The sequence below is a fragment of the Glycine soja genome, chromosome 11 (genome assembly GCF_004193775.1).
Source record: "Glycine soja cultivar W05 chromosome 11, ASM419377v2, whole genome shotgun sequence".
NCBI lineage: Eukaryota > Viridiplantae > Streptophyta > Magnoliopsida > Fabales > Fabaceae > Glycine > Glycine soja.
The window spans coordinates 34620027-34721733 of record NC_041012.1 but is presented as its reverse complement, the minus strand read 5'-3'; the positions used below and the strand labels follow the sequence as shown (position 1 = coordinate 34721733).

Genomic DNA, 101707 nt, shown 5'->3' with positions numbered 1-101707 from the left:
GATATATAAAATGTATAATGCTGAGTATTTGGCACTTCAAGCCTACTTTTTTAAACTGCAAAGTAAGCAATACCTGTCATAGATACTAAGTCACCCATCCTTATATATTAAGCTGGAGTTTATTCTCTTAAAAGATTTCCTTAAAAACCACACGTTATTTTTAACTTGTTCTTAGAAAAATTAAATCCAAAATATTTTTTAATTAATTGTGCTTAAATTATTTATAATATTTTAAATTTTACTTGAAAAAATTATTTATATATATATATAAATTAATTTTAAGTATGTTTTTCAATATTTTGTCTAAATTTTAGATATAGATAAAGACATTTTTTGTGTGTTAAGGAGGACTAAAGCCCAAAGGAAATTAACACTAACTATAAGAAGGGCTGTCAGGCCCATCGTATCCATTAACTATGCAGCTGTTTTTTATCCTTCCAAAATTTCGAATATGACTAAAATTGGCTTTAGTTTTTCAATTTTTTTATTTATTGAATTTGACTCGTGATATTTTTTTAAAAATTAGTCTCTATCATTATTTATTATTGACGCAATACATAGTTATGCATATCACGTCACGAAATATCTCATAATAATAACTAATGATTTATTTAGATGAATATTAAGTAGCTGTTTAGTAATTACAAGATTATTTTAAAAAATATACAGAGTAAAAACACATTTACAGTTAAAAATACTCATAATTTATATGAATATTTACATGTGTTAGGTTGTCAGCAATTAGGTCGATCATGTAATGCACTAATTTTTTTTTAAGAGTATATTTTTTGTACATATCAAACAATATTTTGAATGCATGCCTAAGTAAGAACGAGAGTGTGTTTAGATTCTCGTAAGGAGTGTTTCAAGTTTCAACTCATACTTTGGATAAAAGCTCATTTCTTGTAACTTTTGTTCAAATCATGATTTAGAAGTTCTCAACTAAACTTCGAGCATGCTCATATATACTATAGAAATAAAAAATAATCATCATACTTTATTGCTAAAATTAACTTGTCTATCACTAACAGATGATTGTTAAAATGATTTTTTTTGTCAGGTTTCCTAAACACTTTTGTTTCTATCATCGTCATCTCCAAATATACTCCTTAGTCTTACTAAATGTACATATTATTGGAGTTGCAGACTGTTTTGCTAAGTTTGCTGTTTCTTTGTTTTGTGCTGATATTTTTCTTTTACTTATGCTCCTCTTTTTGCTCATGATGCATGATTTAAACTCTTTGGTTGGCCAGTTAGGGTCTTAATCTAGTTTATCTGGTAGTGGGGTGCTTTTCCCCACTCTAATTCAGCAAAAAAAAAAAAAATACATATTATTGGTTGGAGCACTGAAGGAGTTTAGTATGCCCCTTTGCATGGTCCACATGTTTGTTCTTGGTCTCCATTGTTTCAATAGACGTATGGTAGTAAAAAAATAATATATATATATATATATATATATATATATATATATATATGTTAGTAAAATTTCTTTTATAGTTTTATAAAAAATTAATGAAACTTATGGTACCTGAATTTTTATAAGGTCATCAAGTCCCAAACCTTGACTCTTTTAAATAATTATTATTGTTATTTTGTTAGCGGTGTAGACTGGAGTAATTGCAAAAAATACTTTGATGCTTGAATTAGCAAAAACGAGTTAAAAGTTTAAAATTGTGATTAACACATGTAATCCAAACAATCAGAGGGAGTAAACAAAAACAATTAATTTTATACTAATAAAAAATTAGTTAACACCATTTAGATCATAATTATGTTTGAGAAAACTAGTTGAAAAGTTAACTCAAGATTGAAAAGTTAACATCTTGAAAAGTTAACCAATAGCTGAAAGCTAAAAATTAGCCGTTAGAAGTTGAAAAACTAATTAATTAAATTACAAGTGTTTGGTAAAATTAGATGTTGAAATAACCGAAAAGTGTAGAATGACAAAAAATAAAAAAATTATGATTTGTTTAAAAAGGGTAACTAGAAAATTAAATAAATATATTGAGAATAAAGATAAAAATGAAAGAAAATATAAAAAGTTAGAAATTAGAAGTTAGCGTTTTAAAAAATATTACTTCAAGTAACCTTTCAAAAAACACTATGAGTTATTAAAAAAACTTGTTTATAGAACAATCACACAAATTTTTCATCTAGTAAAAAAGCTAAGAGCTAACTGAAATGTCTTGTCAAATATAGTTTATGTTTGAGAAGACTGATTGTAAAGTTAACTGGAAGCTGAAAAACTAATTGAAAGCTATGAGTTGAAAAGTTATCTTATTAAATTAAAAGTGTTTCATAAAATTGGTTGTTGAAGTATCTTAAAAGTGGAGAATGACATCGTTATTTATTTAAAAATGGTAGCTAGGAATTTGAATAAATATATGGAGGATAAAAATGAAAAAATATAAAAAGTTAGAAGTTAGCGTTTTAAAAATGCTACTTCAGGCAGTATTTCAAGAAATACTGTAAATTAGAAAAAAAAAATTAGAAGTTAGGTGAAATGTCTTGACAAACATAGTCTAAGAATGTGTTTGAATAAAATTCTATAAAAGCACTTATAGAAAAAAAGGTTTCCTATAAGCAAAAATTAAAGGATAAATATTTAGTTTCCTCCTTGAATTTGTTAGACGCACTCATAGTTAAGTTCCTAAAAGATGAAAAACGAAGATTTTATCCCAAAATTTGTAAAAGTGCGACAAATTAGTCTTATTGTTAATTTTCTTTGTTAACTCAAACGGCTGTGCTTACATGACACTCTCAATAATTATGTGGTAGTTAATGGTTTTCACTTTCATATACATCACTGTCACACATAAAAATTTAACTTTTTATAAATTAAATGAAAAATATTCACTTTCATCCTTGAATTTGTTTGATGTTGATAGTTAAGTCATTGAAAGATGAAAAATTAAAATTTTGCCCCCAAATCTACAAAAAGTGCAATAAATTAATCTTATTGTTAGTTTTCTTTGTTAACTCAAATGATTGTGTATGCATGATACTCCCAGTAATGATGTGACAGTTAACGATTTTCACTGTCGTTTACATGGTCATCACGTGTAAAAAAAATTGACTTTTGATTTGATTTTTGAACTTAACAACTTATTATTATTTTAGTGTCTAAACTTAATCACTTACTAACATTTTAGTCCCTCAACTTACGTGTGTACTATCCTTTTGGTCCGTGAAAGTATTTTTGAATTTTTAATTATGTGTTACACTGCATATAAATTATTAGCATAACGAAAATAAATAACATTTGCTTATAGTGATAAAATTATTTTTTATGACAAAAATTGAATGAAAAATAATTTTTAAGTATAGAAATCATAAATATTGTATTTTAGATTTGAAATCACTATTAATTTATTTTTATATTTTATTAAGTTAAAATTCTAACAATATAATATTATAACAATGACAAATAACAATATAACCGAATTGATAAATAAATAAACATATGAAAAATAAATTCATTTTTAAAAAAAATCAAATAAAAAATGTGTAATATGTAAATATATAGATACTAACAAATAAATTATTTTGAAAAGTTAGTATATTTATTTAAGCAAGGAGGAAATTAAAAGCAAAGATACAAAATCAAGATTATCAAACTCTAGAGTTTACATACTCGAGAGAGTTCCATACACTCAACATGTAGACTCAACTTGTAGACTCGTGAGAGTTCATTCTAAAGTAGGAGTCTTTATGTCACGTTACAGAGGACCTCGTTTCAAAAAAATATGTCGTTTAGGGTCTTTACCAGGACTAACTAGTAAAAGGTCAATAGTCAAAAGCGAACTTAGAAATCAATCGCGTTCCAGTAAAAAATCTCAATATCGTATTCGTTTAGAAGAAAAACAAAAATTGTGTTTTCATTATGGTCTTACAGAACGACAATTGCTTAAATACGTTCGTATCGTCGGAAAAGCTAAAGGATCAACTGGTCAGGTTTTATTACAACTACTTGAAATGCGCTTAGATAACATACTTTTTCGGTTGGGTATGGCTGCGACTATTCCTCAAGCACGCCAATTAATTAACCATAGACATGTTTTAGTTAATGATCATATAGTGGATATACCAAGTTATCGTTGCAAACCTCAAGATATTATTACAATGAAGGATGAACAAAATTTCTGAAAAATCATTTTAGAATCTTCAATTTTTTTAATTTTTAAAACAAAAAACAATTTAAAACAAAATTTACACAAATCGATGTAAAAACCAAATTTCTAAAACAATTTAAAACCATAGTAGAAAAATCAACACTTTTTACTATAATGATTTCAAAAACAGTTAAAAATCATCATAGTATTAAATAACTAATGTAGAAAATCTTTTTTTTAAGTAATGATAATATATCCATGAAGGAAAAAAGATGATATCGAGATAAGTAAAATCTTTTATTCCTTGTGAATAAATTCGTTCAATTAAGATTTAAGCGTTATATAAAAAAAATTAAGATCTAAGTGTCTTTTAGAATATGAACCACAATAAAATTCATGAAATAATACAAAAATAAAAAAGAAATATATGTTAAAACGAATGTAGTAACATTTCTCATTCTCATTATTCCATGTCTGTCTCAGCTCACAAGTCCTAAAGGTGCATATCCGACATTCTTAATAATAATGTTTTTTTTTAACCTCTAACAAGTAGAAAAAGTCAAAATAATTTCAGTGCTCCCCAGCATTTGGAATTTGGCGGATGTCTAATATACCATGGCCCATCAAAGGGGGAGGTGGAGGCAGAGAAAAACAGAACATGCAAATATAACTCCTGTTTGTCTTAATTGTGCTTCTGCCCATTTCTTATGTTCATTATTGATTAATTTAACCAGTGTTTTAAGAGTATTGTTGATTAATTTAAGCACTGCTTTAAGAGCACTGGTTAGTAAGACATTAATCTATTAACATAATATTAATTATTTTTATTAGCTTTATATTTATCTATTTTTTAAGCATTATACATGTTTATTATAAACGAGAAGAAAATAATAATGTGTGTTATATTAAAAATTTAAAAATACATAAACAGTCATGTTAATTGTATTTTTATTAACCTGTATATTCTCTTCCAAGATGGACAGATAAAAAGAAACGACTTTTTTCTTCTTTTTTTTTATTCTGGGAGAAACAATGGTAATTTAATACTAGTGAGATGTATTTACTTTTTCCTTATCATAATTAAATACATATTCTTAAATACTTTTAATTATGATATTCTATTAAAGTGTAATTTACAACATTGTTGATCTTTAAAAAAGTATACTGCAAATCAATTAAAAATTACTCTAAATATAATTTATAAAGTTATTATTATAATAATGATAAAAAAAATTTAATGCTACAAGCCTACAATTGACAGACGGTGGTTGTTTACATCATAGAAAGTAAAAAGGAAGTGATTTTTCATAGTATATCCCATTTAAAGATGCTAGATTCTTTTTTTCTATATGTTCATTTAAAAAAGGATAATATAAATATTAAGAAATAAAATTGATATTTCCGTTTATATTAAAAGTATTTTTAACTTTCTTATACAATTTCTACTACTATGTATTTTCTCATTGTGGGTATATTTAAAACATAATAATTAATATTATCTTAAACTTTTAAATAAATAGATAAATATTTTTTAAAACTAAAAAAGGATGAAGTATAAAATAAAAAGTAAAAGAGTTATTCATTTTAAAAATACTATAATATATTTTTGTAAATACTTTAAAATAAATATAAAAATTATCATTATCTAGACATAATTAAATGAGTATTAAATGCTTTATGGAGGGATTTTTTTATGTATGTTATCCAAATTTTTATTACTAGGCTAACTCTAGTGAGATTCTAACGTATGGGTATTTTAATCTATGAAAGTGAATTTACTCTTATAATATTAAAATTTTAATCTAATTCATTTATTTTTTACACTAATTAGTGAGTTAACAATTCTTGGATATGTTGATTAGGAATAAAAATAGGTTAGACTATACTTTATCAATTATCAGGCTTGAGTGTGATTTTGATTAAAAATATAAAACTTGAGTTTCACTTGTTTAACTGTTAAAGACATTTTTTAAAAGTTTTGACTTAATTTATATCAAAATTTGGTATGACTTGTAAGCTTTTTAAAGGATAATTTAATATTAAAAAAAATAGAAGTGAAGTAAATTTTGTTGAGATATTTTAAAAAAATGAAATCATATTTAAGACAATATAATAAAATCCGTAGGGATTGATTGGATGAGGAAATTAAAGAGGAAGAATTTGACTATTGACTCATGTGGTAGTAGAGGCAACATCATAGTAATGGCAAAATAGTGCCCCCCACCAAAGGGCATTTGGATAGAGGTCTTGTCAAAAAAGATATGTCCGCACCCCTTGGTTGTTCCAAATCCCCTTCCCAACCAATCATCATTTGAAACGTTATGGGGGTCTCGGATTCCCCTGTTTCATAGGACGGGCAAATGTACCTCTTGATTCCTATCCTTTCTTTTTTATTCACAAATATAAAATACTTATGACATGACAATGCCTTTTGTTTTCTTTCTTCCCCATGCAAAAGTTATTGGCTTCCTTCATTCACTTAATTCTTTAGCTTTTGTTTTTAAAGTGGTACGTCCAAAAAATATCATTCTCCACCCAATTTTGAGCTAAATTTAGGAGCAAGAGAAAATAAACAATGTGATAACTGATTTGATAGCAAAGGGGGGAAAATACACTATATGGAAGACATCAAAGTAAGAACATTTTTATAATAACCCTAATATTAAATTACACTTCAAACATACACACACGAAAAAATAGATATCATCATTGGATGCACTGTACAGCATTGAATGAAAGGAATATTTTCTTGTATTATTTGTCCTTAGAGTTGCTATTACGATTTTAGGGTTGATATTACTTGTTTTATTTATATTTTAATTTAAAATGGCACGTGGATGAAATAGGAATATTCTTTTTCTTTCTTAATTGTTACCTTCTTTTATAAGCTATTTTTAATTAATTGGAATATAGGAAATGGAAACAAGTAATTTAATCTGAAAATGTTGGGATCTTTAGAGTTTAGATGATGTTCATGATAAAATATAAAGTTTACATAGCATTTGCAGTTTTTGTTTCATCTTATCTTATCTATCCTAAATTTTGCCTTAAGAAAGTTTGGGTACCATGCCATAGCTATGAGAAGTGATTCATTGATTGACATTGGTCCTCAATCATTAAGTATTTTACCACTTACCACCGGATGAAAGTCTCCCAACAGTGTACCACTGCCACCTTAAGCTTTCATGGTCGACCATGATAACCCTCTTCAGTCTCTAAAATTAATGTATCACGGTAGTATGGTACAACTAAGACTAAAAACGTGCCATATATGATTGAGGAAAGTTGTTTGCAGTACATATATAGCTTGACTTTTTTGGTACCTAGTTTTCAAATTTCATTTTTTGACTCTCCAATATATAATAGGGGTTTATTCACACATATGTATCACTTAATAACTTCTTGCAAAATACAAATTTAACATATCTAATTTTGTTAAATTTTGTGATATTATTCAAATCATCATATACTAAATTTGAATAAATTAAACATGGATAAATGTGTAATCAGTTTTTATAATTTCAACCACATGGTCCTATTTGTTTAAACTTTTAAAAAAACAATTATGAAAAGTACATTTTTTTTAAAAAAAAGTGTTTTTTAATAATCCGATAGAAATTACTTCTTTAAAAAAAGTGAAAAAAAATTAAACAAAAAATAATTTAAACAAACACAATTAAAAAAAAAACATTTTTCAACAAATAAAATTTAAATAAACGGGTCACGTATCAATCACAAGATTTACTATTTCTTTTCTTTTTTGAAGGTACAAAAAGAAAAGGGGGCCACGAACGCTTCAATTAGAAGTGGAAACGTAGTGATAAGTGTTAAGGAAGATTCATTATTCCGATTTTGAGAGAGAAAGATAAATAGAAGTGAAGATAAAAAATAAAAATAAAAAGAGAAAAAGCACCATGCAAAATAACAGAATAAAATAATTTTAAATAATCATCATGATAAATTTATTAATTTTTATAATAATTATCTTAAAAGTAATGTAAATAATTATTTATAATTAAATACTATTATAAAATGATTTCACATTACAAGTATATAGTGATTAAATTAAAAAAAAATACATTTTTTATTTGGTTTTCTAGTAGCAAATAAAGGGTAGCTATTTTTTTAGATTCCACGTTAAAATCTCTCTCTTAATTGGGGATGAAAATAGAGAGACTATCATTTTGCACTAAAAGGATAAAAGCACTCTTAATACTTAATAATAGTACCATATATGTGTTTTGTAAAAAGGAAATAAAAAATACCATATATGCGTATGGACACCAATGCACCATTCAAATGATATGTTTACTCGTTTTACCATGATATTATTATAATTTAGTTATTTTGTTGGGAATTATGAGTTCACATCAAATTGATATTTTTTAATATAATTTATTCTATATTTAAGGTTAAGATTTAAACTTTAGACTATTTGATTAAGACAGAATATGCTACCACTTGGGTTAATTAATATTGGTAAAAAAAATATTTGAATTAGGAAATATAGTGAAAAAAGAAAAAAAAAGTAAAAAAGATGATTATGTAAATTATTTAATATAAAAATGAAATGAAAAAAATATTTTATTCTTCTTGTTTGGATATATACAACATAAAATAAAATAAAATGCGTATATAAAACATATAAAATGACAAAAATTATTATAGTGATATAAATGGAGAAAATTTTTAAATTTATTTTTGGTCTATGGCTTAAAAAACACATACTTTTATAGTAATTAAAAATAAATAAATAAAATATTTTATAGGAATCAAAATTGAAAAATTACAAACACCAAGAAATTAAGATTAGAAAAAAAAATTAGACAGATAAAAAAAAATTAAAAAAATTAAGTTACATGTACTAGAAACAACTTTAAGCCGTGAGGAAAGAAGTTTTTTTTTATCTTTTCCATCTCTCCCTCTCTTGTGCGCCCCTTTTTCCTTCTGCCAAATTAAAGCAAAAGGTGTGGAAATGTTCAAACAAAGGTGTGTATTTAGATTATAATTTACATTGATTCTGGTTGATTAAAAATGAGTTTCTATCGCTAAATTTGCTTTTATTTTATTTTATTCTTCTTCTTTTAGTTTATCTTGTGTCTTGACCATTTTTTTTTATTAGTGAGAAAATATTTGAAAGTACTATTTTTCTTGCATTTCATTTTTGTTCAAAAATATGTATGCTGTTTTATAAATAAATTTTTGTCTTCATCTTATTTTATATCCAATCAAATAATGGAAAATAAAAATTATCTTTCCTTTTCTTCTACTTTTTTCTCGTACCAACAATTGAAAAAATATTTCATTTTCTATTTTTCTCTTTTTTTATTTTCTTTCCTTTCACTTTTTTTTTCTCAACCAAACATAGTGTTAATGTATAATTGAGTTACACTTTAATATAAAACTTATGATAACTTATTTTGAATATTTAAAATTTATCATAGTAAATCAATTTTATCAAATTCAAAATTAAACACGATGACTTATAAATAATAATAATAAACACAATCACTTGATTTTTTTAAGCATCGAATAAACACAAATTTGTATAAATAGTAATTTGTTATTTAAATATTCATGTAAAATAATATTTTTTCATTTATTTTGAACTATAAAAAATACTTTTTATTTTTATGGACAAATACAGTTATATTTTTTTAGAAACTTAAAATAAGATTGTTATCTATTTTTTTAAAAATAGTATTTTTTTTAAAATTATAATCCGTTTGAAAAGTGAAAACATCTCAAAAATAAAAAAATTCTGAAAAAAGCAAAAACAAAGTAATTTATGAGTTCAGGTTTAGATAACACATAAAAATCAATTTTATTCGACAAAATCATAATTATATTATAATAAAAAAAATATTTATTATTTTATCTTCATCATAAAAATTTAATTAATTATTTCTTACGATAACAGGAAAGTGGTATGTTCTGCTTTTGTTTTGATCCAAATTTAGCAGGCCAGAGATGCAGCGGTGACTCAAGCACAACGAAAATGACACAAATGTTAAAGTTAAGAATAAAAAAAATGTTAGTTCCAGTCTCGGCCACGGGCAACCCTGGAGCGTTATTCGCACGCACAGCTTCCTCCAAAGTCACTAATAGTGTGTTTAGTGGGATAACACAAATTAGAATCATAGACCATTTTAGTGAATGAATCTCATAACATCATATAAGATTAAAGATGTTTATTATTTTTTTGGAAAATTATATTTTTGATTCACTCAATTGTTTCCAATTTTAATTTTAGTTTTTTTTTAAATTTATTCATAAATTTAATTTTTCAACTATGTAAAATTCGATAAATGTGATTCTCAAACACATATTTAAACGGCCATTTATTACATTTTAATTGGATGATGAATCAAAAAATAGTAGGGTTGACTTTTGGACGCATTTTGTCATGTCAAAGTGAACATGTGACACACAACATTTAAATTTATATTTGAGGATCATAATTACATGATTTTAAATAATTGAGAGATAAAATTCATAAATGAATTTAAAAAAAAATTAAAATCAAAATTAAAAATAATTAGGAAATCAAAAATACAATTTTAATTATTTTTTATTTAGTAATAGATTTTATTTTGAAATTTTAAATAATTTGTAATAAATTTGACAAGAATTTTACTTTTAAATATTTTATTCCTCTCTCACCTCCCATCTCTCCCGCCCATCTCCTCATTTTTTCCACTTTTCTCCTTCTCTTCTCGGCACCACACCTTGCTTTCACTTTCTTTCATTTTTTTCCCCAAATCACACTGTCTTTCTCTGTGCTTCTTTTCGCAACTTGCTCTACTTCTTCTTTCTGTGTTGTTGCCGCCACGCTCCTCCGCAAGCTCTCCTCTCCTACTCTTCCCTTTCCTTTACCTTCCTTCTCCACCCTCCCACTATGTTTTAGATCTACTCAAGGAGCCACTGCGCCTACCTTGGCATCGCCACGCAAACCCTCCTCCGCCATGCCTCCCTGTTGTTGTTCTTGGTTGGTTCTTCTGTTTCCTTCTTCCCCTCATTGTTGATTTGTTCGTTGGTCCCCTTGGAATGCCGTTATGAAGAGAGAGATTAAGAAATGTTTTTTTTTTAAGTGTATAGATATTTTGGATTATTCTAAAAAAATCGATCTACATAGTGGAGATCTTGGTTGTTGCTCTAGTAGTGGATCTTCACATTTTGAGATCTTGAACCTAAGATCGATCCTGTGCCAAGAACCAAAATCAAAGTGATAACTTTGTCAAATGGTAATTAAAATTTAGGTGTACCAACAAGAAGTATTGAACTCAGTCTTTTAAAAAAAAATCTCAGACAAAAATAATAAACAAAATCACAATAACTAAAATTATTATTTTCTACAAAAACAAAAAATATTAAATTATAAAAACTAAAACAATATTTAAGTCTTTATTAATTTGTGTTTACAAATCTATATGATAAACTCATAGAATGATAGTAAGAAGGGTGATATAAATCCTTTTTGTAAGTTTTGTATCAAATAAGAGAAAATAAATTACAATAATAACAAAAAATAGTTTTATATGATAATCTAATTATAACTACTGATTTAAAAATTATAATAACAATGATTTGTAATTTATAATAAGTAAAAATGTTTGATAATCTCTTAAACAAAAATATCATAAACAAAATTAATTAAGAATGGATGATTACTTATATCAAATGTTAGGTCGTATATATAATGAAAAAAATATGTATTTAATGTGTAAAATTTTTTATATAATCATTTAATCATAATAAATTTATTAATTTTTAAAATAATTATCTTAAACTAATTTAAATAATAATTTATGATCATGATCCTTAAACTCATATATAATATATCCACTATTCAAATCTAAACTTGTTAACTGATGGGCGATGGCAATAATAATAAGGATTGTATTGAATTTCAATTTTATGCATGAGCGATACCGTACCAAACTAGCAATGAATCTTATAGAAGGTTTTGTTGAATATAAAAAGGATAAGCTAGGTACGTTATTGTTTCAGCGTTCGCAGCAGCAAAATAACAAATAATTAAAGATAAAGACTAATTATGCTCTGTTGGAAGAAAAAGTTAACGACAGATAGAGAGCAATGCCCGTTGTCAGCAGAGAGAGAAAGATACTGTCACAGAAAAAAAAAATTGAGGACATGACATTATTTTGGCCTATGTATCAATCTGTAAATCTAAATATGGAAATTTAATGTAGAAAATCTCAAACATAAATATATTTGAAGTTAACCATAATGATTTGGTGTGAAAACATTGGTAATTATATGCAATTAAAGTTCATCAAATTAGGATGAGGTTATTTGAACTTATTTTTTTTTTAAAAAAAATACTTATGTTTAATAAAATAAGTAGTTTTTCTTCTTTTTTTATTTAATCTAATTTCATTTTAAAAAAATTATTTTCTATTTATTTTGATAAACAAATCCTATTTACTTATTTTTTTTTTATTAAAAATATTTATTTTAATTTTTTTAAGTTTAATATGAAAAGGCAACATATTTGAAGAACCCATTTATTATAACTAGATATGATTAAAATTCTATGCATGATTGCTAAATACAAGGTGTTTGTCAGTGTAAAGAATAAAGCATGTTTTAATATTTTTTTTAAATGATATAAAAATACATATTTTTATCATAAGAAAACAAAATTAGTTTTCCTGTATTAATCATAAATAATTTTAAGTATGAAGAATAAAGAATATATTAATCATAAATTATTTAATTTAAAAAATTAAATATTAGTTAATTATATTTTATAATATTTTCCAAATTTTTATTTTTAATATTTTTACTAAAAATATATTTAACTAAAAATGAAATATTATCTTAGTAGGAAATTCAAGTTTCTTATTTTAAATGATTTAATGTAATTATATTAGTTATTTAATTTAATGAGTTTAATTTTATAATGGTCTAATGCGTTAAGCTCACAGACTTTTAAAACTGATGATGTAGGTTTAATGAGCCAATACATATATTGGACCGTTAGAAAATAATGGAACTTTAACTGATCATTACAGAAGGAATTAATTACTTATAGTTCTTAAGGAGTATATCAAAACACAACGCAGTTTTCTTTCTTCCTCACCAGAAGATAAAGTGATAGTCCTCTCCTCTTGAGACATATTGGTTGAAGAAGACCACACACCATCCTTTTTAGTACAGGAGATAGTTGATTGCATAGATATTATATTCCAATCAACTATTGTGAAATCGAAAATTTATCCAAATTTACAAATCCTTGATATTTAACGCCATTTAAATTTTAGAACTTTTAGTATTTTGTTTGAGTATTGAAATCTAGAATTTTGATTGAAGATTAAAAATAAAGTTTGTCCAACATATGATTATTGTGTAAATAAAATCCACCCAACTTATGCTTGTTATTTGACCTTAATAATACTAAAAAAAAATACTTTTTTTCTTCTCATCATAGTATTGATAAAAAATAATTCTATCAAGAATCATAAATATATACAAAATATATAAAATGAATATTTTTCTCTTAATACAATGTATTTCATATTTATTTAAAATTAAGATTAAAACTCTCTCAATATTAAGAGACATGAGTTATTACTATCACTTATATTTATCCTTTTCGGTGAAACATCATTTTTGTATGTTGAGTATAGACCTCATTTTGTGCCTTATGAAGTAAAAAAAAAGAGAGAGAAAAGAAAATAATAAATATAATAGGTGATGTATTAATTAAAAAAGGAAATAAATGGAAAAGAATGCGGTTTAATGAATATAATTACCTACCCAAATTATGTCGTTTTCTTAACATATTTTTCACACGAAAATATCATCATATCAATCAATCTCGTAGTCGTAGGTGGTTTTGTTGAATATAAAAAGGGTAAGCCAGGTGCATTATTGTATTCTGCATTCACACAGGCAATTAACAAATAATTAAAGACAAAGACTAACTCTGTTGTGTTGGAAGAAAAAAGTGAACGACAGAGAGAAGAGCAATGCCATTGGCCGCAGACAGAGAGAAAGACACTTTCACTGAAATTCTAAAAGAATAAAAGATTTGTGTTTTGTATTTTTATGTTGAATTGAATCCCTCGTTGTTTTTTGTCAGTCACTGTCATAGTCCAATTTGTGCTGTTGGTTTTGTAACCCTCCTTCTCCAGCCTTTTTCTTGAGTTTCTCTATCTCTCTCTCACTCCTTTTTAAATTTTAATAATTTGTTTGTCTGTTGCGTGAAAGAGGCCCTGAAAACAAGGTTTCTGCTGTCAAGTTTGTAGCTTTTTGCTCTGTGATTGGTGTGTTCTCCAAATAATGCTTCATTCCTCATCTGGGTACTTAGTTCTTGTTTAAGATGGTGGTGGGTGACCGTTTTCCGGTGGGTATGCGTGTACTTGCCGTTGATGACGACAAAACGTGTCTCACAGTTTTGGAGAACCTGCTTCGCAAATGCCAGTATAATGGTTAGCCACTTTTCTGTTTTAATTCACTCAATTCGATTCTACATTGGTTTTGCTTGTCATCTCAGTGGTCATGAATTGTTGCATGTTTTGTTTTCTTGTTATTCTCTTCCCATGAAGTTTTAGACTCGTGGATATTTTGTGGTTGGCAATTTTCATTGTTATTAAAAAAAAAGTTTGCAAGTTGGGTTGTTCTTTCTTTATTCTCCCAAAAATGAAAATTTTCTTTTACAATCCTGAAGTTTTTAGAAAAAAATGTTTTTTTTTTGTGTTGCTACATTACTTTTATAACTATGGATCTTGTCATAATTCTGGTTAAGCGTTTGACAGTTGACAGTCCTTTGTCTTATCTCACATCTGATTTATGTTTGTTTGTTGCAGTCACTACAACTAATCAGGCAATTAAGGCGCTAGAAATGTTGAGGAAAAACAGAAACAAGTTTGACCTTGTTATTAGCGATGTAAATATGCCTGACATGGATGGGTTTAAACTTCTTGAGCTAGTGGGACTTGAAATGGACCTACCTGTTATTAGTAAGCTCAAACACTTCTGTTCTGTCTTGACATTCATTCAACTTGAGTTTAAGCAAAGAAATATTTCCAAATTCGATTTGTTATCTCACAATGATGGTATGAACTTAAACTCTTACATTTTTTGTGTGTAATCTAGTGTTGTCAGGATACGGTGATAAAGAGCGGGTGATGAGAGGTGTTATACAGGGTGCTTGTGACTACTTAACCAAACCAGTTCGAATTGAAGAGTTACAGAACATATGGCAACATGTACTGCGAAGGAGGATTGATAGCAAGGATAAGAATAAGACTGCAAGTGAGGGAAAAGGCTGCAGTATGGCTGGTAAGTTTGCAAATGAGGAGAAAGCCAGATATATGGCTGGGGAATGTAGTCAAGCCATGGCACCAAAAAATAATACCGACCAGAATATAAAACTGGGTCAAAAAAGGAAGGAACTAAGTGAGGATGAGGAAGAGGAAGAATATGATAAAGAGAATGAGGAACACTCAAATCAGAAGAAGCCTCGTTTAGTTTGGGATGCCGAGTTGCATAGGAAATTTCTTGCTGCTGTTAATCATCTGGGAATTGACAGTGAGTTTGTGATAAAGAATATTTACTTTTTCTAATTTTGCTTGACTTGAGAACATGACACATTAAAGTATGTTTATTTGACACCTTAATGTGGATTTTCTAGCTCCTAACATGAGGTTTCAACTGTTATTGCAGAGGCTTTCCCCAAGAGAATACTCGACTTGATGAATGTCGAAGGACTTACAAGAGAAAACGTAGCAAGCCATCTGCAGGTATAAACTCCAGCTTTTATCATAGGCCCCTTTGGTTTCAATTTTGGGGCCTATTGAGGGGCGTAATTTGCATTTTGAACTGGACAAATAATGGTGTGAGAATGTTTTAGATATGATTATTCATTGAAAATTTATCAACGAGAATTTATGGGATATAAGTGTGCATAATGAACAACAACTCTATTCTAGATTTAAAGAAGCTTATGCTGTCATTTTGTATCGCAGAAATACAGACTCGGTCTCAGAAAACCTACTCAGCAGCCTAGCATGGTTGCTGCGTTGGGTAGTAGTGATCCTTACCTGCAGATGGATTCAGTAGAAGGCTTTCGCACTTTGTCGGGATCAGTAGGAATGTTAAGCACCACACTACCATCATATGCATCTGGTGGAGTGTTTTGTAGGCTGAACCCACCATCTGGCTTGAGAGGAGTTAACTCTGCACTTTTTCAGCCTGTTCTGTCTCAAAACAATAGCATGTCTGCAAAAGCATTTGGAAACATGCAACTGTCCATGTTTTCTGCAAATCAAACCTCAAGTTTATTACAGGGCATTCCAACATCAATAGATGCTAATAAATTTCAGCAGAACCGTTCACCTGGTATTAGGAAGTTGAGTCCACTTGATGATTCAAGTGGATTTAAAGTTTCCTCTGGTTTCTCAGACACTAGAGCTACCGTTATAAATCCAAATAATTTTGTGCATGATCTCTCAAATAATCATTTACTTTTACAAAGAAATTCACCACCAGCACAGAATTCGGGAGCATTCAGAAATCACTCTTCTCTTGGAGCTGCGTCGGTGAACACACAATCATTTGACCCTGGTATCTGTGAATTGGATCATAATCGGCATAATAAAAGCTGGCAGGGAACAACTCAGATATCTAAGTTTCCTACCAATACTTCTGCTGTCAGTAAGGTTTTCACTCATGATCAGCTGGCTCAAAATAACTCAAAATTTTCCTCATCCACTTTTTGCAGTGGGAACAGTCCAGTTGATTTTTCTTCCACTAGGGCTATTGCTCCTCCCTTGGAGGATGCTAGAGGTAAGCTGCAAAGTCAAGAAGGCTTACTTGAGAATATCTTACTAGCTTCATGTTACACCCAACATCAAAGCTGGGAATCAGATAAGCGGGGTTGCAACAAAGACATGAGCCAAACCTTCAACTCCACAAAGTCTGTCTCTCCTAATGGAGACACTAGTTCCTTAGGACATAGTTTAGACCAAAATAATTCAGTTAGCAGCGAGGGAATTGGTGCATCTTTGGTTAATCCATCAATCACGCAATCAAATGAAGGTGAGAAATTCTATTCGATGAAGTCAAATGATGCCTGCATTTTGCGGAGCATGGAGTCCCAAGAAGGACTCATGCAGAATACTTTTGGGTCCTTAAATGACATAATGAGTGAAATAACCGAACAGGTAAGACCAAATATTGTTCTCGTAATTGTGTTTTGCTTAGCCATGATATCCTCAGGTTTCAACTCCTTAACAGATTATATATATTTCTTTGTTGGTGTGAGTGTGAAGGGCTGTACTTATGATGTTTCCATAATTCAGTTTCAGTTTTAACAGTTGTTTTATCTGCCGCATCATTTCATGAAAGAGTGTTTATGATGCAGGAGCAAAATACGATTATGCTGATGGATGGAGAATTGGAGTTTGATTTGGATCATGCATTTGATTCCTTCTGACACTCCAAGAATCCAGGAGCATGAAAATCGCTTAAGTTACTCTCATGTACTGGAGTCTTTCATCGTGTAATTTCTGTTTCACTAATAGTATGTGCTACTTGTACAGTAGTGAGTGCATCAAAATTCTCCACTCTCCTAATGATCTTTCTATATAAATAAAACAATGAGTTAACTTCTTAGTACTGGGTTCACTTGCCGTTATTTGAGTACCTGAAAGAACGGAACTTATACTTTACGCTTGTTTTGTTTTTTTTTTTTACAATGAAAATGTGGCGAGGTTGAAATGTGGTACTTTTCAACTTATACTAAATTCAACAAAATCTCTTTAAATAATACGAGAGTTAGAAATTAGAATTAAATTCAAATAAAATTATATTCTCGAGATCTAGTTTATGATATCAGTGAGAAACGAACAGTATATCTCAAGCTACCCTTGTTATCTGGTAAAAAAAGCACAAGTAATTAAGACTATACGCAGTTATCTTATTTAGCAATTGTCAGACTTGGGCTCTGCTGTGCAACCATTCTAAAATTTGCCGAACTGGGTCTGGGACATAACTCCATGCAGAAGATATCCTTGAATTTCGCTTTTAGTCATCTAAAAATAACACGAGTGAAACACGGTACCCATCCAACTCGGGTAATCATTTTTTTCAAGTAATGGTAATTGCGTATGACTACTTCTGCATATGTCACGAAATAACATTGTGTCCCATCACTATTTCTTCAGAATGATCCAAATTATTCACGTGGACACATAATTTTGCGTTTAATTTTGTTTACTAGCTATTACTTTTTTCCTTCTTCCCATTAAGGTTTCTATGCATGAGAAGGGCAGCATGCCACTTTTCTAGTATTTGAATTTGTTTCATAAAGGCCTTCAACTATTGGAAACAACTGGATTGTTTATATCTTAATATGCGAAGTGCACGTGCCTTGGTAGAGAGGGTTGAAAGTTGGGTTGGCAAGAACACATTAACATCACACCCAAATTGGACTTAGTTTCTCTGCAGCTGGCTGCACCATCCTTAAGGGGGGGGGGGGAGAGAGAGGAGTTTCACTCACTTATCCCATATTTAGTGGAGGTCCTGGAGGATGATACAGCTGCAGAAAAGAGTATTGAAGGCTCTTGAGGGATAAATTAGGTGCAAAAAGAATGTCATTATAAAACGTTCACAGCAAAATATATAGTTCATATTATTATCATCGAAAATGTCAGAAATGAAATGCCAATGTCTTGTATCCTGTTTTAGTGCTTTACAGACCTGGAGAACAAATTCCTTAATAGAAGAGCCTTACACAAGAAGGAACCAATTCCTTAATAGAAGACAACAATTATATAATCATGGGATTGCTGATTGCATGTAGATTTGCTCAGAAGTTTTTCTATATGACGTTAAAAATATCAAGAAATAAAGCTTTAATTTTTTTTTGTCATATATACACACACACACAGACACCCACACATATATAGCTGTGTATATATCATTCCCCTGATTGCTAATATAAGGAATTGGCTGTACCTGAATGTTCCTTAATGAGAGCAACCAGAGTCCTACACACGAACTCTATCATTTTTATAAGATTTGGATGAGATTGATGTTGATTAACATATTATGATGTGGAATCATATACAATAGTCAGAGGCAAGAACTAAGAACTAAGGAGTTTCTGAGTTTCACTTGGTTTTTCGTTTTTCACCAATATTTTATGTTACACTTGCATTTTATAGCTATCATGGAGATACATATGGTTGATATGATTGCCAAATTAAGCATTACTGGTTCAAGCATGAGGCAGTGAACCTCCAAATGTTCAGGTAATCTAGAAGGAGGTGGGGCATTTGCAGAGATTTCATTAAGTAACAACTGGTGCATCCTTTTATAACATTAGATTCCTGTGTAAAATGGATTCAATTCTCCATATGTTTTACTCCAGTTTTCACAATTATTTTTTCCCACATTCAATTCCCAATATCCAACCTCATTACATGTAGCTTACAATTGGTATAAATAAACTCATTCAACGAAAACCAGACTCAAAATGAACTTGAATGTCCAGAATGATTCCTACCAAACCAAATCGGTTCCTCCACAACAAGCCTCCAACAAAATTACAAGGCAGGTTATACAAGATCCCAGCACTCCAAATGAACAAGGGGGGGAAAAAAAGTAGCATAGCGTGTGCACTAGATAATCAACAAATAGTGAAATTGCATGATTCAAAGAGAACACATAACAATAATAATCATTCCCCTGATTTCCTTTTTCTAGGCACCATTCTACATTTTATTTTTCTTCCCTTAATTTCCTTTTTCCTTCAGAAGACAACACATAACAATAATAATCTACACAACCATAAACAAAAAACAACTGAAATGCAATAAGCAAAAGAAACAATTAGAAGGTTACAAAGACCTATAGGTATCTGTTGCGCAACACCCTGTTGTTCTTCAAGGTTCTTAATATGCGCCTTGAGAACGGTAACAAGTTCTCTAGCAGGGGCCTGAAGAGTGGCGACGAGGGCGGAAGCAGGGCTCTTCAAAGCCCCCAAGAGAGTGGCGTAAATCTCGGCGCGGGTGGGGAGGGATTCGAGGTTCTTAACCTCATCGGGGCCGTAAAACTTGCCCTCAAAAACGGCGCCGGTGAAGTCGTTGTCCTCGAGCTTCTTCTCCTTCTGGAAGTTCCAGTAGGGCTTGATGGCGGAAGGGATCTCCTCGGTGTGGACGAAGAGCCATACGTTCATGCCCTTCATGCAGGGCTTCAGGGTCTCCCAGGGCGTGCCCTCCACCGCCTTGTAGACGAGTGTGTTCTTCGCCACGATCAGCTTCCTTGTTTCCGGGAGCGTCTTCCGGAGCTCCTGGAACTGCTTCACGGTGAAGCCCTTGTAGTTGATGCCGGCCAGGAGGTAGCAGTTCTCCAGCTGCTACCGCACTGTCTCCACCGTTGCCTCTTTCTTGCTGCGGGGAATGGCGGCACGGATGGTGGGGAGGCGCGCCGGGCCGCGGGAGGGGACGGTGAATGGGTTGGTGGGCCGGGCCAGGAGTTGGGCTTGGGCTTTTGAGGAGGTCATTGCGGAGGATTGTGTTTGGCTTATCTTATCGATTGATTGGTTGGTACCCGAATTTCAATTCACCCATTGTTACCTCACCTTACCCTTTACCATGCCTCCAATCTCATGTTTTATCTTTATTTATTTCTTGTTCGAGTAGGCTTAATATAAAATCATCTTATAAACTTAAAGTATTGTGTTTTTCATATTTAAGAATCAAATTATTGCTGATTTACATTTTTTATTTTTAAGAATTAAAATGATGATTAATCCTTACAAGTTACGATTTCGGTAGCAAATTTGTCTTGATTTTTAAGATCTTTTTTATATAATTTATTTTGAACAAAAGTATTTTAAAGAGATATTCATCAACAAATAATTAGCAAGAGCACTTGAAATGTTAGCCTATACCGGTTATCATGTTTGTGCATGGACCCCCCTGCTGTCATACTGCCTCTATAACATAAATATTAGCCGTAAGATTTATATCTAATGGTGATAAGGAGCTATAAATATAAAATAAATATTTTTCAATTGATTGGAAAAGGTTTTATAGTTAACACATTAAACCAGTTGGTTCATAGTTAAATAGGTTTGATCTGAGTCACCCGAAAAATCCGTTTAAGCTATTTAATATTTTTTTAAAAAAATACTTATTTGTTAAATAATTATATATTTTCATTTGATATTATTGATATCATCATTTATGTTTATGTGTCCTAATAAAAAAATGATGATTATGAGTTTTCTATCTAATATCATTGTTAGAGGTGAAATGCGACCGTATATTATTCATAATATTAACGTGTCAAACTTTTTAACATGAAATTTTTTGTATTCTTCATATTTAGAATTCAAACTATCCTGTTAATGTAAATAAAATTTTACTAGTAGTTAATAATTAATAAAAGGTTTCAAACATTAAAATAGTAAGTACCTAACATTTTTTTTAGTATTTTTATTTTCTTTTCTAACCCGCACAATGCAAACCGACAATTCCCTTAGCCCATTTAATTTTGGACCAGTCAGGTCTGGCCTACTTACTTGTGGGCCTATGCAAACCAGACTTACTCTTTTATGTCCAGCTCTATACATTAAAAAGAGTAAATGCAATATTACCACTGTAATATTAACGAATGGAATGTTAATGAGCATTTAATTATTTATAATTACCACTGTAATATTAACGACGAGCTTTTGCTTTGCTTCTAGAATAATTTACATTAGTTTTCAAATTTTGAATTTTGAATCGACTTGGAAGTGGACTGAACTTTTAAATAAGTTATTAATAAATGTTTTTATAAATTATATATATATATGACTCATTTTCAATTTTTAAAATTTTATATCTTTATCTTACAATACATATTTAGTTTTCATACATGCTTTTTTTTATATCTTTTTATTGCTGACCCTTGTCAGGGTAAAGAGGCTGTTTCTGGATTCGAACCCATGACCAACAAGTCACCAAGGCACAATTTTACCGCTGCACCAGGGCTCGTCCTCTGCTAAATGTGGGTTATGATATAAATAAAATCTAACTATTTTATCAAAACTAATTTTTTAGCATTGCAACAGTTTCTCTAAAAAGAAAAGCATTGCAGCAGTTGACGAACATGTATTTTTTAAAATAAATAAATGTAAGTATTTGATAGTGATAGTATTTATTAAATAAAAAATAATAATAATAATAATAAATTTTTATAAAATGTAGATGATGTACTAGAAACTACACTAGAAAGTAGAAACAAGATAATGTGGGTAGCAATAGCATCAATGAAACAGAATAATTGTCCAGGTGTAAGGCGGAACCTTGTCCACGCCAAGGACCCCATCTCCGAGTCCAGTGTTAAACTCAACTTGAACCCTCGTTGTCGTTGTAGAGAGCAAAACACTGCAAACCCCTTCGGCGTTTTGTCCTTACGTTGTTATTAAGAAGCGTAACGCATTCACCACGATGGTGACCAAAGCGATGGAGGTGGTGAAGGATCTGGACGTGAAGCGGTACATGGGTCGGTGGTACGAGATTGCGTGCTTCCCGTCGAGGTTTCAACCCAGTGACGGCACCAACACCAGAGCCACCTACACTCTCCGAGATGACGGCACCATCAACGTTCTTAACGAGACTTGGAGTGGCGGCAAAAGAGGTTTCATTGAGGGCACTGCTTATAAGGCTGATCCCAACAGCGACGAGGCCAAGTTGAAGGTCAAGTTCTGGGTGCCTCCCTTTTTACCCATCATTCCCGTTACTGGGGATTACTGGCTTTTGTACATTGACCAGGATTATCACTATGCTGTCATTGGCCAACCTTCCAGGAATTATCTTTGGGTATGCCAGCCTATATATATCTCCATTTTACTTCTTTTTTTATATTATTTTTTGTTTGTTAGAGGGAGGATTTGAACCCACCCAAACATCAATCCAACCTTATATCTTCGTTTTACTTAAACATGATCATTTTTCCTTCCTTCCAAAATGTATAAACAAGGTTTTAAATTGTGATTGTGGTCATAGTTTTGTTGTTGTGTTCGTTGATACTATGAGAAGTTGTCGATAAATGTGACCGATGCCCTCACAATTTCGGTTGCACACACCCCAAAAAAAGACTTTGATGTTGCCGCCAAAATTGCGATCAAAAACCAATTTTTATAACATTGTCTATAGATATAGATATATAGATGAAACATATATGGTGTGTGGAATGCTTGATATAACCATGTCCCTAAAACATGTACCGAGGAGTTTTGTCTCTAGAGACATAGCATATGTTTGGAGATGTAACACCTTAAATGGATATCAGTATTTGGAAGAATTAGTTCCTGACTCTTGGATGGAAATACCTTAGGTTCACAAAAGAAAAAAAATATATAGATTGATGGTGAAGTCTGAAGATGAAAATTGATGATGATGTTGTTTTGTTGGTTAGCTAGAAATTGTTGCATGTGTTTGGTTTGTGAATGTCTTCTTTATGATTTGTTCATTTCCTATCTTATAATTTGGGGTCATTTTGGTCACTAGATATTGTCCAGGAAGAACCATATGGATGAGGAAACCTACAACCAGCTTGTTGAGAGAGCTAAGGATGAGGGGTATGATGTGAGCAAACTCCACAAGACTCCACACAGTGATTCTCCACCGGAGGAAGAAGGTCCTCAGGACACCAAAGGCGTTTGGTGGATCAAGTCCCTTCTGGGGAAATAGGTGTGGCTGAAGGTGAAGGAGTGTTTCATATCGTTAATAAAAGTGATGAATCGGAGCAATTTAGATTGGATCTCTGTATTTTTACACATGTTGGGTTGTTGTGTAGATAGACTAAGCTGGTGCGATATGAACCTTTGTAAAGTTGATGTTTGATGCTCTGATTGTGTTTGTTCTTTATTAGTTGTTTTGGTGAGAATCCAATGTTTGAATACTTTGCAGCGATTTCCATTTTGCTTTTACTTTTTTTTTTGGTTGAATTCTCTGCCAAGGTATATGGGCTTTCTTCATTTTGCCTCTCTCTGACACACATTTTGGTGTGGCAAAGATAAAGGTATGGGTATTCATTCATATTATTCTGAAGTGTCTAAGCCAGATGGTTTTTATGAGAGTAACTCGAAAGAAAAAGTATAAGTGTTTGTGCTGAATTTCAATTTTTTAAAATTTTCTAGCAAAGAAAAAAGAGGAAATTGTTAGTGATCAATAGTTGATAAACAGAACTTAACAGTAGAGCTAGTGAATATACATGGGTATGTCTTGAATCTTATCTGTAACTATAAAATATAAGTTTAAGAGGAAGCTTTATCGCCTAAATATAATATAAGACTTGTGATGTTATATATCTTTTACAGTAAAAAGTTAAAAAGAAAAACAATGTAAAACATGAGAATTTAGGATGTGTAGAAAATACAGGATAGAAGTTACTGAATTAAAGAAATAATTGGGGTAGCATTATTGCAGTAAAAATGATAAAACTTTCTGTAGGTATGAATGCAAGAGGCCTGTAAAATTCCTAGTAACGAAAAATTGAACAAATAAGGAAAATTGTAAAGCTCCACCTTGAAAGATAGGGAAAAAATGATAAAAGAGAATGTGATAAATGCGATAAGAGATGTAATCAAGAATGAGAAATATAAAAAAAAAAATGAAGATAGAATATTTATTTTAATTATCTAAATAAGTAACGGATAATGCAATTCTATAATGGAGAATCGGAGATGGAATGAGTTACAGTGGAAATTTAATAATTACTGAAGCAAACAATGGAGTGACGTAAACACAATAAACTATTTCCAGTGATGTAGAGAGAATAAACTCTTCCCTCCCTCCTAATCAATAAGAAAAGAATAAAAGTAATTCAGGAGAACAACTCCATCATATGTGTGCCCATGGTTCGTAGAACTCTGAAAGTTATACAAAGCAATGAAAAAAGTCCACCAACTCACATATAGCATGGCTAAATCGGCACCACAAAATTAGATTGAATAAGCAACAAACAGTCAAACATAAGTTTGGGTAAATTTTGAAATTATAGCAATTAATTGACGAATGACTCACTAAAGGAAGCACCACACACACCAAAAGGTATATGTCCTTTTAAAACGTAGGATATTACCATCTCGCTGAAATTGAGTTGGATCCTCTTGTACAGAAGTCTCTCCATCTTTTTTCTAACTTATTTTTTATAATTTCTTTATCACTTTTCTTGGCATTGGCTCTGAGGGGTGCATGCGTTTTTGGTAACACCAAGCTGAAACTGACTCAATGAAAATAATAAAATAAATGAGTAGTATGTGACACTTTAATTTTATGAAAATTATTTAGAGAACTAATTTAATACAGTAATACCTTAATTTTTAAAAGATCAAATTGAAAATTTAATCTAAAAATTATAAGCAGCAGCATCCTGTTCCCGTAGGACCAGTCTGATGTTCTCTTAAAAATATAAATAAAAATATTAAAAGAAGAGTTGATTTAAGAAATTTTTCATAATTTCATAATTTTAAGAGTGCCATAAATTATATCAATTAAGTGTAATAAACGAATAAATGGCGTGACCTAGAGTTAAACTCATGCCACAAATTTGAGCTGTATCCAATGACTAAAAACACACAATCATGAATCAACTATAGAAAGTTTGTTTTACCTAACAAACAAAACAAAGAGTAACCAAAAACAGCAAATAATGGTTAGATTCCGAAAATGACTATGTTATTGGTTGTCCTTTGAAAGGAAGTCCTGGCCAATTATTTATGCGTGAAAAATGTGTGGAAATAGATAGATTTTATTATTATTATTATTATTTGTGAGTCAATCTCACTCACCAATTTGTTTCCTTCTTTTCCATTACATTCCCTTGAGGGTTTTCCTCAGAAAAACTCAGGGAATGCCTCTTTCGTCCATCCAATAGGTCAAGATATGAACATCAGTTTTTGGGTATGCATGTGATGTTCAATAACTTATTTTTTTGTTTCCAGTTTCCTTTGCGAAGTTTGTGGTTTTGGCATCAATCAAGTTTAAACTAAATTATCATCAACCTCTTTGTCTCTGGACCCTATACATTCTTCTGATTGACGTAAGGAAATTTTGTAGATGAGATTGAATAATGAGAATAAAGTCAAATTATTCCAGTAGCAGCTATGCACCATCCTAACGGAAAATATTAAGAAAAAGATCGAGATTAAATAAGTTTTTGAAAACCATTGTATATCATCTCAGGAAAACGGCACGTATGAATTTTAATGCAAAATGAACGTTAAAAGGCTTGGCCTGATACCTACAAGAAGTTGCATTTCAATTCCTAACTATTTTGATTGACATTGACTCGTTGAGTTTGAAATGTGACAGGAAAAGAAGAAAATGTTCAGAAGCTTGTTTCTGATTTCCTTGTTGCTTCATACAATAGTGGCCCAAAAACCTGCACTTCCAAATCTTCCTACACCTCAAGTCCCTCCCCAGAAATGGTCAACATTAAGTGGTTGGTATCCATAGGGCTTTTTGCTTCCATATGGAGAAGTTTCCTCGTTCTTGTGTTAATGTTTCAATGTTGTGATTCTTAATCTTGCAGGCAATGAGCCTCTTGTAATAGCCCGTGGTGGTTTTTCGGGACTCTTCCCAGAAGGCTCTCCTGACGCAATTGGGCTATCACAAGGCATAAGCGTTTTCTTGTGCAATCTTCAGGTGGCAAAAGATGGCGGTGCCTTTTGTGTCACGGGGACTACGCTTGACAATACAACAACTATATCATTGGTGGATCCTAAGGAAAAAACCTACAATGTCGATGGGAAGGACGTGCGAGGACACTTTTCTTTGGATTACCCTGGTCTTCTGATTGACCAGAATGTATCAAGTGAGTATCAATCTACATTTTTCTTCAATGCTTAATTTTGTGCTTAGGAAACCCTTTCATAAGAGCATTATCAGCTTAAACATGAGTCGTGCCACTTTGTTGTGAATAACCCAGAATAATTGAATGAATATAGATTATATAGATTGCAATACGAGTCATTCTGTGTGACAAAATAATAGAAAAATATTGCTAGGACTTAGGATTGTTAATGCGTATGAATAGACTTCATAATACTTAGCAGGTAACAGATTATAGGAGATGAACTACAACACTCAGAACTAGTTAGGGTCACAAGCGCCATACATATACACAAGCATGACCCAGTTTGAGTTTTGAAATGGAAGGTTTACTCTTTGCTATGTATTCTGCAGTGACTCAGGCCATATTTTCTCGACCCAATTTTTACGATGGTACTTCCCCAGTTCTTAATCTTGATGCTCTACTAAGCGGAAAATCTCCCCCGAGGCTTTGGTTGAATGTTCAGGTTCTCTCTCTGAATGCAGGACCTCCTGTGAAAATTGAAAATCCATAAGCACCATGGGGCATTCCTTAATTTATTTCTTTTTACTGATTTGTTATATACTAATTGTGTGTGTGTTTTTTTTTTACAGAATGCAGCACTCTACACCGAAAACGGAGTACAGGTGGTAGATATTGTTTTAGAATTATTGAGTTTTTATCAAATAGAGTTTGTTTCATCAACAAGTATTGGTTTCTTGAAGAGTATCAGTGGGAAATCAAACAAGGCAACTAAGGTTGTCTTTAAACTTCTTAATAATAATAAGGTTGAACCTTCAACCAAGAAGCCATATGGAAGTATTGTGAAGGATCTTGCCACAATCAAGTCATTTGCATCAGGAATAATGGTCCCAAAAGAATACATATGGCCAGTTAAACCAGACAAATATCTAGGACCTCCCACAACACTTGTGGCTGATGCCCATAAATCAGGACTAGAAGTTTATGCTTCTGGTTTTGCTAATGACTTCTTTTCTAGTTATAGTTATAACTACGACCCTATTGCCGAGTACCTTCAATTTTTAGACAGAGGTGATTCTGTTGATGGTGTTGTCACTGATTTCCCAGCAACAGCATCAAATGCCATCGGTTAGATGACAAATCTTTAACCTAAATTCACAATCTTTTTGTTAACTAGCAAATCCCCTCTTCAACTTTTCTCACAGTTAATTTTGTTTTACAGCTTGCTTTGCACACAACAATACCTTGCCCAAAAAAGGTATATTACAAATCTTAAGATGTTCTCAATCATAACCATAGATCAGACGTGGAAAACAGATCTATGACAAATCTATAACCTCATACATTTGTTTATGTAGGACCAACTTTGATCATAAGCAACAATGGAGCAAGTGGAGTTTATCCAGGCAGCACTGACCTTGCATATCAGCAAGCAATAGATGATGGCGCTGACATTATAGATTGCTCAGTTCAAATGACAAAAGATGGAATTGCCTTCTGCTCAAACTCCACAGACCTAACATCAGATACCACCGCAATGCCTAAATTCATGTCTCGATCTTCCAATGTCCCAGAACTTCAACCAAAAAGTGGAATTTTCTCCTTTGACCTTACATGGAGTGAGATTCAGACATTAAAACGTAAATACTTCTATCTATAGAAGTTGAAGAGTTCAAGTTCAGATTCAGCCTTTAAGATTTCAACAATGAACTTAAGTATAAATTTCTTGTTTCAGCTCAAATGGTTAGTAAAGGCAGTGATTTCCTAAGAAACCCCGCAAACAAGACCAGTGGTAAATTTGTCACCCTCTCAGCATTTTTGGAGTTAGCCAAGGCTAAGGCAGTTCCTGGCATTTTGGTCAACATACAAGTGAGCAACATTCCTAACTTCCCTATAATGCTTATGCTGTTAGCAACACACAATCTTTACTATCGGTTACACTTTATTAAAAATCACTTTTTTTCCTAATTTTTTAGTTTTTAATAAATTTCAACTAATAGTAAAGTATGTTTGAAGGAGTGTGTTAGAGTATTAGTAGTGCTCCTCAAGCTTTTATTTGAAAAAGTTGCTATTATTGCTAACTCTATTATCCACACAGAATGCCCCCTACCTTGCATCCCAAAAGGGTCTTGACATTGTAGATGCTGTCAGCACTGCTTTGAGCAATGCCACCTTTGACAAGCAAGCCAAACAACAAGTTCTGATTCAATCAGATGACAGCTCGGTCCTATCCAGGTTTAAAGACATCCCATCTTATAAAAGGGTTATGTTATTGAAGGATAAAATGGGCGACGTACCAAGACAAACAGTGGAAGAAATAAAGAAGCATGCGGATGCAGTGAATCTTCCAAAAACCTCAATTATCAAAGTATCTAATTCCATCTTAGTAGGAATGACAAATGTTGTCAAAGAGTTGAAAGATGCAAACCTCACAGTATTCGTCCATAATCTCAAAAACGAATACACAACCCTGGCATTCGACTATTGGTCTGATCCTAATGTCGAGATTGCAACTTACGTCCAAACTGCCAAGGTTGATGGAATCGTGACCGATTTTCCAGCCACTGCAAGTAGATTCATGAGTGAGTTATTCCAATCTCAATGTCTTTTCTTGATCTTAGCAAACTATTATTTTAGTTGCTGTATGAGTAAAACGTTATTTTTCATAAGCAAAAGTTGAAACTTAATCTACCTTTTAACAATTTGCAGGGAGTCCATGTAGCGATCCGACCCATGATCCTACTATCTTACCTGCTAAGCCTGGTGATCTATTGAACACTATTCCAACTGAACTTCTGCCACCAGCACAGGCTCCACTTCCTCCTCTTGAGGTTGCAGACGTTGTTGACCCACCTCTTCCCGCCGTGACTAAAAATTCTAATTCAACTAAAGCTGAGCCTGCTGCTGGTCCTGGGGCTAAACCTGCCTCCCCCCCTGCTTCCCCTTCAGGTGCCAGGGTAAATGTTGCCAACAGTGGCCTTTCAATAGTAGCTATTTTGGTGTTTGCTATGCTCTTCGCTGCTCATTAATGATTAATGTGATTAACCCCTAGCATAATCTAGATTGTATTTCAATTTGTATTATAGAATGCACACATTGGTTCTCATCATAATATTGGGATTATTCATTAGGCAAAGTTTCTTCTTTGCCTCTGCTTGCGTTTGGATTATTTGTCATTTGTGCTTTCAAAGCACAATCAATGCCTAATTCCAAAAATTGTATAAGCTTCCACCATCAAACAAGTCCGGTCAATATATATTGGGATGAACATTATTTAATCTTTCATTCTATCTAAAAAGACCACGCTAATTAAGTGCGATTTAGGCTTTCAAATCAGAACGCCCAAAAATATGTTTAAAAATAAAGTCGAAAGAAAAACATTGATTTTCAACTAATCCCAATTTAAAATTATGTTTTGTTATTCGGATTAAAACTGAGTTTCAAATGGAAGCTCAATGGAGATTTACTATTAGAGATTCAGTTTGCGGAGTGAAACTAATCCAAACATAATTAAATAAGTACTCTCACAAGTGTCTGACAACTGGAAAAACAAAAATAAAACGAAGTGCAACCAGTCTTCGTTGCTTGCCTCAAACCGTTGAACATCATACAGAAAATAAAAAATGTAAACTCTGGTAAGATTATTGTTTGACAAAATAATTAAAGTGCTAGTACAAAAATCATTCTCCTAGTTCTATAGATCGCTCAAACACAAAATACTAGTGTTAACACATGACTCCAGTTCATCACCCAAAAGCAGATCATTACTCTAGTCCACTTTTGTCGGAATTGCGACTTCAACTCACCCTTATAATCCAGTGTGAGTCTCTCTCACATGATAGTCTTCCCTCCCTCGTCTAACCTGGGGAAATTAGAAATGAAGAAACCACAGATACTCATAAACATAAGAAATTAGAAATGAAGTAACCACAGATACTCATAAGTTACTTTAACGGGAAAAAAAGTAAGGCTAAAAACAAACAGAAAATGCAACCATGCAGAACCAATCAACGATACGTTCGTCAGACGATGTATGGAATGAGAGAGGGAAGAGAGTAACGACAGAATCGGAAAATACCCTTTCCCTTCTCTCACTCCATACACCTCTGCCAAACACTGCGTTAAGACAACGCCAATGAGGGAGAGTTCTTAGATTAGGGAATTGGTGAGGCTCAGATCTGGCACAGCGATGGTATCGGTCATCGAAAAACAACACCGCCAGGGATGGCTGCAACAAAATCAAAAGCGATAAAGTTGCCGCGCCACCGGCGAGGAGGTTTGACGGCGGCAGATCCATCGGGTCCACACTCCGAAACCATCTTCACAGCCTCTTAGGGTTGAGAGAGAGAGAGAGAGAGAGAGAGAGTGAAGTTCCAAAGGTCACATAAAAAGAAAAGAAAGAATGAAACAGATCAAAACAAGCAGCCAGGCAAAGCGAGTGAGTGGTGAGAAAGAGAGAGAGAGAGGGAGTGGTATGCTCATTCATTCATTCATTTATTTATTTTGGAAGCAATAATGCTGGTGCACCAAGCAATAGCCATGAGATGAGATTAGGGTTCTTTTAAAGCATCAACGAGAGATCTAAGATCTCGTTCAGAAAGGGAGTGTGGCGGCTGCAGAAACCCTAATCTGCTTCAGCTTCGAGAGTGGCTAAAACTTATATAGTGAAAAACTCAATAGAGTGTTTTCCCTCTTTTCCAATTCTATCCCCTCTCAATTTCGGGGCTCAGGATAAATTCAAGTATTTTATTCATTCAACAATCTGGATTTGGGTTTTTTTCATTTTGGGTTAGTAAAAGCTCTTATTAATAGAGGATATTTGTTTCGTGCACCTTCAATGTTGCTTCTTTTATCTCTTTTAAGCTTTCAAAATAACCTCATTTAGAATGTAAAATTACATTCGGAAAATATCTCTTTAAAATGTAAAATATTTACATTCTAGAATAACTGCAGGAATCCAATGAAAGCTGCAGGAAGAACAAGCCCTACCATAGTAAAAGTCACATGCTCATGCCGATGAAAGGTGCAACTTTATTATTTATGGTTAAATTATTTTGTAGGTCCATAAATTATTTGATAATTTTAATTTGATTATTAAATATTTTTGGCTTAATTAAAATTTTCATATCTAGAATATAGGTCATTTTCATATTATTATCTAACATTCAACTTTCAATCAAGTACTTGAAAAAAAAATTAATGTTATTTTACTAGTTGTTATTAGTCGTCTTCCACGTGACAAATGAAGTGTCATGTCATCAAGCCAGGTCACAGACACTTTATTGTCACATCACCATCTTCAATGATGTATAACTGATGGGACATGGTGATGATATATCACTCCATTTGTGCATGAAAGTATAAATACATCATACATATGAGATCATTGTCAAATTCTTAAATTGACAAAGAACACATATGAGATCATTGTCAAATTCTTAAATTGACAAAGAACATGCGTTTGCAAACCAATAGTGTTGTACCAATAGTGATGACCTCAAACAATTTTCTGATTGACTACTAGACATAGGCAATGACAAACTTGGAGAACCTAATGATGGTTATGGTGAAATCAGCATTCCTAGTGAGTTTCTTATCCAGTCAATTGTTGAGACAACATATCCTAACTTATTACAAGACTATAACAACGGAGATTTCTTGCAGAAAAGAGTTGTTCTAACCTCTACAAAATATGTTGTTGATAGTATAAATAATTATGTCATGTCTTTGATACCTAGTGAGGAGAAAGAGTATTGTAGCACATATAGTGTTAATATATTTGATGAACAACTCAATCTGTATTTGGAGTTCTAACACCTGAATTGTTGAACTCATTGAAAATGTTAGGAACACCTACTCACAAGTTAAAAATTAAGGTTGGTACTCCCATAATACTATTACAAAATTTAGACCATGCAAATGGGTTATGCAATGGAACTAGACTGTGATCCAATTGTAGCAAAGATTATTTCTGAATCTAATATAGGACATAGGATATACATATCAATAATAAATATGTCTTCTTTTGATTCTTTATGACCATTCAAATTAATTAGAAGGTAGTTTTCATTTATGTTTTCATTTGCAATTATTATTAACAAGTTTGAAGGACAATTTTTGTCATATTGAATTGTATTTATCAAATCCACTATTTTCTCATGGCCACTGTATGTAGTACTTTTACGAGATCAACTATATGTAAACTTATAAAAAAATGTATGCTTCCCAAATTCTTATGGCTAGGTTCGGTAACCGTCTAATTTATCATTGACTTTTTTTTTTCCAGCATATTAATTTTCATGATTATTGCCTATATTATTTATAATTCAAATTTATTTTTATGCTAATCATATATAATATGTCATCACACTTTTGCGAGACCAGCTATATGTAAACTTATAAAAATAGGTATGCTTCCCAAATTCTTATGGCTAGGTTCGGTAACCGTCTAATTTTTCATTGACTTTTTTTTTCCAGCATATTAATTTTCATGATTATTGCCTATATTATTTATAATTCAAATTTATTTTTATGCTAATCATATGTAATACGTCATCACAATATATAGTATATGAGATATCATATTTTGTTCAAATATTTATATGATTAATATTATTTACAATTTCTTTAATATAATTAAACTATCCATATATATTATCAAATATCAAATATTACTATTAACTCGTACTTTCTAATTCATATCTTAAAAGAATTAACAAAAATAATTTGAACAACTATTAAAATGTCTTTAAACTAGTTTTCTACCTTGGTATCAATTTTAGTTTTATCTTTAATTATCATAAAATATTTTAAAAAAATAAAATATAAAAAGTATAAACATTATTGGACAAGACTAAGCACCCAAATGAAAAGGTTGGAACTCTAGTTCCATATTTTTTAACATATAATGTTTCTTGTCATTAAATGTTATTTTTCTTTTCTTTTACGTAAGATTTATTTCTCATCCTTTAAAAAAAATCAATTGATTACAAAAAATTCGAACTATACAAAATAGAAGGTGAAATGTTGAGCAAATGATCATTTTAACTTGTTCTATTGGACTTAAATAAGTGAGGCTCAGATTTGACACAACGATGGGGTCGGCGACGAAAAACAACACCGCCATGGATGGCTGCAACAAAATCGAAAAAACCAATAAAGTTGCCGCGCCACCGGCGAAGACGTTTGACGGCAGCAGATTCATCGGGCCCACACTCCAGAATCATCTTCATAGCCTCTTAGGGTTGAGAAAGAGAGCGAGAGAGCGAATGAAGGAACCAAATAAAAAAAGAAAAAAAGATATAGCTCATCAGAGGAACAAGCAACAAGGCAACGCGAGTTTGAGAGAGAGAGAGAGTGAGAAATATATATATTTATTATATTATTATTATTGTGAACTAAGGGAGCATGAATAGCAATTGCCATGAGATTAGGGTTCTTTCGAAGCATCAACGAAAGATTTCGTTCTGAAACGGAGTGTGGCGGCTGCAAAAACCCTAATCTGTTTCAGGGTTCGGAGAGTAAACTTATATAGGGAACGGAAACTCAAACGAAGTGTTTCCCTATTTTCCAATTCTGCCCTGCTCTCAATGGCCGATTTTTGGGCTTTTCAATTCTGGGCTGCCTGCATTCATCCGATAAAATTACGAGATTTTAATTTACAAAAATAAATACATTTTTAATACTTTTTTTATCATTAGATAGAATTAATCTTGGTTTTTATTTAATGGTTTTTAATCATAATAACTTATTCGTGAGTTTTATTTCATGAATAAAAAATGTATTAAATGAATATATTACTAATATTTTTTCTTAAAAATATTGTAGTAATTGCCAAGATGTATTTGTTTTTTTTAAAAAAAAAAATCAGTAAAATGGATCGGCTAGTATGATTTTGAATAATTATGGTGTATAGTATTAGTTTCTTCAAAACTCGTTATATTTAAATGAATTTTATATTTACATAAGTAATACAACAAAACAAAACACATATAAAAATATAAATAGAGAGAAACTAATCTTGAAAGATGAATTCAAAGATATGGCTTCCTCTAATAAATTGTTTATTGATTGCAATGTCAATAATTAATCTTTGGAATATGGATTCGAAGATTTTTATAAGTATTTTTTTTATGTATTTAAAGAGTGAAGAATAAATGTTGCTTAAACATTATGGTTTGTAATGAAAGGAAAAAAAAAAGCTATTTAACAACAAAAAATATTGAATAACATGTTTTTATACACTTTTATATGTTATATCCTCTAGAAAAATATATTTTTGTCCATGCAATCCTTTTTTAGATTTATTTGGTCCATGTACCCTCATTCAAAACTTATTTTAGTTTTAGTATATATATATATATATATATATATATATATATATATTCAAATTGATAAAAAAAAAATAGTCTTCCACCTGTTAAAAATATCCAATTTCCGTCCTTTTCAACTGACAAAATCACATAAAGAAATAAAAATTTTCACATATTTATAAAGTTAAAGATTAATTTCATCGACTTAACATTATAAAAAATAAAGTTAAGTTTGATAAAAGAAAAGATATGGAAATTAAAAAGATATTTCTCGTATGTTGTTGTATACTACTTCTCATGTAAGATTCTTTTTATATTATTTTATATTAATTTTTTAAATATTTTTTATGATTAGAGATGAAATTAAAATTAAATTGCATAACGTCTTAGAAAACTAGTTTAAGCACATCTCAAGAAAAAAAAATACAGACTATTCATGTTAATTGATTTTTCAAGGTTGTTAGTTTAATATTAGATGAACGATTAATTTTGCAATGGTTTAATGCACGTTTCATTGGATAAATTAATATAAAGTTCATTCAATAAAACGATTTTTATTTAATCCTTAATAATTTTTTGGTAAAGTTTATTTCATAATATAAAACTAGTCAATTACGTAAAGACTAAAGACGGAATGTTGCTTCTATGAGACATGATCTGTTTGACTAAATCATTGTTTTATACTGATTTAATTGTGTGAGAGAGTATACACACATATCTCCAACAAAAAATGAATACTTAAATTTAAATAATTATAAATATATATTTATTATATTTTTTTTTCAAATTTATATATCTTTTACATATTGCATCACTATTATTACTTGAAGGAAAAAAAAATCATAATAAATATTAACAGACTTAATATTTTTTAAGAAGATAGTTGTAAGTTACAAATATAATTAATATTTTTCCTCAATTTAAATGTAATTATATTCAATGTGTTACTAAAAATATTTAAAAATAATAATTTTATTTATTTACGTTTATATATGTTTTCAAATAACAGTAAATAGAAATAAAAAATATAATTTAGTTGTGCATGGGTCTAAAATCTAGCTGCACCGTATTCTATACCTTTTTAACAACAGTGTATAGACACTTCCTTATTATAGAGTATAGACACTTATTTGACTACTTATTTCTCCCCCTCTCTTATTATGTTATTTCACTTTTACCTATTGTATTTTTTCTTTTTTTCTTTTTAGGGCTCAAATAGCCTTGAAGTATTTACTGATCTTTTTCCTTTTTAATAAAACAATTACATTTTTCTCACGGGTTATGGGTATCATCAATTCATCACAGTCGTGTTCCACCATGTTCCAAGTCATATGAATACTTTGACATTAAGTTAAAATGACAGTTTTCGCAGTACCAATAGTCCAGAAAAAAAAAAAAAAAACAATGCGCAATTTTATTACACTTACTCAAAATTGCTCAACGAGTGATCCATTAAAAAACGTAGTTGAGATGCAGAATAATAATTTTATTTCATTCTTAGCTTAAGCCTGAATGTCCCCCCAGAATATATGATTTTCAGGGCCTCTTAAAAATGTTTTATGAAATGAAAGATACAAGAACAAAGGCATCAGACAAGTATACAAGCATGACCAGCACTACGACTGCAATATAAAGACAACTCAATTGTGAATCCTGACTGAATTGTCACAAATGACATTTGCACAAAGCTGATTACAACACCTATCCTGTTTTGAAGAGAATGTGAACGAAAATAGGAATTAACTGATATCTGCCCGGTCAAGCATATCCACAAGGGTCATCCTCCTTGGAAACCTTGGTGGAAGCCTCAAGACTAAGGAATCTTCTATCTCAATGGGTAGATGAGTTGCCACAATCACAATTCCTCCATATTTCCTGTGTTCTGCAATAATATACTCAAGTAACTTCACACCGTCATCATCTAGTGCAACTGAAGGCTCATCTAGCAACCATATGGGGCGATCAAGTGCCAGCAATCTGGCAAGTTGCAGTCTTTTCCGCTGGCCCATAGATAGCATCCTTGGTTTTTCGTTGGCTAATCTTCCTAGTCCCATCAACTCTAGTGCAGCCATAGCCTTCCCTTCCTTGTTTTCAAGAAGTTCAAACCATTGTACATTGTTAAGAACTGACATCTTATTATCAATGGCATCCTTGAGAGAGAGCCAGTTAAGCTGAAGTTTATACTGATGGAATATTGTAGATTGTTGAATGTCATGTCCATTCCAAAGGATTTCACCAGCAGAAGGGCGGGAAAACCCAGCTAACATGCGCAGGAAAGTTGTCTTTCCCGAGCCATTTGCACCTGTTAGCACAAGTGCCCCTCCATCATGAAGAGAGACATTCACATGGCGCAGAACTTGCTGGGCATTTCTCATGCAAGAGACATTGTTAAGGAGGAGACGAGGGAGTGGGGGTCTTCTAGACATCTAGTTTAACAATTGAAAAATGAAAAAAGAAAACTACTGCCAATATGTGCAAACTGCAAATCCAGATTAATGCTTTCTGATTCTTTGACTTCTTTTGGTGATACTATTAGCACAAGTCACAGAGCATTTCCAGCACAAGCCTACTGTAAAATAGGAAAAAAAAAAGGACAAATAGTAAGGGAGCAATTTTTCTGGTTTTATGAAATATGACTCAATCTTAACTACACAAGACCTATGTTATCATATGATGCAAAAACACCTCATAAGAACACTATCAAAATTACTTCTGAGGTTCAAGCATTTTTATTAGTCCCAGATAAAGGTGATCCTTGGGGGTTTGAGTAGGATGATAAAACTGTTTCACCACTAAACAAACATCTCCACTGTGTCAACTGCCAACAGTTAATATGAGTCAGCGTATCCCAATCAACCCCGTGTGGGCTAGAGGTAAAAGGCTCACAAAGCCAGAAACGAGTAGGGCAAAATGGCTGCAGAGCCAAGGTTATAAATGGCAGATAACAGAATATGGCAGAAGGCCAAAATTCCACCATATAAACATGCCATTGCTGCCTGTGGCACCGCCATAGTGACCCTCCCTTCACAAATTGCATATGGTAGAGGGGTCTAAAAACGTCAAGTTATAGCGCCAGTGTTATGGTGGCGCTGTAAATGGTTATTTGACAAAATTGTGCAGAGCCAAAAGTAAATTGATAAGCATAAGCATAAGCCACACATCACTAAGGTATACACTCGCAAACAGCGAGCAAGAGAAGCAATAACCATGGACCACCAGCAGCAGGGCGCACAACATCCAAGGGATGCAAACCACCCAAAGGGTGCAAGGTCAGAAGATGTGAATCAAGGGGACATGACCCTTGGGAACAATCACAACCAACCATTATGACCCGCCCAAGGGGTGCAAGGTCAAGAGATGTGAATCGAGGGACATGACCCTTGGGAACAGTCACAACCAACCGTTATGATCTGCCCAAGGGGTGCAAGGTCAGGAGATGCGAATCAAGGGGCATGACCCTTGGGAACAGTCACAACCATTCAGAATAATTGTGTCCATTAGAGGTAGTATAAATAGAAGTAAACCAGAATGGGAAAGACACTCTGGAATTAGGAAGAATCTGAATTGGGGAGAGACAGGCTCTCGAAAACCTGTGTAATAAAATATCTCAAATTATCTATAAAAATTTCTGTTTCATCTTTTCAAATCTGTTCCATTTTTATCTGTTCTTATCATAAATACAGCTAAAAAGTCCATAAGGCAATGTAGGTTAGAGCCAGCTCACTAAGTTTTAAAAAAAAATTAACCCACCTCTCAAGTAGGCTGGCCATAGCCCACCCATGGACCAGCCAGATAGGGGCATTTTTAAAAACAAGGAATTTTCTTTTAACTTCCTTCTTAAACACTGTAAGGGGTCAAGCCTTCAATGGGAAGTGCACGAAATGGGATTAGCTAGCATGCACTCAAAGCCAGATAAAACAATAGGTAACGAGACATGAAAAAGAGTGTTATAACTAGCACAACTAATATTGCCACACAAAGGTCACGCTGCAGTGTACTAGCTGTTGGATCTTCATTTATTTGATCACTCAATGCAAAAGTTCAATGACCAAATAGATAGTCTTTTCTTTTTCAAGAAAATAAAATAAAAAATAAAGTATGACTAGGTCGATAACATAACAGGCCAAATTTTTGTGACATAACAACATAGGGACAAATTCAATCAAAGTAAAAATCAGCACGAGTATATCAGTATATGTATCCTGTCACAAATATAAAATTATTGGTCAAACAAAGCACAGGAATTTTCCTTTGATTAATCACAAAACATAGCACAGGAAATCAAATCAGTAAAAAGAGTAGTTATGGAAAAATATTAGTTTGCAAATTAGAAGGACACTCACCAAAGATTTTCCTATGAAGAGAATTGGTGGAACAACAAGTGCAGCGAAAATGTAAAAAGGCAATGTGAACCTGCTTGAAGAAAATTAGTGAATAATAAGTGACTGCAATGAGAAAATATATAAATCTAGCTGCTGTGTAACAGCACATGACACACAATTATAAAACAAACAATTACAACATCAATATGTAACAATATAATAAAAAATGAACTAATGAAGAATCCTACTGAGTCACAAAATAATTTCTCATTGTTTATTATCGATGTTGTAATTGTTTGTTTCAATTAATATGCTGTGAAAACTGACCCACTCTAAGCACTAGGTCAATAGATCAATAGTTGAACCGGTAGGTCACTAATTAACCTAATTTGAGCCTGGTATATATATATATATATATAGCTAACATAATTTGATTGATCAATCCATAATTTAAAATAACATTAACAATCAAAGAAACAATTACAAGAAACCAAGCTCCAAAAAGTAATTACAGCAATTATGCAATTCTTCTTGATAACTACATTAAAATATTCTAAGAGAATTTACACCACATCCTCAAATTTGGATAGGGAGTTTAGTTCAATCATAGGTATGTAAATGCTGTCTAACTAATTTCATTTCAGATTAATAATTTCAATTCTAGAATTGTAGTGTTGTGTGTTCCAAAATAACCTTGGGATTGGAAACAAGTTTTCCTTGTTTTAAAGAGGTATGAAAAGAACAATAAGTTATAATCCATAAATGATAATATCAAAACAGTTTACGCATATGATGGATATTGTCAGACATGCTCGTCATTGGAGAGTTGGCACAAGCTACATATACATATATATACAAAAAAAGTGGAATTTTAAACACGTCATGGACATTAACCAATAACCAGTATGCATTCTTCCCAAAAAAGTTGCAAACTTAAGTTGAGGTAAACAGATTTAAAAACCAGTAAGTTAAGTGTTTTTAAGATTCTTTAAATATCCCCAGTGAAGATATCAGCAAATATCGAATTCAATGGCAATCGTGATGAAATCAACATGAACTAAATTACTTCTTTAGCTTCACACGCAACATGTTGCTGGGCTGGGAAAATGACTATGAATTCAAGCAGTTGAAACCAAACACATGGAGCTTTAGGGCCTGTTTGACTTAGTTTTAGTTTTCAGTTTTTAAAAAATTATTTTGTAAATCAATTCTAGAAATCTGTTTTTGAAAAGAGAATAAAAAAAAAGCTGTTCCATAATTTTATTTTGAAAACTGATTTAAAAATGAGAAAATAGAAAAACTTGTTTGTTAAATTGATTTTCAAAACATGTTTTTAAAATTAAAAAGAAAAAGAAATTGATTATTAATTTCTTTTTATGAATTTTTTAACTTATTGAAGAACTTATATACATAAGAACTAAATGCAAATACTTTTAAATAATATAAAAAGTATAAGGATTAATATAGTCTGGAGAATAATGGCCGAACCAATTTTAGGTATCACTTTGAATTATACACAAATTATATTAGAGTTTGAAATACATAGTTCCTAAAACCTATTCACAGAATCCAAAAACAAAACCAAGTCCAATAAGCCATTCAAGCTTTTCATCGAACATATTGTGTGCAATGGTGGCAGCAGACAAAGAACAATGCTACAAAAGCAAACTTAAAGTGGGATTCAGATTCATGCCACATTTCCCATTCCTTTCTCGAAATAGATTCAATTGGATATATAGATTCAAGTGGAATTCATGAACAAAGAACAATGCCATTAATGAAGAACACAGAAGGGAGATGAGTAAAACCTGAGAACAAACATCAACGGATCTTTTGGCCGGAGCTGCGCTAGGATCGTCTCAATGTTCCTTTGAATTTTTAATTGAGTCGTGTATCAATTCGTTTTAGTGTTCCTTTGAATCTTCAACTTTCATTGATTTTTCCACGTTAGTTTTTCTTTGATCTATTTTCCAGGTTAGTTAAAATTAGAACATGTAATGTTAGGTAAATTACACTTATGCCATTAACGAAAATAGTAGTTTTCCGTGTGTTTTCATTTTTAAATTTGTTTCTGTTTCTTTCTTCTTCTTCTTCTTTTTTAAAAAAAAGGAATGTGTTTTTCCGTTTTTAACTTTTAAAAACCAAAATCAAAGAATAGTTTTATAAAATTTACCCCACAATCAAGTTTTTTAATTTTTAAATTTTCAAAAATTGAAAACTGTTTCTGAAAAGTGTAATCAAGCAAACCTTACTTGCGAATGGCGTGAGCTAATTAGGCTAAATCACCTATCTATATTTTAAACATTTCAATTTAACCATTTATTTAAATTTTTTCGATTTAATTCTTTATCTTTTAAAAAATATTTAATCATTTATTTTTCTGTTTAATTTGATCATTTATCTTATTGTTTTTATTGATAAATTTAATAATTCAATTTTTTTAAAATTGACATCATTGATCATTTTAAAATATTTTTTTTAGTTTTCTATCTTTCTTCTTTACTTCATTTTTAATAAAAAAAAAGTCTATTATTAAATGTTTAGCGTCCTAAATTTTAAATAGACCGAAAGATTAAATTGAAAAAAAATAATTTAAAAAAAAATAAATTAAACTTTTTAAAAATAAATAATCAAATTGAAAGAAAAAAAAAACATAAGGACCAAATATTTGGCCAACTAATTATTATAACTAGACGCTGCAAATAAAATTATTATCACCAAATAAAACTAGACGCTGTGAATTGGAGAGGTTCAGTTCAGTAACACTTTAGCGATGCTGACGAACCTACGTCAATGTCAACGCTGCGAAGAATAGCCTTCAAACAAATTACATACTGCGACAACCACTGAGAAACAACAGCCTCCTCGCCAGATTTTGCTGAACGTCGCTTCCAACCTCCGCGTCAATGAGAACCAAAGGGAAATGCGCCAATGTGAATCAGAGGGGGAAGATTCAGGTTAGTGCAAACGAAACACACGCTTTGTTTATTTGGCCCATTTATGCAGAAAACAACGCCGTTCCATTTTTTCTTTGAAGTGTAATTTTGAGAGACCATTTGAAATATTTGATTCGGTTTAATATTTTCTGGAATCGGATTAGGTATCTATTATATTTTTTCTTCAAAGCAAAATTGCATGGATTTGCAATGGTCTCCTAAGAAATTGTGTTTGTATGCTTGTCCTAATTGATGGAAACTCATCAAGTCATGCCAATTTATATTGGTTTTCAATTTTATTTGCAAGGTTTTTTTTTTAAGTAAAGAAAATTGTTGAATAGTTAATAAATAGACATGATAAAAGCGTATTGGTATTATTAAATATTGTCTTATTTTATATTTTTGTTTTACTTCATTTCTTAACTGCTTTGTTTTTTATTTTATTTTTTAAGTTGGAAAAGGGCAAATGTGGACATATGAATGTTAGTTCATTAATGGATTATTGAGATTTTTTATTAGAAAACATATTTACTAAAACAATTAGTTAAATAGTGATGTCCTAGTAATATAAAATAATTTTATATCTTCAACTAATCATAAATTATTATTTGTATGATTTATAAAATAATTTTATAAAAGTTAATAAATTTATAGTAAATAATAATTATGATTAAATGATCGTAAAAAATAATTTTACATTATCTGTACGTAATTATTTTTTTCTAAAAAAAATTAGGTGAAGGAAATGGCATCATGATTCAAGATAACGAAAACATAGTTGTATTGATTCATTTTATTAAACTTTTGGGCATGTCAGAAAATCTTTAAACTTATGATTCTTTTGTCTATTGACACTATTATATTGAGCATGCCATAGAAAATTATTGATAATTTTTTTAATATTTTAAAAAATGAGTAGTCCATGACTCCCCGGATCAACTTGTAGAGTTGGATTAACAAAATTTTAATCCGTCAATAAAGAGATTTTTTTCTTCCACCTAATAATATATTTTTTTACACATAAATTTTAAATAAAAATCATAAGTTTAATAAAAAAATCATATATGTAAAAAGTATATTATTATATTAAAATTATAAAATTAATTGTTATAAAATTTATTATATAAAAATTTATATTAAATATACATTAAAAATTTTAGTATTATATATAATAACATTAATTATTTTTTAACATAATTAACCTATTAACTCAATTGGTTAGAGTATCATATTAATAGCGCGAAAGTCACATATTCAAAACCTATCTAAACTATTAATTTTAAATATTTAGTAAAATATATTTTTAACAATTCTATAACAAATTCGTCCACTAAAAAAATTTCAATCCGTCATTAAATTGGTCCTATGTTCTAATTCAAAAATTTGGTAGCCAATGATAAAGTAACCCAAAGGGAATTGTTTAGGACACTCAACATTTTTAGTGGGACACCCAATAACACAGTAAAAGGACCAAAATGTCCTTCACATTTTCATGGATCCACGATTCGTATGAGTCATATGGTGTTTTTTTTACGGATTGTCAATCAAACTTATGCCTCTTGCATTATTAATAAAACATTCAAATCAATTGAGCTAATAGACACATTATGTTATAAACAAATAGTATCGCAATATATAATAAGCATAAAAATTATATAATGAGCTTTTCAATATATAAAATATATTTTTTAAATCTGTTTAAAATTTAATAATCTTGTACTTTACAATGTAAAATTAACTATTAAAATTTAGTTTTTTTTTTAAAAAAAAAGCAATACCCATTAAATCTAATAATCAACTACTAATGCTGTAAATTATAGTTGAAAGACACCTAAAATTCTAACAATATATTGTTTGAAAACAAAGTAATACATTTCTACAAAAATATTCTTAATTTAATATCAACTCTTAATTACTATTTTTTTAAAAATTGTTTACAAAATTTCTGGAACCCCACAAAAATAGGGCTTTAATAACCTAGTTTATATACTATCGTGATAGTAAAATTTTTTAAATTTCCTTTTTTGGAAATTTTTTATTCATTTAATTTGTTTACAAAATTTGATAATTAAACAAATTTGATATTTAATTGAATGATGTATTTAGATGTTTATTATAATGATTAAAAATTAAATAAACATGATATTTAATTGAATGATGTATTTAGATGCTTTTATAGCAATTGATAATTAAATAAATTTGATATATTTTTTTACATATGTAAATACTTATTAAACCTATGGTTTTTATTTATAATTTATATATGTAAACAAATTAATTATTAGATAAAAAATAATCATCCCAAAATATATTATGTAAATTTACATGTACATTAAATATAAATTAAAAATTTTAGTTTTATATATAGCGACACTATTTGTTTATAACATAATGTGCCTATTAGCTTAGTTGGTTTGAGTATTCCATTAACAATGCACAACGTCCAAGTTTGATCCCTGTTTGGACCATTAATTTTAAATTAAACCGTAAATTATATTTTTGAAAAAAAATCTTATGATCACGTACGGATTAGGAATCTGTAGGCCCAATACAAATTGTTGATCCGTATGAGCTAAAAAAACTCATACGAATCGGTGATCGTATGAGTCATACGGATCATCAATCCGTGTGAATCATACAAATCATATATTCAACAATTCGTCTGAGTTTTTTTTTTTTTTACGGATTGTCAATCCGTATGAACCTATGGATTGACAATCCATAAAAAAAAAACTCATGCGAAATGTTGATCTGTATAAGTTAAAAAAAAACTCATGCGAAATCGGTGATCCGTATGAATCATACGGATGTCGATCCGTATGAATCATATGGATCGTAGATTCGTGAAAAAATGAAGGGCATTTAGCCCTTTCATTGTGTTGCTGGTGCCCCAAGCAGTTCCCTAACCCAAATAGATTTGGTCCACTCAAATGAATTGGCAACTCTAATTATCAAGGTGAGCAAAGGGTCTGGTTCTCGGTTCAAGAGTCCAACCCGCTAGACCGAACCGAATTTAATAACACTTCTCTAGACCAGCTCCTATGTTCTCCCGTTATTAGAACTCAAGTGAAGTCTTAAGTCTCCTGAGTCCAAATCATCTGAACATCGGACTTCAACAAAGTGGATGCATGCATGCCTCTTCTTCCACTTTCTCACCAACACCTACAAGTGTTGCGCGCCCTCGTTCACTGCACCCGCCACAAACAACTACGCAAAGGTCGTGCCCTTCACGCTCGCATCCTCGTAACCGGTTCCTTCTCCTCCACTCAAATCGCCAACAGCCTCATCAACCTCTACGCCAAGTGCAGCCATTTCTCAAAAGCCAACCTCGTATTCGACAGCATCAACAACAAGGACGTTGTCTCATGGAACTGTCTCATCAACGCCTTCTCCCAGCAACAAGCCCACGCCCCCTCTCTTCACGTCATGCACCTCTTCCGCCAATTGGTGATGGCCCACAAAACCATTGTCCCCAACGCCCACACCCTCACCGGCGTCTTCACCGCCGCCTCCACCCTCTCCGACTCTCGCGCCGGCCGCCAGGCCCACGCCCTCGCCGTCAAAACCGCCTGCTCCCACGACGTCTTCGCCGCCAGCTCGCTCCTCAACATGTACTGCAAAACGGGCCTTGTTTTTGAGGCGCGTGATCTGTTTGACGAAATGCCTGAGAGGAATGCTGTTTCTTGGGCTACCATGATTTCTGGGTATGCTTCTCAGGAGCTCGCTGATGAGGCTTTTGAGCTCTTTAAACTCATGCGTCATGAAGAAAAGGGCAAAAATGAAAATGAGTTTGTGTTCACTAGTGTTCTTAGTGCCTTGACATGTTACATGCTTGTCAACACTGGAAGGCAGGTTCATTCTCTTGCTATGAAAAACGGGTTGGTTTGCATTGTCTCTGTGGCAAATGCTCTTGTGACGATGTATGTGAAATGTGGGAGCTTGGAGGATGCGCTTAAGACTTTTGAGTTGTCAGGGAATAAGAATTCGATCACATGGTCGGCTATGGTTACTGGTTTTGCACAGTTTGGGGATTCTGATAAGGCTTTGAAGCTGTTTTATGATATGCATCAATCTGGAGAGTTGCCTAGTGAGTTTACTCTTGTTGGGGTCATCAATGCTTGTAGTGATGCTTGTGCTATTGTGGAAGGGAGACAAATGCATGGGTATTCCTTGAAGCTGGGGTATGAATTGCAGTTGTATGTTTTGTCGGCTTTGGTTGACATGTATGCAAAATGTGGTAGCATAGTGGATGCTCGGAAGGGTTTTGAGTGTATACAACAACCCGATGTTGTTCTTTGGACTTCAATCATAACGGGGTATGTACAAAATGGGGATTATGAAGGTGCTTTGAATTTGTATGGCAAAATGCAGTTGGGGGGAGTTATCCCCAATGATTTAACTATGGCGAGTGTCCTTAAGGCTTGTTCTAACCTGGCAGCTTTAGATCAAGGAAAGCAAATGCATGCTGGGATTATTAAGTATAATTTCAGCTTGGAAATTCCGATTGGGAGTGCTCTTTCTGCCATGTATGCAAAGTGTGGAAGTTTGGATGACGGGTACCGCATCTTTTGGAGGATGCCTGCCAGAGATGTAATTTCGTGGAATGCGATGATATCTGGACTTTCTCAAAATGGTCGGGGTAATGAAGGCTTGGAGTTGTTTGAGAAGATGTGCTTGGAGGGAACGAAGCCTGATAATGTCACGTTTGTGAATCTTCTCTCTGCTTGTAGTCATATGGGACTGGTGGACAGAGGGTGGGTTTATTTTAAGATGATGTTTGATGAATTTAACATTGCTCCAACAGTAGAGCATTATGCTTGCATGGTTGATATCTTGAGCCGTGCTGGTAAACTCCACGAAGCAAAAGAGTTCATTGAATCAGCAACGGTTGACCATGGTCTGTGTCTGTGGCGCATATTATTAGCAGCCTCTAAGAACCATCGTGACTATGATCTTGGTGCTTATGCTGGAGAGAAACTAATGGAGTTAGGCTCGCTGGAATCATCTGCTTATGTGTTGCTATCAAGTATATATACAGCTTTAGGAAAGTGGGAAGATGTGGAGCGAGTAAGGGGGATGATGAAAGCCCGAGGGGTGACTAAAGAACCTGGTTGTAGCTGGATTGAGTTGAAAAGTTTGACTCATGTATTTGTTGTGGGAGACAATATGCACCCGCAAATTGATGAAATACGGTTGGGGTTAAAACTGTTAACCAAGTTGATGAAAGATGAAGGATATCAACCTCTTTTGGATTCATTGCCTCCTGAAACTATCAGTGATGATTTGAAAGGTATTATTTGATAAATGTTCCCATTCTTTACCAATCAATGTTTCCAATTAATAGAGTGATTTTTCTTTTGTTTTATGGATTAGGGTATGGTTTAATACTTTATTTCCTACTGTTAAAGAAGCCATCTTAGTAACTGTATTGAGAATTTGAGATAAATGCAAAGTGCATCTGAATCAACATCTTCTTGTCTTCAAACTAATTTGCTCCACCTGCTTGCCTTTTCTTTGTGGTTTATTATTGGTTTTTATTGATAGAGTTTCAACTTTTATTTTGATTCTTTTTATTTTCATTTTTCCTTATTCTTGTAGATCAAGAAGACAGCCATGAGATACAACTTAGGGTTTGTAGTGGCTTGTAGCAACATTGGGGAGATGATTAACTCATGCACAACGTAAGACTATTGTTCATTATATTCAGAAACCTCTATTTTATCTTTTTTGTCATTTCTTTGATTGAGATTTTTGTGTGAAGATTGCTTTTTACATTTGAGAAATTTGTCCTTTTATGTTGCGCATTTAGAAATAAGTCTGTTTACATTAAAGAATGTATGTTACCATTCTTCCTCTAATCCTAGAAGTTGTTATTACCACATTCTTGTTTTCTCCCTTAAAAAATATCTCAACTTAATAGTGATGTGTTCATTTTCAGGATAGCATTTCACCATCGAGTTGCAATTAGTGCATTGGTGTTGCTGTCTTCAATGTTTTGTGCTTTTTGCTGGTTGATTAGCTGAGGGCATTGTCACCCATCAAGAAACAAGGTAATTGACGTGCCAATTATTCGAATCTTACCCACTGCCAAAATTTTCAAGCTGCGATTGTTATGTGCAAATGATTAGTTCATTTATGGGGAAAATACTGACATGAATCACAATCCGAATCTTGAACTGGAAAGAGGTCAGCAGTCATTTTATCCTCTCAGGTCAATCAGTGGGAAACTAAGAGTGGAGCGGGTGGACAACCAGCTAACGAATTAGACCTGATTGAATTTCAACTCTATAATGCGTTGGGTCATTTGCACTCCAGACAACTATATGTGCTGGCAATATCTTAAACTCCAAGGTTGTTCTTTTCGCTCGTTTAAATTGGCAAAGCTCATATAGACCAGAAAGAAAGGCTAAGCTCATCAGTATACTACAGCCCCATCATATCATACGACCAAACACCTAGAGAAAACTTTTACAAAGAGCTATGGATGGAGTTCTAAAAGTACACTCGTATTTATTATTGGGTATAAGTTATGATGATAGAATTTTGTTCCTTGACTTTCAAATTGCTTGTTGTAAGTGTCAAGTTACCACACATCGAAGATGTTTCACTAAAACTACGCGAAAGAAAAATTGTTTTGCTAAATTCTGCTTTATTGTTGGAATCCATGGATCATTGATTGTTTTCTTCTACATTCACTTGCTGAGTTTGTGTCTTATTTACACTTTCGATCTTCCCTGGTGATACTGAATCCTCAACACCCAAGAGCAGTAATTCGAGGAAACCCTATCAGAGGTGAGAGGATAGGATTCTTCGGCACCACCCTCCATCCTTCTCATTCATTGTAGAAATATTTATTGATAGATGTAATTACATGATCTACAATAAGTTATTTAAAGAATTTTGGTTCTTGTAACCAGGTTGTCAGGGTTTGATATGATTTTCTAAACTGTTGGTTGTTCTGCGTTTATATGATTTGTTAAAGGAAATAAGTCATTTCTTGCAAAATTGCTTCTACATTAATATGATATTGTTGTAAAAATATACATATACTGATCTAAACATGCAAATCAATTTAAATGACATATTTAGATCAAATAGCGGAAATTAAAAATATTACGAGCGTACATTCAGCCATTGTAAATTGAACGGGAAACGGCGCACACACGAACCTGAAAGACAGTTTTGTTATTCCAGATCCTTACTCACTCTGAATAGATGGTGTATTTTTTCTGAATAGAGAAGTGAGTTTGGTGATACAAAACTGAGAGCACCCCATCCTATTTATAGAGTCTGTCCATCACAGAGTTCTCAACTTGTTATCAGAACGTGAGATAGGAAGTTATCAGTACGCGATATAAGAAGTTATCAGTACGTGAGATAAATGATGGGTACGTGATTTGTTACTGAAGGTGGTTGCAAATATATTTGCAAAGATATGGTTTGAATGTGGATGGAAAATGGACCAGATTCAAAATAACTAAATGTTCCAAAATAATAAAATAAAATATAACAAAAGATTTCGAACGTGAACGTGGGCGCTTCCAACATTCTCCCACTTGGTCCATTTAACCCAACATCAACCGTAACAAGAAACGTAATATATGAGTCATGGCGATAGGTCCTCTGATGATGAGTAGTATCTTCCCTGTACCACAATATATCAAGTCTCTCAACACTAGCTCTCAACTTAATGAATAAACCATATGTTTATTCTATATCTAAACCGAATGATTTTTCTCGAAATAAATAAATATGTGCACAAAATCATATGAGAAAATATCTAACTGAATAAGAGTTTCATTGAAAATAACAAACGTACGTACAATGAAATTACATCATGGAACCAAGTCTCATTCGTACTACATGATCCTTAAAATTCTTTGGTGGCATGCCTTTAGTTAAAGGATCAGCAATCATCAACTCAGTGTTGACGTGTTCAATGACCACTTTCTTTTCTTTAACACGTTCTCTTATGGCTAAATACTTAATGTCGATGTGCTTACTTCGACTTCCATTTTTGTTATTTTTAGCCATAAACACTGCAGTAAAGTTGTCACAATACAACTTTAATGGCCTAGAAATAGAGTCCACAACTCTAAGGCCAGATATGAAACTCTTCAACCATACACCATGCGAGGTAGCCTCAAAACAAGAAACGAACTCAGCCTCCATAGTGGAAGTAGCAGTCAAGGTTTGTTTGGTACTTCTCCAAGATACAGCTCCACTGGCTAACATAAAAATATAACCAGATGTTGATCTTCGTGAATCAACGCAACCAGCAAATTCTGAGTCGGAGTAGCCAATCACTTCCAGACAATCAGTTTGTCTGTACATGAGCATGTAATCTTTTGTTCCTTGAAGATATCTCATCACTTTCTTTGCAGCTTTCCAGTGGTCAATACCTGGATTACTTTGATATCTTCCCAAGACTTCAACAGCGAATGCAATATCAGGTCTAGTGCAAACCTGAGCATACATAAGGCTTCCAACTGCTAAAGCATATGGAATATTTTTCATGTGTTTCCACTCAAAATCATTTTTGGGGCATTGACTCAAAGCAAGTTTGTCACCCTTCACAATGGGAGCTACACTTGGTGAACAGTCTTTCATATTAAATCTCTTTAAAACTTTATTGATATAGGTTTCTTGAGACAAGCCTAAAATGCCTCAAGATCTTTCTCTATGGATCTTTATGCCTATGACATAAGATGCCTCTCCCATATCCTTCATATCAAAGTTCTTTGAGAGAAATTGTTTCACCTCATATAGCATACCCTTATCATTAGTCGCAAGCAGAATGTCATCTACGTATAATACAAGGAAACAAATCTTACTCCCACTGACCTTCTGGTATATACAGTGATCCATGACATTCTCTTCAAAGCTAAATGAAGAAATGACCTCATGAAATTTTAAATACCATTGGCAGGAGGCTTGTTTCAATCCATAGATGGACTTATTAAGCTTGCAGACTAAGTGCTCACCAACGCTAGATAAGAATCCCTCAGGTTGTTTCATGTAAACCTCTTCTTCTAGATCACCATTCAGGAACGTCGTTTTCACATCCATTTGATGTAGCTCAAGATCAAAATGAGCTACTAATGCCAAAATTACTCGAAGAGAGTCTTTCTTAGATACAGGGGAAAAGGTCTCACTGTAATCGATTCCTTCTCTTTGAGTGAATCCTTTAGCAACAAGTTTTGCTTTATGTCTCTCAATGTTGCCTTCTGAGTCTTTCTTTGTTTTGAAGACCCATCTACATCCGATGGCTTTTACACCAACAAGAAACTCAACGAGATCCCAAACTTGGTTAGATGCCATAGAATCCATCTCATCCCTCATAGCATTATACCACAAATTCGATTCCTTAGAACTCATGGCTTGTGAAAACGTCTCAAGATCATTTTCGGCTCCAATGTTGTAGTCTGATTCTTGTAGGTACACTACATAATCACTAGGAATTGCTGTCTTTTTTATTCTAGTAGATCTTCTTAATGTTGTTTGGTCATCTTGCTGAGGAACTTGTTCAACTGGTTCTTCACCAGTTTGTTCAATATCATCATGTTGTTCCTCACAAACAACTTGATCTACATGATCACTTTCAACAACTTGTGGAACTTCAATCACTGGTTGTCTAACACCCATTTTAACTTGAGGGGTGAGAATGACTACCAACCTATTACTTGTCCCAGAAGGTTCAGCTTCATAGTGATCCCTTTCAGAAGAAATGTTCCGAAATTGATCACTCCCACTGATCAAGTCATTTTCAAGAAACTTTGCATTCCTTGATTCCACAATCCTAGTGTAGTGGGATGGACAATAGAACCTATACCCTTTAGACCTTTCAGCATATCCAATGAAATACCTAGTAATAGTCTTAGGGTCTAGTTTCTTCTCTTGTGGATTATAAATTCTTACTTCAGACAGGCATCCCCAAACGCGTATATGTCGCAAACTTGATTTCCAACCTTTGAATAACTCAAAAGGTGTCTTTGAGACAACCTTGATTGGAACTCGGTTTAATATATACGCAGCCGTCTTAAGAGCATCAATCCACAAAAATTGAGGAAGCTTTACATTACTCCTCATGCTTCTCACCATGTCTAATAAGGTTCGATTTCTTCGTTCTGCCACACCATTCTGATCCGGAGAACCAGGCATAGTGTATTGGGCAACAATCCCATGTTCTTGAAGAAATTTTGCAAATGAACCTGGTGCTTGTCCATCCTCTGTGTGTCTACCATAGTACTCCCCACCTCTATCTGATCTCACGATCTTAATTTGTTTTCCACATTGTTTCTCAACTTCAGCCTTAAAAACTTTAAATGCATCTAAAACTTCATTCTTAGAATGAAGTAAGTAGAGATACATATATCGTGAATAATCATCTATAAAGGTTATGAAGTATTTCGGACTATTTGCATCCATGTCTGGACAACATATGTCTGTATGTATGATTTCTAATAAATTAGAACTCCTCTTTGCACCCTTTTTAGACTTGTTAGTTTGCTTACCCTTAATGCAATCTACACAAGTCTCAAAATCAGCGAAATCCAAAGTACTAAGTACTCCTTCATTTACTAATCGCTTGATTCTCTCAATAGAGATATGTCCTAATCTCCGGTGCCACAACATAGAGGATTCTTCATTCACAATACATTGTTTTAACCCAACAGAAACGTGCATATAAGTAGCGTCATTTTTCAATTCAATCGAATAAAGATCATCAACCAATTGACCACAACCAATAATTTCAGATTTATTTAGTAAATTAAAACCAAAGTCTGTAAAATTAAAATAAAATCCCAAAGGTGCAAGTTTAGAAACAGAAATTAAGTTTTTACAGAAATTAGGAACATAAAAAACTTTCTCCAAATGTAATTTAAAGTCACTACTTAAAACTAAGACGCACGTTCCAATGGCCTCTACATGCGAGCTCATCCTACTCCCTGAGTAGATGCACTGCTCACTTCCCACTGGCTTCCTTAGGCTTTCCATACCCTGCAAGGTATTAGAAACATGGATTGTAGAACCAGAGTCAATCCACCATGTATTATGATTCACATTAATCATATTAGATTCATAACAAACAAAGGCAAATGGTGTACCTTTCTTCTCAAACCAACTTTTAAATTTGGGGCAGTCCTTCTTCATGTGTCCTTTCCTTTTACAAAAGAAACACTTTGACTCCTTTTTAATTGTTGGTTGAGTCGGAATCCTTCCTTTATTGGTGCCTACAGACTTCTTCCTATCTTTTCCAGAAGTAGAAGTAGTCAAATTTACCTTCTCACCCTCTTCCATTATCAATCTCTCCTCTTCTTGAACACACATGGTCATCAATTCATTAATAGACCATTTATCCTTATGTGTGTTGTAGGAGATTTTGAAGGGTGTATACTGTTGAGGTAGGGTGCACAAAATGAAATGTACCAGGAAGGATTCAGACATAGTAACTTCCAGGGTTTTCAATTGAGCCACTATGTCCCTTAAGCGCATGATATGTTCACGCACACCCCTCATTCCAGTAAGCTTAATGAAAGAGAATTGCATAATGAGTGTGCTAGCAAGCGACTTCTCAGAGGTCGTAAACTGTTCATCAATGACTTTCAATAGATCTCTGACCTTATCATGCTGGTCAACTGAACCTTGAATACTAGCGGATATGTTGGTTTTTATGAACATAACGGAGAGACGATTAGATCTCTCCCACTTTTCATAAAGATCAACAACATCAGGTTCGCTAGTTTCAGTAATGGCCGGTGACTCATCCTTCCTTATAGCATAGTCAATATCCATCCAGCCCAAATGAAGGAGAACTCTTTCCTTCCAAACCTTATAATTATCACCTTCCAAAATGGGAAGGTCACAAGAAATATTCATAGATTGTGAAACTGCAAACAAACACACATGCTCATTAAGAAAATTTGAGACTAAACAAATGTCATATTTTGCCAATGCAAATCATGTCTCAATATATGAATCTAGTGACACAAAACTTGCCTGTGGGCTAAAGTCCTACTCAATTAGATTCATCATGCAACTTTATGATAAAACTATTAAATCATGTTCTTTTCCTTAATTCCTATGGGTAAATTAAGAAATATAATTTAATATTTTATGCTAATTAATCATACAAATATAACAAAATTTCTGTGGGTAGATTTCATCATATTACATATGATTAATCACAATTAATATTTCTAATGTGATTAAAAATTTAGCATATAATTTTACTCAATTAAAGATGTTGTGGCTATTCTCTAATTTAATAAAATTATATTAATCACTTAACATTCAAAAATAATTTTTGCATAAACATACTTAATAATGCAAATATGCTCAATATTGAATCATAAAAATTACATGTATACCAATTCAAAATAACATTGTACGTATATCCATTCAACATGTAATAAACTTTAAAGGATGAAATCCAATGCATACCAGTATTTAACATAATATTGCATGTTCATAATAACTTAGAGACACACAATTTTAAACTATTTGCGCATAAATCATTTATCCTTCAGAAGTTATAAATACACATGAACTGCATTTAATAAACAATTAAATTGCAGTAGTTTAGTGACAAAGGGAGTCCTTTCATGCTGCAGGTCAAGGGTTCAAAGCATGCCCAAGGCGTTTTCGTTTCATTTATACGTTAAGATAGAGCTAGTATCCTTGAGAGGCTTTGAGCCCCATCCTTAAAATTAGTCAACATTAGTCGGAGTTTGGTCAAAATTAGTTCAAAAATCATATTTAGAGTAGTTTCTATTTGATTGGACTTGTAAAAAATTACAAATCCAACGTTTCAAATCAAACTTTTAGCTTCCAATTCATTCATATTTTTCATGACTATCATATACCAAAATATTGATGAGACATACGCTGTTAGCAAACTTGAATGGGACACAATATTTTTTTTGTGTATGGAACAGAATGATTTTCTTTTTTAGCGGGCCTATCGGTAATGGAACACAGTAATTATCCTATAATAGAATGATTAAAATGTAATTTTGATTTTCTTATCATTTTGGTTCTTATAAAATATTTAATTGAGATAATTTGTCCTTTAATTTTAAAAATTCAGGACTTTTGGTCATTTTATTAAATTATTAATAATAATTATGATTAGTAAATGTATTACATTAATTAAAAAATATTACATAATAAATTAGGATAAAAAATGAGTTGAGTTTTGACTAAGAAATAAATCAATTCAAAGGTTGAATTGAATTTAATATAAATCTTTATTTTTAACTTAATACTTAATTCAAACTAACTTACAATTTGTTTCAACTTATCAACTTAATTCAATTTAAAATTATAATTATTTTATATATTTATACTTATTTATTTTATTATATGCAAAAATAAAATTAATATGGAATTAGTGGAAAAATAATCACATCAATTTAATAATATATAATATATTACTACATATATATGTATTTTTTAATATATATATATATATATATATATATATTAAATTTATAATCATTGTACATGTTTTTATTTATTCATTTCATACTAAAAAAATATTAAATAAAATAAAAAATTTTAAGAATTCAATAACATAAAATATTTAATATATTGATAGATAAATTTAGTAAACATAAATAGAGAGATATGTCAAATTGATTCACAAAGTCATCTCTAAATTCAGTTATATGTGGTTCAATTTTAACTTAAAGTTCAAATTTAAACTCAAATTCAGTTCATTAAATCCTATGAATAAGTTTAAAAGTCAATTTTGGAGTCCCCAATCTTTTAGTTGGGTTTATTCCAAGTGAACATGAAACTATGAGGGGAAGGCGGAAAGAAAGATCCCATGGGGACCTTCAAATTAAATTGACCCTATCAACTAACCCATTACTAAATGATCCCTCAATTTTGTATTTGTAATTGACAGAAAGGGGACATCTCCATCGCTTACGAAAATCAACTTCATTCGCAACTTCTCCCACCAATTGGTCTCAAGCTCCTATCTCCTTTTGCTTCAATTCAAATCATATGCTAAGTCCCCCCTTCCTGTGACGCGTACTCACAACAGGTAAGGAATTTCACTACTATCATTATCTGTTTCATTGCATTTTTTTTATTGTGCTGTACCTGTACCTGTTTCTGTTTCGAGCTATAATGCGAATTATTGTAGTTGGTGTAAGACAGATTTGTACGGCCTGTCTGTGAGAACGATTTATTTTGATCTTCTTGTGCTTATTGGGTGTTTGAAGGAATGCATCAAAGAGATCCAAAAGTGACCGAATCAGTTTTTTTTTTTAATCTGGTTAATTAAATTGCCTAATGATATTTACCTTAGTGTTGAAATTTAAACAGGATGCAAATTGTGAAACACATCTATATTTGAGTTGTATGTTAACTTCTTTTTTTTGGGTACATTTTATCATCTTAATAGCATTTTGATGTTTCCCTGGATGTCGCTATGTTTATCTTGTTCTTGTCTATTACTGCTCTGAAGAACTGAATTGGAAGACAATGCAATACTAGGTTTGCTTTGTCCTGTGCATGATTTCTTTGCGAGACAAAGCACGGCTGATGATGAATATATATTGCTTTGGAAGGAATCTAGTCACTACTGCTGCATCCTATTTACCTCCTGTTCAACTCCCAACACAAAGGTATAAAGCTATTGGATATTTATTATTATTTAATTACCTGTTACTTTCCTTTGTACCATTAAACTTGTTTATACTTACAATTATGTTTTTTTTTTCATTTAAATTAAATACTGATTTGTTAGTGTTGTGGATGTCATTTGTGTTTTTAGAAAAGCCATATATGTATCTTGCAAAATGTTATTTAATGTATTCTGTACAACTATTTTTATGTTAATGCAGGGAAGTGCATTTTTGGTATATTTTACCTGATGAGGTAAAGAGCACAACCCTATTGAACCGATATTTAGAAATTCTATCACCTTGTGAGAAAGAAAATATATTTCGCATGCGTGGGGAACAACTGAGAAAAGGAGCACTCCTGGCCCGTGCATTGGTTCGCACTACATTGGCAAGATGTAAGTTTTATTATTCTGGTGTTGTTGTCCTTCTTAGTTTTTCTTCTTCCTTTTGCATTCTATCATTTGTATAACATTATTCTAATATGCACCAATCTCCAAGTATATATTTATGTTATTGAGATCTACGTATGTTATGTATTTCAGTCACCATTTAGAAGTTAATGGACCAAAAGATTGTGGTTTCGTATAATGGTTGATACCACCATAGTAACTAATATTCTAGTGGCAATTTTGTGGATCACTCATTTTGTCTTTGTTTCATGTTTCATCTAGAATCAACATGATAGTTTACTCCTACAGCTTAATTACAATTTTAACATGATTTGATTAGTTTTCACTTATTAAGCATATCACATACATGTTTCATGAATATGATTTATATGGAACTATCTGCCATGATTACATCTGTAATTTGTATGTTGTTTCAATTATGCTTCATTTGGTTTTGATCTTTCTACATCATGACAGAGATCATATATCTAAACAATATTGTTTACTGCTAGATCAGACGAATTTTCAAATTGATCCAAAATCCTTAAAGTTTATGAAGAACAATTATGGCAAGCCTGAGGTGTGTTTTTAAACTGTTAATTTATTAACTTATGTATGTCTTGCACTTTCTTCTTGCATAGTTGATATGCCTTGTTCAATGAGCTTTTTTGTAAACACTAACAGTTTATAGTAACATATTTGAATAGTTGGACTGGCAATATGCTGATGATTGGAGCCTACCGCATCTGCATTTTAATATCTCACACACTTCTTCTTTGATAGCTTGTGGAGTGACTGTGGGTTCACCTGTATGTATTGTATTCTATTTCACAGAAGTTATTTATTTGTAAACAAGTCATTGTATTCTCCTTTAGTTTTATGACTTTCTATCCTATTGTCTTTTTTTTTTTTATGAAGACCATTGTCTTTGAATTGAATTAAGTTGCCATTCTCATTGTAGATTGGTATTGATGTGGAAGAGAAACAAAGGAGGTTAAAGAATGATATTTTAGCCTTTGCACAACGATTCTTTTCTCCCCATGAAATAGAAATGCTGACTCACATTGCAGACCCTGAACTTCGGCTTCAGGAGTTTATTAAATTATGGACTCTGAAGGTTAGTAGTCAGTATATTGAATGTAGCTATTGCTGCTAGGCTTCCTATTTAATAAGTTAAGAGTCAGGTGAGAAACAAATGTTTGAACTATGATATTGAGAAAAATATGGTTACTTTTTTATTTAGCTTCATATCAAATTTTATTCTCTTTGAGAATTATTTATTTTTTGAGAAGTAATGGGGCATTGGTGTACCAAACGAGTTAAAAGGTTCTATCTTATATTGGCTTTGAAAACATCTCACATTGGCATGTGAATGTTATTTGAACTTCTTCTCAATGGGTAAAGATGCAAGTAGCTCTAATAGAAATAATGTTTGTAGCTCCTGCAACGGGAGATACCATACGTGTTTTGTTTTTCGGTGCAAAATATTCAAGAAGTCAGATGTAGAGTCATATGCACAAATTTCCTTTGAAGCTGATATGTTTTAAAACACAAGCATAATATGGCTTGTAGGTTGAAATCCAATCTATGTTTTATGGTTCTGCAGCTATTACTTACATATACATTTCCCATTTATAGGAGTCTTATGTGAAAGCAATAGGGAGGGGCTTCTCAGCCTCACCTTTTAAGACTTTCACTATTCGATTAAGAGACCACCATGTGAAAGGAGACATCCATGCTCCACCTCTTATAACTTCTAAGGTATGCTCTTGCAAAGTTTGTTTGAACTTTGAAAAATAGAGCTCTTAATTTGAGATATTAAATTGATTTTTCCTCTGGAGTTAACTGCTGTCAAAAAATGGGCATGTGCTAAAATATATAAGCTAATAATATTCAGGTCACCATTGCAGTATAGTGTGAATCCTTGCTTCATTTTTAACATTAGTGATGTATTGGCTTTGTATACGCTTAGCATTCTACTCCGTTGACAGGCACCTGATATTACTGTTGTTGAGGCTTCTGATGACGTGAAGAATCCGTCGAACAATTGGCAGTTTGTGCTTCTTGAGTTAGCTGGTTCTCACTACGCTGCCATTTGTATAGAACAGAACAGCGTCAATACAGGTATGTGTCTTGTGCTGTAAAGAGTATATTGCATCAATGCTAGTAGCACAACATCACTATCACGAATGGTTGCATGTCTGCATGGTAAACAGACACATTTGTACCTGTAGCCATTTATGGCTCCAACAATTGTATGAATAATATAGTTTGCGCTACTATTATGAGTTTGAATAGTTGCTACGACCTCATGTTTGTGGTTTGCAGGAAATGGACGTATTCCAATAAACCTGACCCTAAGGAAAACAATACCATACGTGGAGGATGAATGTATTTCTGCAACAGACAGTGCTGTAGTGATTGGTGGCTTGACTAGACTGTCAGATTAGTGATTCTGTGATGAAATGGAAATTTCGGCCTTCTTTTAGCGTTTTGGAACAAATGGTTCCAATCTATTTTAATGCTTCATTTGTGTTCTTGTTGCCTAGAATTCGTCCTCTTGAGGTGTGCTGCCATATTGCACACCCGATTTCGTGGTCTCTACTTTTAGTTGTGTAACTCTAGTCAACAAAGTTGCATATTGCAATCCATGACAAATTTATTTATTTATATATGGAAATGTATGAAAATTGATATTGATATGACAAATTTATTTATTTTACCGTAGGCAGCTGACACGACTGTAGTGGGACGAAACCAACACAGGATCATTTTCCATTACGATTCACTAGAAATTATCTTTGAAGTATACATAAAAACTTCGTACCCCATTGCCCAGAGGCTTTTCGCTATGGGAAGGTATGAAGTATACATATTCTTGTAAAAAAATATAAAAATATTTTTCATAATTTAACTTATGATCAAGTTATTTTATTTGTATCTTGACATTCTTTTAGTGTTGATATTATTCATGTTAATATATAATTTAAAAATAATTAAATAAAAATAGTTTGTAGGAAATAAATATTAAAATAATATTTTTAATAAATGAAAAAATTTAAAATATTATAAAAATTAAAAGAATATAATATTGAGTTAAAACTATAATAAGCATTGATAGAGTATAATATTATTAAAGTGCATTCATGATTGATTTTATATTACAAAAAAGATTGATGGCATAAACTTTGATAATTTATAAAGATAATAATTTTATCATATAATATATTTAACATGCATCTATTACTCTAATAATAAAAAATATAATTTCATTTAGGGGATTAATCACCAATTGATTGAAAAATTAGTAATTAATCACAAATTTATTGATAAAATCAATTATAGTTTGATTAGAGACACACCCCATTCATTCGAAATTAAGAGTTAGAATTAGACTTCAATTCAATTTAAAATGAATACAAATCTCAGCACCAAACTTACTTAATATATGTTTATTTTTTCTTATTATATAACGTGGAAATTAAAATTTTCATAAATAATATATATTGTAAGCCACTACATTTGTTAATTAAATATTTATACTTATTGACATTGAAAATATAAAATGAAAAATATTTATAATATATAAAACATTTATCTAAAAAAATATAAATTATAATAACTAAGTGTATTTTAAACAAATATTAAAAAATTTAAATCCATAAATATCTAAATTTAGAGGTAATATTTACATTATATAAAAAATTTACATGAAAATACATAAATATTTAAACAATAAAAGTAACTATGAATGAGCAATAACCAAACTTCAAAACTATAGCACAAAAATGAATACTTTACATGGCATGTCAATAAAAATTTATACTTTCTAGTTTGCCGAATGATATCTTAAACTTCAAATTAAGGATAAAGTGATAATTTAACATTTACATAAACTAATATTTATTATTTATTATTTATTATAAAAGTTAATATAATAACAATAATAAAATTATAATATAAAATATTATTATTTAAGAATATTAATCATAATTTCACGTACAACTTTTATGTTTCTAGTTCATAATATATATATATATATATATATATATATATATATATATATATATATATATAATTTACTCAAATCTTCAACCAATTATTTATATTTCAAATCAGTAATTAATAATTAAAAAATTGTTATACATTATGATATCTAACACCAAATTATTATTATTTTTTAATTTACATTTTTACATTATAAAAATTTTAAATATTTTATAACATTGTTCATAAATCACAAACGAGCATATATGTCGTGAAAGGAATGCATCGCTCACTTGAATTTATGTTTTAATTTAAAAATATATAGATAAAAATGTTATTTCATACAAATATTTTGTTAAATCCATTTTTTTAATGAGGATTTATAACTTTAGATTGATTGAAATATTTCAAAATAATTATTTAAATTAATTTTTTATTTAAGATGTAATTAATTTTTATTTTTCTCATTTGTTATATTTTAAAAATCATAATCCGTTATATATATACCCAACTATATATCTATAACGGATAATTAGTAATTAAAAATATTATAATTTATGATAAAATAAATAGAAAAGATTTTTATTATAAATAATTTCTAATATAAATTAATAAATATTTATATATTTAAAATATTTTATATTAATATTTATAAATAATGTTTATTCCAATTCTAGTCTAATTTGAATATCAATGAAGAAGATGCTAGAAGTGAAATAATCGATGCAAAATGTATGTATTCATTTTCTATGTAGTACATAGATGAACAGTCCTTGTGTGTCATGCATATGTATCTTTGTTAATAAATTATTTGTTTGTAAAAAAACATGACAAATTCTAAATATAACAAAAATTTATTAAGAATGTTTCCTTGTGTAAAAACTGAATTGATATTCCTTCTAATGAAAATAAACATCATAAATAAAAATTTAAAAACTTGGTTATTATGCATGACACTAAAAAAATCAAACTTGGTCCCAAAATAATTAGACAGACTAAAAAAATAATAATAAATAGATGAAAGAGAAAAATAATTTTACAAAATTAATCTTATATTATTCTTAATTTATGTGTAGATTTTGTTGTCCATCTTTAATATTATAAGAAATATAAATAAAAAAACTAATTAATGTTATATTGAAAAACTAAAGTAGAAATTATTTGTGAATAATTTTTCTTAGGTAACAATTAGAATGGAATAAGGAAAAAAAAAATATATATATATATATATATATATATATATATATATAAATCGACTATTGTGAGAATATTTTTTTGTGAGAATAAAAATAAATATTTTTTCAATCATTAAATAACTTTATTTTAAAATTAATTATTTAACATGAAATTAAACATTTGAATAACTTTATTTTAACATTACATTAGCTGATATTTCAACTTAATTTTAAATTACTTAATGCAAAGCCAAACACATATTTTAGATAGCTTTTGCTTTATATCTAAATTTTAGTTGTAACTTGCTTTCAAATAAAACATTTAAACATAAATTACTTTACTTGGAAATCAATTATAGGACACATTGGCGACCGTTTGTTCTGTTTTATTACCGAAGGAAGTGGAAACAAAGTGAGTCTTTCTTTCTTTTGCCTTCTTAAATATGCTGATTTTCTTTCGGTTGTGCTTTTTTTTTTTTTTTTTTTTTGGGCAAGAACAAAATTGTTATTTTCTTATTTTCCTTATCACCGAAAGTTTAGCCAAGTCTGAACAAGAATATGCGGCAAGCTTGAGAACTAGAAGGCAACATCATTGACACCCACAAAGCTATAACAACCTCAGCATTTGCAACACTCACACGTGTCAATTACAACGAACAACCTTTTTTGGCATCGTTTCTGTGAATCCTTGATAATGTTTAGGAGTTATTTCTTTCTCTTCTCTTTTTCTTCCTACGGTTATTCCATAACAAAGTTAGAGTATATACCATTGTCTGAAAGCTAACATAGCTAGAACAACATGGCAAGTCCACCTCAGAATTCAGACCTAATATTCCCAGCAGCAGACGTTGCTGGAGAACTGAATCCTGGGAGAAACACACACTTTCATGTTGATCCTACGTCTTCTGAGGTGGATGCCTCCAAGGTAATGATGGTACCTACATGCATATTTTCATTTTCATATTACTAGTGAAAGTATAATAACGTGTTATTGCAATAAGAAAAATTATTAAATCAGATTTAGGACCTGAGTAAGTTGGGATAAATTATAAAAAATAAAATCAGATAATTTAAATATATAAATATAGATGGAATATAATATCATAATATAAGATTTTATTTATAATTTTCTGTTTAAAACACTTTTATTGATGGCCAAAATGTAGGTCCACCCGTGTCAACCAATTTCCTTGTGATACGTCTTCAAAATTTTCAATTTACAATAAAGAATTAATAATACTTCTTTTTAAATTTTAATAGATTAATAGCACTTATATTTTTTTGGTAAATTATAACACTTAATATATGTTACATAAAAATTAGTATCTTGAATGATGTAATAACTTCTCATTGGAATACCCTTTTTTCTCCTTCTATCTTTTAGGTGGAATTGTGAGACTTGCTTGAAGAATTTATAGTTTCTCTTTTGTATTATATATTCTGTATCATGTACTGATTGGTCTTATGTATATACATGCTTATTGATTGGTTGAAGGAACAAGCCCAGGCCAAACAGAAGAAAAATGAAAGACAAAAGAAGGATGCATTGCAAACAATAAAATCAGCGATTATAATTTCAGGCATAGTTGTTGCTGTGGCAGGAGCTGCCTTTGCTATAACCAAGAAATTAAGAGAGAAATGACCTCACCTTCCCAAGAGAGAAATAGAAGATTTAAAGAGATTGTTTATGTTAGTTTTATTTTCAGGTCCCTTTCTTTTATATATATATATATATATATATATATATATATATATATATATATATATATGTGAATTATTTCCCATAATTTTGGGTTCTCAAATAAGTCCTTAGGACCCCCGATACTATTCTTAAAATGATAATCATATAAGCTTTTGGCAATGTAATACCTTGGCAATTGACATCCGAGTGCAAGTTATAAAAGTTTACATTCCTTTTCTAATTCTTATTCTTTCTTAGATTTCATTTCTTTTTCTTCTCAATTACCAATTGCTATGATCACAAATTGCCCTCTGTTAATCGTTCAAGCAATGTAGCATTGATTCAGTAAATTCTGTGGCCTTAACATGACTATATACCAGGTTTCCGGACCCGTTTTTCTAATTATACTAACACAATATTTGTATAGCAGCAAGTAAGCATGTGAACTTACCCCAAGCGAATGATCAATAATCAAAAAACAGTAGTTTCATAGTTTTGTTTTCTATTTGGCAAATACTAAACCCGATGAATTTTCCCAATTGCTTGGGCATGGTACCAAATTGAAAATAAGGAGAACATAACACATGAAAAGTAGAAGGAAGCCTTTATAAAAAAAAAATAGAAGGGAGCATGAATTAAAATACTGTGATAATGACCCTCCAATAAAAATTAATGTGATTATAAAAGAATGTACAGGGAAAAGAAAGAGGAGGACGCATTGTTGTGAAATAAAAGAATATATCACCATTGCCAGAAATATGTTAATACTTATAGAATCCATTTATGTGGAAGTGAAACTATATATACTTATCGCCCATGCAATTGCAGGAAATATTCAAATAACAAGCCCAGATGATAGCAATGAATCCTTTTGACCATCCAACATAGTTGATTGAGGCAGCTCTTTTAGCTTCCCATCGTCCAAAAGGAATACTCGTTTAGCCATCATAACTGTTTCCAAGCGATAGGAAATCACAAGCACCTATGAACATAGGAAGAATGTTAGAATACTTCATAGGAAAGAAGAATGTATATAAATTACCAACAGAATGCAAAGGATTAACCAATAAATCCAAGAAAAATATACTATAAAGTAGTTAATGTCTAAGTGAAGCATATCTAATGACAAACTTATTGAAAACTAAAACAAAATAAGATGCAAATAAGACAAAACGGAAAAATAGTACTGGAAGCCAAAAGTTAAACCCTAACACAATGGTCCTATGATTTAAACTGAGACCTGAATGTATGAAACAAATAAGATAAACTTCAAAAAAAAAAAAAAAGACATACAGCATAGGCACACCAAATATTTAGCTAGACCATGCAATTCTTATAGCTGGTACCTATGTTTCTGCATGCAATTCTTATAAAGGAAAGAAAAGGTAGCATGTCAAGGGCAGAAAAGGCTAGTTACTGTGCGATTTTGCATCAAATGTTCTACAGTTTGTCTCACTAATAACTCAGATTTACTATCCAAGGACACTCGTCCAGAATTAACATAGAAGAATTTTGATAGAAAGCCCTTGCAATAGCCAACCTGTAATTTTGAGAAAGGAACAAATAGGTCAATGAAGAAGCCATAGATCAATGATTAACTATTATGAATATCCAATCCATCAAATTTGGTCTTTATATTAACCATACCTTCCAAATGCTCCCTTAAACAGGAAAACAAAATCTGTTCATTCATGGCTTATTGGAGAACAGAATGAAGTTTGGATTTGAATTTTTACCTTTTCCTCTGACCTCCACTTAAAGTTGACCCCCTTGGTCCAATATTGATTTTGTATCCTTCTGGTAGTTTTTACCAAACTTATCAGCATGAGCAATTTCAGATGCATGCTTCACCCTGTCCATGTCAAACTTTGTTGTCAGATCCCTATAACCAATGTTTTCAGCAACTGTACCTGAAAAAAGTGTCTTGAGTATATATACAACAACAACAACAACGCCTTATCCCACTAGGTGGGGTCGATTACATGGATCAACTTCCGCCATAATGTTCTATCAAGTATCATACTTCTATCCAAATCATTAAGTTCGAGATCCTTCTTGATAACCTCTCTTATAGTCTTTTTGGGTCTTCCTCTGCCTCGAATTGTTTGCCTTCTCTCCATCTGGTCTACTCTCCTCATTACAGAGTCTACCGGTCTTCTCTCTACATGCCCAAACCACCTAAGTCTATTTTCCACCATCTTCTCTACAATAGGCGCTACTCCAACCTTCTCTCTAATAGCTCCGTTTCTAATTTTATCCTGTCGAGTCTTACCACACATCCACCGCAACATCCTCATCTCCGCTACACCTACTTTATTCTCATGTTGGCTCTTGACCGCCCAACATTCTGTTCCGTACAAAATCACCGGTCTTACCGCAGTCCGATAAAACTTTCCCTTTAGCTTGATCGGTACCTTTGCATCACATAACACCCCCGATGCTTTTCTCCATTTCATCCATCCTGCTTGAATGCGATGATTCACATCCCCTTCAATTTCCCCATCATCCTGTATTACAGACCCAAGATATTTAAACCGTGTGACTTGAGGGATAATATGGTCTCCTATTTTCACCTCTGAGTTAGATACCCTCCTTCTTTTGTTGAACTTACATTTCATATACTCCGATTTGCTTCTGCTTAGGCGAAAGCCATGTGTTTCTAGAGCTCGTCTCCAAGTTTCCAACCTCTCATTCAACTCCTCCCTCGACTCTCCAAGGAGGACTATGTCATCTGCAAAAAGTATGCATCTCGGCGCTATCTCTTGGATTTGTTCCGTGAGGACATCCATAATTAAGGTAAAAAGGTAGGGGCTAAGGGTTGACCCTTGATGCAAACCAATTGTGATGAAAAAATCGTCTGACTCTCCACCCTGTGTCCTAACACTAGTCGATACCCTATCATACATATCTTGGATAGCTCGAATATATGCAACCCTAACCCCTTTCTTCTCTAGAGCTTTCCACAAAATCTCTCTAGGCACTCTATCATACGCTTTCTCCAGGTCAATAAAAATCAAGTGCAAGTCTTGTTGGTCCATGCGATATTGCTCCATCACCCGCCGTAATAAATAAATCGCTTCCATGGTCGACCTTCCCGGCATGAAACCAAATTGATTCTCAGTAACTTGAGTCTCCTTTCTTAATCTCTGTTCGATCACTCTTTCCCATAATTTCATGGTATGACTCATGAGCTTGATTCCCCTATAATTTGCACAATTTTGTATATCCCCCTTGTTCTTATAGATTGGCACTAACGTGTTTCTCCTCCATTCCTCCGGCATGCGTTTTGACCTCATAGTTTCATTAAAGAGTTTGGTGAGCCACTCAAGACCTCTATCTCCAAGAGTTTTCCACACTTCAATAGGTATGTTGTCTGGCCCCACCGCCTTACCGTTACTCATTCTTTTCAACGCTTCCTTTACTTCCTGTTTTTGAATCCGACGATAATACTTATAGTTCCGGTCCTCTTCTCTTGTGTCTAGACTGCTAGAGTCATATCCATATCCATCATTAAATAAGTTGTGGAAATACACCTTCCACCTTTCCTTGATATCTTTTTCATGCACTAAGACTTTGCCTTCTTCATCCTTAACACACTTTACGTGATCCAAATCTCTAGTCTTCCTCTCTCTACCCTTAGCAAGCCTATATATAGATCTTTCCCCGTCCCTGGTTCCTAGAGCTTGGTATAGTCCGTCAAAAGCTTGGGCTCTTGCCTCACTCACCGCCTTTTTGGTTTCATTTCTAGCTATCTTATACTTATCCCAAGTTTCAGAATTTCTACACCTAAACCACTCCTTGAAACACTCCTTTTTTACTCTAACTTTGCTCTGAACACTTTCATTCCACCACCACGATTCTTTACCCCTAGGTCCAAAACCTCTACATTCACCCAACGTCTCTTTAGCCACTTTAATAATCTCTTGGGACGTCTTGTTCCACATATCATTTGCACTTCCTTGTGATTGTCCACACCATCCCTCCCATATCTTTTGTTGGAAGATTCCTTGTTTCTCACCCTTCAAGTGCCACCATTTGATCCTTGGTGCTATCATAGGACTTCTTCTCTTTGCCCTATCTCTAATTCTTACATCCATAACCAAAACTCTATGTTGGGTAGTCAAGCTCTCTCCCGGGATAACTTTACAGTTCAAGCAATACTTCCTATCAGACTTCCTGATAAGGAAGAAATCTATCTGAGAACATGTCCCTCCACTTTTGTAAGTGATAAGATGTTCCTCTCTTTTCTTAAACCATGTATTGGCTATAGAAAGATCCAAAGCCTCCGAAAACTCCAAGATGGATTTACCATCCCCATTCATCTCCCCTAGGCCAAAACCCCCATGCACCCCCTCAAAACCTCTATCCACGCTACCTACATGTCCATTGAGATCCCCTCCTAGGAAAACTTTCTCTCCTTGGGGTATATCTTGAAGTACCCTTTCTAGATCCTCCCAAAATTTTACCTTAAAGTGTTCTGCTAACCCAACCTGAGGTGCGTACCCACTAATAACATTAAAGGTGTCCTGTCCCACTACCAATTTTAAGGCTATGATACGATCTCCTACTCTTCTTACATCTACGACATCCTTCTTCCACTCCTTGTCCACAATAATCCCTACCCCATTTCTTGATCTGATTTTTCCCGTATACCACAGCTTAAATCCCGAGTTGTCTAATTCTTTCGCTTTTTCACCTGTCCACTTAGTTTCTTGTAGGCACATAAAATTGATCTTCCTCCTCACCATAACATCCACTATTTCCATAGATTTTCCAATAAGTGTGCCTATATTCCATGTACCAAAGCGAATCCTCCTGTCATGAACTAGCTTCTTTACCCACACCCGTTCACGAAAATGTGGGAACCCTTGCTTACTTTTCACTACATCCGGGCGGCGATGCAGCGACCCTTGCTCTTTTGACACTGTACTCTAGCCATACAACGCGTTGCTTCCGGGCAACGACCTAGCATTCACATTATTACATAATTGATCCATGTCATAGAGATTCGACAAAGTTTTACGTTGGCTGTCGAAAGCCTAACACAACCCTCTCCTTTTATCCAGGCTTGAGACCGGCTAAGAATAGCAAAGCTAACCTAGGCAGGATTTGTCTTGAGTATATATATCATAAACATTATTAGTTGAACCATGAGGAATTTGCATGACGTATAAATCTACAAAAGATCAAAGATATCAGTAGATGTAAACTATTCATGCTAGCAATCAAGAATGACCGAAGTTGCTGAATTAACATATAGCAGAAAAATCAAACAATTGATATAAGGGAAGGAAAAAGAAAATATAAAGGACTGTTTGGTAACATAAAAGCCCAGAAATCTAAGTGCAATAGACCAGTTTTTAAACATGATATTTTGCAACTACCTACATTTCTTAAAACTTGTTCTTATAGAAACTAATTTTGAGTTAAAACCAGTTCTTAAAATTATTTTAAAATTGGTTTTCTGTCTAGAACAACATTTTCCAATCGTCTCTCATTCTTTTCATTCTCCCTGCCTCTTCAGTTAGTTGTAAGGGCTTGGGGTAGTTATGGGTAAGACATAATCGTAAACCAATGGTTTATAAGCATGCTGCTTCTTGACAAGAGCTGGTTTAAAATAAACTTCAGTAAAAAGTCTAGTTAAAACTAGTTACAATATAACCTGAATTTATATTACTAGTTTATCTTAAACCGTTTTAAACCAGTTTTGAAAGTGAAAAGCAACTAAATGCTTGTGAAAAATAGTACGAATCATTCAAGCTGGCAAATCAACCACATTTTAAATTGTAATGAGCATCATGAACGGAAGTACAAATTCTGCAACAATACAAAGGCATGAATCACTTACTATATCTTGAGAAACACACTAACATGTCTTCTCAAACTTGCCAACCGAATGTTTTGGATGTTATGGTTATCAATCAGTATACAACCTATAGGCATAAGATGATAGACAACAATGACTGTAAAATAAAACCAGTTGGTATATTAAATGCATTTGACAAATCACAATCCCAGATTTATTTTGAATGATTCACCAGATATAGGATCATAAAGAGGAAGCAACAGTTTTACAAGTGTTGTTTTACCTCCACCAGAAGGACCCACAATAGCAACTGTCTCTCCAGGTCTAATGTGAAGATTTAATCCATTCCATTTAAAACAAGTGGCATGTCATCGATTGAATTTCAGGTCCCCTGTAACACGGTCCAAATCAAATCAGCAGCATCTGGTTTTTCAACCACCTACTTTGGAGGAAAAAAATGATCTATTATTGCAGTGCAACATATTAATTATTACTTCGATTGAATTTTTTTAAAAACAGAACAGTGGATAAAGTGTGCTCAAGAACCATTTTACATTTTCTTATTATCAGAATTTTGTCAATTTCAAACAAAATTCTCCATGCAATTTAAAAGCACACATTACAAAAAGAAGAAAATTAAATGTGTTCAGATCACATGTAATGCATTTACCTTATTTTTGAACCTGCTCATGGCAAGCAAGCGTTCAGCAGCTGGTTCTCCCTGCCTGCATTCATTGTAAGCTTTCCCTACATCCTGTGTGATTCTTTATTTTCAGATTGATGATAACCAAAGACAGTTCCTCAAAAGCTGAACCTTGATAACAATATATACTTGGATTGGCTGAATCAAGAAAAGCAACGATGTCACAAATGAAACCAAGCTATAGCAATCCAATGAACCTCTGGAGTATGGAAAGGACTCCGAAGTAAATAGCTTGTATAATCTAAGGAATCAATGCTTTCATCTTCTTTTTCTTCTGCCTTGCAGTATAGTCCATCAGAGCCAGTCTCTTAAACCTGGTATTCTTACACGACTCTTCATTGTTGCTTTCACAAAGAGAATTGCAGGAAGCACCTTAATTAAGAAAAACAAAAACAACAAATAACATTGACACACAAGGTCGAATAGCAAATTGGGCAAACAATGCATGCACTTTAAGATTATTTCTGGTGAAAATTCAAGTTAACTCATTTAGATAAGCTGAGAGAGCAGCAATGCTAACATGTGCCTCTTTGGATATCTTGCGAAGTTCTTGACCAAGAAAGGCAAAACTAGCACCATGCAAGGAACAATCTGCAATTTGCAATTACATGATACAAAATTCAAATTACCCTGAACCAGCAATGAAACAAGCATAAGCCCCTGATTGTGACTCACCATGGCTGAAATCAAAGAAAGGGTATAAGACTAACATCTGCATCATCATTGCCGACAACTGCAGAGTACTTGGTACTATAGTCTGTCAGAAAAGAAAGAAAAAACTAATAATCAGATACATGTAATTACATAAAAGCAATATAAAATGCAATGTTATCAAAATGTCAAGCAAGGCCACTAGTCAGGTACAGAAAATGCAGGGCACATTTACAAGGAAGCAATCAAATGTAATAAAGTGACATACGAAAATTTGAGTAACTTGAGTTATACAAACTACAAAGTCCTGTACTAACTGTGCCATGTTACAGGGCGAACAAGAATTCAACAACCTTGACGAAACAGCGTTATATTCCCTGTCTGTAAAGTGTAAACTCACCAGACCTCCATTTTGCTGGAAAGAGAAATACCTCCACTCAGATATAAGAAGAAAAAAAATTGATTCGCACTCACATTTAATTGCAACAATTTCATGTAAATTTTTTTTTTCTAGTTTATCTTTCATTGAAACTTGATATCAAAAATTGAAAAGAATCATTATAATTAATACATCAATTAAATGAAGGATAATTTAGAGATAATAATAAATAAGATAACGTTAGTTGAATTTTCTTATAATTGAGACAAAAAAAATGGGGTGTTTTTTTTTCTAATATTTAAAATTGGAGGAAATATAACTTAACTAGGTGAGTAAAACAAACAGAGCCTAGCCAAAGTCCAAATAGTCTCGAACATAGAATAATTTGAGGTTTCGTCGAATCTAAGACACTTCACGCTTTGTCAGTATAATTTGCTCTTATTAAATTCAAACACAATACCATAAATATTATTAGTATTATTTTTTAATTAAAATTCATATTTTATTTCAACGATTATTAGTATTAATATTAGTAACCAACTTAAGAAGATTTAAATATGTTTTTTTATATTTGTACTACACTTCTTTTTTGTATTGCTGCATATTCAACTTTTTTTTTCTCCATGACTTTCCAAATTTTTACATTTCATACATGTTATTAGTCTTGATTGTTAACATGGCGAAGAAACATAGTGTCACATTATCACCAACTGAATGATAATGTGACCTATCATCAAAGTATCACGTTATCATTGACTTAGATTAACACAATTTGCAAATGTAAAATTTAAAAAGTTCAAGTAATAATAAAAAAATTAATAGGTAGAAATTTGATAAAGAAGTATGTTATATATATGAAAAAACATATTTAAATTAATTAAAAATAATTTAAGATAAAATGTTAATTTTAGTGGAAGAAGATTGTCACCCTGTATTCAAGTTTTGTTACTAATTTAATTTAATAGAATAATTGATATTACATATACAATTTTTTTTAACTTTTGCAATAATAATTCTATATAAGATGATTTTTTAATTATTGACAGATAACATTAAGAATATATTAAAATTAAATTCTTAATATTAGTTAATATTTTACAGTGTCAGTATAAAAAAATTAATGCTAATAATTAATTAAAAATATGGTTTTTAAAATAGTTGTTAAATTTTTTATCAATCTTTAATTTATAATTAAATGATAATAAAAATATTCTAATTAATACTAATATTTATAGTACTTTATTTTAGAGTTTAATACGTGCGACTTTGTAAAAGTCAACATACAGGTTTGTGGTTTATTTGATAGCAGAATAAAACCGTTATAGTGTGTGATCGGTTTCACTACTTTTGCTTTTCTTTTTTATATATACATAGAAGTTTATATATTAGTAGAACACACTTCCTCTTGTAAGATTAGAATAAAAAAAAAAACTAGCAACCTTGGCGAGAGTAGAATTTATTTATAGTACTTTTGTTTGATAACTTTTTTTTTTACCGTGGTGATGGGAATGAAAGATTAACGTAATCGAGAGCAGAAGAGGAAGTAGGAATAATGGAATATAGAGAACTGTAAAACAGTGATACCGACGTTAAGAAGAGTGTACAGGGTAACGGCGAGGTCGGAGGCTTCGGCGGTGATTCGGTACGCCACGTCGCCAGCGGACACGCCTTCGAAGAAGTGGAGCCGGAGATCGTAGACGGCGCCGAGCGCGGCCTCCCAGAGGAGCGCGTGCTGCGCGTAGCCGGCGGCGAGGCGCGTGACGAGGAGGGGGCGGCGTCGATGGAGGCGCTAACGGTGGCGATTGTGGGGAGCTTGGAGAGGAGGACGGAGAGGGAGTAGATGGAGAGGGCGCTGCAGAGCCAGCGGCAGAGGATGGGCTTGTGCTGGGAGAAGAGGTAGGGTTTGAGGAATTGGAGGGTGAGGTTGGTTTTGGCGCGGATTTGGATAGAGAGGAAGGGTTGCGGCGGTTGAGGGAGTGGAAGTGGAGGAATGAGGGTGAGGGTGGGGGTGGGTTTAGAAAAATTGATGATAGTGACATTGGTATTTGCATTGGGATTCGAAATGGTCGTGAATCTTTAAACGATCATGTGGATTGTGGATTCAATTCCCACCGCCACGTGTCCTTCCGTATCTGAACTACTTTTCTAATCTTGTGCTTATGAAAACGGTTTAGTTAAATATTTGTAGAATCAGCAATATGTTAACACACTTTTTCTGCTACTCTCTTTCTAGAAAATTCGTTCACTGATTTTAATATATCTTATTTCTCATTCAATTTTTTTCTTCTGAATTATAAGCGAGATTCATTTAAATCAATGATTTCGAATGAATTTTAGCCACCCACGAAAAAAGAATGTTATCAAAAGAGTCGTGTTTTGATTGTGGAAGATGAAAGTAAAGTCTATCTCCTTCAGTGCACTTGGATCATCCTTTAGAACGCTCATCATCTCCCGAGTCCTATCACAATCCCCATGAAAGATGTGACATTACATGTACAGATTCACATCTAACCTTCCTTCCTCTTGCATCTTAAACTACGTATAAGTATCAACCTATTTTCTTTGGAAACATTTCTTGTATTGTACCCAAAATTGAAAATACTAAATTTAAAACAAGTAGTACGAGGAGTAAAGAAAAGGAATTTAATATATATGAGTTCTGTTTTATATTCTTAATTTGTTGTAAAATCTATTAATAAGATGTTCACTCATTCTTCACGTAAGTATATGTATTTATTAACCTATATTTTAGTTAAATAAATTCATATCCCAATCAAATAATAATCCGCAGATACAGACCCCAGACTATTAATGCAAAAAACAGACAGCATGTACTTGGTGCTCACAGCTTCTTTGAGAATTCACTAAAACAAGCTTCCGGTTGCTAAAGACGGCTAAAATGAATTATTTGACGATCCAAATAAAAGTTAAAGATGAATAACAATCATAAAAATAAATAAATCTACAGATCATATGCCCAAATAAACGACTCAATAAATCTGTAGGTAATTCTAGTACGAACTCCAATTATTCTGCATAAAAACTACATCACTATTGTGTTGGGAAAAATCTTAAAAATTCTAGATCAGCAGAGAGACTGGATAATCAACGGGGTTAAGTCTAAGCTTTCCCCAACAGATGTGATTCTTCACATAATAGTAGCCTGCTATTGAGTAAAGACGCTGCCTTCGGCATGCTTCCAAATGAGCTTCACTAATGAACTGCAACAGCGCAACGGAACAATTAATAGGAACTATGAAACTGTGGTACAGAAAATTGTCATGCTCTGGATGAAGAATCACATAAATGCAGTAAGGAAATTGTATGAAAATGCCACTGCCTGTTATATGCTCGACCACAGGTTGAGCCAACAAGTTCAATTGTTACAACAGGGAACCTACTAGTCACAACTTACAAGGTTGGCACTTCACAAACAGAACACAACCGTCTTTGATAAACAGCTAAATAAACATTTACCCATCAATCAAAGGTTCGGAACAGTTTGTCCCAAACCAAATTTGTTGAGTAGGAGAGATAATTTTTCAGGATTTCAGATATATGTTTTAATTTTTTTACATGAGAGCTGTCTTCAGAAAAATAAGGAGGGTCAAACAAAGTTTAAATGGTGCACTTACTAACGTATTGAAAACCAATCAAACTCAAAATCATAAGTTGGCTGTTTAAGATGGAGGGTAAGGAAGCAGGCTGGGTTGGGTTGCCAAGTTTACTAGGTGGAACGTGACCATTTATTAAACCTTTTAGTCTTTGACCTTCCCCTGTCATTATCAAATTTCTTATTCACAATGCCTTAAAAATTACTCCCTAACTTTTTCATTATGCTTTCTCCCTCCCTACTAAGCAAGTTACTCCATAACGTTTGCTAGCCTTACTACCTGTACGGATCATGTCAAAATTTTATAAAAGCTGATTGCTGAATGCAAATGAATGAACTTGTAAGAGATTTTTAAGAAATAACTCAAAATCATAAATTCCAATGCACACACACATGCAATTCAAGTCTTTAATCGTAACAGTTCACATAAGATCCAATTGTGGATTCACTCCTTTCATCCTTCAAAGTCACAATAAACTAGTGATCTCACTTGTTTGGATGAATGTATATAAAATATACATAGATGCAGACAATTATGATACAAAATCTAACCTCTACCGGCCTAACCCCTTTTCTCTTTTCCAAAGCCAATAATGACCATAGATAGCACCTTTAAAACATTGACAGTATACCATACCATTTTAAAAATATTAAATAGCAATTAAATGAATTTGCATGTCAAAACATGCAGTAAATGCAAAGAATCATTTATTTTTGTGACTAAAACTATACTATAAAGTATTAACAAAACTAACCATTTAGAAAAATCCCTTCAAGAATCAGATGATACTTAACGAGTTTAGCTTTGTTTTACTTTCTTAGTTTTTATACTATCATCCAATCACATGGGGCACATCAATAGAAAGTGTCCTTTTAAATAGCTATTGTTGTAGTAAAACTATTTTAGTGAGAGCAACTTGGATTACTTTGTAATTTGCACATAGCACAAATCGATAATTAAGTAATATAAACATCAATAGCATTGATGAAAAACTCAACTATACATAATTACTTAATAAAGAAGAGCAACAAGCTTACTATGCCTTGTTATTTTGCAACGAAAGCGTATATCCAGCAGTTATAATAAGAGTTAAAAAATAAGTCATAACAAATAGCTCTATACATTAGTGATTTGGGAATGCTTACTTGTTTCACTAAAATTCTTCATGTGAACCCAGAGAAATCTTTTGGCGGTTCAATCCATATGTTTTCAAAAGGGTCTTGTTCTCCCCAGTCATGCCACTGCTTACGAGGATAGTATCTATAGCCATCAAGAGAGAATGATATGCAACGCTTTCCATAAAAACGAACTTTAGAGAAGAAGACACTGTTTCTCATTATTCCATGGAGGTCAGTCCTTGCATGAGAAGACAAGAAACTAGCAAAAAGAGTTACTCCATCCAGTGTTGTCATCTCTTCCCATTCCAATAACGTCAGATCTAACTTAAAAATGATGGGATTTTCATTAGAACATGTATAAATTACTATTATATCTCCCTCGTGCTCTGTCATGAATTTTCCCTTCCACCAATTTTTGGCAAAAAAATTCTCTGGGCACTTGGGTGGAGGTACGGAAAGAACACTCCAAGTGCGTTCAGATGAGTCAAACACCCCTAGCCAACCTGTGAGACTCAAGCAATAAAAGAGTCCATTACAAAACACAAGCTTATTCCAGATGCTACTGACAAAGGGCAAGCGGTTTTGGTAACTAACAGTGGTCCATTCTGTTGCCCCGGGGTAACATGTGCTGATGGCCACAACGGTAGGACTAACATGCTTAACAGTAAACAGAACACAGTCAGATGACGTTGGAGCACAAGAGAAGGCAACTATTTGGTATGACATCTCAAACCTTGGTAGTTTGATAATCTCCTGAGTAAAGGGATTGAAGAAGAACACGCGGTGAGTTCTGGGACGGTATAGAAGTAACCAACCATCTTTGGTGTAACAAACTCTAGATCCACTCAACTCTGGCAACTCAATGGAATATGTTTTGCGGTGCACAGGGTCATAGAATTCATACCAGTCACCAAATTTCGGAAAATACATTAACCACGGTGATTGGTTTACCACACATACAGAAGTGGCAACAGAATGCCATCTCTTGCAAACAACCGAAGCCCGAACATTATCATCTAGACTTAAACGGGACAGAATTAATTCTAAGAGTTCAGTAGGGAGATCAGACCAAGTTTGCAGCTCCAAATTTTCATTTTCCACCTCCACTGCAGCTCTTCTGCTGTCAGTAATTGTATCACTCAACCTAACAAGTTAAAAGAAACAAAGATAAGTGGAACACGTTCACTTGAATGTGCTTAATATCCTACAGCAAAGGTCAAAGAGACTAGAACTCGGTGACCTGAACAGGCTTTTATAACCAATCTCACTTTTTTCAACCACTCAAGGTTTGTAAAACATAAAACTGGATCTTTATATCATGATAGGTACATAATATAAATATAAAAATACCACATCACTAAGAATACTTTAAAATTTGATGGCACGGGCTCATTGAAGCATACCAACAAGTCAGGCTGAGAATTAATTAATTAAATAAATAAAAGAGTAAAGAATTAAAAATCAAATAGTCGAGTTAATCATTTTTTTAAAATTAAAGTCAACTATAGTGCAATGCTCCAATTCACATTAAAAGGGAAAAGAGCCAGTATACAATTCTCCAGTAACTGGAGTAACCCAATTTTCAACAAATTACAACAATTCACACTGGAGTAACCCAATTTTCAACAAAGTTATAAAACATCAGACTCTGATCCGATCCATAAACCCTAGTGCATTCACAATCATAAACTAACTCCATTTTAGCCACAAACCAAATTTTGATAGAAATTGAGAATTCAGACTCAAAATCAACACAGAAACCAAATAAAAACTGGAATTCCGTACAAACACAGACTGATCCAGCGCTGAAGACCAATTTTTTTCACACATTTGCTACAATTAATTAAAAATTGTAAATTAAAAAAAGAATAAAACAAAAGGTGAAACTGTGATGAACATGCGAAATTGACATTTGGATCAGACAGAAGAGGAGCTTACAATTTCAACTTCCTCCTCCTTCTCCCAGACATTATTATGGGAACAAAAATTGCATCAACCCTGTTGTTGTTGTTGCCTTGTGGAAAGAGAAAGAGGAATTGACTAGTTGAGGATAGAGAGTCAAGTAGAAAAGAAGAAAAGAGAGAAAGAAAATGTGAAAAGAAAAAACCACATGAATACGAAGGAATGAAGTAAGTGGCGGCAGTAACACGTGCGAAGCGGCTACATGACATGTCCGCGAAACACGTGTAAGGACTTCCAACAAGACACGACCATCATATCCATTGTCAACCGTAGATTAGCGTGATCACCGCGTTATCTTATCAGCCTTTTATTTTTTTAATATGTGCTACTTCACATCTTGAGAGAAAGAGACAATAGAAAAAAAAATAAAAATATATATATATATATAATATTATAAGCAATATGATTTAGTAGAAAAAAAGTTAGAAAAAAATGAAGTTGTCAAAATATATATATATATATATATATATATATATATATATATATTATAAACATTTTCTTTCAAACACTTTTAATGATTAAAATTAATTAGAAACTATTAATATTTGGTGAATCTTTTTCTAAACCCTGATACTACCTCAAGTCAAAAAAATCAACCAGCATCCATTTATAGAACTAAAGGGATGTCGTTGATTTATATAAGGTGCAAAAAGAAACACCTATTTTAATGATCTAATCTTTCTCATTTAAGGAATTTAAATTATTTGATATATTTTAAGAAATTTAATTATTTCTTAAACTAAAAGTTGACTGAAAAAAATTTGACGCACTTGCTATTAATTCTTTGGATAAATTAGTATCAGGGTTTTGATAGCTTTTCTATCATGGAATTTATTTCATGATACGTGATTAAAAATTTTAAATTTTAAGAATTTTAAATGTTTAAATTTAAATTTTTTATTTTTAAAATTTCTATTCAATATCTTTATGGAAAAGAAAGAAGTAAAATAGAAATTAAAAAATGAAATTTTTTTCTTAGCTTTATTAAGAATGAAAAATAATGAAATGATTTATTTTTTTATCCGGAAGATATATCAAATTACATTAATCAAAAGGTCAAAAACATAACTTATCTTTTTTTATATTAACTATTTTGGCACTAAAAAAAACTGATTGTTTATATACATCCTAATGAATCGGACAATACTATATGGTTTTCTATGCTTGTTGGGACCATAGAAATTTCTTTCAACTACAAAGGAATAGATTTGGATATATTATTAAAATTGTTAATTCGGTTATGTTTGAATAAAGGAATTACTGAATTGTTTTAGTGCTCTTTAATTTAAATGCTTCATCTAAACCTATTCTAATTAATTTAATATGTGTTGTTGAATTGGAATTTATTTGATTAAATTTCATTTGAGGTGAAGTACTGAACTTTGGTGATTTTTAAGTATGATGTTTAAAATCTACTATTACCTCTATATATATAAAATAAAGTTTGATTCTATGAGTGATACTACCTGTTAATCTCATATTTATTTTCTCCAAAATTATTAAATAGTATTATTCAATTCAATTCAATTTATTTTTAACATGGACATATGTTTTTTGAGTGACCTCAATTGCGACACATGGAACATTTTTTTTTACTTACTCAATTCTCTCATATCCATTTCAGTATGTATGTGGAAGGATACTGTACAACTTTTAGAATTTCTTAACATTTTTGGGTCGAGCTAGATTGGTGGTTCGTGACATTATGGCTAATACACTTCATTGAGTAATTCGTCAAACAATCCTGTGTATACATTTGAGACACTTTCAAATGTATACAAGGATCTATATAAGTCCTATACTCATGGTGAGCATGCTTACAAGAAGCAATGACATGCAAACAAACATGTGTACCTTTTTGGAATTTACCACAATCACATCACCTTTGATCTAGCCTAACTATGAAATTTTTAGTTGGCTGCACCTCTCTTGGGTTAATTGCCTCTTGCACTAAGAATCATGTATCACATCGATCGAACTCAAGAACATGGTGAGAGTTGACCTTTCTTTGTGCATCTTCCATAGAGTTGTTGAGAATTTCTATATAAACATGGTCAAATCTAATCATTGCTGCAACCTCTTTCCTTCTTTGGTTGAATAAGTTATTACACCTTTGATTAGTTGATTTACCAACACTCTTATTGGAAGATTTCTTATTTTCTTGAGAACTGAGTTGATTGACTCAGCTAGATTGGTGGTGGTCATGTGTTCCCATCGTCGATCTCCATCCCATGTTAGAGTCCCTTTTCTCATGGAATCTGGTTAATCCAATTAATGACTCATTCACTATCTGCTTTCTCCCTCAAATTGTTATAGTAGTAGTTTAAAGTAGGTTTCATCCTTACATATGATCAGTAGTTAAAACATAAAATTTCAATATTGTGAATAATACAAAATTAAGTGATATTTACTACGAAGAGAAAGAAGTTTGACACTCACCCATATTAATAATAAGTTTTTTTATGTCATTATTTTTGTATTTCCTCATGTAACTTTGTGCAATGTGTTGAATGCAGAACACATGCACAAAATTCTCTGGCATCCACCCGTCTTGAGTAGACACTTTTGATTGAATCGTACCTGTCTGAAATTAAAGAAAAACTATTTTGTGGTGTAACATGCCTTTTTAAATTGTTGAGGAAGAAGAACTAGGTTTCTGTTGTTTCATCCTCGACAACGACGAAGGCTATTGGAAGAATTTTGTTGTTCTCATCTTGTGCAACTGCCATAAGGAGAGTCCCTTTGTACTTTTCGTACAACGAGTTCCATAAATCTGAACAATAGGCTTGTAATATTGAAATCCATCGATATATGGTCTAAAACTCCAAAAAAGACGATGGGTAAAAAGACGATGGGTAATATTTGACATTGTTTGATAGGTATTAGTAGTGTTTACTTCTCTATGACCATACCAGGAAGATATGTCTACATAACTTGCAACAATCTTGATAAATCGTAATACAATTTTTTCTAGTTGCCATAGATGTTTTCATTGGACTTTTGTTTTGCCGTGCTTTCCTGTACATCATAGTGCATCCTTTAGTGCTTTTTACGTGTGCTGTCAAGGTTGGCTTTGAAGTTGATGGATCATTGTCAGTCAACGTGTGGATACTTTTACTAATGAGAATATAACATAACTTTATGATATGGCAGGACTTGAACATGTATGAGGTTCATGGAACTTTCTAATTTCCCATTTCTTACTAGCATGGATGTATGCTACTCGGCACCTCCAAGCACATCCATCGTCATCACATTTGACAATTAGCTTTGTTGGATTTGACAGTTTGGTATTGTAATTAGCTCACTTGTTCACATGATACTGTTGCAAAGCATGTTGTACTTCTTCTTTGGTTTCAAAACACATCCCTTCAAAGAAGGTTCCCATCGAATGTTGGACTTCTTCGCGATCCAACGTATGACCATATTCAGAATCTTGACAATTAGAGTCAAGGTCAACATTATGCATGTGTGCTAGCATGTAGTATGTTGGTATGCTTGTTGATGGAGGTGTAGGATCAACCTCTTCATCACATTCTTCATGGGGTTAGTTGCGTAAAGTTTCTTCTTCATCGTCACTAAAGGGACCGAGTTCTTCATTAGATAATCCGAAGTCAACAAATTTGGGCTTATTTGATTAAGTTGATGAAATAGGCTTTGCTTCAAGAGTACTCCAATATGCATAAGGTTGATCCTAAACAAGACCAAATGATTGTGAGGCTAACAAATTGGTGGAAAATGGTGTGGAAAAAAGTTGTGTAAATGAAGATGTAGTTGGTTGCCATTCATGTACTTGTGGTTGGGTTAAATCTAATGTCGGTTGATAGAAATTGACATGAGTATATGATGGAGTTGCATCTGATACATGTGCAAAATTAGATTGGGGATATGAATAATAATAGGGTTCGTGAGGTATTGGTTGAGGAATCAGGGTGGGAAGCATATGTAGCTCAATGTTTGCATACAATTCAATAGATGAAAGAACCTCATGTTGGTGAATAACATCAATCATACCTTTAACGTTATCATTGTCAACAATTTTCATGCCGTAAACTTGGGCATTTCGCGTCCAACTAGTTGGGGGTATTGAAAGGAGATATCACTGACTCAATTATGTGGTTGAAGTTTGATCTTTTGGTGGATTCTCTTTTTCAAGGCTTCAAATGTGATGCCTCGCTTTGACGTATACTCGGTTGGGGCATTCAAATGTATCCCCTTCATCTGATTTGATTATTTGACCATTGTAGTGCACTAAGCAATGGACAGACGAGGAAGACATGTTGTGTATTGTATTTGCTAAGTTGAAAGTAATTAATTGGGAAAGAAAGTGTTGTGTGAATATGTAAATAAAGGTGAATACGCGTTGTATATATAGGAAAAATCTTACAAGTGATGTGAACCCTTCATTTTAAAGATACAATATGCATAATTTATTTTAGATTTTTAATTAAAGTATCGGATTCCCTAACACCCTGACCCAAAACAAAGGATTCCCTAACGTCCTAACGCAAAGCAAAGGCTTCTCTGTTGCCCTGATGCAAAACATCGAATTCCCTGACACTCTAACACAAAGCAGAGGATTCCCTAACGCCCTGACGTAAACCATCAAATTCCCTGATGCACTGACGTAATGAAAATGATTCCTTGAAATAACAACACTAACGACAAAACAATGGCCTAAAATCCATTGACATAAACGAGATTATTCTTCACCCATCAGGAATTCTGCAGAGTTTCGTCTTTTGTGGTAGAAAAGCAGTGGTCGAGATAACACCAACAACAATCAACGACCTAAAATGCATTGACGTAAATGAGGTTATTGTTCATTTGTCATGAATCCTGTAGAGTTTTGTCTTTTGTGGCAAAAAATAGTGGTCGAGATAACATCGACGACAATTAATGACCTAAAATGCTTTGATGTAAACGAGGTTATTGTTCACCCGTTAGGAATCCTACAGAGCTTCGACATTTGTGCCAAAAAAAAGAGCGACCAAGATGACAATGAATGAAAATACTCGACAACATATTTGTATAAATATGTGTAATGTATGGATGTTAACTTCAATATCTCATCATCTTCAAACCATTTATTTTTCTCACAAACTCTTATTCATCATGGACAATACACAGTGGAAATTTCTCGACATTGACGACTCAGACCTCTCATCCTTTGTTCGCCCTTTTAACCCAAATAAATCATCCTCTAGTTCAAGAGCACTTATTCCTAGTCTCACAGGGGTCGTACAAGCTATCATGGTGAATCACCAATCTAAGGAGTCACTCCCAACTCAATAATTCATAATGCATGCCCACCAAGAAAGCCAACTTGAATTTAATAGAAATTCATGGTTATGTGCTTTAGAATTCGTTCGATCACAAGATCAACTACTATAAAACATTTATTATTTTTCATACACCTAAACCCTCAATTGATTTTTGAATTTGTATAATTATAGAATTGGTAAATGTTGATGACACACCTCATAGGATACTGTTAGGGTCCATTGATTATACTTTTGATTGTCTAGCTTTAACAATCGTCATTGTCAAAACTTGTATCCCCAATGGTTTTGGCGACATGAGATTTACGCTTAAGGTAATCAAGTTTAATTCAGTCTCTAATGATTTCATTGTTATTTTTGAGAGATTTATTCATGAGAGTTTTAATTTCAGGATCCTATAGGTATTGTTGATGCCACTTTGCGATGGATAATCATACAAGATGAATATTTTGGCCAATATATAGTTGTTGGTTTTGTTTTAGTTATGCGAGAGGTAAGTTTCTTACTCTTCTTGTTAGTTTCTTACTTTCTGTGTCACATATGGTTTATTTTTTTATTGCATTGAATTATATACTCTATAGGCGGTTGTGTTTTCTCCATTTCCTCCTCACTCCAAATGTTATTTGAATATTGCACTACACAATATTGTCAAGATAATGTTTTTGTATTTTAGATTACAAATAATTTTGGTATTCATGAATTTGTATTCTATGCCCATATGTTGTTAATATGTGACAAAGGTGTTTCCGAAGGAAAATTGACCTCATGTTGAGAAGTATGTATTTCATGCATGCAACATGTTATCAAGTGTGATAAATAACAGTATGTTCAAACAATAACTTTTTCGTTTATGTTTGTTTTCTATGGTCCTAATTATGTTTGTTTTACAAATTTCGTGTAATCTTCTTCTTATTGTAGAACAATAAATTTGGTACTTTAAATATTATGTTGTATTGTTTATGATTCTATTCTATTTTATGTTAACATAATCTCTTTTTTAGTTCAACTAAAGTTGTGGGTTAAATATAAAATTTTATTAACAAATTAACTCATTTTTTTTTGTATAGAAAGATTGAAATAATTTTATAAAAAATTGAATGCATAAACAAAAAAAAATATACAAATACATAAAAAACATTAGAATAAAAAATTTAAAAAACTAATTACGAAAAATATAAAAGACTAATTACAAAACAAAAACAAAAAAATTAAAAACAAAAACAATTAAAAAAATCAATTTAAAAAAACCACCTTAAGAAATTGGTTATCTAGAAACCGATTTCATAGAGTCAAATACAAAAAAAATATTTCACATTAAGAAATCAGTAAAAAAAAAAATGTTAAGAAATCGGTTTCTAGGAATCGATTTCTTAACTTAGAAAAAAATCAGGGTATGAAATCAGTTTGAAAGGAACTAATTTTGCACCTAGCACAATAAAGTGTATCATTTACTTAAATAATTTTTGGATTGTATTATTTAGATAAATTTTAATTTTTTTATTACTGAGTAAAAAAGTCTTAACACAAAAAAATGTTCACTTGTTGAAGTGAGTAGGGTTGATGCATTTGAGGGGTGGCCATTGTTAAAGGCACTCCCAATTTTGTTAAGCCCACCTCCTAATTGTTTAAAAAAAATTCTAAATTTATCCGACTATCCCTAACCTCTGCTCCATTCCATCCCTTTATTTTTTTTTAATGTCACAATAGTTAATATTTTAAGAAAGTTGATTTGATGACTTTTTCTTTAAGTTTTTAATTCAGGCTTCTATACTTAATATATTTGATTGTATTAATTAATTTTAAAATTTCTACTAAATTTAATGATGTCATAACTGTTAATATTTTAAGAAAATTGATTTGGTAAGTTTTTCGTTTTGCTTCATAGGAATTAAACTTAAGTATTAGGGGATTTATAATATCTCACACACATTGACCATATGAACTAGATTCACTTAAAAAAGAAATCATTTGATAATTTTTCTTTTAATTTTAATTTAGATTTCATTAATATATTATTTTTCATTAATTGTTTATAAACTTTCCGTTAAATTATTAAAGAAGTTTAGCTCAATTAATTGAACAGCGTGCATGAATTACTGTAAATTTTGATATATCTATGTTCAATGCCATGGATGAAAAAAAAAACTTCCTATTAAATTTAAGAATGTCATAATGGTTAGCACTTTAAGAATTTTGTTGATTTTTCCTTTTTTTTAGTTTTTAAAACAGGTTTCATATTTAGTATATTTAATTGCATTAATTGGTTTTAAATTTCCTCCTAAAATTTTAGGATAACAATTAGTATTGTAATGTATTCCTCAAAAAAAAGTATTATAATGTATTTGAGAATATTTAATGATTTTTTGTTCACATTTTACATTTATTAGTTTTGAACTTTATGCTAACTTTTTTATTATTATTATGGATGATATTTAGTTAAATTACTATAGTTAACAATAAATAGGAGCCATTCACCTTTGTATGATATATAATAAAATTTGGGATGCTTTCACTTTTTTGAATCAATGGTTTCCAGGATTTTCTTATAATGTTTGTGTGAATGATTGATAAGAAAAAATTGTTGAGGTATGAGATGAATAACAACTTTTAATAATTTTGATTAGATGCGAATAATTCTATATGATTTCCTCACCAATTATAAATTCTTTTTAATGATAAAAATATTCAGATGAGTTGTCTCAAGAACTCACCAATATATCATGACAGACCTTAAAATTCATATCCTTAGCACACTTACCTTACATAAATGCACCATTTTACCCTCATTAATGTCTATCCGTTGGGTGAGCCATTTCACACCAAGTAGAAAAGACAATACAATTTTTTATTATAAAAAAAAAAGGAAAGTTAAAACTAGGAAGCAGCAACTTTGAATGGAGTAGCATATACATTTTTATTTACTCGTGCAAATTGCAAACCAAACAACGACCTCACCCCTGTTGTGCTATGTCGTATACTACTATGCCTCTTGCGCTTTGACATTGCTTTCGTATTCTTTTGACGATGCTTTAGTTTTTTCCCTCTCTCTAGAAGAAAAACAACACAGCGAGCCAACATAGAAAATAGAATATTCACAAATCCCTTCATATAAATACAACACCGCCACCACAAAGAGAAAAAAAAAAAAAAACTCCAAACAAACAACTTTTCTTTCTTTCTAATATTATTATGCCACAGGTGGATTTGGAAACGTTGGTTTCCGCCTGCGCCGGCGGTTGCTCCGACCAGAAAATCGCCTACGAGCCTCACGTCGACGACGGAGACCACCATCCGGACTCTCCGCCGGCGTCGTTCTGGCTCTCTGGCGACGCCGAGTACGACTGGTGGGACCGCAACGCCGTCTACCAGCGGAACGAATCGACGAAAGGAAACTCGATTGTTTCCTCAACGAACCTGAACGCTAACTCGAACAACAATTCTCAGCGATTCTCGAAGAATTTGAAGTCCAAAGCAGCGATAATCGGCTTGCCGAAGCCGCAGAAGGCATCCTTCGCTGACGCCAGCAGCCGCCGAAACCACCGGCCTCCGGGAAACGCCAGGCTGTTCCCGAAGCGGAGCGCGTCGGTCGGCGGAAAATTGGAAAACTCCGTCGCCGAACCGTCGTCGCCGAAGGTCTCGTGCATAGGGAGAGTGAGATCCAAGCGTGACAGAAATCGGAGACTACGAACTCGCCAGAGATCAATCTCCTCCACCGCCACCGCCACCGCCACTACCGCTTCCACCTCCATCGCCGCCGCCGTCGTCACGAGGCAAAAATCGACGCGGAGCCAGCGGAAGAAAACCGGTTTCTTCGAAAGCGTTCGCGAGATTTTCAGGTCCGGTCGAAGAGGAAAACCGGTTCAGAAACCGGATCTTCCACAGGAGGATTCGTTGTCGTCGTCGAAGAAGAAGAAGAAAAGGAGTTTAGGTAAGAAAGCGTGGGGAAGCACCACTGGCAGCACAAGGAGCCGAAACGACGCGTCGTTTGAAGAATCGGTTTCGAGTGCAGCGGCTCCTCCCGGTTTGGGTTCGATGAACCGGTTTGCGTCTGGGAGAAGGTCTGAGTCGTGGGGAGTGGGTGACTATGAAATCCACATGTCGCATTAGGGATTTGTTTTTTATCCGTGCCGTGCAATTTCGGTGACGGCTATAGTGGGCCCTTGTGGTTAGAGGGGTGACGTGGCAGGTTGAACAACGGTATCTGTGACTGTTAAAAAAGTGAGTAAGTACTATTGCACTACTACTGTCGTGTGTATGTAAGGTTGATAAAATGCAGTTTTCTTTCGAAGCGTGGTTGAATTTGCTGCTTCCTATTTTTTCTTTCTTTTTTTCAGCGTTTTGTAGATATGATTCATGTGATTTTTTTGTGCTTTGTTTGTATTCTATTTTTTCTTTCCTTTTCCTTATAGAAAAAAATTGTAATATACAAGAAAGAAGATCGAGTATAAGGAAGAAAAAAAAAGTGAATCACGTTACAATTTTTTAACGATCATAATTAAAAGTCTTTGGTTCTTTGATTTATAGTTTAGGATTTATAATGTATTTTAAAAAGTTTTGGTCTCTTGCGTTGATTATAGGATTAATCTTTAGTTCAAAACTTAATCAAACTTATATATTCTTTGCTTCTTTTCAAGAATATTTTTATGAGCATTAAACTCTAATTTTATCTAACAAATGAGTTATACTTATGGAGTATTTAATATATATTTTGATGACTGTATTTGATAACAATTAATTGAATTGACTAAAGAAAACAATACTTTCATGTTGTATTAATGAAATGAATTGATTTTCTCGTGATCCTTTTAAACTTAAAAATTCTTTAACATATTAAATTTTTTATTTTATGTATTATAAAATAAAAAATCATACTATCAATAGAACAACAATCATTTTATGTATAATTTTATATAAATAATTATTATAAAATGAATAAACTTAAGAATTAGTTGAACTTTTCATTGGGAGGAGTGCGTTTAATGGTCAACAATTTAGTTTTTTTATATACAATAGTTATATTAAGGTTAGAACATGTGACTTATGCAAACTATATCTACCACTAGATCAATTCTGGCCAATTTAGTTTTTATTGTTTTATAAACAATTGGGATGTCTCATTTTTTTTTCATGCAAAGAGAGGTATCCAACTATAATACTAACGAGTTTATGACAAAGCATACACATTATTTTAACCAATTAAGTTAGAAGTCTTATGAGATATTTCAATTTTGTTTAAGTTAATTACTTATTCTAAAAAAATAAAAATTAAAAATCTTTTTAATTGCTAAAGCATTAAATGCCATACTTTCATTAAATTTTTAATTTTATTATTTTTGAAAAAAATACTTTCAAAACCCTATTAAATAGAACCTTATAATTAAAATAATAATCCAAAATGGTTGACTCTTAAGTAATACTTTTAATGGATTATCATGTTATTGGTGTAAATAAAATTGGACTTAAATCGTTAAAATATTTGATTCAAACCTTATTAAAAATGTAATTGAAAGGAAAAAAAATTAAAAATATACAATCAAATTTTCTAACAAAAATTAATCATTGTTAGAAAATTAATCATTAATAAAATTAATAAATGCTTCACACATATAACATATAACTAAAACAAAATTCACAATCGTTGACCCTACTTAAGGCATATATAGTGATGATCCAAAGTTCTAACAAACTTCAGATTATTTCGAAGGTCAACTCACGTGCTACTTATCAATTATTAATGAAATGTCATGATTTGGAATGTATGTTTTTTCCCCTCCTTTTATAGCTGTTTCGGGGAGTCTTGATATTTGTTATTATTAAAGTTTGTTTTGAAAGAATAATCTCGATTAAAAGTAAAAAAAATTGTAATTTTTTTGTTCTGTCTTGAAATTTTTATATTAAGTTTTATTATAAACTTGTGTTTAAGATAACGTTATTGAAAAATCAGTAATTTTTAAATCAACTCAACATAAAAATTAATTAATTAATTATACTTCAAAATTAAATTTATAAATATTGATCAAATTAAATGATGAAGGGCATGACCGGATTCATAGTCTATAAGCAAAACAATTAGTACTAGTATTATACATACCACTAATTAATTAATATTTTAGACTTTTGAGCAAAAATTAGTTAATGATTGCTCCGTATGAAAGTCCCAATTAATGAATTAATTACAGGTGATCTACTTAATTGTTTGGGATTATTATATCTTGTTAGGATGATATGTATCTCACCTTGGTAGTTAGAGGGAGAAAACTTGGCATCAAAAGAGATTCACCATCTAATTGTAATCAAGATAAATACATATAGTGCACTAAAAAAAAAAAAGATAACTACATATAGTTTATCACTATTAACCATATATATGCTTTTGTTTGATTATAGGATCCCTCGATTTGTTTCATAAAAGTACAAGGTTAAAGTTTTTTCTTTTCTATACCAAGTTGCTAGAAGACTTTTTTTTTCTTTTGCCTAAAAAAGACTTAAATTTCACATATAATTAAGAAAAATATAAAAAAAAATCTGTTTTAATGTGAAAAAATTATGTTATATATCTTTACTATGTTCACTAAAGAAAGTTGTTCATATAGTTACTTAATCTATCTTTATCTAATATATAATTAACATAGAACTTGAAATCATGGGATATGATATCTTGTTGAGGTACATCACATCAATCACTATAATATATTTCTCCTCAATATTGAAAATTAGTCAATTGTGCATTTAATTGAATTGATATCTTTCTCATTCAACTGATATTAATATTAGTTAGATTATGTCATTCGACTAAATAGTTTTATTGACTTCGTCCATAGTCTGCTAACCTTTTTGTTTGACTAATATTGACAAGTCATCAATTATGGGTCTGTTTGGGCGTAAACTTCTCTAGAAACACTTCTAGAAGAAAAAAATAAGAAGAAAAAAATGAAATGAGTTTCTCTATTAGTTAAAATGAGTTTTCCATTAGTTAATTTGTAGATGTCACCTCATTTTTTAGAGAAGTTATATTAGTGAGCTTCTAAAAATTAGCTCATGAAAAACTTATTTTTGTTTATAGAAAAGTTTATCTTATTTTTTTTCTTCTTATTTTCTTCTTTTAAAAGTGTTTTTAAAGAAACTTACTCGAACATACCTATGTATTCAACTAGACTAACTTTCACCTCATTCAGCGGACATGAAAGTTAGCAGAAATCCACCCCATTCTGCTGAATCCACGTACAACAGCTAAATTTTGTCACAAAATTTGGGTGTTAACACTATTTTATATTTTTAGTAGATGGAAAGCAAGATGTACCTATTATGCATCTCTTTATTCCTTATTTCCTCATATGTGGTCCTTTGTGGTTAGTGGTGTGGATGTTGGTCATGCATGATGGATATATGGTTGCCATGCATGTGTATATTAACGAGACATTTATTTTGTTTTCAATTGTTTTGTTTTGGCAGTAAGTGAATTAAATGCTATAGATACTTTTTGCATGTTAATTTGATTTTGAATCCTTTGTCTAAATAAATATATGGTCATATTATAAGATATAGGAATAAAGGTTAAGAGTAATAATATTTTAATATCCATATATTTTTAACACGCATCAACACTCTTCATTTTTTTCTCTTTCTTTTTATTACATCTTATCATCTATTATATATATATATATATATATATATATATATATATATATATTTCATTTATTAGGTGTTGAATAATATGGTGGATGTCTATGTATTTATTTTCAAAGGTGAAAACATATACAAAACTAAAAATACTTTATTTTTAATAAAAGTTATTCGTTATGACCATTTAAATCTTCTTCGTATTAAAATGATCAATTGGATTAGAATCATATTTTGTACGTGAAAACAAATTTTGTATGTACAAAAATCCCACAATATATAGAAACACATTTGCTGAAACCTTTATCCATTTTTCTAACCTAAGAAATAGATCAAATTATAGTGAAAGAATGAGATGAAAAATATTATTTGATGTTTAAGTCATAAGACGAATAAGGCCCCTTAATGATTTTGGTTTGATTCAAATAAATACTAAGTTAAAAAAATTGTGACTAAAATGCTTATAGATGAAGGTGTTGCATCTGTGTCTAATGAATCAGACAATGACAAACAAACGTCAATCTATAAGTATTTAAGATATAATTAATGCTTTGTTATTTGATCTTATGTGCATGCAATGTCTAAATATTCTCCATAGGATTTGTCAAACTAAAGGAAACAGAAATAGTCAAAGTTTAAACTTTCTCTCTACATAAAAAGTTGTGTCATGCAGTGTGCACATATTACTTTTGAGTAAAAGGTGATTTGACCTCTGAAGCCAATCTTGAAATAGTAATGTGTTTTATCATCTTGAAGTTATTGAAGGTTGACATGCATTTATTGCTACATTAAATACCCCAACAAACACTTAACTTATGATGGTCGAACAGACTCAAATTGAAGATTGTTTAAAGATAATAATTAATTCTTCCTAAAGCCTATAAATACTAGAAGAATTGAAGTTCTAAAGATACAACTCTTGAATGAAGCATCCTTACAAGCCCTCTAACTCTCTAAATTTGAATTTTCTTAAGTTGTAAAAGCTCTCAAAAACGCATTGTACATCTTGAGAGTGAAAAGACTGAGTGCTTAACTTGTAAATTCGTGTATGATTAGTCATAATTCTTTATCAAAGCCACTTTGGGGAGAGGCATTAAATATTTCAATTTATATCCTAAACAAATTACCAAGTAATCACTAAGACCCCTTATGAGTTTGGATTGGGGAAAATCCCAACATTAGACACATGCATATTTGAGGATGTCTAATTGAAGCAAGGCCTTATAGGCCGCATGAAGAAAATCTAGACTTCAACACACTTAGTTTCTACTTTTTTGGTTACACTAAACGCTTTCGCATGTATAAGTTTTTCAGTCCCACTACAAGATTCTTCTTTAAGATGAGGAGTGCAAGATTCCTTGAGGAAATTGAGTTTGGAGGGAAAGAAAACATAAGAGGTGTTGTCTTTAATGAAGAACGTGTTATTCACAATGGACAAGTTTTTGTATGTACCATTGCTCAAGAAATAGAACTAGTAATTAATAACAATGTTATTCCTAACATCATTCAAGAACAAGAAAAAGTAAAAAAAAAAAAAGAAAAAAACAAAGAGAAAACATGTAAAAAAATGAAAAAACAAAAGGAAAAAAAAATATACATTGTGTGACCTATTGAGTTCTCAAGGAGAGCTCATTAGGTCAAGAGAAGGGATCATTGTGCATAAAAGAGGAAAAAGAACTATGCATTAATGGCACAGAGAAGCAACACGGATCTCAAGGAAAAAAATGGACCAATTACGTCGTGCCATTTGGCAACGCCATCAGAGTAGAAAGAGGGGTCACCAGGTAACCCCTCGTTCCCTCACTCTCTCATGTTTCCCTCTTCTCTCTTCATCTCCCATTCTTTTTTTCTTTTTATGATCTGTTGTTTCGTTCCTTTCTATCTTGCCGGTGGACACCTTGGTCCCCGACGAGGTTCCTGTGGATTGAATTGCTATTTTCTATTTGTTATTGCATTTTGTTTTGGGTTTTCCACACATTATGTAATCACTTTCGCTTCTTATTTCTTGTTTCGTTTGTGCCACTATGCCTCCTCTGCACCACCATTGTCGTCCTCGTCGTGCCGCCGCCGCCCTTGTGGCGGTCTTACATCACTAGGCCTTGCACCAGTGGCGCCTTTGTAGAGGTGCTACCCCCTTCTCGCGCTATTTTGGAGGTTAAGCACTTAGGGTTTTTCAACCCTAATACCTAATTGCGGGTTAGGCCAGGTCACCCTTGACCTGGTTCCAACCCTAGCAAAAGAAAAAGAATATTTTTGTTTATACCACACTTTTAACATATACACATCCTTTTCTTTTGGGCCTAGCCCGTGTCTTTTAAGTCCGAAATAAAATAAAAACCGTTATGTACACCCCCGTTGTTTAACATATACATCTCCTTTTCTTTTGAGCCTAACCCGCTTCTTTTAAGTCTGAAATAAAATAAAACTCGTTATGTACATTCCCTTTTTTAACACATGCATCCTTTTTCGTTTTGGACCTAACCCGTTTTTGCGAAATCTGAAATAAAATAAATACTGATGGTTACACCCCCTCCTTTATATATGCACCCCTGCCACTTAGGTCAATGACCAGGCCTGCTATGTCAACACTCCATCATGGTTGACTATGTCAAAAGTCAACCCTTTGACTTTGACAAAAAAAGAAAGACAAGAGAAACAAAAAAAAGAAAAGAAAAAAATAATTATAAATATTAGTGGATAACTCTTTATTTTATTTTATTTATTTATTGTCTCTATCATTTATTTTATTGCCTAGTTAGTTTAATTAATAATGTATTGTAAATATCTCGTTATTCATCTTATTTTCCCCACTTTTTAATCCTGCATCCTTAATTACTAAGTGTACTCCCTACTTCTATTTTATTCCTTTCTATTCTCATTCTATTTATTTGATTTCATAGCACTATGTCAATTATTTATTTATTTATTTTTGCAAATCCACATTATTTTTTTAGTACACACTTATGTTTTGTGCATCCTATGCTGAGTCTCCAACTTGTTTGATGGTGTTTCAATAACATGTGAATAAATTTTGTGAATATCATGTTAGGTATTCGACTTGCTTGAATTCATAAAGTTTACCACAAAATTGAAGTCTTTTCTAAAAAAGGTAAAATTCTCAAATAAATGATCACTCAATTCCCCTTTTTCATGTTTCACGCACTCCATGCTGGGTCTCTGACTTGCTTAGTGATATTTCAATAAAGTGTGAGTAAATTTTGTGAATGTCATGTTAAGTCTCTGACATGCTTGACTTCACAAAGTTCACCACAAAACCAAAATCTTTCAAAAAAAAAATCAACCCAACACACAAGCTCTTTTTCTACAAAGAACTACGTAAGTTTGACTTCCTCATTGCATCTGGAGATACGTAGGAGCAAGGGCAAAACCCTTGTCGACCTAAAAAAGAAAAAAATAAATAAAAAAAGAACATAAAACTTCTTCTTTTTTCTAAAAAAATTGTTTTTTCCCTAAATAAACAAAAATATAACAAACATAATTCATGTTCTCAAGGGAAGATAATAATTAAAAAGTCATTTTATTTTTAGCACACTCAATTAAAGTCTGTTGTCTTCATGACGGGTGCGTGGGATGCTAACACCTTTCTCGTGCGTAAACGACTCATGAATCCTTTTTTTTTTCCTCAAATCGTAGACCATTCCTTATCTTTTTGGTTTTTCCGACGTTTTCCTTAAATAAACGTTGATGGCGACTCCCCAAATTTTCCTTGTTTTGGGAAACAATTTATCTAATTTTATTTCGCTGTCCCATTGTGGCCCATGTTGCGACATAATGTTACTAGAAAACTTTGTTAAGGTGGTCCAAAGTTTGTGGTATGTAAACTATAGAAATTCATCTATAACCTTAAATAGGCTTCCCGTCAATAGTATTACATTTCATCAAGATTATCCGTTATGGTTTTGAGGCAAATATGGTCAATGATTGTGTATACCAGAAGTTCAATGAGAGTAAATTTGTCCTTTGGGTATTATATATTGATGACATTATGCTAGTCATGATATAGTCTTATTATCACAAAAAAGTTATACCAATACATTTCTGGATAGATTCATCATGAAAGATAGTGAACAAAAAGATATACTCGTTGCTAAAGAAGACAAGTTTAGTCTCAAATATTTCTCTATTTTTTATCTTGAAAAGGAAAGATGCAAAAGATTCCTTACAGTTGTGGGGAGTTTTACGTATGCGTAAGTCTGTTTTCGTCTTAACATAACATTTAGTGGGAGTCCTTGGAGAGATATATGAGTAATCTTGGTATGCAACTCTAGAAAGTAGTAAGACATATAATGCATTATTTGAAGAGAACAAAAAATTATATGCTTACATATTAGAAGCTTGAAAATTTAGAGGTCATTAGTTATTCTGACTTCAATTTTGCGGGATGCCCAAATAACAAACACTCCATATTAGGACACATCTTTAACCATGGTGATAAAGTTAATATCTTATTATAAGGCATCAAACCAAACTATATGACTTCTAAATTTTTTCACTAGCTTGCCTATTGTTTCCAACATTAAGAGGTCATTAAATATTTATTGTGACAATAACTCAACAATGTTATGCTCCAACACCGGTAAGAGTTAAACTAAGTCAAAGGTTATTTACAAAAATTATTTGGTTGTTAAAAAAGGAATTCAAAAAATAAAGATATTTATATAATGGTTGACACTTAAGATATTTTCATAAGCATCCTGCTTATATGGTGTTATTACTGTTGTTGTCTTGGTTTGATGGAAATCTTTATGTTCTATGTTTGGATTTGGATTTTATTTATATGATTTTCTATAAAAATAAAGATTATGTTTTATAAGTTTATTATTAAACTTGTTTATTCATGTGTAATATTTAAATTGTACTTAAGGACTTCATATTGATCTCATTAAAGTTAAAGTTAGACAAGATAGAAATTATAATGATTAATATCACATTGTATATAATTTTCATATTATTTTTGCATATTGATCTATGTCATTGAGTGTATTTAGTACAGTTCAAAGTTTAGTTGGATAGCAAAAACTGAACCGAACTAAACTAAACAATTAAATAGTTCATAAAAAGTGAATTAAATTGTTTACATTTTGTATTTAGTAATTAGTTTTATACTAAAAATTGAACTTAACTGTTAACAGTGCAGTGCAGTTGAAAGAATAGTGAAATGTTTTCTCTTTTTGCTGAATTGTTTTGATAAATTAAAAATTCCAAAGTAAAATGAAAGTTGTTCCAAATTCGAGAACTAGATCACCAAAGGAAACTGGTTTCAGATGCTAAATTCCTTAGTCAGCTTGCAAAATTGATCATTTTTAGATGCACTTTTTTGTTTTTAGTTTTCACAATCTTTTCGGATATCAGAAGCATAAAAGAAAGTTGACACATGGCAGAAATAAGAAAAGAAGAATAATTGGGAGTTTGTGCTGTAACTCACAACAATGCCTTTTAAAGTGAACAACTTCTCCTTTTAGTTGAATTGGAAGTTTCGCACTTGTAGTGCCTGACTAAGGAACTTTGCACTTTCATGTTTCGTTTTGAACTGAAGAGACTCGTGAAAGTAAAACACACCCTTGATGCATTGTTGTCATATCGCGCTTGTTATTATGCTAATTAACATATTCTTACTTTTTTTTTTGCTTTAAATTAATCTTTTGTTAACAATTTAAAACAAATAAAGTTTTTTATTAAAATTATAATTAAGTTTTAAAATAAAATATAATAATACAATTTGATTCCAATTGCTAAATTAACCGTATCAATACTCCAAATTAATTGGTACACGGTAGAAATTCATATTTATTAACTGGTTGAATAAAAAACTAGCAACGCATGACTTGTAGTATATACGTGCTTGTTTTTCCACTCATTGCAATAAAAGTTTAAACAAATTATTACATAAAATTTTAAATAACTATTTTCTTTATGGGCAAGTAGATGCATGTTGGTTTAGAGTTTATACCTGTTTTCCTCCCTTTCCTCCTAATTTGGGGAGAAACACTTTCTGTGTAGAGCCCATAAATACAGGGTTTTTTTTTATTTGTTTCGCTTTTAATGGAACCAAACAAAGGAAAATAGCATTTTTTTTCTTCTATTTTTCATTCTCTTTATTTTCATGTCAACCAAACAGTGTAAAAATACTATATACTTTTTACAAATGTTTTTAGACAATGTTTTTTTTAACAAGAAAAAAGAATATTAGACAATGTTTAACATTGCTACACAATTTCCCCTCATATGTGATAGATTAAGTTTGCCAAAACAAGGAGGGTTAAATAAATTTTTCATTCCTCAACTATTTCAGAATTCGTTTGTAGTTTTTGTAAAGAAAAAAAGTGTCCGTTTTTAATCCTTCATTTAAAGATTACAAATGTCTGAATAGTATAAAAGTATCTTGTTATCTGCCAATTATGCTCCTCTTTGTTGATCAATATTGATGGTTTATGCTAAAGCTAATACAAATTGAAGGGTAAAACAAAATGGAGAAACGAAACATCTTATAGAAATCGGTGCCTAGCTACAGCAAAATCAGATTATACTTTCCCCACTTGCATTAGAAGACATAAATTCCACTAGAAAAAGATGCAAATATGTCATCTTAATTATATATGTATGTTTTCAAGCACCGGAGTTCAGAGAATAGCACTCCGTGATATATAATTATTCAAGAGATAGGGTTCTGAAGGTAAGCATCACTTTTTATATGAACGGTTTTACTTAGGAGTATCATTTTTTAAAAAGTATAATATTTAATGCTAAAAATATAATTTTATTCTTGTTTTTAATAATAAAAAATATTGGTTAACTTCTTAACCATTACTCTTAAAATAATGACTAGGAAAATCATTATATTAAAAATATTTTGAAAATGAGTTTATTTTTTAATAAAGTTTAAGGTATAGAGATAGAAAAAAGAGAAAAAAGAAACTTGAATATTACTTTGTTGAGTTTTATATAGTTAAACTTGTAACTAATTTGTAACTAACTAAACTAAATTGTAAGAAACTAAACTATAACTAACTTGTAACCAATTAAATTAACTTTTATCTTTAATACCCACCGCAAAAACACTTTCAGCTTGGAGAAGACAATACATCAATATCAAAGGAAATGAAAATAAAGTTAGAAAACTTAAAATATAGCTAAACATGCCGGAAATACATCGACCAAAACATAAACTTCTAAAAATCTTCGACCAACTTCAGCTTTCTCAATCTTCTTCCAAGAGTCCAAAGAAAGCATCAAAGCTTAACCATCAAGCGAAATCAACAACAAGACCATTTGGTAGAAGCTCAAATCATTATTAATCCATGAAATTATCAAAGCTTAACCACCAAGCAGAAACTATCTCTCAAAGTTTAACCACTTAGCAGAAGCAACAAGGCTTAACCATCAAGAGCAGAAGCAAAACAACAATTCAATGCTTAACCATCCATGGCAAAAGCTTAAACCTTAATCACCACGGACAGAAGCTTACATCAACAAAATAGAAGAATCACAAAATCTGTTTTCTATGAAGACTTTTCACAAATACTTTGTGAACCAACAATAACCAAGGCTTAACCACCCATAACAGAAGCTAACAAATGAACAATGCTTAACCACCACACATGACAGAAGCTAAAATCATCAAAACAAGCCAAACAATAAGCCAAAATCTTCATAAACATTTAATTAAACACCTTGTAGGCAAAAATTGGATAATGCTAGACATGAAAAAACTTACTCTAACCATGCAAATGGAAATTGTTTTTGTTCCTCTCCCACTTCCCACTGATATTCTTTATCTTCACAAAAATTGTTCTGGTTGCTCTTAACTTTGATACTCCAAGTATATGCCCATATGATTTATCTTGATCAGATATGGTCAAGTGAGCAACACTTTGCTTGTTGACAAACTGTGGTAACCTCAACTTGGGATTTGTGTTGAGTTGGAAGTGACGGAAAGAAGAAGAGGAGCAACCGATTATGACTACCATTGGTGATTGTAAGAGTCAACGCTAACACCTTTGATCTTTCATAAGTAAGAAAATGATGAGTGGTGAGTGTGTGTGAGAGAGAGAAAAAAAAAGGATGTATTTTTATTTGCTCTGATACCATAATAAAATTTAAGGTAGAGAGATAGAAAGAAGAGAAAAGAGAAACTTGAATATTACTTTGGATAATGCTCAAATGATCAAATCAATTTTTACATTAATACATTAAGTTTTATATAGTTAAACTTATAACTAATTCGTAACTAACTAAAATAAATAGTAACAAACTAAACTAATAACTAACTTGTAACCAACTAAACTAATTTTTATCTCTAATATATTTTAACAAATATTAAAAAAAAAGACATTAAGCAATCAAACAAATTATGTGACCATGTGTTAGTTTACCTTTGGCATGTTTATTTGTTTAGTGCGTGTTTATAAATGCTTTTTGGTCAAGGCCACAAATGAGCCTCCCCAAGATGGAAACGAAGAAGGGTTAGAAGGGAAACGCCATTTTCGAATCTCATGAGGTGTTTGAATGCTGAAGTTGAACTGGCCTTGTGTCAGATTAATGAGATTACTATCACACAAAAAATTTAACGAGATTATTGGAATCTGCCTCGTCGAATCCCTTGAGAATGAATACTATGAAAAAAGATAATATTTAATGGACATCCAAATTTCAAATACCAATTAAAAAGGAGAAATAATGAGTTTATAAAAAAAATATGATGCAATAAAAAGTGAGAGATGAAGAGAAAAGAAAAGTATTAAATAAGTATATTAAAAAAGAGTATCCAAATATAGTTATAAAAAAAAAGTACCTCATATCCTCTCCTCCCCCATTATATATTATATTGGGGAAGTATGAAGACCTTAGAAAAATAATTGTCATTACAGTCTCAGTTACATTGCACATTGCGAATATTAAAATTATAAAAAAAAAAAAACTGCATATAGGGTATTAGTCCAGCACCTAAACAAATCACCACAGTCCAAAATGTTAACATGTTCAAACATAGAGGTTAATCATTACAGTTGGTTCATCATCGATTGTCTAAGAAGTGAGTAACCTCAACTTAACTCATTTTTTGTGAACCAAAAAATATACAACCAATTCAACCCATGAGTTAGGTGGTTTAGTTCACAAGCTGACTCACCTTATTTTAAAAAAAATAAAAAATACAAGAAAAGAATGTAAAAAAGTACAACATAAGTACCAATATCCAACAACAAACTCAAATATAATTTTTTTATTGACAAATATTAATTATTAATTGTTAGATATTTTTATTAGTGGAGAGGATTCTAATCCACAACTTCTCCCCCTCTCTCCTTCCTTCACCCCTAAATGAGTCTTATAACCCCTAACAAACTCAAATAATAGTAAAATAAAATTTCTTAATTACACTTTTCTGGTATCCCTACTTCTTTAATTTTTTAAATTGTTCCTCTATTTTGTTAACTTAACATCTAATAATTATTGGAAAAAAAAAACAAATGTTGACGCAATAGTACAGTGACACATTAGCATCTCCATTAAATATTGGGTGTTACATCAAATAAATGAATTAAAATTGCACAATTAAAATAATGTGATGATGAAATTTGTAAAAAAAAAAAAAGGATAAAATTTAAAAATTGCAAAAATAGGAAGACTAAAAGTGCACTTAATCTAAAGGAAAATAAAAATGAAATATCAAGAAAAATTAAAACCAAAGGAGGGTGAATAATAAATATAGAAATTTTAAATAATAAGCATAGGTTGACCAAACTCATTTGATTGAAACTCCCTTGTGGATTGGACCAAATCAATCCTTAAAAAAAAAGTAAATCAATTTTCTAACCGGTGAGTCAACTATTCATAAGTTGAAAATTACTTTGACACTTCTACCCAAATGACCCAAGGATGTTAGGTTGAATGGACACATTTTCACACATTTTATGAGAAATAAAAATTTAAATTTTTTTATTCAACGGTCATTTGAAACCTCTCAACATTAAATCAAACGCACACTCTTTAGTAGCCTATAACCCTTTGCCATGCATTCCTACCACTCCTAACGTCAATAGTGTCATGTATGTATTTATGACACTATGATATATGCTAAAATTCATGCAAACTCGAGTGTTTCAGTCTCTTATGGCAAATATCCCAATCGCAGTCATTACAAACACATCCCAAAACTCAATCGCAGTCAATGTCA

The 101707-nt window shown here is 31.9% G+C and overlaps 8 protein-coding genes, 1 long non-coding RNA gene and 2 pseudogenes across 12 annotated transcripts; 6 read left to right on the top strand and 5 right to left on the bottom strand.

Moving 5' to 3' along the window:
- The first annotated feature begins 14033 nt into the window (after positions 1–14033).
- On the top strand, positions 14034–17756 carry LOC114374973 (two-component response regulator ARR12-like). The gene is made up of 6 exons (XM_028332701.1): positions 14034–14569; positions 14948–15100; positions 15237–15671; positions 15807–15883; positions 16109–17305; positions 17506–17756. Exons 1-6 carry the CDS (start codon positions 14461–14463, stop codon positions 17575–17577), a joined length of 2043 nt encoding a protein of 680 aa, XP_028188502.1. The 5' UTR covers positions 14034–14460; the 3' UTR covers positions 17578–17756.
- A 1824-nt stretch (positions 17757–19580) lies between these two features.
- Positions 19581–20778, bottom strand: LOC114375167 (annotated as a pseudogene).
- A 1637-nt stretch (positions 20779–22415) lies between these two features.
- Positions 22416–24074, top strand: LOC114373697 (temperature-induced lipocalin-1-like). Its single transcript, XM_028331215.1, has 2 exons — positions 22416–22957; positions 23648–24074. Exons 1-2 carry the CDS (start codon positions 22586–22588, stop codon positions 23828–23830), a joined length of 555 nt encoding a protein of 184 aa, XP_028187016.1. The 5' UTR covers positions 22416–22585; the 3' UTR covers positions 23831–24074.
- Positions 24075–25927: 1853 nt separating this feature from the next.
- On the top strand, positions 25928–30100 carry LOC114377396 (glycerophosphodiester phosphodiesterase GDPDL6-like). The gene is made up of 10 exons (XM_028335880.1): positions 25928–26044; positions 26456–26585; positions 26676–26957; positions 27329–27441; positions 27569–28064; positions 28159–28194; positions 28295–28576; positions 28672–28805; positions 29035–29518; positions 29646–30100. Exons 1-10 carry the CDS (start codon positions 26027–26029, stop codon positions 29963–29965), a joined length of 2295 nt encoding a protein of 764 aa, XP_028191681.1. The 5' UTR covers positions 25928–26026; the 3' UTR covers positions 29966–30100.
- On the bottom strand, positions 27077–29725 carry LOC114377398. The gene is made up of 3 exons (XR_003659071.1): positions 29629–29725; positions 28354–29500; positions 27077–27466 (listed from the first exon to the last, which is right to left on the bottom strand). It is a non-coding gene; the product is annotated as an uncharacterized LOC114377398 (long non-coding RNA).
- A 6613-nt stretch (positions 30101–36713) lies between the features above and the next one.
- On the bottom strand, positions 36714–41538 carry LOC114374611 (ABC transporter I family member 1). 2 transcript variants are annotated; one of them, XM_028332276.1, is made up of 3 exons: positions 41379–41538; positions 39592–39661; positions 36714–37817 (listed from the first exon to the last, which is right to left on the bottom strand). In XM_028332276.1, the coding sequence occupies exon 3, from the start codon at positions 37672–37674 to the stop codon at positions 36988–36990; it is 687 nt and encodes a 228-aa protein (XP_028188077.1). In that variant the 5' UTR covers positions 37675–37817; positions 39592–39661; positions 41379–41538; the 3' UTR covers positions 36714–36987. The 2 variants fall into 2 exon arrangements, with proteins under 2 accessions (XP_028188077.1, XP_028188078.1); XM_028332277.1 differs by having other exon boundaries at positions 36714–37814.
- Positions 41539–45428: 3890 nt separating this feature from the next.
- LOC114373941 (pentatricopeptide repeat-containing protein At2g33680) lies at positions 45429–49195 on the top strand. Of its 2 annotated transcripts, XR_003658491.1 has the most exons (4): positions 45429–47796; positions 48105–48187; positions 48445–48556; positions 48691–49195. XR_003658491.1 is itself a non-coding variant. In XM_028331519.1 (3 exons), the coding sequence occupies exons 1-2, from the start codon at positions 45639–45641 to the stop codon at positions 48152–48154; spliced, it is 2208 nt and encodes a 735-aa protein (XP_028187320.1). In that variant the 5' UTR covers positions 45429–45638; the 3' UTR covers positions 48155–48187; positions 48445–49195. The 2 variants fall into 2 exon arrangements, 1 of the variants encoding a protein (XP_028187320.1); XM_028331519.1 differs by having other exon boundaries at positions 48445–49195.
- Positions 49196–56274: 7079 nt separating this feature from the next.
- Positions 56275–60270, top strand: LOC114374107 (4'-phosphopantetheinyl transferase-like). Of its 2 annotated transcripts, none has more exons than XM_028331708.1 (9): positions 56275–56559; positions 57015–57145; positions 57365–57540; positions 58047–58114; positions 58242–58343; positions 58496–58651; positions 59173–59295; positions 59526–59658; positions 59863–60270. In XM_028331708.1, exons 2-9 carry the CDS (start codon positions 57033–57035, stop codon positions 59982–59984), a joined length of 993 nt encoding a protein of 330 aa, XP_028187509.1. In that variant the 5' UTR covers positions 56275–56559; positions 57015–57032; the 3' UTR covers positions 59985–60270. The 2 variants fall into 2 exon arrangements, with proteins under 2 accessions (XP_028187509.1, XP_028187510.1); XM_028331709.1 differs by having other exon boundaries at positions 56986–57145.
- Positions 60271–65001: 4731 nt separating this feature from the next.
- LOC114373239 lies at positions 65002–74445 on the bottom strand (annotated as a pseudogene).
- Positions 74446–74765: 320 nt separating this feature from the next.
- Positions 74766–78741, bottom strand: LOC114376894 (F-box/kelch-repeat protein At1g57790-like). Its single transcript, XM_028335205.1, has 3 exons — positions 78587–78741; positions 76676–77792; positions 74766–75137 (listed from the first exon to the last, which is right to left on the bottom strand). Exons 1-2 carry the CDS (start codon positions 78616–78618, stop codon positions 76694–76696), a joined length of 1131 nt encoding a protein of 376 aa, XP_028191006.1. The 5' UTR covers positions 78619–78741; the 3' UTR covers positions 74766–75137; positions 76676–76693.
- Positions 78742–86802: 8061 nt separating this feature from the next.
- On the top strand, positions 86803–88378 carry LOC114373816. Its single transcript, XM_028331357.1, has one exon. It carries the CDS (start codon positions 87082–87084, stop codon positions 87997–87999), a length of 918 nt encoding a protein of 305 aa, XP_028187158.1. The 5' UTR covers positions 86803–87081; the 3' UTR covers positions 88000–88378.
- The last annotated feature ends 13329 nt before the right edge of the window (positions 88379–101707 follow it).

What these genes read in the sequence shown, in the direction of transcription:
- LOC114374973 (XM_028332701.1), top strand. Translation starts at nt 14,461, where the DNA reads ATGGTGGTGGGTGACCGTTTTCCGGTGGGTATGCGTGTACTTGCCGTT. An exon ending in TCGCAAATGCCAGTATAATG is followed by an intron (nt 14,570 to 14,947) that starts GTTAGCCACTTT and finishes TGTTTGTTGCAG; the next exon opens with TCACTACAACTAATCAGGCA. An exon ending in TAATCATCTGGGAATTGACA is followed by an intron (nt 15,672 to 15,806) that starts GTGAGTTTGTGA and finishes CTGTTATTGCAG; the next exon opens with AGGCTTTCCCCAAGAGAATA.
- LOC114373697 (XM_028331215.1), top strand. Translation starts at nt 22,586, where the DNA reads ATGGTGACCAAAGCGATGGAGGTGGTGAAGGATCTGGACGTGAAGCGG. An exon ending in CTTCCAGGAATTATCTTTGG is followed by an intron (nt 22,958 to 23,647) that starts GTATGCCAGCCT and finishes TTTGGTCACTAG; the next exon opens with ATATTGTCCAGGAAGAACCA.
- LOC114377396 (XM_028335880.1), top strand. An exon ending in AACAGCATCAAATGCCATCG is followed by an intron (nt 28,065 to 28,158) that starts GTTAGATGACAA and finishes TTTGTTTTACAG; the next exon opens with CTTGCTTTGCACACAACAAT. An exon ending in CAATACCTTGCCCAAAAAAG is followed by an intron (nt 28,195 to 28,294) that starts GTATATTACAAA and finishes TTGTTTATGTAG; the next exon opens with GACCAACTTTGATCATAAGC.
- LOC114374611 (XM_028332276.1), bottom strand. Translation starts at nt 37,674, where the DNA reads ATGTCTAGAAGACCCCCACTCCCTCGTCTCCTCCTTAACAATGTCTCT.
- LOC114373941 (XM_028331519.1), top strand. Translation starts at nt 45,639, where the DNA reads ATGCCTCTTCTTCCACTTTCTCACCAACACCTACAAGTGTTGCGCGCC. An exon ending in TATCAGTGATGATTTGAAAG is followed by an intron (nt 47,797 to 48,104) that starts GTATTATTTGAT and finishes TTATTCTTGTAG; the next exon opens with ATCAAGAAGACAGCCATGAG.
- LOC114374107 (XM_028331708.1), top strand. Translation starts at nt 57,033, where the DNA reads ATGATTTCTTTGCGAGACAAAGCACGGCTGATGATGAATATATATTGC. An exon ending in ACAATTATGGCAAGCCTGAG is followed by an intron (nt 58,115 to 58,241) that starts GTGTGTTTTTAA and finishes ATATTTGAATAG; the next exon opens with TTGGACTGGCAATATGCTGA. An exon ending in GAGTGACTGTGGGTTCACCT is followed by an intron (nt 58,344 to 58,495) that starts GTATGTATTGTA and finishes TTCTCATTGTAG; the next exon opens with ATTGGTATTGATGTGGAAGA.
- LOC114376894 (XM_028335205.1), bottom strand. Translation starts at nt 78,618, where the DNA reads ATGTCTGGGAGAAGGAGGAGGAAGTTGAAATT. An exon ending in AGGAGGAGGAAGTTGAAATT is followed by an intron (nt 77,793 to 78,586) that starts GTAAGCTCCTCT and finishes TTAACTTGTTAG; the next exon opens with GTTGAGTGATACAATTACTG.
- LOC114373816 (XM_028331357.1), top strand. Translation starts at nt 87,082, where the DNA reads ATGCCACAGGTGGATTTGGAAACGTTGGTTTCCGCCTGCGCCGGCGGT.